Raw genomic sequence first — 103,455 nt, forward strand, 5'->3', positions numbered from 1 at the left:
TTTTCAGAGTAATTTAGCAGAGGACAGTAAAAGTATCCAAAGGTATATGTGGTCTGAAATGGTCCAATGTCCTGCATGTGTCCTTCCACTGTGCACTATTCAAAAACGTAATGTCAGCCCTCTCAGCTAACAGGCATTGGCATAAGCAAGACTTAACTCTGCATTACTGGCTTGTTGACAACCCTAAACCACAGAGAGAGGTGTTATCCATGACTGACCACAATCCCTTAACAACACCAACCACTGTATTGTGAAAGAATCACATATAATTGTGCACCACTCAACATTTGGTCACATGCTCTGGCCTCAAATATAGAAACGTGTTTTATTTTTTACTGTTTTTGCCTTAATCTGGAGAAATCAGGAGAGAAGATGCTTGTGTGTTTGCCTCCTCAAGTGTTAAACCAATTAAACGAAGATGTACAATTTTCTTCAGAGAGGTTAGTTCCTTCCTATTATTGCTTGTGAAGAATTCATGGATCTCTCACTGCCCCCTAGTGAAAACAGACAAATGCATCTGACACAAATCCTGACTGCTGTTACAGTATTTTGTTATGTCCTGTTGATCCCTTTGCCAACAACCAAAATCTGTGTATCAAAAAACAAATCTCAATATTTCAATATTTTATGGCTTACTTCTGTATTGTTTTAATTAAAAAGCTGTCCATTGACCAAAGTAGACTGAACAACTGAATAATTAACTTAAGAAGAAGATAAATACATGTTAAGCATCATGGTTACTTCTTCCATCTTACAAAGCCTGTTTTATCCTCTCTGTTCATTTTTACACATATTTACTGTGTGATGTCAGCGTACCAGAACCAATTATCAAGTCATGCAAAATAAATTTAGATCAGGTCACTGATCTCTTCTCATGCAGAGTGTAGACTCACACAAGCATGTTGAATATGACATATGATATTATTGGAGACACACACACAGCAAGATGGACCCTAAGGATTAGGAATGTTAGGAAGCTAAGAGCTCCTTAGCTCCTCCTATATAAATTCTGAGCTGATTATATTGTGTTTGCATCTTATGGATACACTTTTCTAACATGTGATAGTTGTCTCCTAGCCTGTTTATGATATTTGATTTGCTGTACAAGTGTTTTTATGCTGCTAGCTCTCTTTTGAACAACAGATTGTAAAGGGAAATCTAAATGAATGAGTCATTTGTCTTATTTCAACTGAACAATGCTGTAGCCCCCTAGTTTCAATGTTTAATGTGTTGTGAGCTGCAACAGAGCAATTGGTATTTAACAGGAGCAGCCTAATCTATTTTTCGAGGAAAAATCACTTAACTATTGAAAAACAGATTAAAAACTGAATTGAATCTCTTCTTCAAACTTTTATCAGAGAACTGATATTTGATTTGACTTCAGTTCTTCGATCTTGCTTGAATTGTCTTTTTTTATTTCACCAAGTAAAGTCCCTATTCAAGTATTCTAGGAATGTAATAGAGATTTTTGAGAGTTGGCACACCTCTTTATTGATCTTGATGCCTGATACTTTTCAGTGCTACCTAATAATATTTTTTAATACACTGAAAATCTAGTTTGGCACACTGTATTACATTGTTCTCTTGAAAAAGATAATGTGAAACCACTACTTTACAGTTTAAAGGTAAATTTCAGAATGAACAGCGAACATTGCATAATTTCAGCAATACTCAGTTTGCCCAATTAGAGTGTTGAAGCTTTGGGAAACCCCCAACAAGAGGGCCAAAGCTCCGGCTAATACTGTAGCCTACTTAGAAGTGAAATCTGAGAGCCAGAGCATCATTGAAAGAGAAAGAAATAGAAACATTGGGGATCCCTTTGATGAAAGAACAGATAGATACTTAAAGGTAAGTTAATACGTAAGGACAAAATGAATACAAGACTGGTTGTAATATAATACATAGACTTCCAGCTACAAATTTCCCCCTGGGGATGAATAAAGTACATATCTATCTATCTAATGTACTTTGAGCTCAATGTATTTCCTGGAAGCTAGCGTAGAACTTCCACTTTATGTATGTATTTGATGCGTTATACACAAATCGTTTTTTTTATTTGGTGATTTTGTTAGTAAAAGTAAATCAGGCTTTTTTTAAAGTTACATATGAGCATTCCAAGAAATTATGTTGCATTAAATTGGTCGGCATATCTATGTCTTACTGACTTATTAGTGTTTTGGAGAGGCATGAGTCTGTTCTGTGAAGTCTAAGGGCTAAAGGGCTCCGTCCTCCTCTGTTCGGAGTCCTTCGTGGCATCAGGGACAACAAGGGGATTGCTTTAAATAGCACCACAGTTGTGGCGACTTTTCAACACTGTAAGGACAGCTACCCTGAGTCAGACTGGGCCTTTGCCTAGGGTGCTGCAGCTCACCCCTGACACCCCTATGAATATGTTTATGGTGGTTCAGCCCACACACCCCTGCTGAAGCCTCAGTATAGACTGTCTCAGCAGGCCAAAACTGAATCAGTGCTGCTGGATGGACTCACCGATGCCAGCTGTCCACATCTCTACTGAAAACAGTCTCAGTCCTTTGGAAATATCAAACAAAAAAAGCTCAGCAAAGACTGCTAAATTTGTGGACAATAACTATTTTTTTGTACACTTTTCATACACACTGCACAAATTGTCAACAAATGATCCATTGACATGTCTCCATATCAATCAAAATATCAGAGGAAATCCTCTTGGACTCCTCCCAGTCTGCTCACTTTTATACAAAGCTGATCAGGTGCTACAGTTTCCTGCCCACTAAAACATCATGACGCCACTGCGATTAATACTCTTTATTAATGTCTAACATGCATTCCTCAGGCATAATCATCATGGCTTCACTGAGTCCACTTATTGTGAACTCTCTGTTGTGTTCATGCTGAGGGCTTGCATGTGCTAACCAGATATAGGCTGTTGATCAACTTAGCGTCAACATGATGCTTTCTCTTTTGCAGTGAATACATCTCATAATTTCCCAGCTGTGACTGCTGACTAAGGAGAAAACGCAATCCCATCGCAGAACAGGTGCCACCTGTAGACAGAGCACACCACACACCACACCACACTGAGGGAAAATACCCTTTTTTCCCAAAAAAAAGGGTATTTTCAGAGTAATTTAGCAGAGGACAGTAAAAGTATCCAAAGGTATATGTGGTCTGAAATGGTCCAATGTCCTGCATGTGTCCTTCCACTGTGCACTATTCAAAAACGTAATGTCAGCCCTCTCAGCTAACAGGCATTGGCATAAGCAAGACTTAACTCTGCATTACTGGCTTGTTGACAACCCTAAACCACAGAGAGAGGTGTTATCCATGACTGACCACAATCCCTTAACAACACCAACCACTGTATTGTGAAAGAATCACATATAATTGTGCACCACTCAACATTTGGTCACATGCTCTGGCCTCAAATATAGAAACGTGTTTTATTTTTTACTGTTTTTGCCTTAATCTGGAGAAATCAGGAGAGAAGATGCTTGTGTGTTTGCCTCCTCAAGTGTTAAACCAATTAAACGAAGATGTACAATTTTCTTCAGAGAGGTTAGTTCCTTCCTATTATTGCTTGTGAAGAATTCATGGATCTCTCACTGCCCCCTAGTGAAAACAGACAAATGCATCTGACACAAATCCTGACTGCTGTTACAGTATTTTGTTGTGTCCTGTTGATCCCTTTGCCAACAACCAAAATCTGTGTATCAAAAAACAAATCTCAAAATTTCAATATTTTATGGCTTACTTCTGTATTGTTTTAATTAAAAAGCTGTCCATTGACCAAAGTAGACTGAACAACTGAATAATTAACTTAAGAAGAAGATAAATACATGTTAAGCATCATGGTTACTTCTTCCATCTTACAAAGCCTGTTTTATCCTCTCTGTTCATTTTTACACATATTTACTGTGTGATGTCAGCGTACCAGAACCAATTATCAAGTCATGCAAAATAAATTTAGATCAGGTCACTGATCTCTTCTCATGCAGAGTGTAGACTCACACAAGCATGTTGAATATGACATATGATATTATTGGAGACACACACACAGCAAGATGGACCCTAAGGATTAGGAATGTTAGGAAGCTAAGAGCTCCTTAGCTCCTCCTATATAAATTCTGAGCTGATTATATTGTGTTTGCATCTTATGGATACACTTTTCTAACATGTGATAGTTGTCTCCTAGCCTGTTTATGATATTTGATTTGCTGTACAAGTGTTTTTATGCTGCTAGCTCTCTTTTGAACAACAGATTGTAAAGGGAAATCTAAATGAATGAGTCATTTGTCTTATTTCAACTGAACAATGCTGTAGCCCCCTAGTTTCAATGTTTAATGTGTTGTGAGCTGCAACAGAGCAATTGGTATTTAACAGGAGCAGCCTAATCTATTTTTCGAGGAAAAATCACTTAACTATTGAAAAACAGATTAAAAACTGAATTGAATCTCTTCTTCAAACTTTTATCAGAGAACTGATATTTGATTTGACTTCAGTTCTTCGATCTTGCTTGAATTGTCTTTTTTTATTTTTTAGAATGTATTTTATTATATTTTTATTTCTATTCTCCTAAATTATTGAATTAGTTTTTATCTTTTTTAATCAAAATTTAACGATTTCATAATTTGTTGATTTTATTTTTAAATTGTTCTGACTTTTATGAGGCACTTTGTAACTTGTGTTTTAAAAGTGCTCTATAAATAACAAATATAACTATCATTTAAATGTTGAAAGTGTGGCATTTCATTCATTTTTGATGTCCTAATTACAATATATGGCCAATTAGGCTTTATCATAATTAGAATATATCTTAATTGTTGATAGGGAACTGTTATAGGCTGCATAGATTTAGCTCCAGTTTGTTGAATCACTCGATATTTATTAGGGACTAAGCAATTTTCTAGAAGACACTTGTTGCTTTTCAGTAGAATTGAGTGAAAACTGGTTGGAGTTCTGCCCATAGACATAAGAAGGTGATGCCACACGATCATCAGAGGGCCATGCGGACATGCGCACCATTGGCAGCGAGGATCCAGCCGATTTAAACAACTTCCTGGTCCGGGAAAATCTGACATTATCGCGACAGCCTGTTCGTATGCAGCTCAGCGACGGGGGCCTGGCGCTGGAATGCGAAACTATAACTTATTTAGTCAAAAACAAATCGTTGACAAACCTCAGCGTACCATTTCAGAAATATCACAGGCCTCCTTTGGACTCCGCTATCGTCCGAGACATGAGGGAGACTCTTAACATAGGGTGAGTTTTATGAAGCCATTAGTGGCTAACGCGCGCTAACTTTAGCATTGGCTAGCTAGCTAATCCATCAACACCCAGGCTTGTGACAGCTGACCAGCCAACAGGACCAAGCTAAGGCTAGCATTAGCAACGTTAGCTGGCAGGCAATTGACGAATAGAGTTAATCTCGTTTAAACAGGTGACTCGTGACTCGGGGGGGGATTGTGTTGCTGATTTAGTTACGGGTGACATCGACACATCTCCCAGGAGTGGTAATGTTTCCTGTCGTAGCCACACAGCACTCCAGTGTGGATGTGTGTTTTGAGTGATGTACGGCGGCTAACTGATGCTTATAACTAGCCTGCTAGCTTGCAATGGTATGTCGTCGTTGCTTGGTGCAACAGAACGGCTAAACAAACAACAACAGACTGACAGGCACCTTGCTAGCACTCGTGTGCTGATGGGAATGCATACCAGTAACGCTGGCGTGTTTTCTCTGTGTTCGTGGTGTGTGTTATGTTTCGTCTGCTTCACCTCCTGGTGGGTAAATTATGTTCTTTCAACATGAGGCATGTCAACTCAGGTTGACATGCCTCATATAGACTATTAAATGGATTATTTCCCCCCTGATGTAATCACTGCTGACACATTGGGTGTGCGACAGACAGTGCTAATAGGATTACTTCGAGCATTCCCTTGACATTTGAGATTTGACCTCAGTTTTGTCTCTCATCTTGCATCCTCAGGTTATGAGACGAGATCAGTTATTTCAGCATTTGCAGCTTTGGGCTCGTTGACTCTCTGTGTTGGCTCAGGATGGCGCAGGGAGGCTCTCAGCTTGACTACCACATCCTCCAGGACCTCAAGCAGCGTTTCCCAGAGATCCCAGAGGGTGTAGTTTCCCAGTGCCTTCTGCAGGTAAACACACACATACACATGCAAAGTTCACTTTGTTAGAAGGTTTTTTTTTTTTAGGATATCTTGCTATGTTTGCATTTCCTGATTGCCAACCTCTAGTATTATCCTTTATGATGCAACCTTATGATCCACCCTGCATGACTGACAATGTTTTCTGTTGCTGTCACAGAACAACAATAACCTGGATCTTTGCTGTCACCTGCTGGCTCAGGAGAGTAACAGATACCTGTATGGAGAGTTCCATCACAGTCCAGAGGAGGGGCGACTTGGTCGAAGCCACATGCTACACATCAGCCTGGGATACCCGGGTTCAGAGGCAATCAAGGCAAATGGAGGAGTGGCAGGAGTAGGGCGCTCCCTTGTGCACAGCAACAGTGACACTCGCATCGAACTCCAGCGGCCCAGCTACCCTGAGCCACTGTCAGCCCCCGCCACCATGGCCCCCTCCCCGGGTTACAATCCTTTCTTCATGAACGATCAGAGCCGCTCAGCTAGCACTCCCACTCCTCCACCCACAATGCAGGGCATTTCTCCCACCTACTCCCCAGTCCCACGTTACAGTATGAACCCTATAACAGTCACACTTCCGCAAAATAGTATTCCCAATGTCCCACAGGCTCTGCAGATACCCCCTGGGCACTACCCAAACAACACCAACGCCACCCTGTATAGTCGACCCTCACCTTCCCAGAGCCCACAGCCAGCACCCTGGTCCTCCTCAGGGGTGCCTGTATATCAGCATCAGCAGTCCCCCTACAATACTCCCACATACGGCTCCCCTTACAGCTCCCCGCAGCATCAGGTCCAGCCCCAACCACAGCCCCAGCCGCAACCTCAGCACCAGCAATACGTCTTCCTCCCTATTAGCGCCCCAAACCTTCCCAGCATGCCCTACCATCACCAGCAACAACCAGCTGTTTATAGGCCCTACCACACAAAAGGCTCCCTCAAGAACCCGATAGAGATTACCCTGGAGGGTCCACGACCTCGCAGCAATTCGCCTGTGCACACACCCCACCCGCAGGGACAGCTTTACATGGCCACCAGCCCTTCGCCCAGCTCCCCTTCGAGGGGCATCACTATGAGTGGACCTTCAGGGCCGGCAGCCTTCCACCCTGGGATGTACCTGCAGCATCAGGGCCCTACAAGGCCTCGACCTGCCTCCTCTCCTCAACCGGGCCAGTCGGCGTACACCTTAAAAATCAAAGTGTCCCCAGGTGGCCAGGCCCAGAGGCCACTCGGCTCACCTCCTGTGGCCGAAGCCGAGTCTCTTCTCAACATAGTAGACCAAGTGGAACACAACGCTGCCCCTGCACCCATCCTGCCCATCTCCGCTCTGCCAGGGAACATTGTCAGTCAGTTTCAGCACATGCCCCGACGTTCAAGCTCAGGCTCTGATGATTATGCCTACACACAAGGTAGGATATTCTTGTTTTTTTACTGCCTATTTCTCTCACTGATGTTTTACAGTTGGAGTTGATGTGGCTGTTTGGGGATGTGTTGTCTAAAATGCATGAATACTAGACCAAAGCCTGTCGCCTGAGAGTAGCTGACTTGATCTTCAAAGACTTTTTTTAGTTGCTTGTCATACTCAATAATCTCTGTCTCAGCATGTACGGTCACTAATATGATACAAAACAGCATATTAAAATGTTCATGTTCACCTTACTGATTTCACTAAAGTCACACATTTTCATGTTTGTATATATGCATACATGTATTTGCAAATATTCACGATGTTGAGCATTTCCTATTTTGGACTTTATGAGAGTTGAAGATCCAACTTCTTATTCAGTTATGTACTGCATCTTTGTGGCTTTCCGTGGATAGAAGGTGTTGCTGCTGTAAATGACAGCAGACCTCTTATGTCAACTTTATGTTTGAAAATGTTATCTTTTGTTTAAAATTATGACAAAGTGTTGATATAAGTGGTTAGGGTTGCAAAGGGTCGGAAAATTTCCAAGAGAAGTTGAGCACAATTTCAATATATAATCATACCTTTTTAATGGGGAGCTTGTTTGCGGGGAAATAAACATTAAAAAAAGCAATAATAGGTCTTATGACATGTTTTGGTTTAAGTATGCCTATTGCATTGAAATGTAACCATGCAATTCATTCATCCCTTTCAGAAATATGTAGTATAGACGGCATGAAACATGTGCAGCAGTTACCGTAGGCAGTGCAAGTATCAGTAAAAAATGAAAGAACACTTCAATCCCCTAACTTGCATCAACCCACATTGTTGGCTCTAATTTAGAGCAAACAATTCTTGGAAGGTACCTTTCCCTATTAGTTAACTTGGTAGCTAGCTTACTCACCGACTGGCACAATTCATATTGTATGTATTTGACAAATCAACGGAATTATTTTGGCAAACAATGGATTATGTCTATTTATGATGGGGTAAAAGGCCTGTTTCTATTTGCATATGATACGGTAAAAACATGCCCTGAGCAAACAACCCCTATAATTATATTTTATTTCTGTTCATTTTTCACTTTTAATATTCACAGATTTTTGCCACCCTATTATTAAACACACAAAATTAGTTTGTTCAGCCTTGATGTCGATGTTGCGCTTGAGTATTGGTAACAGATAGAATAGAAACGGAGAACTAAAGTGTGATGTTTCCCTCCAGCTCTGCTGCTCCACCAGCGGGCCAGGATGGAGCGCCTAATGAAGGAGCTGCTGATGGAGAGGCAGAAACTAGAGCACCTGAAGTCCGACGTCAACAGCATGGAATATGACGCCCTTCAAAGACGCTTTCGAAGAGTCAACTCCACCAGTCTTATACCCAGAGTAAGGACTGAACATGATTACTGTCTCCTCTTAACAAGTTCATGCCACCACAACTCTTCTACTTTTTCACATGCTCACGAAAGGTGACCTACAACAATAGCCTGTGAAATGATTATTATCTCCTTATATCTTAAAAACAATCCAGCTCGACTTAAATTAGTATTCCAGGTAGAGCTAAAATGCCGCAATAATAAGTTGCTGTATTGTATCATACAAAGTGATGTTTAAAATAATTTCTTACCTGTAAGAAGAAGATTGAAAGGAGGGATGGGGAATATTTGGGTGTTTTTTTTATTTTAGTCTAATCTAACTGGGTTGTGTGTTTGCACCGTCTGCAGCCTGAAGAGATGACCCGATTGCGGAGTCTGAACAGACAACTTCAGATTGATATCGACTGTACCCTGAAGGAGACGGATCTACTGCAGTCTAGAGGTATACATACACACATGCCAACACACACAAATGCACATTACTACACATCAACTCTTTGAAGTGTTTCTCTGATTTATCTGAAAGCATTGATCTTGAAAGAGCCAAGCCCAGAAGCAGACAGAGTTGGGTCCAAAGTGATGGACGAGGCTCCATCACACTGCATACAGATGCAGCGCTCTAAAATGACCTGCTGGTCCGTGACAGGACCCAGGCCCATCCAAGGTTGACCCACATTGGGCCCCATACACAGTGTTTGGCTGGTACGTGATCCTTGTTGATTACGTAATTGATAACAGCATTGCCTCAATATGCCCCTAATCACAGTGTGTGGAAATGAGTTGCAGTGCTTTTATATATTTACCAGGAGTGGTGTGTTTTTTGGAAGCTGAAACAGTCTTCACTGGCAGCGGGCTCCAGAATGGGACCGGTTTGCTTGAGATCGGCTCAGTGTCACTGAACGGTTGTGTCGTGGTCCTCCTGAATAATTCGTGGAGCATCCTTCGACTTTGTTTCAGACTTCCAAATGCCTTCTGGCAAACACTGGCTGAGATGTCATGCATACAAGTTTTTAACCACTTTCTCTCACTCTTCCTTAAAGCAGAGAATAGAGAAGCACCCGGGCGGAAGTCTTTATGTAAACAATGTCTCTCCTCAGAGCTTTTAAACGCTGACTTCCCTCACCAGTGCCCCTCTCGCACTCTCACACACTTGTTTTTTGAGGATGGCCTGATCCTTAAATGAAGATGTTGGAACTTGCAGCAAAAAAACGCAGCTGCAAAATAATTGAATTTGCTGGTCAGCCCCCCCGAGTTTGAACGTATGCTTCTTGGTTGCATTGTTTCTAATTACAGAACAAGGAATCTCTGTTTGTCTGCGTGTTCTTCGCATCTCTCGAGAACCGTTCATCCGGTCTACTTCAAACTTCGCGGGTGTATTGGCTGGGGACCCAAGGACTTTCAGTGTTGAAGTTGGTGCGATTAGGATACGCAAGGTTCAATATTTATAAACTTTGAATAAACAAGCGATGGCGCTCTGTGCGGCAGCAGGGGAGTCGAGCATGTTGTCAGCAGCTGGCCTTTACGAGCTGCAGCTCATAGACTGCAGTCCACTTTGCTGCTGGATGTAGCAATGTTACAACCAAGCAATCTACTGCACTAGTTTCTTCAAATGTTGAGCCATGCATGTTCATGTCTTTGATGGCAGAAAATAAAATGCATGTTCAGAATGAACTCATACTAGTTACAAAGTTGAACGCAACCATTTATTGCTGTTCCTGTATTACTTTTCCTGTTGTTGTATAGAAATATTTAAAACTTTGTTTTTATTTTTGGACTGTGACCAGTTTTTTGAATGGAAAAGAAGATCTCAGTTGTTGTAGAGTTGAATGGATGGATGTTGTTTTAGGCTTTAGAAAAATGGCCCTAATTGTGGTGTTTGTTGGGACAAACAGCCGATGTAAAACGTTGCCTTCATCGCTCACAAAGCTCTTTGAGCCAGAGAACTCTGCGTGCAGAAAAAATTCCATCCAGTTGCAAAAATAAATCAGAAAATCAAATCAAGTTAACATCCGACTGCACGCCTGTAGCTGCTAGGCCCATTATTCTTTTATTTATTTTTATGCTGATAAAATTATGCAACGAAGCAGAGAATGACATCCCATGTTCATAATTGTGGTCCTAAATCTATTTATAACTATATAAACACCCAAGATGAAGCTTCCTTATTTGATGTTGCGGTTCATTTAAAATAGATCTCTAGTGGCGACATGCCGGGAAAAAAAAGCTCAGCTTCATCTACTGGCGAAATCCTGAAAATGTCTGAATACTGCTTGACTTGGCTTATTTATTGTAGCATTGCCCTAGCGGCCGTTCAGACCAACTTAAGCGCTGCAATAACAAACACAAGGGGCTGCGTTGGTTGAGGCGCGTTGCTTCATGTGCCAGTGAGATGCTTAAATACAACCCAGGATGGTGAGCGTTAGAGATCCATGAATCTTGAGGCTTTTTGGATGTCAAAACACTGCACAGCAGCTTATAATACTAAGAGACAGGATTTTACAACTCAGCATTAGCCATTTTACTAAACTCATGTTACAAACTAGTCTAACAGGAATGTGCATGTACTTGCATGTATTCGATTGGCCAACACAGTACGTAGTCAAATGTTCAGTACTTTCAGTATGTTCAGTACTGTGCTGCAAAAATGGAGCCAGATTTGATTTTTTATTTTTTTACCTGCTGACCCTGCACGGGTCGGAACACAGCTGTCTGTCAGGAGGTTCAAAGAGAACAGCTGGAAACTGGTCGCACTGATTGGACTTCTGGTTGGGATGGGCACTTTCTAAACAAACGTCTGGTTTCTGCTTTCCTCCTTTCCTCCGCAGGGAAGTTTGATCCAAAAGCAATGAACAACTTTTATGACAACATCCAGCCCGGTCCGGTTGTGCCGCCCAAGCCTGGGAAGAAAGGTGAGAATTTTCCGGCACCACTTTGACCAGAACATCAAAGTTATGTTGAGACATTTTCGTAAGCATGTGTGAAGAAAAGAAGAAAAATAAATGTTCTACCAGTAATAATCATACGTTAATACTGTTGCCAAGATGCAGATTTACGTTTCAGTGCAAGAACGTTCAGGCCTTTCCTTGTTCGCATACAGTACTTGGCTTCTTTGGCTTCCAGCAAATTGAAGATTTGTGACATTTTTATTTAAAAACTGAGACTAAAAGCTGAATTTGGTCTGTGTTGGTCAACGTGGTCTCCACAAATGAGTTGGCCTGTAAACTATTGCTATTTAGTGAATGCCCATGTCTATCAACATGTCTACTGAATGTTTAATGCTTAAATTGAGTGACATCCATGCTTCATTTTAGCCCGGAGTTGATGACTCTTTTTCATGTACTGCTTCGCTCTGTTTTTGTGAAAAGGGGATAAGGGCCCCAAGCCAGTCCCGGAGCCCCCGAGGGATGAGGACTTCGAAGGCGCCCAGTGGAACTGTGAAAGCTGCACCTTCCTCAACCACCCTGCCCTCAACCGCTGTGAACAGTGCGAGATGCCGCGTTACACCTGAGCTTAGCACTGCGCTGTATTGCCCACCCCTGCTCTATCCCCGACCAATCCTTGGATAGTATGAGCCCCAACCCTTCCAAAATCTGCAGAATCTGTCTCGAGGCCTGTCAATCAATATGTAAGCCCCTCTTACCTGCTGAGGAAGAGCCACTATCCCCCTCTGCCCACTTGTCCTGCTCCTATCTACTACTCCTGTGCACTTTGAAACCTTTTTTCCCATTGGAGGGAGGATGATGATTCTTATTCAGGACAGTTGGAGCCTCTTCTCATGGCAAGTGTATAAAAGAGGGACGCGCTGCGACTCTGGCAGTCGGTGGTTCGGGGCGTCGGAAAGGTTAAAGCGATTAAGGATCGAGGAGGAGGAGCTACGGTTTACCTAGAGAACATTCCGCGCAGAAAGAGTGACTGCCCTGTTTACGCTGCACCCATTCCTGAACTCAAGATGGAGGCACTTCCACTTTAATCTCGGACCTGTAACTCTCACTCTGACAGTGGAACAATGAAAGCAATGGTGTATATACATTCTGACTAATGCGAAATGTAGACTGTACACTGTATCTGGCTCTGTATTGGAGCTCATGTCACTGAAAGACGAACACTAAAGACATTTGCATACGAGTATATTCCTGGTACTTTTATGCATATTATGCCACCATGTATTATGTGTTCAGAAGATGTTGATTTCCTGTGCAAATGCCTCAACTTGCTGTACTTAATAAAGGAGCTGATTCTATGTGACTTGACCACGCACAGCTGGCATGTCTGCATAGTTATTTTTTTAATAATTCACAGATGCTCCTTTTTCCCCCAACACACAAACCAAAGACTTTTATTTTATTTTTTCAGTACATGTTTATTATGCAAGTAATCAAACCAGTGGGAATCAGAAACACAGCAGCAAATGGTAGTAACATGCACACACACACACACACTTTCATTACTGTTGCAAGAAGAAGTTGGAGACGTTTCTAACCACGTTTGAGTCGTGCAAGTGCAGCTCTGATCCCACTGTCCTTCAGGTTTGAAACTCTCCATTTTCTGCTTGATTGATCCCACAGTCATAACACTGATCATGCACAGCATATTTCACTCTAGCATCTCCTAAAGTACTCCATCAAGGACCTTAACTTGGATGCAAAAACTAAGTATACTGACTTTTTCAATAACTACAATAATTTTATGCTACAGTCTCTCCCTATCTGAGTTGTGTTGTATTCCTACAGAAGCTTACCCTGCTGTGTGCGCTCCCATTCCCTACAGGGGGAGAAGCTAAGGAGGCATCACATGAGGGAGGTATGTGAGCACATGCTGGGTGGTATGATCATGCAGACATGACACGCTCAGCAAACATGGTCATTTGCCATCTTCCTTCCCACTGGTCTTCTTGTAGTGAATATTACTTTATGCTTATTGCGTATACTTACATATAACAACCATTTTCTGAAAAAGCAGGTGTAACTTGGGTTATGTTGTACGTTTACATTAGCAGAAAAAGGCTTTACCGCTGTTTACATATGACAGACTCTCTGCTATTCATTAACCAGTACATGTTTCTCTCACCAGTATGTTATCATTTGGAGGCGGCTGTGGAATGGTTTTACTGTCTTAGGTAGCTTCTGTTTATATACAGTATCTCTGATGCTTTTAATACAAGAAAGGAGGGGGAAAAAGCCACCTATTTGGAGCTTTATGACATGCTTTCGCCATCCTATTTCACTCTACTGGAGGAAGAAGGCTCTGCCAAGTTCCAGTTGTCGTGTAACTCTGGGGAAATGCAGCATTTCCTGAGGTGTGCCCTGTCTTCCTCACTTTGTCATCCTCATATCACTTCAATAGGCTTCCCTGGGTCCGTCACTTCCCTGATTGACCCGACTTTACATGGTTCTCTGCTCTGATTGGTTAATTATACCATCAATTCGTCCTGGTATGCGGTGAGTAAATCCAACTGTTCCCTCTAGATTTTCTTTGCCCAAATCTAAGACTTACTGGAGTTCCACTTAAAAGGGACACAAGAGTTATCTGAGTACTCAAATTCTCTCCCAAATTTAACTGGCTAGGTTTGGATTTCTTTCCACCACCGGGTTTGCTGCTAAACCTCCTGAGAGAGCACGGGGCTTCAGTCCAATGAGTGCGGATAGTCGCTGAGACGATAAGTTCACAGTATCAATTGAAAGAGCTCATTTCCAGTCCTGAAACTAACAATACGTCTTTGTGTTTCCTGTTTTTCTAGTCTGTGGTTGTGCACTGTGTAACGGACAGAAAGTTCCTATTACTGAGAGGACACCGGGTGAAACGGAGTCTCAATTTCTCCTCTTGTCTCACACATTTTAGTAGTAGTCTTCATAGTTCTTGGGGTTGAGGCAAAAGAGGATGGCGCCTCCAAAAGAGAAGATGGTGGATCCCCAGGCCAGACCGTAGCCCCAGTTAAACTCGTGGTACACCCTCAGACTGACCGTCTCTATGAACTTGATGGGGAAGAGGACCAAGCTGCACACCTGGAGCAACACTGCAGAGGAAAACAGGAAAGAGAGACTGTACTAATGTCAAGATGGTTATGGTAGATAGATATATAAAGATTAAAAACAATGACTGACCAGCTTACAAAAACTAAGGAGGTGTATACAGGGCACTCTGATGGCTACCAAAAGAACACTTTGTTCAAATAATGAAAGGTTTTTAGTGCCTTGCCCTTGGATCTTTCCCCTGATGGCTATAATGGATGTAGATTGTTTTGGAAGCTGGACAGTCATTGTTTTGTATATTTGGACTGTCCTTCAGCTCTTCCTCCTTGTTTTTTTTTTGGGGGGTTTTTTGCTACAGAATCTCTTTACGTACCTGCGGAGAACAGCATGACAGTCACTGGCTTGTAGCAGCGACTCCTGGAGCCAGAGCACAGGGAGATTAGCGCCACTTGGAAAGAGAACAGGATGAGGGCCGCCCCCCCCAACAGCAAGGCCAGTGTGACGATCTGCCAGTCTGAGACAAACGCACAGGGACAGAGAGGAGGGAGGAAAGGCATGAAATCACACTGAGATAGAGAGTGACACAGGTAGCTAAAAGGAGGTTACTCCGGAGAGCCATGTCTGCGCTGCTGACAGGAGGGAGGAGGGTGGATAGATGAGGAGAGATAGAAGGACAGAGTGGGTCACAAGCTGTGTTGCTACAGTTGCACTGCCATGCTCAATCTTACACAAGAGAAAAATGATTCCACCCTCTAACGTTTGTGGTGATTTACCACAGTGCAAACAGTGGTTTCGGAGGTTGAGACAACTCCTCGTGCATATTCTGAGAAGCTGCTGATGGCTCATCGTGTTTATATGTGAGCCACTGGGGATCCATAGCCAGTGGTAGAAGAAGAAGAATGTGAACCATGCAGCGAATAACCCCTCGAACCGAGCACAGCAGTTTCTGGCTGACAAGAAACAAACAGACGCACACATGCTTCGCTACGCATGGATATCAGCGGGTCCAGTAATGGATCCCGATGCAGCAGAAAGGCTTCTGTGAGGTGACTCGGATAATGAGTGTCCGTCCCTCCTGGCTGATGCCAGCTCAGCAGCATTCTCAGCATTTCATTCAGATTTACTCCAAAAACACTGAAGTGGAAATAACTGCAATTTCCCTTTCCTTTCTTTTCCTTGGAATGCCAAAGCAGAAACAAAAAAAGTAAACTAAATGGAAAAGTGTTTGTCAAAAAACAAACCTTACGATATAGATTTTAGTTTGCTTTGTGCAACAACAAAAAAATCACTTCAGGAGAAGAGTGTTGGAGAACTTTTTTTAGAGACTTAATTAGCTATGGGACTTAAACTGAGGATTGTTGAGAGACACACTATGTATTGTTGTTTAGAGATTAGGGGTCTCTTTCGTAGTTTTACTGTGTACTTGTGGAAACAGGAGGTCCATTTGTAAACAGGCAGAGGATATTATGATCAGGCATTTGATTACACAGGAGGAAATCATTTATAGTACAGTGGGTGGGGAAGAAATAACATCAAAGCATAAAGAGGATTGAGCCCTGCAATAGTGCATCAATATTACAATAGGTGTAGAAATGTAAAGATTGTAGTTTAGAGTATGTCTTGCCTTTTTTTTAGGTGAGTATACATTGTATTGTCTATTACGGAGCCCAGGAAGTAAAAATGATTAAGTGTTGCCAAGAATATTTCCTCTCTGTTGAGGCAGAAAATCATTAAAACATTCACCAGTGGATAGAAAGTGACGGGACATAAGCTGCTTAAAATACAGTTCCCACTCTTGTTGGAGGGTAACTTTATTCCAGGGGCCAAGAAGCTCAAATATAAACAAACATCAACTACCTCTGACTAAATATGGTTCAGGATTTAGAGTTTAAAAATGGGCCCTGTCACCACAGGATGTTGGAAAAAGCCCACAAAAAGCAGAGCACCCGCTCCCTCCAGCCTTCAGCTTGCACAACACGAGGCCCCCTTGAAGACCGACCCCTTGACTTTCTCTGCCACTGCCTCGCCGGTTTGCTCTCGGCGAAAGGGCCACAGTGACTTGACCTGTAGTTGTCGAAGCCTATCATTGGCGGGATATCTTCTCTCTGTCAGTTTGGTGCCTTCAGCCCAGCCAGCCTTATCAGTGCGCTCATGAAAACAGCAGGATGCAGAAAGTCATCTCATCTCAGATTTGGAACAGACACCGTACTCTGTGCAAGAAACAACGCCAGAGTCGGAGTGCTTAAAGGCTTTGACGAGCAGGAAGCGCCAAACTATTAATCTGAGCCCCGCATGATGACAGATGGAGAAGGAGATACAGTACATAAGATCCAATCAGAGCATTAATTATGGTCACTGCTTTAGTTTTAATCGAAAGAATCCTTCAGGGCCCAAAGTCTGTTTCTTTGTCTGAGACAGTGGTGGAAGATCTGTGTCACAATAGAGCCTCGAGTGTCTCTTGCTGTCACACGCACTCAGTCTCACTCTCAAGGCAGCCGGATGGAGAATATTAAGAAGCAGGAACATCTTCAACCAGAGGTCCCTGGTTCAAAACCCCAGTGTCCGTGAGCAAGAGGCTGACTCTTTACAAGCTTTACAAGCGCTCTGTATCCAACATTTTTGCCGTGACCTCCCTCAAAGACAACACAGCCACCCAAATACTGGCTCGATAAGGTATTACGTTATTAATATGCTTTGGCATCACTGCGTCTGACTGAGCCGGGCTCGCTAACACACTGGCTCCACATTTGTCGCTTCATCTCGCACCGACCTGGCATCCACACACACACACCGTGCACTTGCACGACCGTTCCACATTCCTAGCCCTGTAAAGTCAGTATCTTTTATACTTGACCTCTGACCCTCTGTCTAAGTGTGTATGTGTTAGAAAAAGTAACTGAAAGAGAGGAGTTTATATTTGTTTCTGTGTAGTTTAAACACTTCATGAGCGTGTAAGAAGGCAATATCTCATGTCTGCTTTTGTAATTCACACTGCATATTATTTTACCAGACACACACACACTATGCAAGCCTTGCAGAAAAAGCTCAAAACATCTGAGCGGCCAGCTGGTGTTTCAAACTAACAGGATTTATTTAATGCCCAGAGCATGACACTGAGGAAATATTGGGGGGCTGGTAAGGGGGGGGTAGAAACTGATTACTGGGATTCAAATCAATAAGCCTAGCCAAGCACGGGCCTGAGGAAATGGGCAGTTTGCTGTGTGCATTTACTGTGGTATGCTGCTGCTGAGAGCTGACACGGAGACTGCATGTCTTTATATGGCACCAAAGTGCACTTTGTCTGCGCTGACAGAGGAGAATCGGGGCCAATGTGACCCACAGTTACTCATCTCTCAGACAGAAAGAAAACATTTTGTCAGACTAACAAAAACACAATTCACCACTTGGCACACAGGAGGGGGTCAAACGCAGCAAAAAGTTAAATTTATATATAGGAACACACCGAAAAATAATGAAGGCAGCTGTATTCAGGAGTGTGGTGTGAAATAAATCAACAATTTTAAGAATAACATTTAGACAATGTTTGGAGGTCATGAAAAACCCCTTATCAGATAAATAAAACAATATTCAGTGCAAATCAGATTATAGTTAAGTTAGTAGTAGTGTTTGTACTGGACTGAATCATACTGTAAAGTGTTTATGTTATATTATCCACTTTACAATTCAGTTTAACCTACTGTATTACAGCAAAACCACAGACCTAAAAACATGCCAGTGGTGAATCATCTTCGATAAAAAAAATTAACATTACAAATTGCAGGGTTGCTGTAGTGGATCACATTCGATTTTCGTTGTAAGAACAAAGCATAAAGACATGTTTTCCTGATTGATTTTTGTTAATGCTGTTCATATGGTGACTTATTCTCAACCACCTTTGTATCCCTGAATGACCGGCTGTGATGGAAATATGAAATGCTTCCAGAAAACAACCTTCATGGGGGCCGCATAAAGAAGTTTCCTTAATCGAGGAAAATCAGCATTACTGGACTGCTTCTCTTGTTTCCCTGGTTACTAATCTCCAGGCATCTGGATCTCCAGGGAGTTCTCTGCTCTGAGTTGCCCTCACTCCTTGGCCGGTGAAGGAACCTACACAAAGGCTCATTTTGTGAGCAACAAAAGGCCAAATGAAACCCCAGCTGGTCCGCTCCTGGCCAGGCAAAATTCCCACATCATTCAGTAGCGCACTAGGCAAATGTTTTAGAAGAAAAGTTGACTAACCATCATAGAAAAACCCCCAAAAATGTCTCATTCATTAGACTTTTGACACTCAGGGATAAACTTTTTTTCAACACTTTTTTTTAAATTTCCCACTTGCAAGGCAGCAATGTGCTGCATTGTTCACGGTCGTATATAATGTAGAAAAGTTCTGCAGTTTTAAATTAACCAGGCAATAGCTAATTATAAAGTAATTAACATTTAGCACTCTCTTGGGTGATGTTTTATAATTCTCACCCACAGAACAGATTGGTTCAGCGGTGCACTGTCTGTGGGGACCCTTTGTTATCCCTGCGCGCTGTGCGTCTGACTGTCATTTGAATATATGAACGTGGGGGTCTATCTGTACCCCGAAATCGGCTTTTTCAAGAGTAAAACCTTCCTAAAACTACAACAGGACTGGTTTGAAACTTCAAAAACAACATGGTGGTGCATCACTCCATCAGCTACAATAAGTTCAGCGTGTAGGCGCATGAGCGTCTGTCTCACCGGTGGTCAGCGTGCTGTTGCAGGACCACTCCGCGGAGCTGACGGGCTTCCAGCAGGACATCCACATGGACAGGTAGTACTGGTCATCCGCCGTGACCCACGCCGGGCTCAACACGGCCCCGGCATCCAGGCACAGGGCAAGAAAGACGCACACCAGTCCCACCAACTTCAGGGGCGTCGACGCAGACACCCGGACCTCCTCTGTGCCGCTCACGGATGAAGCCATATCTAAAGTATCTTACTCATTTAAAAAAGAAGAAGAAGAAGAAGAAGTGTGTTTGGAGGCTGTTTCTGTTGTTCCTCAAATCCCCAAAATGAGCCAAGTTGAAGTTGTCCCCGTGCCCGTGTTTTGGGTAGCAGGATGGGGAGCTGCCGCTCACTCCGCGTCCCGAGTCCAGAGGACGCTGCTGCTGCTGTAGAGCCACCGCTCTGATGACGGGACTCAGCTGCAGACTTGTGAAATAACACAGTGCTGCACCTGCTGGGTCCTAGTGCCTAGATAGCGCTCTCTCTCTCTCTCACTCTGTCTCACTGTCTCTCTCTGTGTGCGTGTGTTAGTCCCTGTTAGTGCTCATATGCACTGATGTAAGAGTAAAAAAACAATGCACATTGAAAACAGAAGTCCGTTAGTTATGTGGCTTCCATTGATGATTGGTGGTGTATTTAAATTATGCTAATTGACAACCGTGATGGGATTCCACAACTTTCAACAAGACTCACTAGACTAGAATTTAACATAAATGTAAATGTTTACTGAATCCTCTTCTTTTCTCCCAACAGCATTTTAGCTTTAACTCATAGCAACATATACAACGTTTAAAACAGCAACATATACCGTTTTTTTTATGTGTGAATGAAGTGAAGTAGACAGCTTGATGGAAACGGGGGCACTAATATAGGTAACACTTCATATTGACCACAAACTGACTGGCATGTATGAAAGGATGCGTTTTTCTTTTAAATATATAAGTCACATTATAATCTGTTATTGACCACAATTACATGCACAGCCTATGCAAAACATCCAGGAACAGAAATCTGTTTCAAGACATGTCATTTCAATTTTTTCCTCATTTAATTTTACGTCTAATATGGGTAAACTTTTGTTTCGGTGGATTCACCTTTTAACTACGTCTCTGCTTTTCTCTTGCAACATGCTTTACATACTTCTCCCTCTCTCCTCTATCTCTTCAGGTTACACTTTGTTAAACATCCCATTTTTTCTATCACACACACACACACACACATTCTCACACACATTCTCACACACACTCACTCACACCCTGTGCTGAGGGAAGCTTACACAGCTCATTTTCTCTCCCTAATTGAACTTAGCTAATCCTTTGGCCTTAGGGAAGAATGCTGGAGTTAATTCATATTGATTAACTTACACACTCACACAGTGATATGCGTATATATATATATATATACACACACACACACATTTTTTAAAGCAAATTTTAAGCAAATTTACTTCATAGTTACATTTAAACAGAAATGCAACAGCAACATCTGTGTTAGACTCCTTGTTAATTACTGTAACTGTAAGTTAAAGTAAAAGGTTACCAGCTGTTTGAACCACTGAATATAAAATAATAGTTGTCATCTATTGCTTTATCTTAATATCTTAAGTTTTAGTGAACTAATGAGTTCAATTTGAGGAACCAAATACACTTGGATTACTTTTTTACACGGTTTACATTATGACGAAAATATCCCCTTCTCACTCTTTCACAGCAGTTTTGATGTTTTTGTGTGTGTGTCTTTGAGTTACAGGAGTGTAGGTCAACTGTTACTGGCGGCAAAGTCTTTCCACATCATTACTGTTGATTACAGATTGTAATCAGAGTTGGTGAGTAAAAACAGGAACACATGCACACACAGTCCTCTCATCAGTGTTAATATAACATTGCTGCTGTGGATGAACAGTTCACATATTTGATCACAATGCGTGACATACAAAATGTCACATTGAAAATCTTAAATTGACTAACATCACACTGCATAGAAAAAAAATTGATAATTGTTGTCTCTCCCTCTTCCATCAATAACTGGCCGGCAGTGCACTGCAGCGGATTACTTGATGTGGGGAAAAAGGAAAAAATGTGAGACTAATACCACCAATACATAATGTTTACTAATAGGGTACAATTCATTGGATAGGGTTTTTTTTTCTTAGTCTTCAATGCCATGAAAATGTCAATTGTTTTGAATAAATTGTTTATTTAAAGTTTATGAGACCGATATTGCATTCACAGTTTAAATGAATAGCTGACAGTAAAGAGTAACTTCTGAGGTTCACAAACCACTTGTAAAGGATCAACTCTTCCCATTTAATTTAAATTGTTAACCTTTCAATTTGGATTGAATTATTTGCGTTAATTAATATGCAGTCTATGATTATCACCTTATGTTGAGGCACTAAAATGACTACTACTAGGATAGTTTGGATCCCGTTAAGCTAGCATATTATTTATTGAGTTATTTTGCACTATGAAGTTATAATTTGAGTAATTATTATGGTCAGTTTAGTCGGTGTTGATCTCTGGATCTCTGTCCCTTTAACTCAGGAGGAAGAGGCTGCTGGAGGCAAACAGAGATGTGCGCATGCGCACCGTGCTTAGCAACATTCTGGGGCAGCAGAGGTATAACGAGGGATCGTTTATGCGCATTTTTGGGACGAAAAGAGGTGAGCTGAATTTATAAAGTTAATTTACACACCAACAGACGGCTTCGACATGAAGTAAAAACCTGTGGTATTCATCGGAGGCCCTTCTTTCGACCACTGTGTCAGTTTGAATCATGTGTCGCTCGTTAACGTTAAATCGCATCCGACTCTGGAGACGCACTGGTCCTACAAATCAGCCCCGCTTGTCAGTACACGGAGCGCTAACCAGCTCCACGCGAGGCTAACAGCGCTGTTTATACGCTCGAGAATAGACCGTTAGCTTCCGCAATTAAGCTTTAGCTGACATTTTTCTAGCTTGCACTGGTTGTCCCGCTGTCTCTCTTGTGATTCGTGTATCGGGGCGGAGGCGCTTTGTGTGTGTGTGTGTGTGTGTGTGTCCGCCGCTGGTGATCTATTTCGGGGAGCTTATGAGCAGGATTCCCGTAACGGTAACAACTGGCCAGCAGCCGCCATTGGTTACTGTCACTTTGGTCAAGGATGTATCATACTCAACACGCCCTTTAACGTGTAGCTGTTATGTTCTTACGCTTTAATTCTGTCATAATTGTGTCTTAATCATCCCAAAGAATATAGGTATTTTCACACCTTGGTGCTACTGTTATGTCCTCGTGTCCTTAATAAATCAACTTTTTTTTTTTATTAAAGGAATCTCCCTAATGTGAGCAATGTTATGAGTGATCAGGCAAAAAGAGATGTTCTCCCCTGTAATTGCATGAGAGGGAGTCTTGGTTAATTATTGTCTGACTTGTATTAGCAGGTTCAGAGCTGCACATTGATTCACCCCAAACAGACTCGCAGGAATCATGGGGAGTGGTAAGTTTATTGACACTATACTTGTGATTTTACCCCACAGGCAGAGAAGTTCACATGACCTATTACTATTGCTTTCCTCCTCCAATTTCTTGTTTTATTCTGTCCTATTGTGTCATTGGAAAGTGACTATTTAGTTGTTGTTTTTCTATTGTCTTTAGTACACAATTCCCATTCTTTCCTAAGGGAATTTCCTGTTTTCCGCCTTTTTGTCCATTATTTCTTCCAGCTTTTCAAGTCGTGTGCTGATCACATCCCTGAACTTTAAACTGAATTGCTTAATTCGGTTAGTTAGTTCATTAATTCGGTAGCACATCAGAGATTCCCATGTTGTGACATCTTGTGCACAATTCTTTTTGAGAGTTTATGTTCTTGTCCTGGATGTGTGAAACAGAGGGCCACTCTGTCTCTCTCAGTTCATCCCTCTAGTTTGTCTTATGTAGCCCAAAGATGAATGCCTTAATCAAAGGAGCTTTTGTTTTTATGCAGAAATGTGGGCACTGGGCAGCGCTCGGATCTGCTCCACTGCCTTTGTTTCAGTCGCCACCTCTCTCTCTCTCTTCCCTTTTTTGCGTTTTTTGGCATCGCCGTCCTTTTTTCCTACTTGTGCGTCTCTCCTCTCTATTTCAACACACTCTCTTTTTGCTTAAATTGTCCCCCCTTCCCTTCATCCCCCACACTGTTCTGCTTACTGTCTCACCCCTACTTTCCTCTTTTCATCTTTTTATTTTCTTGTCTCTGCTTGTGATTTTGTTTTCTCACACATCTTTAAATCGTACATCCTCTCCTCTTCTCTGCCCTTGTCTTTGTCTCCCCCCCCCTCCCCTCCACTCCTCTCCTGTCGCTCGCCTCTCAGTGTTCCTGCCGGCGGACGCGGCCCACTCAGTGCTGCGCCGGCTGCGCAGGGCCAACTTCTTGCTGGAGGAGATGAAGCAGGGTGACATTCAGAGGGAGTGCCGCGAGGAGATCTGCACCTATGAGGAGGCCCGCGAGGCTTTCGAGAACGACGAAAAGACGGTGAGGGGATGAGAGACTCATCGCATCAGACCTACAATCCCTGTGATAAATACACACAGGAACAGAAAAGTAGAACACACAGTGTGTATGGCTACATGTGGACGCACACATAAACCACATAAAGGGATAGATTGTTTTAGCAGTAGGTCATTTGAGTTACTCACCAGTTGTAATGTCTATACAGGGATATTAGCCCCAGTGGGCATTCATGTGTTCAGTGACTGGTTAGACGAGAATTTACCACACCTCATGGGATCATTAATCAAAAATAAGCAGCAACAACACCATACGCAAACAAACACAATTGGTAGAAAATCTTTTGAACACAGGACTCCCAGCTAGAGCTAAAAGCCACAAATCAATATTACTACTGCTGTGTAACTCATACCTGCCGCCCCATGTAAAAGAATCCAAAATATCCCTTTTAAAGTGCTATTTTGTAGGCTTCATGTGTCCAGTAATGAAATCCTACGCCAAGAGTGGTAGCTTGTGGAATGTGTCTGTTTTTTCAGGAAGTGATGATTATCAGCAGGAAGAACCACCGAGTCCATGCTGGAGAGGGATGCATATTTGTAAAACTATTGTGAGAGGCCAGAGAGCAAATGCACAATCACGTGGTCGCTTTTTGTTCGGGTGTTGTTGTCTACTGCCTTTTGTGTTGCAGTAATCCAGATAGAAAGTATTCAAAGGGTGGACATTGTGTGTACTGTGTACACACTGTGTTTTGGAAATAGTTCCGTGCCACCATGTTAACACTGTCGCGTGTATGAGTGAGTCTTATCTTAAAGATTATATTTTTTGATCTTGTATTGATTTTTGACAACATGTGTGTCTATTTTGTTTTGTTTTTTGCTGCAGAGACGGTTCTGGGAAGAATATGTGCGTGAGAGCAGTCCATCCGGAGGGCTGGAGACGGTGGTGGGAGGAGTCCACTCTCTGTACTTGATCGTGCCGTTGCTGCTGGTCGTGCTCATCATCGCCGCCGTAGCCGTCACTGTGTGGCGCTGCCACTCCCGCAAGCGCTCGCAGCGCAGCCCCAACCTGGGCCACTCTCATCACGACCACGTCTTGTCAGTGGTCTCTATGGACCATTGGGGGAGGGATTACCACCACGGGGACCAATCAGAACTCAGCGTCCACAGCAGCCCGGCTTATCCGGGCTCAGAGCTCACATCGGGGAGAGGAAGCGCTGGAGACCCGCCACCCTCTTACGAGGAGGCTGTGGGCCATTCAGACGTCCAAATAGAGACAGAGCCACCCCCACAGTATGAGGATATAGTCAACACCAGCGCTTCTGGTGGTCATGCGAAGTAAACCTGCCTCTCACTACCACCCCAACAAAAGCCCGAACCTCCACTAAGACCATCCGATCATTTAGCAGCATCACTATTGTGGTATCACGAGCCTTCCTCATTCAACACATACAGAAACACTTTTTACTCTCTGGTCAATGGACTAATGCAATGTTTGCCGGACCCAGCGCTGTTGAAATTTGCACTAACTTTTCATCAATGAGGTGAAGTGATAGCAGGAAGGATATATTGCAATAACCAAAACCTACCAGCTCTGTTGATCTTCCTCAAGTTGCATCTACGCTGTCACACTGTAGCAAACGATTGGACTCAGCAGGCGTAACAAATGTTGCACGTGGCGTGAAGAAACGAGGGTTCTGGTTGCCACGATGGAGGACTATTCCAAAAGTGGATGTGAGGGTTGGATCCGTGCTTTTTTGAAGGTTGTTGCCAATTTCTGAGGCTTAAGTGGCCTGTAGCAGATATTTAGATAAAACTATTCAAATGTACCTATTTGTTTATTGTGTATATTCCAGACTTGGCAAGAATATTGCTTTGCGAGATTCAGAAACAGCATTTAGACCACAAACCAGCAATTCCAGGGAAACCCAGACAACATTGCATGAAGCGATTGTTGACCACCATGAGCGGAAAGAGGAAAACATGCTCAAAATCAAGCTTGTGATTTATGTCTAACCTAGAGATGGGCGGATGATACTGAAGAGCAATTTCAATACATTGGATCCAAGCTTGTGACTCATGACGTTCAAAGCTTCAAACTACCCCGATGCTCCAGAAAACGAATTTTCAATTTGACAGTTTAGCAGCTGAACTGTGTTACTCTGCTCAGAAGAGAGGGGCATAACTGAGAAATGTGGCACCGTACACTAGAAGGACGTCATCACTTGTATGAGAGCATTTCCATCTAAATACCTAGTAATAATGTAAAAAGGCTAATGGGCCAATTTAATGAAGATCAGTCTCTAAACACAACACATTGTGATTTATGAAAGTTCAGATAAATATCAACCATGAAGTAAACACATGAGCCCGCATTGGACACCTAGAGTACACTAATGAGGCGCATTTATATTTTATGTCAACAACATACTTTACATCTAGGATTGTTGGACAATACATTTATTTATTAGTTAACTGTAACACGCTCATTGGCTGCAATGTTATCTAAAAGTGCTTGTTTTTGTCACTGACCGGTTGTGATTGTTACTTGAAGTGTCTGACATATTGGAAAGAGGCTCATTGAGGCTCATTGAGTGCCAGCCGGGCAGAGTTTGTTGTTTTGGAGTTCACAAAGAGTAGCTTAGTGAAATCCAAAAGACTTTCAATGTCATGTCTGGATATTTAGGTGATTTTGACAATGTGGAGGAGGTCTTTGAATTTGAGAGAGGGACAACAGGCAGAGGAGTGTGAACCAGCTGGTGTTGTTCTGTGACCCTTTGCCCACAGGGGAAGAATGCTGTAAAGAGAGACCTGTTGCTGCCCGACATTCAGAACAAGACTTTGACCGGATAACAAACAGACCCGGATCAAGCGAAAGATTAAGAAATACATTTGTATTCTCTATACACTATATACAATATGATAATCTGAGCCTGTCAGTGGCAAAAACAAGCACTTTTACACGTTACAAGCTTTGAATCTTTATTAGGCTCCACCCACCCATCTCTAGTCTAACCTGTGAGCAAACGGTTATCTACTCACACCAAGCTGACGCAGAGCATGCCACTGTACTTTCATCCCACCAGCTAACTTGAGTCCAATATATACTCGTTAACTCTGGTTTGGTGACTGACTAATGAGAGATAATCTGGGTCTTTAGCTTGCTAAATACAAAAAACATCTGACTTTTTGGCGGTTTTGTGCAGGGTAGTAGTGGTGCTGGGCTTGTTGACTGTAAATAGTAAATACAATTTAATGTTTTATTATGGGGGTCAAAGGGAGCATTGAGACCCAAGCATTTAGTAAGTGATCAGGTGGAACCAAACTGTACAGCTGCAAAGTTGGGTGTTAATTGACTTTTCCACATTACAATCTGTAATTTGATTTATTTTTGATATCAATAATATCACTCAACGCAGGTTTAAATAGTCAAGTTGCCAAACTAATGCATCGGTCCAACTTCAGTATACACTTGTGAATGTTTTTTGAGTTTAATATTTAAGATAAGACCAGCAGTAAAGTGCGGGGGGGCTGAAATGTGATTTGTGTAAATGTGTCCTATGTGCTTATATTTTGGTCATGCATGTAGCTTAGTCTGTACACCTGAGGTTGGATCTGGCTCTGCACTGTTGGTTGATGGCCAGTGCTTGCTGGCCACGTGTCCTGCTGGGCTGCTTTTACTGTGAAAATCTCTCCCTATTCTTTCCCTTAATGCAAGTGTGACCGTGTTGGAAATGACTACAGAGTCTTCTGCTGTGCCACTGTCACTAAAAGCGCACTGAGTGAATAGATGTAAGTTGCGGAGTGACTTGCACAGGGATGTGGGACAGGAAGCCATAGAAACACAAGCTTTGGGGAAAAGGGGGAGATTCTGTATTTAACAACACTATGGACAGAGTTCAAGTTTAGCATGTGTTATGTACCTGTATATGAATATGTATAGTCTTTACGTGTGAAAGTAAGATACAGTGAGATTGTTTTTTTTTTTTTTTACTGCATAGGTGTGCAGCAGATGCATTGCCATTAGTTTAATAGTATACAGCAGGATGTGGATAAATGAAGGCACTTTGTGTTGAAGCGTGACTTGTTAGATGGAAACTAGGACAGTCTGGTTTGACGTCTGTAGCTTCACTCTCAGCCATTACGATGTCACTGTAAACCTAAAAAAAAAGTGCTCATGCTCTATATGCAATTTTTCCTGCATACACTCTAAAAACCAAAAAAATATCTGTCTGATGTTCACAGATCTCCTGTTCACACCTCACAGGTGAGCACTGATTATTGTACTTTGTGAGTTGACCTGTGAACCTCAGCACTATGACGTTGAGCGGAGTTGTGCTGGTTCGGTCAGCCGTTGTGCTGTTACTTGCAGAGCTCTTTTTTTTTTTTTTTTTACAATGCCTTACAAAATGTTATATAACACAAAATGCAAGATAACTTGTTATAAATCCTTTATGTGCAGAAGCTTGAATTAATTTGTAATAAAAGTGCTACATGTTACCTTCATTCCATTCGGTGTCGTATGAATGCGTTTTGTGCGTTTAAACTTCCCCTGCTCGACTCACCCAAAGATCCACAGGATGTTAAGAGTATAAACACTGAATGAATCGATTCAGTGACAATTTAGGCCCTTAAAATAGTCTTGAATGTCAATTTCAAGGTAGTACATTTTGTAGCTTGTTTTCATTTTGTAACTGTCCAAAAAGTTTGTTTGCTGAGGTTTGCGTTTAATCGTGTAGGCACGTACTGATTTTATGTGTAGTTTATTTATGGAATCCTGAGAGATTTGGCATCATCTGAAAAGGAAAACCGTACTTTACGATGACATTTTTAATGACATGACTTTTTTTTTAGGACAGTATATTATAACATATTTTATGACATAGTTTACCCTGACTTTTTCATGACATTTTTGTCACTTTTCATGACATACTATTCTAAAGCATTTTTTATGACAGTGTGCTTCAACTTTCTTTACATTTTCTCTTGCATGCTATACTGTAACTTTTATTACGAGATTTATATTTTATACTGTTGGATTATTTTCACTTCTTTAAATTCATGATTGCTTTTTCGATAGCATGACCTTTTTTTCGACATATGTTTTGACTATTTTATGGCATTTTTTCAGCATACTATGATTTATTTTCGACGTTAATTAATTATTAATTTTGACATACTATGACTTTCTTGCCAACTTTGTTTTCAACATACTATACTATGACTTCTTTTTGACAAAAAGAAACAATGGCTTCATTTGAGATACTTTTCCTTGGCTTTTTTTCGACATACTATAGCATGACCATTTTGTGGCTTAAAGAAATGATTTCTTTTTTATGACATAGTAAACCAAGACTTTTTCATAATATATTATACTGTGGCTTCTTTGTGACATTTCTTTACAACGTACTATACTCTTCTTTTTTGACATTTGTTACCTTACATTTTGCTTAATAAACAAATACCTTTTTTCAACATATTTGACAAACTATAGCATTACCTTTTTTTGGCATAAAAATGTTTTCAATGACTTTTTTTTTACATACTATACTATTGCTTTTTTGGACACAAAAGCATGACCCTTTATTGATGACCCAAACAATTACCTAACATACTATTTCATGGCATATTTTTCAACATACTGTTCTGTGACTTTTTCATGATATTCTGTACTTTAACATTTTATTTCATACTGTACTTAACATATGACATAATTTACTCTGACTTTTATACAGCGACATGGTTCATGTCATGTTATAATTTGAGGATGTACTAAAGAAGTTCAACCTGCCAAAGACAATGATAGTGCACTTCTGCACCGCCATCTCTGAGTCCCACCTCATCTCCTCCATCACCATCTGCACCGCTGAAGCCACTGCCAAGGACCATGGCAGACCGTGGAGTACCTTTCGCTCTGCTGAGAACGTGTTTGGCTGCAATCTGCACTACTTGAACGCCTCCAGAACCCTGACAGGGGCAAGAAAGATTGGAACTGACCCAGCTCACATTCGACCAAATCTGTTTCAGTCTCTTCCCTCCGGCAGGATGCTGCAGTCCTTTAGGATCAGAACCTCACGACACAAAAACTGTTTCCTCCCAACTACAGTGGGGCTCGTCAGCAAGGCCCGGAACCCCCACTGACTCGGACGCTGACATCCTCAGGACAGCTACATGCATTATTTTAACAAACTCTTATATCATTTGTTTATCCTATTCTATAGTGAACTTTGAATTTTTATTATGGATTATGTATTGCTACTATTGACAGGTAACTCACCTCAGGGGAAACACAGCGATCCTCGCAACAGAACTGGTGCAGTCTACACTCGTATCCCAATGCATAAGGTGTAAGGGCCTCACCACAGGTGCCTAGCCTCCCAACAATGGCACTCTACTTCTCCTAAAGAAACAAACCCAGTTGGTTTAACAATGTAAATCGAGCAACAAAAAAATAACAAAACAAAGAAGGCAAAACAGCAGCAGGTGAACCTACAAAGGAAAAACAGGGATTAGCACCATGCTGACGAATAATACTATACAAGAGCTTTTTATGACTTTTTTTAATGGCATACTATTCTTTGATTTGTTTTAACTTTTATGACATTTTCATGATATCCATCATATATAAAAACACGATACACTGCTGAGCTTTGGTCAGTTTCTCGATTGTAAATCGTGAAGATTCAAAAGGTAGACTAAAGATTGAATTACAGGTAAATGTGTAAAATGATGCACAAGAAATAAAGAATCAATTCAGTAATATATTCAAAATGTAACAGAACAAACAATTTATTATAATTACAAGCTATACATTATTTTTTACATTTCAAAAGCCATTTTATTTTCACAAACATTCTTGTCTCTTCAATGAGCCACGCTAGCTGTGACTCACTGCTAACCTCTCTGTGGAACAGGCTCCATCCTCCAGCTATTGTTTTACTTCTGCTCAAACAAGCCAGGAGGTGACTCATTAACAAAAAGTGAACAAACCACAATATAAATGGGGCTCAAGAGGGATCGGTTTATTACTAGTCTGTTATCTCTTAGCTTTGATTGTCAAAAATAACCCATTGTTGGGAGCAGATGCACTGAAACATAAAAAAAAAACACACACATGCTCGGTAGCTTAGTTTCCACCTACTTCCCCCTCAGGTGCTTTGTAAAAGGGGAGTGGAGCTCCAGGACGTCAAGTAGAGCACGACACATTTAGCACAGGCATAGAACAAAACAAATACAGCTAGTGTTTGACACAAACACTTCTTATTAAAAGAAGCACATCATCATGAGATGATCTTAAAGCAGGTACAATTACCACCTGTGGCCACCAGTAGTAATACAATCCCAATGTGATTAAGTGTTATCAAGGCTGACAGGAAAGAGAGAAAAGTACCATTGCAGATTAAAAAATAAAAAACGTATCACGCAAGTGCGATGTAAGATTATTTTGGACAAAGACGGTTTCCTGGAGGTTTTGTCCAACCTGTGAACACTGTGTGGTCACACCCACTCCTTGGGATTTCGTAAAACCTCCAGCATCTCAGCCTCCAGGGTACCTTTGGCAGGCTCATGCATGTACTCCCACCTGAGGAAGAAGGATGTTCGTCACCAAGCAACACAGACAGCTACATTGTTGTCATACAAGAGCAGAGCTAGCAGTGCTTCGAACCAGAGTGATCTTACCTGGCAGTGAGCGGGAGGGACATGAGGATGCTTTCAATTCTGGAGCCAGGCGTGGCCAAGCCAAACTTCACTCCCCTGTCATACACCAGGTTGAACTCCACATATCTGCAACATAAACACACAAAAAACCCTACGGTAGACAGCTAGATCGGTGTGGTTTTTGATACATTAAAAAGGTGGAGAACATAAGATTTGGGAGCATTTCTCAGGCCGCTAAACAATGGAGACGGCTCACCGCTAACGGGTGCTGACAGAGCTATCAGTGTTTACCTGAGGGGGAACCAAAGGGTGGGTGCTACATTTTAGCTGCCGGCGTTATTAGCTGTAACCGCTATGAGAGCAGTGCCGATGAAGCCGTGAGCTCACTAGTGGGGCACACGCTCAGAAGCACAAACATGCGCACTAACAGCACGCAGGCCCGGCTGTGTCAACAAAGAACGAAGAAGCTCGTATTACAACAAACACTGAGAGGAGAGCGACTTCATTCTCTGCTCAGGTAAATATAACTCCATTATATCTTTATATAGCAAATATCTGTTTGCTGTTATATTAAGGCTCTGAATCCCTGAGGGTCGGGGCAGGTGTATCAGCTGACATGAACGTTCAGGCACTGAAGCACATGCAGCGGATATGTAAACAACGCCGGGAGAAGCTCGGATAACAACACACACAGACTGTGGACACGGTTAAGATCTGTTGTGCTTTAATCCAATCAACAAGCAAATAAAGAATTTTTAAATGAGGATTCAAACCAATAGTCAATTTATTAAAAACTTGCTTGAGATATGTAGGTAATCCAGCACACTTCAAATTTAGTTTTTGGTAAAAGTTATTGTTTTACGTTAACTTTTAGTCTTCCAGGTTGATGCAGTTAAGTTCACGTGTTACATTTATGTTAAAGCTTTGGTACACACAGGCTGTGCATGGAGTCTGAGTCCACATCAAAACTTTTCAACAAAGAATTTTGCACCCCGTTAATGGAATTCCAGGTTATTTATTCATTTTATCTTTTCCAAAATGAAGGAAACTAAATGTTAAATGTGATGGAACAGCTATCATATGCATGTTGAATGTTTGAGTGCGTTTATTTTTATCAATTAATTCATAGCTGACTTTTTAAGCAGTATGAGTCTGTATGGAGAAGTCAAATTCGTCCTTTACTTATGATGGATCCATGTTAGGTTTATTCAGTAACGCTAGTTTAAAAAGCCTTAATCAACTGAACTAAAATGGGCTATAAAATATTAAATCTCATTTTAACCATCTCCCATACAAAATGTATACATTACTCATTAACAACCATTTTCGTGTGCGTCTTTTACTCACCTTCCTCGTCGTACCTGCTGCCAGTCCTTGTCCTCGTCAGTAAAGGACTCGTTGAGGTGTTTGGATACGATGGGAAGGTAACAGGGCACCACAGTGCGAGCACAGCTCTTGACGAAGTTGAACGCTTCCTCCTGACTCGGGGAGTCCAGGTCATCGAAGAAGATCCCTCCTATACCCCGAGTCTCTCCTCTGTGCCGGATGTAGAAGTATCGGTCACACCTAAATATATACACCAAAATATATATCAAATCAGTAGCTGCTGTTTGGTTTATTTTTAAAGGGATGGATTCTTAAAATATTCAGTAGATCTGGGCTATGCAAATAAATGATTCAAAGGCAAGAGGACGAGAGAAATTTAAAATAAGTCAGGTGAAAGCACATCTATAGTGACAGTAAATTCCCAGAATGCCTTACTATTCCTTTTAAATTTAACTTCAAATTAAGTTGACAAAATGTTCTTATCACAGGACAAAGCAGATAAACCACACCCGTCCCTTTCTTATCCCAAATGGTCATTTACTGGCAAACGTCAAGGCCAAACGGTTTTTCTGCAACTGCAGCTCTTATGCAGAGACTTCCTCTTATCAGCGTCGTACAGTGAGAGTACACCCACTTTAATCCTCACATGCGTACGTGCTGAGGTACACACACGCTTCATGAAAGCAGGACTAATGTTCAGTCTAACTGTACCATTTCTTAAAGTCGGGGTAGTACTGCGGGTGGTGCTTGTCACAGGCCTCCCTCAGTGTGTTGTGGAAGTGGAAGGCATCTTCTTTATTAACATAAACTGGAGTCAGGTCTGTGCCTCCACCAAACCACCACTGCTTAGTGCCTGGAATACACGTACACACACACACACACACACACACACACACACACACACACACACACACACACATACACAGACAAGGAAGAAAGAAACAAGGGTTATCATTCATTCATGCACTCAATAGTGTCACTGACACCAAGACACAACTGCTGACGTCAAGGACCGGCACTCACCGTCTTCCTCTTCGATCTCAAAGTATCTGTAGTTGAAGTGCACAGTGGGGATGTGGGGATTCTTGGGGTGGATAACGGAGCTCACACCCATGGCACAAAATGGCAGCTTACCTGAGAGGAAACGGAGCATGACGTGAAACCGTATCCAGTACATTATTACTCTGAATGTAGGTTACCACGCCTCTTATCGAGAGCTATAATCAAGCTTTAAAGCCTGCACACAGATATCAGGTCTACAACACGTACCATCTTTCCCTTTGAGGACTTTCCCTCTGCTCCTCATCTGCTTGGCAGCCTCCTCAGTCAGGTTTCCAAACACCACCGACACGTTGACTCCTGCTTTCTCAAACACCTTTCCATCTTGCATCACACAGCTGATTCCTCCGCCACCTGGTACACAAATGATCAAAAATTGAAGACAATGAAGGGAGATGGAGATGAGATTAGTTGTGCCATTTTCTGACTGATTAGGCCTTTTTTGCAAGTGTATGGCTGAGTTTCTCTCACCTTCATTTCTCTGCCACTGGTCCACCTTGAACGTCCCGCCGTCCACCTCCTGCAGAGCGTTGCAGAAGTCGGCCTGCGTCTCCATGATCAGCATCTCCATCCTCGTACGCATCTCCTCTTTCCTCTCCTGCAGCACACTGATGTCGGTCACCGGAGGAGACATGAACCCGCGGCATCTCTCCAAGATGCCCCCCTCTTGCTCGGTCTCCTCAGCGGCTCGGGATACCTTCTTTGCCATTTCAGCCCGCTGGAAGTGGTTAGCGTTGGCTAAAAACCCCGCTACTGCCGCTGCCACTGCTGCGGCTCCACTGAGCGCCAGGGCTCCCTTTCTGGTTCGCCAGGTTGCAGATCTTCCTGCAGTCCCTTGGGACATGAACCGTACGCTGCAGCCCCTGGAAAACCATCTTGTACCCGGAAGGAAAGTCACTGGCTTGCTGTGAATGCAGGATAACGGCAAATGTGGCTCTCCTGACCTAGCGAGCCGCTTTAAATGTGAAATCGAACATCGTCTCGCGGTGGTCTGAGCCGTTTTGTTTACTGAGCAGAAGACAATGGTGGCCATTTGTAGGAGAAACTACTGCTGTCCGTTGATAGTTGTGTACTTACTCAAAACAATATCAGGAGTTGTGCCTGCGTGTTATCAGTCGTGTGTAAAGTCAAGGGGCGTGTAGTAACAGAGGCACCACGGGAAATGTCGTTCTTTGACGAGCTCTCCGAGCAGTGGGAGCCTACAAAAAACTTCAAAACCCAGAATGCAGTGTGCATAAAAACAAATGATGCGTTCATGGACTTCTCATATGCTCCGTGTTTTGAATATAAAGACGAATTCAAGTTCCTCTGTTTGTTTGTCACATCGTTGACTTTCCCAATCTTCAAACGAGTGTAGTTACAATACAAAGATACAACTTGAATTACACTCCAACCAGAATCTCATACATGTATTGTTTAGACTTATCTTTTGTTCATTCAACAAACTTAGAGATTCCCAGCATTACCAACTTTAAAATATTTTATTTGAATATTTTATCATATCTTTTTCTTTTTGTTCTATTGACAGTAGGTCCGAAAATGAGGTCGTCATCTTTAAATCCCTTTATATCGAGGCTATTTTATATTTGTTTGTATTTATTTTATTTGTATTTTTTTATAGGACCCATGTGTCCGAAAGTTGAACTGAAATTGAGAATGTATTTATAAAAATTTAAAAAAATGTTTAAAAAAAATGTTTAAATTAAAAATGTTTTGCGGCTAGAGCAATTTTAATTTGAGGCCTTAAATCGAATAGAGCCAGCCAAAATACACTTTGATTCTCATAATTGTATTAATTCGTAATTTCCTAAAATACTTTAACTGGTGATGCCTGTGTTAAAATACACAGATATCATTATATTCCTATACTATAGTAACCTTTAAACATTTCCTAGACGTTTATTTAAAATCTTTTTTTCTGAATGATTCGGGGAACAATTTGTCTGTTTCTTTTTGTTTATGTGTGTACATGGAGATTTTATTTTGTGTGCGCATGCGCAGGTAGTAAAGCGTGTTGTAGGTCTCTATGACGACGGGTATATTAAACCTTTTAGGGCTGTAGAGGGCCTAGACGCAGATTAGGTTATGTGCACAGGTGTTGCTCCGCAGACTACCAGACTGTGGGCCAGTTAGATGGGGTGGTAGTCTCAAAGCAACCGGGCTGGATGAGTTCTGTCACCGCTTTAATTCAACAGGAATACTACGCAATAACCTGGTGGTGGTGAGTTTACTAACAATCATATTGATGCAATTTCTCATGCTATTTATTACCATTAGCCAAAAACACTTGGTTATTATGATTCCTATATCAGCTCCTAATTCGGTCTCCGTCCTGTTCATTTTTATTGCCCGCAGAGCTATTAAATAAACAGGATTATAGTCTATGTTAAACTCCTAAACGTTTTGCAGCCATTGGAATTTGTTCTGACTCACAACAGAAACAAAGCTACTGTAGACATAGCTAATTTACATGTCAGCAGAGCAGAGGGCATATTTGTTTAAATAAAACCAATAAACAAACAACAAAAATTGTTTACTGGTAACCTTGTAGTACTGAGTTCTGTCCAGTAAGTGACGCCCAATCCCCAACACAAGTAGGTTACACCACAGCTCTGTGTAATCCATCTCCTGGACATAAAGTGATGTGAGATGAGTGGGAATTAGGTGCCACAATGATTCAAAAACTCAGTTGCTCTTCAATCCATGACACAAACAAGCTAGATTGAATATATAATTGTGAATATGTTGCTTTTTGTGATGCTGTTTTGATTGTCCAAATAGATGGGACCTGATGGGATACCCTGATCTGTATTGTACGCTGCTGTAGGCGAGGCTATGTATTGTATGTCTGTTAATATCTTCAGTCACGCAGGTCATAGGGTGTCTATGCCACTCATCCAACCTCTAACCTCTATCACCTACCATGATGTCATGAGGTGGCAATAAAGTGGTAAACAAAACATTATAATCGATGATGTCTGCATTTTAATGCAATTTTCAACATAGTAATATTTTCATATATGTATCAAATATGGTCTTTTATTTGCACCAGAATATCTACTTTAAAGTGAATGCCATGTGTGTGATAGTGCACATGGCACTGAAACCATGACATTTGTTGTTGTATATACATGTATGTATATATATATATATATATATATATCTTGGTAATCAGATCAGTAGATGTTGAGATATCTTGCTTAGGGCTGACCGACTGATATTATTTTCCTTAGATCCCGCTTCAAGTGTGGCACGAATATTGTTTGAAAGTTGTCTCTGATCTTCGTCCAGTGAAGATTATGAGTGAGGTGGTTTCCACAAAGCCTCAGGAGGAATATGAGGACGACTTTGAGAAGGATCTGGACTGGCTGATCGGTGAGGAAAGTCGTAGGGAAGACCAGGTAAGCAATTTATATAAGATCATTGGACCGACTGATTGCATCTCTCCTTTGTACTTTTGTACTCTTTTTTCTTCTTCTTTGTTTTACCGTGTGAAACTAAGTGTGTGCTGCCCCACTTAATGCAGACTTGGTGCTGCATGGGTCCCTGACCTTGCTCTGTAAATGTGTAACAGTGAGTAGGGTTCGAGTTACCTGACCTGGTAGGCTACATATCACTGTATGCATGTGAAACCCACTCTGTTGACATACAGTGACATACTTTCACTGTGCGCCACTAGATGCAATATTGATGAACACACGCATGTCTGTTATCAAACCAGCACGCCAATTACCTGCAAAGTATTGATGTTGCTCATTCATTCACCTGCAAACCTAATTAAGGAATGCAGCGGGTCTGCCTTTCCGCCCCACAGGGTCCTGACTTTGGCGACATAGAAGCAGAAATTGACAAAGAACTGGAGGAGTATGACAAACAGAAAGGAAAGAAAAGAAAACCGAAAAGCCACAAGGAGGAGAAGAGAGGCAAGAAAACAGAGGAGCTGGAAGAAGATGAAGAGAGGTGGCCCTCACCTATGGAGCCATTAGAGTATGACTCTGACAGAGACAGCCCAAATAAGTCATCACCTGTAGCCCCCCCACCTCCAGGGATGGATGAACAGACAGATGAGGAGAAGAAGTACATTCTGGAGAAGATCCAGCAGGCTAATCGAGACTTGCACGACCAAAAAGCTCCAGATATGACAAGGCGCAGGCGGCTGCATTTTAAAGAGACGCTGGTGGACCTGGTGGTGCCTCCGCTGCAAAACGGAAACTCTGGTGAGGTAGAAGTGGTCCAGGGAAACAAGGATTCAGAGGCAGAGACTGAAGTGTCAGGGAAGCTTTCCGAGCTTAAACTTTCCCCTCGGGAGGAAAGCGTAGGATCTGGCAGGGCTGGGGAGACCAGTGAGGGAGGGGTAAAGGAGGGTAGAGTCCTTGTAGAAAAGGATGGTAAGTTTGATCTGGTCAGTCTGAAAGAGGTGGAAAGTCAAGGACTTCTCCCTCCTATAGCGAGTGACTTCTTAACCCCACGTCATCAGCAGCAGACTGTGAGCTCCAGTAAGACCCACAGGTCCTCCTCCTCCCCTCGCCCTGGTGCCGGCTCTTCCCCCTTCCAGCAAGGCATAGATCAGCTCCGTGCCCCCAAACCTCCCGCTCAGCCCAGGAACAGGCCCAGCTCAGCCAGCCACAGTCAGAGAGGCAACCAGAGGAGAGGCAGCAAGCGGCGGGTGCAGTCGGCTGCCGGGAACCCCTGCCTGGCCACCTACACCCTTTCCCCACAGCAGAAAGAGCTGCTGCAGAGGACCCAGGAGAGGAAGGAGAAACTGTCCAGAGAGGTAAACAAGAAGTGATATAGAGGTTAATAATACGTTTGTACATTCTGAAAAGTCAAAGTCAAAGTAGCACAGCTAACATTAAAACATTTCCACTTTGATTGTTGGTGTTCATCACTCTTGCTTCCCATGCCAGGAGGAGCAGAGGAAACTGGAGGAAGAGGAGCAGAAGAGGCAGGAGAATGAGCTGGCGTTTAAGGCGTGGCTGCTGAGGAAGAGAGAGCAGTTTCAGGAGGAGAAAAGGATCCAGCGAGCCCAGGAGATGGAGAAGATGAGTTCTAAGGTATCACCAAAAGGGGGCACTCTAATCTGACAAAGCATGGATGTAAAGAGCTGGTATAGCCTTTATACAGTATGCAGAGTCAGGGGCACCGCTGCAAGTCGGCTACATTAGAAATAATGCTTGTATATTTATGGTTTGACCAGTTATGTAATATTTTAGTGACTAGTTAGCCACTGTCCAGTATCTTGACACCCGTGCTGGAAGAAGTCAGATCTAAAGTAGCAACAAGTAGCAATTGTACAAATACTCTGTTACCAATAAAAGTCATGCATTTCAAATATTAGTTCAGTAAATAAGTATCAAAATATACTTAGAGTACCAAAAGAAAGGTATTCATTATGCAGAATAGCCCATTTCAGAATCACATACTGTATATTAAATAACTGGATTCTAAGTGATGCATTAATGCTGGTAAAATGTTGGGCTAATTTCAACCACTTTATACACTGCCCTGTAGCTTAATCCATAATCATACATCAACATTTATTTGTTGTTTTAAAGTTTGTATTAATAATCTAAACATGCAGTAACTAAAGTTATCCCAAAAAATTGTATACAAAATTGGTTTCTAAATTGTAGTGTAAGTGTAAAATGAAAATGCTCAAGTAAGTTGCAAGTACCTCACAATTGTAGTTAAGTACAATACTTTAGTAAACATACTTAGTTACATTCAACCAATGCTTGACACTAATGTCATTTTACTATCTATAATATAATTATTTGTTATTTTTAAATAAGCAGAAAGAGTCCAACGACTCGGAAGAGTCCTTCCGGCTGTGGCTTCAGAGGAAGCAGGAGCAGCAGCAGAAAGAGAGACAGCTGGTGGAGCTCAAGAGGCTGGAGGAGGACAGTGGTTACCTCCTACGCAGCCGCGAGGAGTGTGAACGTGCCTTTAAACTGTGAGTTCACTTTTACATTTTCATTCACTTAAAGTCCCAAATAATTGGCCAACTTTTCACAGTTTATCAATATGTCTCTCTTGATGTTGTATCCTCACATATACAGAATAATGCTATGTTTGTTTTGGTTATATAGTAATAGACATAATAGCCTATTTGAACATTGACTTAGCATGTTAAGAAAGTTAATCCTTAGTTAGTAACACACCATTTCCACATGTGAAATCACAACACCTGTGAAATGGTTTGCACACATTTTTAAATGACATGTTTATCTTAAAATTCACATGTGAAGTGAAACATTTCACATATTAAGGTTTGCCTTCACATGTGGAAAACGTGTCGTCTCTTATCAAATATGAATTTCAAAGATCATTTCTAAATTTCAAATTTGGTTTCACGTGTGAAGTCCCATCATCATCCTCTCCATCCTCAGGTGGCTGAAGCGGAAACGGGCGGAGAAGCGAGCGGAGCAGCAGGCGGCTCGAGAGCACTCCCGCAGGTTGGTGCTGGAGGAACGCCGCGCGCGACGCATGAGGGACCTGCTGTGTTCCGTCAATGAAACCAAGCCATTCAGATTCACCGAACAGCTGGCCTACCGCTTCTGAACCAAACAAAAACAACGTGTCTGCTCAATTCACACGTCACTGCACGTGACCGTCGTCAAAAACCACAGACTGGGCAACACGAGATTTGGTGTGGAACAGAAGACAGTTTATTCTGTGTTCAGTCGTTGCTAGGGTTTTGTTTTAGCACTTCTATTTCTGTGCTGTGTTAAGTCACATTTCTAAAAAGAAAACGTTTACCACAGTGACCCCAGTGTGATAAAAATGTACCGAGTAAATTATTTTTTTTACTGTATTTAACGCTGTCTAGTGGCAACTGCACTTTACTTTAAATGGAGCTCTTCATAAACAGGGCTTTGCAGCTTAAATACACAAGATGAAGCATTTGTTACGGCATAACTTTTGTCAAGTTTTTGTTTGGTTACATAGATATTACAGGTTACTTAAATGAATGCAACTGTAAAGGAATGAAGTATATAAGTAAGAATAAAACTAAACTACGATATCCAAAATCAAAGATAATATCTCGTCTCATATCGAGATATGGATATATTGCCCAATCCTAACAAGGAATTTATCAGTTTCTTCATTTTAAAAGGCATTCTTATTTCATACAAAAGAAAACATGACGTTTAATTCCATGACGTGAAAGCATAAAATAAAAATACAATACTAAACAGATGTGGAATTTCATATTTTTAATAGGCATGTACACATACATTTTGGTGTGTTACAGCATTTCAGAATTCAATATCAGTGAAACAAAAGTGGCCAACCTCATAAAATGACAGGATGAAGGTTCTGGTTAGCAGTTTGAATCTATGTAGGAAAAGAAAGCTACTCTTTGTTCGTTTCTCTCCATTGGATTTACAGTGCAAGACTCGGCCCATCATCTGTATCATCAACACAAACATCACGAAATAAAAGATAGACACAAATACGTATTCCTTGAAACAGGAATGATTGACATCTTTTATGAAAAAAAGTTCCTCATATTAAATGCAGACAGTTGCGACAGCAGCCGTCTATTATTAAAAACACATAAATAAAAGTAAAACATAAAACACCATGTTCTCATGTCAGTGAACATGGTAACCAGTATATTCTGCTCTGTGTGCCCAGAAAAGAGGGGAGTGATTCATTGCGCCAACAACAAGAGGATAAGTGGACAAAGTAGTAGACAGAAGACATTTTCAGTTTCAGACTTGACACACAGAGACGGACAGAGTGCATGATCATTAAATATTCAGCATATTAGAACATATCTTTCTTAAACTCTTTGTACGAGTGCCATTTGAAAATCAGGTACCATTATAAAAACAGTGCACCGCTTACGTTGAACATAGTTTTTACTGGCTCTATTAGTAATAACATATGTAACAGTACCATTTGGGAATTATTTTCAACTACTGACCACTGAAACTAAGGTATTTTTAATATTTGTACTTAGTGTTTACGAATAAAACCCATTAGATATGTTGTCCGGAACAAGAACATGCACAAAAAGTAAATTGCCGTTCTTCTCTTTGGATTCTTCACAGTTCAGTGAGAGTACAGATCAGTCTTACATGAAACAGCTTCTTACCAGGTACAACAAAACAAAGTGAATTGGGTTTTTAGAAGCTGTCACTGGAGGGAAAGACAAAGAACAAAAGGTAAACTCAAGTACTTGTGTGTAGAGAAACATTCAAAAAAATGCGACTGAGAACACAAAAATGACATTATTAATCTTGCACTTCAAACAGTACAAAAATAGAAAAGTTCCCATCCAAAGGTCGATTCAATAAATAGTTAAAATATATAGAAGGATTTGATGGAAGCGGATGGACTGAAGCAGTTTTGCTTCAGCTTCTACAGTTCATCTTTAGGGTTGATGTTGAGGCCTTGACCCCACACAGACTGTGTGTCCAGCGCCTGGATCACCTCGTCCGCCTGCAGTCTCTCCTAGGAGAGAAGAAGAAGAAGTTAGGATTACAGCCTCGCCGTTGTATACCTCCGCCAACCAGTCACGTTGCAGTTCACATTTCAGGGATTGGTCTACAAAAATAAGTCCTCCCTGCAGCACTGTATTAGCCGTAAACACAAAGTGCAGCTGAGGCAGATGGGTATGTCATCAGTTTGTATTTGATTGTAACCCAAAGTATCATCCGCGTCATAACATCCTCTAATTTCCTTTCAAAGAAGATGAACCTAGAAGCAAAGTGATTATTGCCTATATGGTAATAATAGTTTCTTTAACTGAAACATTAGCTTACCAGTTCTCTGAAGAGCGGGTCCAGGGTGAACCACAAAGCGACAGCACACCTCTGCCCGCTGGTAACGGCCTTCACACCGTGTGGATTCTCCCCTCCTGATGAGAAACCCACCATCCTGCCACATAAGGGCTTCACTGATGCCTGGACGGAGCAGGAACGGAGGCGAGGTTAAAGAATACCATTATCTGTTCATATTAGTAAGACCAACACATTTACATTCGGCTTGGTTGTTTAAGCAGGCATTTGCCCTGCTGGAGGGTCCTAGAGTGTAATCCCAACTGAGCATCAAAGCCATAAACTGTACAGCAAATCTCACATGTCAGGAGAGACCATCTTACCGTGACTGTTTTGGCATCCATTTCTGTGAATATGAACTCCCCTCCTTCAAAATCTCCATTTAGATATAACAGTGCACTGAAAGTTAAAAAAAAGCAAAGGAGAGATCAGTACAGACTCAACATTACATTTAAGAGATATATTAGTGACCGTTATTCATCTTTTACTATGTAATACAGCAAAGTAGGTTTGTTATTTTCAGTCGTGTTGACAACGGGAGCCTCGTGCCTGTAGTCTCTGTATGTGTACGCTGGTGGTTCCTTCCAGCACTCATTGGCCTCGGGGTCCAGCAGACAGTTGTCAGCATGGATGGGATGGCTCAGGTCATTCCTGTGATCTTGCTGGCCTGTGAACAGACAACCAACACGCAAATTAATAATTTAATATAAATACATATTTTAAAAAACACACATCATCTGTACTTTCCTGGGGTTTTCCTCCTGGGTTAGTTTTTTTTAAGTCTACCCAATCATGCAGTAGACTGAACTAGGATCATTTACTAATCCTACTGTTGGAGTTATTTTCCTGATAAATGTTTTGACTGTAATTATTCAAGAATTTGAGCTAAATCTGAGAGACTTTAAATTACTTTTTTTTTTTTTTACTTTTAATTCAATATCGAATGATGGTATGAATGTTTCGGTGTCAAGTGAAGTATGTTTCTGTGGGTGAGTGACCTGTGATGGCTGTCCGGCACACCAGGTGTGTGTAGGAGAAGTGCAGGGTGGAGTTGAGCAGGAAGTAAGACTCGATAACACGTCTCGCTCGCTCGCTGATGTCGTAGAACAGGCGAGCGCTCCTCATCGGCACTCTGCCCTCATAGCCGTACTACAGGGAAGAAAACAACAAAAGGGACACTGTAATAAATCAAGATTGTGACACATTGTATTGCGCACTGTATATGATATGTCTTTATGATAAAGACGTAATAATCCTGATCCCCTGGTTTGAATTTTGACTTTAAATAATTTTTGCTCAGACAGTTTCTTGCAACCTGGACAACTATTTGGGCAGACGAGGGATGGAATCATTAGTTTATCCTTAGCGCTGAGTGTACCTGCAGGGTTTTGAGTACAGTGGCTCCTTCAAACTTCTCATTGGGAGTGTGTGGAGACATCCTGCCTCTGTAACCGTCTCCTGCCATGGTGACAGCCTTCAAGACAAGAAAAAACAAAAGCCAGAATTAAGCTTTAAAAGTTAAGATATAAAAATCATTACGTTGTAAATGTTGTGTAATGTCCCTACATGAGCCAGGCGTCTGAGGTCTGAACACTCCTCCTCGGACATCACATGGTCCAGCAGCACCCGCTGGGTCCCGTTCAAGGCCGCAGAGTTCTGCACCAGCTGCACGTTGTCATACACCAAGGGGCCACCTACACAGATCACACAGCAGTATTTTAGGAATGCAACATGCTATCTCAGAGAAGACTTAACTGAACACTAATAACTTTCTTTTAGCAGTTTAACTGTTCTGCTTCATCTCAGTGAAGGTTTACCTTCTTTGAGTTGCTGTGGAGCGGCGACAGTGCCGTTCTTCTTCTCTGAAATGGGAACATACTCCATCCAGCCGTCTGTCCCGGAGGGAATCCTAGAAGAACAGAGAACAGAGAAGGCATTTTGATGTTAGTGGCCAAAACTATGACTTTAAACTTTATACCTGCAATAACTGATTTTACTGGCCACTTGAGGGAAGCACAAACAAGTAAACGCTGACATATTGAGTTGATTGAGTGAACTTGTCAGCAAAGTTGATGAGCAACATTATCATTCATTTGGAGTCATGTCTCCAACCACCTCATGAATGTCAGTCTAATATTTATTCTCCTTTCACTCTGTTTCTGTCTTCAGAACAACTTCTGAGCTTCTAAATGCTCCACTGTGTTCACCAGTTAGTCGCTAACTGTGTCTGCTTGTTGTTTGGTGCTGAGCAGGTCGCATGCAGTTTTTAGCTTCAGGTAATGAGAAGTTAAACTATAGTAATATATAGTTTTACAGATGCAGATATCTCTCACCTGTTTGAGTCCTCTCTTCCACCTGTGCTGCTCCAGTAATTCTGCAAGAAAGACAAAGGAGCAATTTGTAATCTGAACATTACTTACTTTCAAAAAACTCTGGTGACAGCAAGTAATTAAAAACACAAAAAAAGACACCAGACCAGTGGGACTGATTTGACTGATTTCTTAAATGCCGTGTACATGTGAAATATGATATTTGTCAAAGTGGCCAGCAGGTGTCGCTGTTGGCCTTGAGGACAGTGGACGGCGGCAGTGCCAGACACCTGTTACCCTGCTTTGAGTCAGCCGGCAGCAGGGGCACATTTATGCGTTTACACACCCAGCAGGAGATCTGCTCTGCATCAGACACATGTGGGCTGGCTTACGAATAACCGGCCGTTAAATTACACAACCTCTTTTCATTTCTCGGGAAAACCAAGAATTAAAGGGCACCGGTCTGTCAATAAATACTTGCAGTCTGCTTTGAGTTTATAGTAACACATGAAAAGTGAACAAGAGTTGGGATGTTGTGGTGTATTCTGTTAACTCACCCCTTCCATAAATTCCACACCCATGGTTTTGCTGCCAATCAGAAGGAGCTCCAGTTCCTGTTTGTGCCTCCTCAGGTACCATGCAGCTTCCTGGGAACACAAACACACCAAAGGTTTACAGTTTCCTGAGTCATTACGGTAATTCTAAACATTTTGTCCTTGACATATGTATAGGAGGGAAATAACTGCAGAAAAGAGAGAGAAATACATTATATATTTTAACAGTACTATCACAAAATATTCCACATTCAGGCCAATGATTTAGCTGATTTTAAATCACAGCATTGTTTTCATGCTCACAGTTACAGCAAAGATAAAAGTATTGGTGGTTTAATATTAACCTGTCATGTATCAAAGCTCATCACCATAACTTTTTCTAAATCTTACAGTGACAGTGGACTCCTGTCCTCACCCTTTCACCGCAAATAAAGGGAACCACAATGAGTCTTTCCCTCGGCCCAGTGCCAGGACTAATGGAGTGTGATGGCCTCCAGGACTAATGCAGTGTGACGGCCCCTCTTTTTCCCTGTGTCTTCTCTGAAGGACATTTTCACTACATTTCCTGCAAAGTAAAAACTTGAATGGAGGCAGAAATATGCTGTTTCACGAGCCTTGGTTCATACAGTAACAGTCGGTGCTGCTCTTGGCTTTGCATTAAGGTGGATTGGTTTGTATTAATAGGATTGAGGTCAATACTGGTGTTGATACATTCAAGTTAAAAACAAATGTGATAATGATATATTGGCTGATATATATTATTTTGTAAATAAACACAAAACATGACCATTTTCCATTAAATGGGGTTATTAAAGCACTATGACCAAGATATGTAGTGAGCGGGACATTTTACGGTGGAAAATTTAACTTGTCAGTGCTCTCTGTAATGGAAACATTGTTAACTACCTCATACTTACTGTATGTTCAAAGGCGATCATTATGAATTAAAGAAATATGGCAGCAAACAACTATTTTCCATGTAAAGATATAGTGGAGTAATGTCTACCTGAGGAGAGAATGTAGTCCCCCCCCCCAACCCCCCGGTAAACACTCTTAGCTTTGTCAGCACTTTTGTCGTAGTTTGCTATGCTAGCAGGGTTAGCACCATTATATAACTGTATATCTACAAATGAGTGTAAATGTTCTATAAGACTACATACGGTCATGTTTTCTAGTATTTCTGGTTAGATTTGAAGCCATGATGATGAATATTATAAAACTTGAGCATCCAGTAGTGTTTTTCTTGTTGTGGTTAAAAAAACAGAAGATCCCTTTCCAGCCCCCTTAATACAAACAGCTCTCAAATTGTCCCAGAGACTTCTGTGGGCACTCTGACATGACTTTTCCTCCTCCTCCACCATTCCTGAAAGCAGGATTCTTTGGCAGGGAGGCAGGACGGGCCTGGAACTCAGATCTAGGACTCTGTAAATGAGCTCCCCAAGGCCAGAGGGAGAGAGAGGGCGCAGAGAGGAGAGGCGATCTGTGGGCCAACGACTGTTCTGTAAACTGATGGGACTGGAAATACTTGAGGGCTAGAAAAATGTAAGCTATGAGTACAAAAACATAAGCTGCAACACGGCGGCTTCTCTTTATCTCTCTCTCTCTCACACACACAGAGACAGAGACAGAGACAGAGACAGAGAGAGAGAGAGAGAGAGAGAGAGAGAGAGAGAGAGAGAGAGAGAGAGAGAGAGTCCTGCTGGGAGCCTCGCTCGCTATAATGAGTACCAGGCTTTCTAGGAAAAAGCGGTTGTGTAATTGAGACTTGAACAAGGAGCTTCTTGACTTTTCAAAGCAGCTGATCAGAGTCTTAGGGAGACCTAATTCTTGATGCTGAAGTGGCTGATGGGTAGTCAGACTTAGCAAATTGAATTTTCTGTAGTGGGCAGACATTCAGCCTTTAATCAGTCAGTGTTATGAATACCAGTGGGCAAGGAAATAATAAAGAGCACAGCCAGAGGAAGAAATATGTGGTTGTAAACACATTGACTTAGCAACATCAGCTTAATACTTCCAGCTGGATGAAGAACATGTACAAGTGAAAAGCAAACTTCAAGAGGCAATAGCCGCCAAGCAGCGATTAGCAAGTTCATCCAAGAAATACAGCAAACGGCCTGCTGCCTCCCGTCTCCCCCTTTACCCTCATATTCACACTCTTCCTCTCCAGTCTCCTTCCCTACGATCCGAAGGCATTTTGTTCAACTAACTGGAGACTATGCTATCCTTAATGATATTTGAGGTTCGCCCAACTATTACATCAACTAGATCAAAAGAGAACAAGCTTGTATTTCTAAAGGAAACATAAGAAAGCAAAATTCCTGTGCCAAGTTCTTGTAAACTTTGACAGAGGAGCAAAAGAAACCATCCTGACGGGAAACATTACAAATTGTAATGGGATGTGCACGGCTTAGGACAGACGCATCTACCGAGCATCGGGGATATTGGGGAGGTGAGGTGCCTGTGCAGAACCCAGAGGATATTAAATGACGCCAGCAAAGCCTGTTCACCCTGCTGCCATCTGGCAAGTGATACAAAAGTATCCGCTGTCGAGCCACCAGACTACAGAGCAGACTGCTGGACTCCCCAACTCATCCTCCATACTGCACCATGACAAACAGTTCTGTAGCATAAAGGGACTACTACTTGCATTACGTTGTGCAAGCCCGTGTTGCAGAATAACAATAAGTGAACCTTGAACTCTTTAAGTTGTGGCACCTAAAATCTCGAGCAGCTTTCCATATTGTGCCCGATTCTGCAGATAATTTTAATATTTGAAGTTTGGTCTATTAGTTTTAATCTGTAAATCTTTCTTTCTTTGCAAACCAACATGTAGTGTGTCTACCTTGCATATGCCTTTTCTAATTCATTTTAATAATGTCAACATGTATTTTTTTGTCGTCTTTTAGTTCTTCATACACATACACATATATATATATATATATATATACACATATATATATATAGCTCCCCAATGCCGATTTACTTCCACACTCTAACCTCTTGTTCATGTATTTATACATCGTCATTGATGCTGTTCCACCTATTCTTTCACCAATACAACTTTAACACAGACACAATGATCCATCCATCCCTAAAAATCCTCATGATGAGATTGCCCTTCAAAGTTAATAAAATCTCTGTAAAAAAAAGAGAAAGAATTACAGATAAATTCACCAAACCATCCATCCTTGTATTTACTGTATCTTTCACTCTCAGCCTCCAAACCATCTGCCCCTCCCCATCCCTCGAGAACAGCAGATGCTCACCTCTCTCGGCTTGCCATCGTGTCCCAGCATCTCTCTGTAGTAATCCACGTTGTCCGTCATGGACTCCTCTCCCTCGTGGAACAACAGGTAGGTCACGGAGGACTGGAGAGCCTCCTGCAGCCGGTCCACTGCAGAGAGAGACAGACAGCAGTTTAAGTGGTTTCTCTTTGTGGTCGACACAATCAATGGTAACCTGTGGAGTTCTTGACCTCTGGTAGTGCTGTGGATCAACAGAGCGGCATTGGGTTTCTGCTGAGCCATCTATTGGATGGACTGGATGACCAGTGTGTGTGTGTGTGTGTGTGTGGAAATGTATCTATCATGGCTCACATTCCCGACGCATTACCACAATGGAGTAAAAGCTGCACTCTGGTTGACATAGTGGAAAAATGATATACGACTGAGCCTTGTGAGGAGCTGTCAGTGATGAAGTGAGACAAACATACAGCAGGACCGTCCTACGGTCTTCCAGAGATTCACATACGCAGACACACTTTTATTTATGTTCAAACACAGATCCACAAAGACGGCAGTAACCACATACATACCTTATGCTCTACACACACACACGCACACACACACACACACACACACACACACAAACACATTCTTTAGTAGCTTGTAAAGGCGCAGGGCTAACATAAGACTTCCTGTCTTGGCCTAAGCTGAGGCTGTCAGCTGTGTGCTCCCTGGTCAATAAGAGTCTGGAGAATTGAGCTCAGTCAAACAGAAAAACTTCATTGGGGATTTATTCAGGAAACGTAAGAAGCTAAAGCACAATCCTGCTTTAACTGCTTACAGCCCACAGTGTTGCTGGGTATTAAAGTACTAAAATTACTGACTTGTGACAGAAAAAGCTGGTTCTTGAAATAAGAAGTAAAAATGCTAAAAAATACAATCTAACTATGCTAGATATAGATGAACCTGGCGCACTGTTTTAAAAATGAGAAGTAGTTTTGTAATCCATATGTTTCAAACCTGACTGCCAACAAGTAAATCATACACTGCCTTGATTTTGAAGTAGGCAACACACAAGTGATTAAAGAAGTACTTATTTAACATAATTACTGTGTATTCAAGATTAAGGTACATTAAAATAAATTGCATTTGAAAGTAACCTTCCTCTGCAGGAATGCAGCAAGCTACCAGTATGTTTTGTTCCCCATTAAACGGTCAGAACACAGAGAACAATGTAAAGCGATGTAACGTTTTCTGAAGCATACGGCTAGCAATTCATACGATTTAAACTTTTTCAACCTTTCTAAATACATCTTGCTTTAATTAACTAAAAAAAGACTGATGATACTGAATTTACAAGCAAATGCACACCAGCACTGGCTTTCATCCTCTGCAACTCGCCCAGTACATGCATGCAGTTATATATGTGAATCCTTTATGTGTGAATACGCACTTATTGAAAAGGAGGACTGCCAGTAACAACAGAATGCAAAAATATAGAAAAGATATGGCTGAAAAATGCCAGCAATAGAGAATATTATAATTGGTATTGATATCAGTAAAAAAACTAAACAAAGAATGCAACTGAAAAAAACAGAAGCAGATTTGTGATTTGATAAGCAGTGATGCACACTAAGCTGCGAGTCTTTTCACTTTATAATACAGTAGAATAACCGACTCACCGAGACTCTTCTTATGAACTAAAGACTCTTCAGGCTCCACAGACAAGAAGACCGACAGATAAAAACAGACACCCAGCAGCGGCTGTTAGAAATCAAAGCCTGCTCTCAGTGTGTTTGCACAGATCCAATGATCCACTTTGCTTTATTAGGGCCACATGCGTATGGGTCATTAACTATAATCTGGGGATCTCACAACCACTCAGCGCACTGTCTTTCCCAACTACGCTTTGTTGTTGTGCCAACACTTGTCTAGGAGGGTTTTTCTCTACTTCAATAACAGAAGACTTGAGCCTATTTATTCTCTCTCTCTCACACACACACACACACACACGGAAACAAACACCTGAGAGCTCCTACATCAGACTGGATACGCCCATATAAAAGATAATGTAATTCTTGTGAAGCAATGAGAAACTCTAAACGGGGTGCGGCCAACAGTTGATCGGCTCGGCCCGTCTGCAGCTCTTTGTGGTCACGGTGAGTTCTTGTACATGCACGTATGCAAGTGTTTGACCTATGGGTGTATACATCTTCTTTGTTCATAATTACACTAAGCATAGTCAGATAGATGTCATGTTCAGGAAGAGGTTTGTTTAAAAAGGTTTCAGAAAAATTAAATCAGTAAGGTCTGAATAAGTATTACATTCCTTGAACAACTTACCGTGGAAGTAGGCAAACTGAAGGTAGTCGTAGTGCAGAGGCAGGTAGTTCTCCATCGGGGAGAGGCGGCCCGGCCGGGTGGCGAGGTCTCGGACGCACTCGTGTTCACAGTGCAGCACCTGAGTGAAGTGATCTAAAACAAAATCAGATCATCAGCTTCACTTTGAGATAGTTAGCCGCTTCTTAAATGTTGCATCTGGATTCTTATTTCATTGGGTTTTTGGTTTCGGGGCTAGATACCCGTGTTTTCCATATCGATATAACTGAGGTGAGGATACGATTTTACAGAAAACAGCAGAGTAGACCATTAAGGTTATGAAACAACAGTTCTTATAAATAATAACAATTGGATATCTGAAATTATTTTTGAGTCCTCAAAACGGGTTTACAATCCTCTTTATCTATAAGAGGAAAATCTCCCCTCAAAAAATTTTAATGGGAGAAAAAGGAAGACAGACTCTTCCTCCAGATGGACAGACATGCAGTCTTGGCCAGAAAACATTTTTTATTGGTTGATTAACTAAAACAATGGTTTGATCAGTCCAACATAGTTTCAAACCAGAACAGTGGCCACCAGGTCCCGTTACAGCGTTTGTACCACAGTTACACGTAGTTTACTGCATGCCTAATACCACTGGGCATATTGAGTCACTTATACGACTGTGTGGTCTGTTGCAAATGTAATGCACCAATGCAATATGGGCACTATTCCAGTTTAGTCCCCTGCCCACAGCCATTAACTCTGCTGAGATCATTGGTGTAATATCAGCTCAGGGTTAAAGGACCACTGGAAATACAGCTGAAAATAATGAATAACTTGTTAGCATTACAGTTGTAAGAGAAACTAATAGCAGCTGATCTCCAGCTTATTATATTGATTTAATTATACAGACAAACCTGTTTGGCGTCAAGGCTACATCACTTAGCCGATGAAGTGTATTCATCGTCTGTTTACTATATAGATCCCCATTGAATAGGAGAGCACCATTATTTATTCCTACGCTGAAAATAATAAGAACTTTGTATAAAACACATATTGAAAGTTGCTCTTAAAGTGTCTTTTGTTCCCTGTTTTAGTTTTAGTTCTCTAAAGGGTCCTAAAGGGCTAAAGGGTCTGGTATTTGTGGAAAAAAAAAAAAACCTGGAGTGAGTTCAACTTGAGGAGCTGTATCAAATCAAATACAGCATGTCCAACATCATGTTATTCCCTGTTACTGTGAAGTAAATCAACTAAATGTTGTTCCCCTTTGAACAGTAAAGTGCTTTCATGTCTTTGTCTTCCCCGCAGGATCAACAACCAGGATTCATCACCACCTGAGGAACAACGGCTTTCACGAGGCGCTGCATATTACTTCCTTATGTCGAGCCCCAAGAGAAGAACCATCAGAGTGGATGTGATTGTGTGTGTGTGTGTGTGTGTGTGTGTTTGTGTTTTGAGCGTGATTGTAAAGTGAGGTCACTCTTGAGCAGCTGCAGCGCTACTTTCCTCACCCAGACAGCAGAGTTGTGGTCTTTTTCAATCTCTTCCAAGAGTCTCAGAGGAGCAGAAATATGAAATGTTTTAAGCCAGAATCAAGCAGGACCGTAACGCAGTTTCTTTTTTTCTAAACAAAATCAAATCACTACACGAGGAAGTCATTCAATTAAATACTTTCTCTTATATTTAACTGACGTAACGGATTATATTGCTCTCAAAAAATACAAATGTACACAAATAAACATTATAATCACAGACTCTACTGGAGTGGTGCTACGGAAAATAATCCCCTGATTTTAAGTAAAACAAAGCGCGGCCAAAACTAATTTGCCGGCTTTTCTGTGTTTATGCAACCTGGCCATACATATGTGAGACAAAGCACACTTGCCAGCAATTAAGCTGCGGCTAACGCACAAAACCCACCTCAACTTCCAGAGAGAAAGGTCTGACTCGTGTCATCAGAAGCCCCACACTGACCACAGTAGATGTGTATGTACATCAGTATAATCACGTTATTATGATCTGGTGCTTTGCTGTGGATACACGCTTCCCTCCACATCAAAAGCATCTGATTCTCTGTAGCAAGATAAGTTATTGGCTGCACACCATTTTTTTAAACAAAATAACACAATTACACAGCACATAAAAGTTAGCGTAGTGCTCGTTACTGCTCATTAATTATAGTGACCTCTGTTGTTGAGCTGCTCTGTTGTGTTTAGGAGAGAGAGAGGAAACTATTCCGTAGCGGCTGTGCAGGCAGACCTGGGTTTTGTTTTACTTCCTAAGGGTATTAAGCTGCAAGTTACTCCAAATAAATAAAACAGTAAACAATCACCGGTCTACTTTGGTCAAATTTACACCACTGTTGTGTACAAAAATGTTCTGAAATTTGTAACCGAAAGCATGGACTGTGCATGGAAAAGGGTACCAGGTGGTGTGTTCAGGTGTTGGTGGGAAGTTCTGAAACCTGATTTTAAACTTGTCAACAGTCATTAACAAGCTATACTATCAAACAATGAAAAAAAGAAACTTTGCAAGTTTAAATATTAACAAAGTAGAAGGAAGTCTCTGAACCACAAACTGAGAGCCCCAAATGAAACCATTCAATCAATATATTCAACACAACAATAACATTTGCCGTTTGTAATAAATGTTCCTTTAAGAAGAAAAAGCCCTCCGATTGCAGTGAGGAAGAAACAAGGTTACTTCAGGTTAAAGACAGACAGAGAAGAAGAGTCTTGTAGTGACTCGTAGTGGCGTTTTGGGTGCACTCAGTCTGCTGTTCTGTCTCTGGTTCAGGCTATTTCTCAGGACTGTCAAAGATGGTAACAGAGCATGTCTACCAAATCCCAGGGCTGTAACTGAACACAGTCCACATCAGAGAGAATATCGCTCAACACTTCGGGGCTAACTGGGGCTCCGACCGATCTTCCTTTGAGTTATTTCTTACCTTTATTTTTTTTAACATTTGATTTATTTTCAAGAGACTGTGTACAATTATTTAAGGCGCTGATTTGGTTGAGAGTTTTCCTCTGCATCTGCACGTTATCCATTGATTGATTCTATTAACGAGTTTGTTAAAAACGTGCTGTGGAAGCTAAATACTTGGGCAGTCAGTTGGATGAGTCAGTTGGATGAGTAGGCTCTGGTATGTGTCACGAGTCTTCCACACCATGCCATAACATCATAAGTAGGGTTTAGTGACTCCCAAGGGTCTGTAATGTGGTCTCGCCTATTAAAGTAACGTCAATGTTCAGATAACATTTACAAACCCTAAAATGTGGAATGTGTCCTGAATTTAAAAGAGCTGGATGCAGTTTTCCCCCTAATTTAATAATCCTCAGACCTCAGTGCTGTGGTAAACCATACAACAATGAACAACTGAAGGAAGTCTGTGGGATCAAATCTTGCAACATGTGTCGGGGATATACAAGATTGGGAGCATTTCTATTGGCTCAATGGTTCTCAACATGGCGACGCCTGAGCCGGAGGCTCGCAGCTAATGGTACTAACCGCACAAACGGGCTAACAGAACTAACAGTGTTTACCTGAGTGGGAACCAGAGGATGGGCGCTTCCACAACCACGCTGTCGGTTGCGATGGTATTATCATCTCCAACCACAATATGAAAGCAGTGCAGAGCGGTGGCCGTGAGCTAGCCAGTGGGGTACGCTCACGTGCACCAACATGCACTGAAAGCAAGCGCTGCTGGCCCGGCTATGTCAACAAAGCAAGGAGAAGCTCGGATAACGACTTCATTCTATGCTCAGCTAGACATTACTCCACCATATATTTACATAGCAAGTAATTGTTTGCTGCTATATTAATGATCGGAATGTTGTATATGGCTCCTTTAAACACAGCTGCCTTTCTTTATGGCTGTTATCCGTCGTCTGCCCTTTGACCCAGTGCCAAGCCACTGCCAGGGAGATTTGATCACCCAGTGAGCATGAAGGGTGTTGTTCCGTCCCCAGGCTCCATCTCACCACAACAAAGCCCAGCTCGGGCTCAGGGCCACGCAGTTCAGTCACGTGCTGGTGGAACAGTCGCGTCAAGTTGATGAGATGTTTCACAACTGAACAGTCTAATTTAGAATCAACTAAAAACTGGATTTATGAAACCACTGTCAGAGGGCGGCGTGTCTAAAAATGAACACAAACTGTGGGATTTTCACATCAACAGAAAACACAGGGCAGGGTTTCTTAGAAGGCAAAGAACATATGAGCAACGCTCTACTGCATTTCAACATGCAGGTCAATTCAGACATCAGTTCATACTAGCAATAAAATATCAAAATATGCTATTATGCAACAGTAGAAAAACAAACTGAAACAGCTTGAACCAATGTTAGATGCCATCTTACGGTTTTGCTTAATTAGTGCCAGCTGTCATATCAGAATCAACATTGTGAATGTAACACAAAGAGGGTGCGAAGAATGTAAACCAGAACCTAAACAAGAAAGTCCTGGTTCCAATTACAAACTTGCAGGATAAGTAGTTCCATATTTCTCTAATTTTGCCATTATGAAGAATAAATACAGCTGATTACACCAACAAATCATGTCCATAATGCAAATCATGTTTATGTTTATGCTGGGATTTGAATGCAATATATATGGCCTTATTATTTCCCTGGTTATTTACATTATGCAGCTTGAGAATAAATGCAGGAAAGATGAATGTCAACAGTTTTCCGTGTCTTGTTCGAGATGTCGGCTCTTACCCGATACGACTTCATGGAGGCTGTAACGGTAGCGGAGGTAGTCGTGGCCCTCAAACCTCTGCGGCCATTGACACAGGGCCCGGCACTCCGAGTCTGCTTTATAGTACTCCACCAACGCCTCCTCAAACAGAGCGATGGCTCCTTCGTGGTCGCCTTTATCATACAATCTCACTGCTGCTGCGAAGGAGCGCTGCGAGGAGAGACGGAGGATCATGAGAGTTAGGAATGATGGGATGAGTATTTATGACCTCCGGTGTTCAGCAAAGCTCTTTATGACATACCGGTGTAATGAGGCATTTATCTTTGACAGTTTTATATAAGCAAATCTTTGTTCTTCATAAATTCATTTTACAAGTCCTCTGGCACACGTCACGTTTCCTGCAGCAGCGGTGGTCATTTGTTTGGAATAAAGAGAAGAAACGCTGGCTGGGTTAACCTGAACTGTCACTTCCTTATTAATACATTTATAATACGATGAAATATACATGAATTTATAGTCTTTTGGATTGGAAAGTAAAGGCAAGTTACAGGCACACAATAACGTAAATTATCAGTCGTGCTTCAAAGTTTCTTCCAGAAGGTTCTGCGTGACTTGAAGATAAAGAAAGAACAGAGAAATGAGATCGTAAAAGAATCGGAGCAAAAAGGATCCAAAACTCTTCAGGATTCGGGGTTTTACCGCAACAAGCACTAAAGAGTTTCCAGTCATTAAACTCAGAGTGGCATTAACACAAAGGCCCCTTCATACGGGGGCCACAGCTGTACTTTTCCCTTCAGGATATACATCAAGTAGAAAGAAATGAAGTAGAAAAAGTTTTGTCCTGATTTGAAAAAAGATGAAAGTAAAGTCTACATGTTAACACGTCTCTGTATTAAGATTTCCTGGCTTACCTGGTGAGGCCGCGCTTCTCGGTCCACGAAGTGCTCCTCCTCAACGCCCTGCTGGTCTTTGTACTGCTCCAGGTTCTGACCCATCTCCACATGTTCTGGGTTGGCCTGGAAATAAGTGTGAGCCGCCGCCGCCGCCTTTTCAGGCTGCTTCAACTAAAGAGAGAAAGAGCGATGTTATACATTAATAATAATAATAATAACAGACCTGTGAAGGCACGCATTCAGCTGTGCAGTTGATGAAGTTAGCTAAAATAAGTCATGACATGTCAAATTAGTGAGTTTGTAACTGCAGGAAGAAAGTGTTTACTAAGTATCTGCCCAACACAATCACAGAATAGGAAAGAGTGATTCTGTTGAATCCATTTCTCTTTTAAATATGTGAAACCGGATTAAAATCAAACAGAAATTGAATTTTTGTAAATTCAAGTGCTTTCAGAAAATTTGGAAAATCAGAGAGACAACCTGCAGGCGTTCTTCTGCAGGAAGAACAGATCACTATACGAGGGTGCATTCAAACGTTTCCTATAAATCAATTTTTGGCAAGTAATTAAGAGTCCACTTAAAATAAGTAATATTTCTGAATCTAATTAATCAGAAAACAGAGAACAGACTGTTCCCATCCACATCTTGTCATCAGAGAGAGACGTCTTTATTACAGTTCACTATTCCTGCAGCTATTATGACGCATGAGGTCTCTGCACTCAAAACTATGAACTTGATTGATGTTGGGAGTATTCAACTACATTTTGACCGCAGGCATCACAACCTCTTCCTAAGAAATGTATCAAACATAAACACATGGGAAAAGAGACCGTTTACTGTTGCAGGCAAGATAAGAGAAACGCTGAGTAGCAGGGAAATGTTGATGTGTGTTTGTGAGTGATACGGATACAGTGCAGACGAAGACTTAAAGATGAAACGGATGAAAGCCAGCAGCTGTAATACATCAGCTGGTCGACTGATAAACTAAACCAAGCACATCAAAACAAGGCAAAAACAGTGGAGTACGCTGTGCCAGACAAGAAGCAAATAGGATCTTAGGATCTTTTCACTTTATGTTTTTTTTTTTTTTTTTACGAATTTTCAATTAATCTGCCAATTGAGAAATAAATTTTCCCAATAAATTTATTATTGGTTTAGTCAATAAAATGTCAGAAAATAGTCCAAACGTTTTAAAAATGTCCAAAACCCAAAGATCCTCTCATTGGAGGAGTTGGAATGAATGAATAATGCTTGACTAAAGTAATAAATGAATCAAAATAGTTGTTAATTAATTTATTTTAATCAACTCTCTGCTCTCTTGTGAAGGATCTTTTGCAGCAACATTATTGCCTTTGTTTAAATCCTTCATGTTCCCAACAGGTGCAACTGTAATACAGATCCCAGTGTTTCACAGTTGAGAAGGTCAGCCTCACTGGCACGACTGCCAAAAACACAACTGGCTGAGAGAGCTTCTCAACACACTCAGCCCTCTGTTTTGCCACTCAGCACTGGTTCATGTTGTTATGAAAACCTTTGTGCTTTTTGTTTTGTTTTCACGGGGCGAGTTAGAAAGATAAAGCTCCGGAATTCCCACATTTCTACAAGATTTGGAAAATATGTAGCTCAAGAGCAGAATGACCTTTTCTTCAAACAGCTGAATGTACAGACCCACGTAGATACAAAAACAAAACTTTGTGTTTCCACGAAGTCCGCTCAATGCTTCATAAATCACAAACAGATCTGATAGAAGAAGCAGAAATAATTTTTCCCCACAAACAACACACTCCTTCATGAAGAATGACTCCCATGAGACACGATTGGGTCTCTTTAATGTGGTAGCAGAAGAGGCAGGAGAGGAAAGCCCAGCCGGACATGTTAGCCGGACATGTTAGCAAAGAGTTGAGGTGGCGTTGAGCGCATTCCTCGTCAGATCACCCGGCTGAAGCCACAGGGAGACAGAACTGGATGATTAGGTTCGGTGAGTGGCACATATTAGGTCTTCTTGTCAATTCATGTGGAACGCATTACCAGTTTTATGAAATACTGTATGAAGAACAACTCCAATGCTGAATAAGAGTACAGACAGAGTTCAGATAGAAAATGTTGCAACCAGTCAAGTTTCCATCCATGTCTGTCCAAAATATCATCACTTCAACATTTTATCCTGTGAGACATTGGTCACATTGGTTCATGACCCAACACAGAATATGTGATGGCATGTGCGATAGATCAGTAGAGATCAATATTCAGATTATCATATAGTAAGAAATGAATGACAGACAATATACAGAAGAAATAGCTGCACTTACATGCATATTCAAAAGCTAAAAAAGTTAAAACCAATTTTATGACAGAGTTCTTATGAAATGTGCAGATGTAAACCACGATCAAGTAGAAACAGACTGCACAACACACATTAAGGAAAGATGAGTAAACAAAAAACTCAGTTGCAACACTTGAGCACACATTAAAACGTGGAATGCATTAATCGCTGATGTAATCAGTTATTGTATCTTGGGTTGGATTTTTTTTCCTTTAACTGATGGCGCAACCTCAAGCACACATCATGAGTCCTCTGCTGCTGCATTCCTGAAAAAGGCTCCCCAAGGTTATTCAGAGAGAACGCCCCCCCCCCCCCCCCTTAAAGACACTATTGTTGACTTGCTAATCATCTGCTGAGATGTTTAGTCCAGACTCCCACAGACTTAACAGCAAAGATACAGCGGTTGTGGTGTACAAAGGAGTGAAGAGGTGAGGAGGAAGTTAGTCTGCAGTCACAGACCTGCACTCACCTGCCTCCACCTCCTCCGGCCCCGGCTGCCCTCAGTCCCTCGGGGACAATCTGGCTCCGGCCAGATTAAATGGAGGAATAGTGCATAGTGCAACGTCCCAGCACAAACACAGCTGTGGTTTGCCACAGACAGATCTATTGTCCCGAGACTAGACATCCCAAAACCTGGGGAAGCCTTGAACATTTAGAGGCTCCCTGTGTTTTTCCTGTTCTATCATGAGGCTTTCACAGTCATGGATAACATTATTCCTAACAAAAAGACACAAAAATATCAAATTGTGCCATGACAAAACCTCAAATTTCCATTTGGAGGAATCTGGAACAGTTAAGCAGAAGAAGAACAAAGACCAGATCTACTGTGTTTTTCAGTGCGAGACAGATTCACCAACTTGGGTGAGAAAAGATTTACAGTCACCTGAACTCACACATACAAGTCACTACTATGTTATGGAGACAGATAATTCAACATGGAGGATTTCTTGGAGTCTGAGTGCTGTATCAAACTGTCAAAATCTCCTAATAGCCCACGCTTAGAGATCCTGAATGGAAAACACATGCTCATATATCAACCAGAGCAGAGTGAAAGGTTGAAACACCCCCTCAGGGTGACGGAGCAGAAATCAATCATGGGTTTAAAGCTAGATTGCCATTATTCTGAATTGTGTCATGGAAAGCACAAAAGCCTATAAACAGCGGTGTATGTGTAAATCAAAATGCCTCGTCTCTCCTGTGTCTGCCACAGAGGAGAGAATGGATACTAGGAAACTAAGTTGTTTTCTGTGAAAACTTTAGCCGTTGTGCTGCGTCTCTCCATAGGAGTGAAAGGTAGGGATGAAATCAATATATATTTTTCAACTTGCACATCACTTTGCGCCACATACAGCAACTGAAAAATGTTAGCACGAGCACTACACAACAGAAATAATTGATCTCAACTCTATCAGTGAATTCTGACATAAAACTGGACGAGATTTAAAACCACAGCAATGCTAAAACTCTGCCATTAAAAGCAAACCGTGTGTACATCTTGTACCACACGAGTACATTTTTCCTCTCGCATGATTTTCAAAAGGTGCACCTGCAGAGGTGAATAACTACCACTCAGTCAGAGTCCTCAGTTTGCCCTCCTCACTAAACAGCAGCCTGAGTTAGAGCTGCTGGACCGCCCTGACGCCTCGCCCTGCACCGAGAGATGTGCTCTTGATGTGGGCACCGAGGAGTGCCAAGGCAAACGCACATTTGCATGCTTTTCTCCTCTGGGCCTCCTGCTTGTTTCCCAGGTATGTAAATAAGCTTGAGCTGGCGCCAGAGATGCAGTTGTGGCAAACAGCACGTATCCTACAGTTACACAGATGGCTTATCAGAAGCAGAACTACCACACAACAAATGAGGGAGGAGCTGGCAACAAGTGGTCAACGAGTGTCAAACCTGGCAACCGCAGTCCCGTATACTTGAGAGACAAGCTGGTTTAAAGAGTTCCTACAGCTTACTCTTGTAAAGATAATAGAGGTCAGTGTTCAGGTTAACACTGGACACTAGCACAGCTGCAATGAATCAGAAGACGTCCATGTGCAGTGAGGATGTCAAGGCTAAAGAGAGTGTTTTCAGGTCTTACGGTCTCAGTAAGCTCTTACCGAAGTGAGTTATGGTTGAACAGTGACTGAAACCACACTTCACACTCAACTTTCTGACGTAGGACTTGGGGAGGGAGCTGCGTCCGACTATTTTTGTAACTTATCGAAACAGACAATGTGAAATTCAGACTCACTTCATGGTGTAATAGGCCAGATGTGCAGAGGTGAGAAGGCTAAACGACTTATTCACTTGACCTCATGATCATCAGACATTTAGCATCCGATAAGCCTTAAAACACATCGGTGCATTACTCAGATTGGACTTCCTAGATCACATTTCATCTTCTAACCGGTACCTGTAAGAATACACGTACACCATTTCAGCCATTTTCAGTCTGAACTTCACTTCATTGCTAATTCCTTACATCTTACAGCTGAATTTAAATAAACCATTTAGCCTGACCCTTCCTGAAAAGGCGCATTAAATCATTACTGACTTCTGGCTTCCTACAATACGGTATGGCACCACTTTGCATTGAACTCATTCCAGCTGAAACATCTGCGAGCGCGATAACTGCATCCTTGTACAGCCGATAATGGTTTTAAGGCCGGTAAAGTGAGAGAGGTGGTGTCTGCTTTAGAAAAATCAATGCGTTACAGCTGCGGAGGAACTGTCACGTTATCAGACAAACAACAACAAAAAAGAACATTTCAGCTCAACCTGAGCTTGTAAAAGCTGTTCAAGGACAGGGATGGAAAGATAACATTAAAGTGAAACTCTGAGCTGTATTTAAAAGTAGACGGATAATAACTGCCAGGAGTTCCTACTGATCTAAAACTATGGACTTATAAACACAGGGAAAGACCTCTTTGCTGCACAGCTGGGCCCTAAACACCACAGCCATCTGTCTGAGGAGCACCGAGTCCGTTTGTACCAATCCAAGGAGCGTTTTAACGAGAAGAATATTTATTCCTGTCTAAACACAGTAGTCATTTTCCTGACCGGACCAATAGCAAAGTTTACTGTCACTAAACCAATATTTGTGTTACAAAGTGGAGGGTTTGAGGCATATTTGTCATAAAAGTATTTATCCCCACAAACAAGCAAGTAAACCGCATAATTATCCGTCTTTGGCTCAAGAACAGACGTAACAAAGCACAACACCGAAGCCGTTTAGACACAACATTAGCGGGGAACTTGATGATAAGAGAAGTACGTTCATATTTGAGTTCATCTCATCGCGACAGGAAATAGATTTAGTTGTGGCTTGTTTCTTCCTGCTGGGCTGTAAGTGTGTTAGAGGAGCAGGGTATCAAGACTCAACACGGTACCACTTGATCCGTGTCTGCGGCACAGACTATTGCCAACAGTTAAGTACTGAGGGCTTTATTAGAGTTCTTGTTCAGCTGCTTGTATTTGGACAAAATGTAATTCTCTATGGTTTTTACCATCGAGGTCCATTTAAATAATGAGTTTAAATCTTGAGAAAACATATTGCACTTGGCACTTGGATTTGAGCATCTCTCTGGAAAGAAGATCGAGAACATTTCACAATGCTTGTAAATCATGAACAAATGGGAGTGGGATTAGGGTTATTTTTGCCTGGCGAGGAAAGCTGCAAAGGCCCCCCTGACTCTATCAAACAGAGCTTTTTATTGCCAGGGATGGCAGCAGCAGCAGCAGCAGCTATGCTGAGGGGAAGGCATTGGCACCGAGGCCTGGCACGAGGAACACGCTGTAGGAAAGTTTGTCTAAAATGGCTTATTACCTCCCCATGAGGCGAGCGCCTCACTTCCTTCCACTCTGGATCGCTTCAAAAAAAAGGCACACAGCGAGCACTTTGATTGACGATTCAAGGAACTTCAGAAATTCCTGGAAGTCTGGAAAACAACTTAGGTCGGGTTTTTGAGTGTTTACACTGGAAGAGCCCCTTCTGTAAGACAATATGTAGACCCCCCCTATCCAATCAGACGTAGGTTTGACAAGACGACATTGTGGTGGACACACATGTTGTCTCACGCGATCACTGAACTTCCACAGAGGCAAACGGGTCTCGTGATGTACGTGTCACGCTAATTGGACAGGAGAACATTACAGACTCTACAAATGAACCACTCCATTACGCTCCCTTAAGTCTTTCGTCTCATTAACTCTGAAGCTTTGATGGGCAAAAAGCTGCTTCAGCACATGCTTACTGTACACACAGGCCACATAATGTCTTTACTGTACACTGGAGGTGTGAATTAGTCGCTTGATAATCTCGCCTAAATGATCCAGACAAGGGTTTGTTTTTGCTCTGCAGCGAAATCAGATAACACTTTTTAACACAAGAGCTGGACTGTATCTGAGACTTTTGCCGTGCGAGGCAGGAAACCAGCCGGCTGGGCAGCGTGTACATTACATGCAACATGGCTAACATGTTAAGCACATGCTGTGGAAAAAAACATGAGGGGAGCTTTTCCTCTTCATGATGTCATGGGTAAATGTGGTCCACCTTTATGTCCTCCCTCCCTCTCAGTCACACCACCCCTCTCTCTCTCATCTGTCCATCCTGCTGACGGCTCAGCACAGTGGCCTCTTTCTGTCTGTCCTCGCCCCACCCAGGGCCAGAGCGTGTTCCTCCTATAAGGTCATGTCAAAGGAATGCCTGAAAAAGCCTCACCGCTGTCGCTTTTAAAAAGCCTCTTTCATTACCCCGTGATAGACACAGGAGGCATGACGGTGCTCGCACTTTCCTTCACCGGCCTCCATCAGTCATCCGTGTTACAAATCCCCAGCAGGCAGAGATTTTACATCCAAAAGAAAGCATCCCCTGATCAGCTTTGATTAAGGGGGGAAAATGAGTGAACGTACTTGACCTCAGTGGCCTGAATGAGCCCAGAATGTGGAACAGGCGCTCAGGATTCAGAATCCATAAGTTATCAAAACACAGTTCATGTCCCATTATGAGCTAATCTGGTTCAGGCAACGTGAACTGCCGTTTGTACATCTGTAGTTGTGTCTGCAATGTCGCTGATATCATTTTGATGAAGAGGGAAATGACTGCTTCCATTATCCTCTCGATCTCCAGTGACAGCCCAGTTAAGCTTTGTGGGAGTCAACACAGAGACTTCACAACCTGACACCACATAGGCTACTGTATTCTTAAGCAACCATCACCCTCTTTCCCCATGTCTGATCTCGCTTCCTGGGCAGTTTCAGGACAAGGCCAGCTTTGTGTGGAAATCTCAAAAACACAAGGTGTGTACATTTTAAGTAGTGCAGACGGGGTGGAAAATCACCCATAATGTCTTCCTCCTCCCCTGCTGCCCACAAGCCCTCCTCCCGACACCTCTCTCACGTTCCCTCCTGCCCAAAATACAGTAACACACACACACACACACACTCTTTTCTCTCAGAAACTTCTAAAAACAGCTGCATACGCCCACTGAGCTACGTCTTATTTTTACGCTACAATCCTCTGATCTCACACTTCACCAGTTTCCACTCACGTAAAGGTGCCTTTTTCAAGACTGGAAAAACAGACTGCGACTAGTCCGAGAAACGTGAAACAGTTGTGTTTTGTCTCTCTAACTTTGGCTTTGGTTGAGGATGTGGTGTGTGTATCAAAGGTGTATACAGACTGGAACTGGAGCCCACACATGGGATGCCACAGATACAGCAGTCAGCCTTTCACTAGAAACCTCTACTGTGCTGCAATCGCTTAAAGTTCGCCACTTTGAGAAACTTATTTGCTTTCTTACTGAGAGCTACACATGTTTGAGCCTCCTGTGTGTACATTTGTTTTTCCAAGGCACTTAGTGTCGTTGTCCATCTCGTCATTGTTCTCTCCATTTACGTTGTTAACGGTTGCCGTTTGGAAGCTCAACGGAGGTTACGGTGCTTAATCAGCGGGTGAAAGCAAACACCAGATTCACTCTGGTTTTGTAACAGGATTAGTCCGCTTGGCATTTCACCTCGTTTTTTCTGCTGTGTCCAATATTTTCATAGCTTCCTCTGAGAATCATGCTTACAATCTGGCTACGCTTTTATAGAGGTCGACACCAAGAAATGTCCAGAACACAAAAAAATGAATAGAAAAGCAATAATACAGTCAGAGGGCATCGTTTCTGAAGATACAGACACCGCCACACACCTCTAGTGGGTCATAAGTGATTATATTAGTACATTGTTTTTTTTAGTAAAATCCTAATCTCTGCCTTTAAATTCAAGGCACATAAAAAAAATAAAAAAAAGGTTTCCGATTTTCTCTACGTTGTGTTTTGCTGAACGTGACATTGCTTCTCAGTGGACACTGATGTTTCACCCCCAATCTTTACAAGAATAGACGAAACACACATCCCAAATCACACCCGTTTACATTCGTGCAGCCCGGAGAAGCATAATTCCAGCATAAGAAGCATAACTCCAGCATAACTCTCAGCAAGAAAGCGAATAAGAATATTTACTAAAATGTCAAACTATTCCTTTCACACATTTGTCTCAAAGGTCACCACTATCTCAGAGGCGGTAACATGAGACCAAACCGCTTCAGAAATTGTGTCGACCTTTTGAGGGGATGATTTCACATCCGAGAGAAACATTACGAGGCGCACCACATTTGAGAAACACATTTACAAGCACGCCACTCAGGGACAGGGGTCAAAGGTCACCCTCTCACATGAGCGTGAGCGCATTCAGCTTTTCCACTGACTAAAGTAAAAAAAGTAAAAGGTGAGCATGATGTGGTGTTTAAGTGTTAAATCTAAAGAAGACAAACGTTTAGTTCAAACACAACAGGGTCTTCAAGAAAGAACAAAGGAGGACGCTATGAGGAGCTGTGCGTAGTTGTGTGTGTGTGTGTGTGTGTGTGTGTGTGTGTGTGTGTGTGTGTGTGTGTGTGTGTGTGTGTGTGTGTGTGTGTCCCAGCAGACAATGCTAGCATTCATTCAGCCACTCAGTTCTCACCCTGTCTGGCCCCCCGCTTACCCCAGAGAAGTATAAAATATATTTGTTCATATTGAAATCAATCTGGTGTTGTAGCAATGAGCCGCTTTTAAAAGACAAAGGCCATTACTCAACGCCCACAACACTCGACTTATGCTGAGAGACTGAAATGCATCTGAGAACCAATGACGGATGCAAAGATCACTAATATGTCAAATTGTCACAGGGGAGTTATACATTTGGAAACTATTAGAAGCCATTAAACATGTGTACTTTTATTGAAACAAATCTACATAAAGAGTTATTTTCGGATGAAAGTGAGCTCTTACGAGCAACTTCCCATGCTACTAAGAAATGGTAATCAGCATAGTTGATGTTGAGTGAGTCGGCCGTCATAACAGAAAGATCACCTTAAAGACTTAAACCCCCGAGTGTCAGAAGATTTTTCCCCTAGATTAGAGTATGACAGGTTAAAGTGCCCTGAAGGAGTATTTCCTGGTTCATCCTCCCTCCTCTGGTGAGGTAATGGATACACCCTTTTTCTGGAGGCTAAATCAAAACAATGACAGAACGGTCCTGTCCAATGTTTCATCACAAAATCAGCCCATCAATCAAGCCGCTAACCTCAAGCCCTGGAAAAACAAAAGCCTCCCCCGGCGCACTCCAAACAATTGTAGGAAAAAGTTCAAGAAATGGCCAAGAAAGTAAGCAAAAACAGTCAAGCCTGCATGGTTTAAGGATTACCTAAAGGAGAGAAGAATGTGCCTCCTTCAATCTCTTCCTTAAGCTGCTGGTGGTATGCGTGCTGACACCAAGTGACCCAGATCCACAGCAGAGCATGAAGGTTAAAATTACAAAATAGACAGAGCAGGAGTCCTCTCTCAGCATCACGGAGCCAGCTCAAGTGTTTCTAATGATAAAATGGTCCTGTAACGGCTCCCTTGCCTATAAAATAAACCTCTTCCAAGGCACTGAACAGGTAAGATGGTGTGGAGTTTATACAGTAAGTGTTTCTCCCTTTCGCTACCTCCTGGAGTGACACAGTTTAGATCCAACCGGATCCAGGAACAGACAGATGTTAACGTGGGGGGAGAAAAGGGAGAAGAGCTTAGTGCTTAAGTGCAAAGAAGAGGCAAGAAATGCAGACTCAGGTTGGTTGTGTAAACACATAGCAGGAGGCAAAATACTCAAAACAGTCAATCAAAACTTGATGTTTCTTGTCTTAGCACTTGTTGCTTAAAGTCATGCACCCATCAGTCTTGGCTACTGGTCATTGGCATTGTTTCACTGATGGGAAGGGAGGCATCATCCCCAGCTGAGAAGATCTAGTTTTTTTATTTTTTACAACAGAGCAAATCCAACCGCTTATTTAAGACTGGCCTCTGGCTTCTCATAAATCTGGGACAATAGTGGGACCAGCAAAGACAACAACAAAACCATTAAAACCCGTGTCAAGGGAAAGGAGAAATATAGCCTCTATTATTAAGGAAAACAAATCGCTGCGCAGTAAATTCAGTAAGGCAATTTAAGAATGTAAGAATGAAAACCTTGATATAAAGTAAGAACAAAGTGTTGGGTATAAATTGCACTGACAGGCTTGAACCATTATTGTGGATAGAAGATATTCTTGACATATTTGGAAACCGAACCAACAACCGAGAAATGATTTAAGGACCAACTGCAAAGACATTCGCACGGACGTGTGCACAAAAACTCACACACCCAGACACACACTTTTACATTCACCCCAGTGTTCAAGTGACAGCAACAATAACTTAGATTTATTGCAAGTGCCTCTTAACAGTCAAACCTTGCACATAATGAGATGATACAGAAAGCAAATATATTTGCAGTGCAAGTGTTGGGAGAAAAAGCTGACAAGAACTCATTTCAGACATTTTGTCAGGCCGTCAACACTTCCCTCTGGGGTGCTGTTTTCAAAAATCCGGCCACGCTGCCGTGTCAGGGTTCCAACACACCGCCTCATTTCATCTGGTTTTTACACACACTCGCTGCGAGTGTGTGGACACATGTGTGAGAAAACCCAAACTTGTGAATTTGTTTGCACGTGTGAGAGGCCGTGTCTGTCGGCTGGTGAGTGAGCGAGCGGCCATAACTCGTCTATACGAGTGCGTCCACACATGAGAACACGAGAAAAGTTACTGCAGAGATGTGACACTGTTCCCTTGTAGAGAGGGAAAAAAGATTTGTGAATAAAATAAGTAGGAAAGGCCTCAATTTGGCAACTTATTGCACAATATTTAGATTTTCACAAATGTCATGGAACTGAGAAGCAAGGAATCTCTGTCCATCCGTCTGTCTGTTCTTTGAATATCACAAGAACCGCTCAGCCGATCTACTACCAATAAATAGGCCCATTCCAAACAGGCACGCTCTCTGAATGGGCAGGCCGTAAACGGGCACTGCACCAGCAATAATAAAGCTGGATGTACTATGAACATCGGAGAGACTTCTATGCATACTTCAGATCTTGTACACACTTGTTTAGAGCCAGGTAAGGAAAAAAGTATATCGTGAAAAGGAACGATAAGACGTAACCTTATAATAAAAGATAGTTTCCTTAGGTAGTTTGCTTCACTAATTAATATTTTTTTGCAGTCTACAAAAAAAAACAGTCGCTTTTATTGACGTCATTCTAATTAATTACTTGCGAGTGCTACATTTTTTTTTCCATTCTTTTTATTTCCATTCAAACTTTCACAGGTTCCACTCAAGCTTTTATCCACCACATGCCATCCAATCAGTTTATTTCTATTTGAGCTATCTTACTTTTTAACTGGTGGAGGTAATTAAGAACCACCCTCGGGGTGATGGAGGTAAATCTCCTCAAAAAAGTGATTTGTACTCCTTTCATAAACACAACATGTTCCTGTTGCTGCTGTCACATTACACAAATCTAGTTTTCTTGACGCACAGCATGCTGACTGGAATTTGGTCCAACTAACCACACACACACACACACACACACACACACACACACACACACACACACACACACACACACACACACACACACACACACACACACACACACACACACACACACACACACACACACACACACACACACACACACACACACACACACACACACACACACACACACACACACACACACACACACACACACACTTTTCTAAGATCCAGTAAGATCTGAGGATGGTAGGGCTCAAGCAAGTGTGTGTGTGTAGTATACCCATCTCTATGTCATATCTATTCGCAGATGTTCTCCACAACAGTAATATCCAAATGATATTAAATGTGTAAAATAAATAACTAAGCAAGTCTGTGCATGTCCACCTCTTCCTGTCTACTGTTCAACCCCCTGCACAGACGGGGGGCTCCCTCCTCTGCCTTTTCCTTTGATGTGACTGGTTGTGAGCGCCCGGACAGGATTGAGGTCAGGGGTCGTGGGGGTGCCAGGCTGATGACTTAGTGGTGAGACGTCCCAGGGAGCAGCATGCCTCTCTTTCTCAAGCAGTGATGGAGGAGCCGTGGTGTTCAGACGAGACGCACAGTGATGGAGGCAACTACAGCCCACCAATAGCTGAGGGGGAACTCTGATGTGTCAATCAGTGACCATCGCTCTGATCTAAGTCTTTTAATTTGAAAGTTGTTTTTAAGAAGAGTCTGCTGTTTTAAGCAGAACAGTTTAAAGTTTACATTTATAATTTGCTTGCTGACAGGGACAGGATTGTGGTCAGGAAAATACAAGGAATCGAGATGATCATATATTTGTTTACAATGCTAGTGGCGTGGCTCAGCAGATAGCAATGTTAGTCGATCCACCACTTCGGTCTAGACTAAATATCTGAAGGACTACTGGATGGATTGCTGTGACATTTTGTGCAGATAATCATGGGGCCCAGAGTTTGAATCCTAATGACGTTGGTGATTGCCGGACTTTTCTTCTTTTGCCACCATGAGGTTTTGTCTTGATAACTGTTCGATGGATTGCAATGAATGTGGTACAGACATTCAAGTCCCCCTTTAGTGAACATCTGACTTTTTATCTTCATTTCGGGTTAAAATTTGCAATTAGTCCCAAACTTTTGATTAAATTAATAACATTCCAATCAGCCTCATCTATATTCTGTGTTTAGTGCCATTTAGAAAATGTGAATATGCTTACAAGCTAAATTAAGAAAATGTTAGCATCGTCATTGTGAACATGTTGTAATACTAGCGTTAGCATTTACCTCGAAGCACCGTTAGGCCCGAGTACAGCCTCACAGAGCCGTTAGCATGGCTGTAAATACTAGTTGTTTTATTAATTATCAGGCCGCATTGCATCCTCACTAATTTGTCTACTATAGACAAACTCGAAACATTTGATACTCATTGACTTTCAGACTCTGTTTCTGGGTAAATGACCCATAAGAGTCCTGAGAGCAGTCTGGATCAAATGTGGAAAACTCAGCTGAGGATTTCTTCTTAATTTCTTTCATTCTTTCCTTTAAACATTGGTGTGTTTTCCTATACCATCTGGAAATCTAGACTCAATCGAGACGTTATTAAAAGCTTCACCAGGCCCAGTGTGGTAAAGAGGCGAGTATAGTGACAGCGGTAAAGCCCATGTGCCTTGCTTCATAAAAGAGACTGTGTGTGTTGGGCTGATAATGGGGCAGGGTGGGACTGCTTGACTGCACTGTGTAATCAAGGTTGTGGTTTTGTACAACATGAATGAAACAGTCAGGAGTTGGATCCTGCTTGTAATCTCAGTCATGCTGCTGCCTCGTCTTTGCTGGTGCAACTTTCGAGTCATCGGCCAAGCGCATGCAAATGTGAAAGTTACATTACAAAATCAGGAGACACCGAAGTCAAAATCTTGCCTGAAAATAAAAAATATACAATACTAAAGCCATGCTAATCTCTTACAAGCATAAATTCAGACCTGGCAATAATATGCTCCATGTGTTTTTCCCTTGAGATCTTAAATATGGTTCCAGCAGGGATTTCCATCCCTCATTATGAAAAGCTGCTTCCACTTTACTTCTGCCCTCCATTGTTCTTTGTTACGAGGGCAACCCTCACATGCTTCTGCTGTTAGAGGCACTGGGACCGCTAGCGATGTGGGTGCCGACTAATGGAGACCAATTGTCCTCGGTAGAGCCAAAGTCTGCCCATTTGGTTTTCATTCCATACCAAATTCAAGAAAGAGTAAAAGTCTGTCTCCACGATTGGGCATATTTAGGGGAACCGAGCCCTCGTAAGTCCAGGCCTGAATTCTCCACGGTGTGATAGGTAGAAAAAAAAGGGACAGAGGAGAGAACTGGCCCAGATGTGGGACGTCTGTTTACAATCTTACACTATTTGCTTGTCTGTTGAGATTCTATTTCCTGTTGTAGAAAATCCTGTTTGGCCACACACAGCGTCTGTGTTTATGTGAATGAGAGAGAGATATACACCACATCATACTCAACAAGTGGCATTTCTATCAGTGAGACTGAGAAAGAATGTTGTTTTAAAAGTTTAAGAAAAATAAGTACAATTTAAACTAGACAGAACAAAAATAACAAGAGCAGATTTCACTGTAAAAAGCTACTTGTATAGTTGTTTATAGTTGCTATAAATCAGAGGCTACGCAAAACACTATTACAAATACCAGTGACTGTTTCTAAAGAAAACAGGCTTTACCAAAGCCCCAGACTTACACCTGCACCTGAGGCCCATTATCAGACGATTATCAGCACTGTGGGAGGTGAAAATAATCACCTCCATCTCTCTGAAAAAGATCTCGTATCCTGTGGAGATAGAGCCTTGCGCGTCCTTTGAGACTTTTACTTCAATGAGATGATTGACTGACAAGCTTCAGATAAAATCCAACTGTAAATGTTAAATGTCCTTATCTTTATGTTTTCCCGCAAACAAGTCAAACAGATCTGGAATGTACTTTCTAATCATTACACAACAACAGTTATTGAAACATGTCAACCTCATGGTGGCACAAGAGGGGAAGTCTGGGGACCACTAAACCCAGTAGACTTGTCTGAACAAAATGTCAAAGCAATCCATCCACCAGTTGTTGAGATATTTCAGCCAGGACAGAGTGTTTTTTTTTTTTTTTTTTTTTAATAGTTAGTCTTAAAATCTTTTATTGCTTTTGGTTCATGTTGTTAGCAGATGGACTTTAAACCTTGGGGTAAATATAAACAAGTTCAAAACCAGCACAAAGGCCTTGAGCACTGAAGGCCTGTAGTTTGAATGCAGCTTCACTGACTGACTGATTGACAGGCTGTCTGGATGACTACAAATAGTGACTAAATTATACAACAAACCCACCGGGAGCACCAGACTCCATTTAGAATAAGTGTTTCTGTGTGTGTTGTTCCTCATGACAGTGAATGACTGACAGCAGCCAATGCGTCCGTACTAACCATCCTGAATCACTTATGGACAGAGATATTCATCGGCACCCTCAGTCTGCATGGAAGAGCAGCCCACCTGGTAATGGTTTCTGCTGCGGTCATGCTGGGTCACAGGCAATAGAATCAACACACTTTCTACTGTACGATCGAACACCGGGCCCTTCCTCTAAGGAGCACCTCGGAAAATAGAAACATGTGCAGAGGTTACCTGTCGAGGTTAAACAAGAGTCACTACGAGATCGGCTTGGATTGGAGAGAGGTGAGAAAGATGTGTGTGGGCAGAAGGATGTGTATGCTGAGTTATTGCTTGTTGATGTGTCCCCACCTGCATCAGCTCCACTGGCTGTATGTGCAGTCTTGCAATGTGTGTGCACCTCGGGCAGAGGTTTGTTTGAGCATCTGTGTGCTCATGCATGACTGTGAGTATCCGCACATCCACCCGCGTGAGCTCCAATCTCCCCGCTGGGGTTGAGGGCTTACAGACTCTCCGGTCTAATTTAGCAGGCAGAATAAATAATGATGTGCGCTGACGCGCCAGAAGGTAACAGGATTTCTGTTACCCCTCGAGTGTCCTTCCCAGCAACGCACAAAAGCAGGCAAAGACAAACAGTTTTCTTCTGAGAAACACCACAAAACAGGCTGAGAGGTTCTCTTCCTCAAAGAATCTAGAACATTCAGACTCTGGCAGCTCAGACACTCTTCACTTCACTTAAAAACTTATTTTCAGGGCTGTGACACTGGCAGGAAATGATGCCAGCTGCCACTTAAAATAATGAACAGAGAGGCTTCTGGATCTCAGCGACTATTAAACCCTGAGTGAGTATTTTGAGACGTTCGTTGGACGGACGTCACCTGTAACAGAGGTGAAAGGCTCAAAGGTCTCAGTTTCAGGTCTGGACTCATTTCCCTGTTAAACTACTGTGAGGAAGTTGTTTGGCAAAGAAGGACATGCAGGAGGTCTCGAATTAGACATCTGTTCATTATAAAAAGTCAGTTTCTTTTCTGCAGAGAAATTCTGGTTTTAGCCTGCAGACTGTGGTCGACCGAACCGCCCTTTAACATCTGACTTTGTTCCGCAAAAACATCCTGAAGATTGATTTATAAAATTACCGATACAACATCTGAAAACACAGCTGACCTGAGAACGAAAACAATTAACAGATAACTATCTAAAAAGGTCTCAAGGATCATTGATGCTATTCAGTTCCTTGAGTTTTGTTGGAAGAGGAGTTCAGTCAGACAAACCGTAGGACCAACGTTCCCAACCTTGAGGTCAGCTGATTGAGCGGTCATGCTATCAGACACCACAAAGAGTTTTAGTTCATTAGTTAGTAAATATTAACATATGTATGTACAGATGCTTTAACTAATATCAGTAGGGATATTTTGAAGCTGAGTCTGAACACAGTAGTGAAGCTGAACACAGTAGACAACATGTTGACAGAATACTTCAAAAATGATTCCCCTGAAGCCCGTGTCTTTACGACGACATCAACAAACTCTCAAACCGATGAATAAATATGTGTCTCTTGAAGCGTACAAATTTATTAGTGAAGTCCAGACTCACATTTTTCACATACACACACACTGATCTCAACATCCTGATCCAGACCCGAGAAGCCCCTGTAATACTTCCTTCACAATAGACATGAAAATGAGATCATTGTGCTGATCTTAAGTGAAGGGAGGAAATGAAGGGAGAACAATGTCTGATTCTAAACTTGGAAAAGATTCAGACTGTCAGGAGGCCAAAGAACCAAGCTTACTCATAAACCTGGAGTTTTTGGACAAGAAGAAGGCAAACAAGGTCCAAACAGCTGCAACCTTGTCGTTGGCGGCAAAGGGGTTCGTGTCTCACTCTTTTTAACTCAAATGCAATTTTGTCTTTTATTGGACGCAAGAAACCCCAATGATATCAGTGAAATGTACTCATAAATGTTAAATGTGTTTGTCACAGCATCTTTCTTCATGACTACATACTCAATCTGCTACGGTATGAAAGCACATTGCGGGTGTGACTTTGCAATAACAGCATTAATGAGTCTTTCTAGAGAGGAGAAGAAAATGACATACTAAAATGTTAACCAAAGTACGAGCCAGGGAGGTCAGAGTTCACCCCACCCAGCCGTTTAACAGGGGGCCCTCAGGCAGAACTGGCCTATATTTCTATCAGCATCTTTCTACTTCTCAGGACGTAATGCTGTTAATTACTTTGGAAAAACATTGTGTGACACAGAGCAGGCTCTACCAAACAATCAATCAGGGCCGGGCTAAAAGGGCAAAGGTCAGGTCTTTCACTGGGGTGTACTTGACTCAAAAGGTACAACACAAGAGAAATCCATTCTCGTTACCGCACATCTCAAAGAACAGCGGAAATCTACAAGATTTTGTTTAAAAATAATGGAGAGTAAAAAATGGAAGTTTCAGCAAGTGGACATTTTAGCCTGTTGGTGGCGCAAGACGAAAAGTAAAAGGACCAATACCATTAGGAGTCATCATCAGGGGACCTAGAGCGTTTTTATCTTAATATTTCAATCAAGATCAAAGACCAATGAGACGAGACAGCCCTCCCAACAAAAATAACAGCATCTGTCAGCGGGCAATGAACAGTTCTGGAGGGCATTTTGCTGATAGAGGTGAACAGATGATGATTAGTACTGAAAAGATTAACTTTGACATCTGGAATACCCTGCTTAGCCTGCTGCCCCTGAAACCCGGCCACGTATAAGGAGAGGAAAATGGATGGAAATGATCTTTGAATTTTCAACCCTCTCTAACTTTCTTGAACCACACAAAACGGTTTCACAACTTAGATTTTCCTCCCACAAAAGACAAATGTTAGAGTCAAGCTGTTATATTAATTCCCCCCTCCGTATTTCCTCTTGTCCAGACCTGAGTCATCCCACACACAGCTGCTAAAGTTATAAAGGAAATGATTGATTTATGTTTAATTTCCTTTCACAAATGACAATTGAAGTACTTAATGGCTATATTCCCTAACCTGATTAAATTAATTAAGTACAATGCTGCAAAATGGAACAACGGTATTTAATGTGAGTTTTAGATAAGATAAATTGCCTGCATCAATCAAATGTGGTAATCTAGAGGAAAGAAATGGCCCAGTCACTGAAAGCAGGTCTTTCCACTGAGTCACAGCTCAGATAACAGGATGTCCCCGGGGGAGGAGAGGAAATCCCCAGCAATCTGGAGGGGAAAAACTCCCCCAGACCTCCCAAAACAAAAGCTTTCTGGACAGTTCGACCAACCACCACGACCATAACAGCTTGAACCAGGTGTACAAGTGTCCTGTAAATAAGTATTTAAATAAAAGGAGACCATGAACAGAGCTGAAGAAATACATCGTCATTGGTGTGGGTGGTTCCAAAAATGTGACTCCCTCAGTTGGGGCTGACCTCATTTCCTCCCTTTTCACAGCTGCCTCGTACTGACCCCCCCGAGAATGAAACCAGCCACATCTTCCCTTGTCTCGTCTTCCTGCCTCTGTCACCGGGGACGGAGATGACCCGGCATCCAGCCTTCAGTCACAACTGCTGTTTCCATTAACTGCAGACCGCAATTCCACAGACACAATATTCCAATGACAGCTCTCTTGTTCGGGTTTTATTGCGTGACTGCGATGCCAGGAATTTGCTGTGATCTGTATCATGTGTGGCACTGTGAGGAGTAATAGCTGGAAACAGGCAGAAAATGAAATAATCACAGTTATAAAACTTGAGTATCACTTTCTTCGCCATCACGTCATTGGAAAAAGAGACTCACTTGTTGCTTCTGATGGCCTGAGGAGGTACAGATGCAACTGAATGCATGTGTCAACGGATGAAAACATCATAATAACATGCTTACATAATAGAGGTTATTCCCAAAACACAATCCCGAAATTATAAAGTATGGGGTGACAGGTATGAGGTGCTAAAACTTCTACAATATGTACCCACACAGTATTAGAATAAGCCGCTTGTGAGGCAGTAAATTATACCGACTGTAGTCTCTCTAAGGCCTGCAGGATGACCAAGGATGAAGGATTGTTATGAGTGGACATTTCTACACTAAGCCATGACAGCTGTAAGTGGTGGGTCTGACAAAAACAAACCAGGCCTGAGACATTCCCAGAGACCTTCACTTATTTACCTTTTATTGTCAAATGGGTGAAGGAAAGTGTAGTGGCTTTTGTCTTGCATACCAGAATATGTGGCTTAGTACCAGAAAGCCACTATTGTCTTAGCACTTACTCAAATGATACAGGAATGTGTGTGAAGGTTTGTCTCAGGGCATCTATGTGAAGCAAGAACAAAGGTGAGGATGATTTAAAGACAAGGTAGCCATGATTGAAACCACACAAGGTTCTTTTCCTAAATGCTTCACTCAGACACTGGTGATCCACTTTAACTGTAGAGAAAATAACAGATATCTGGACCAATATGCACAGAAGCCCTTTCCATTCCGAAGGCAATACCTCATCGTCAGGCACTGGATACCGTGACAGAGTATCCACTGTCACGGTCTGACTGTACAACCATCTCTGTTAGAGCTATCCATGAGTTGGCCAGACCGATGCTGCTTTTAAAGATGACGTATATCAATTTGAGAAGTAATATAGAAACACTGTCTGTTACCGGTGGTATGCAGTGTTTGGGCATGCACTGATTCGTTACTTGTCCCCACCATCGTTTTGCTGGGTTTTTTCCAATAGAAATAAAACCCATTTAGTTAATTTTCGCTTTGGCAATCATCGCCCACGTTCATCACATAAAATAAAACTAAGATGTGTAAAATACTAGGCGTGTTATCAGTGCTTAGTCGGATGTTGGATTATAATATGAACTGACAGTGTCTGCTCCGTACAGCAGCAGCACAGAGTAGCAGGAGTCACTTCTCACGTCACAAGATGAGAGTTACTGAGGATTTGGTGTCAAAGCGAAAAGCGCCCTTTTGCCAATACTTTGAATTTAAGCACAAAGCTAGTAGAGGACCTGACAAAGTAAATCAAACTTTTGGTATGAAGCCGTGCAGAGGACAGAAAAATAACGGGTCGCGGCACAGCGGCACCAGATGGAAACCTGCAGCCCTGCAGTGAAAGTTTGACTGGAGAGGCAGTAAAGATCAAAGTAAAGGCTCTACAGACGTCATTGAGGAATATCTTTTCTTGTAAAATGTTTGGTGTAATCGCTAACACTGATGTTGCCACAAGTTTATTTTGGGAAAACTTCCATACCATGGCATCCAGTATCGATCTTGGTCACAGTTTTCTCTTTATTAAAATGTTTGTTTTTATGAAGAAAAATAAATCCTATTAGCTTATAAATCATCATCATATTGTCTCTACTATCAATATTAGTTCAGCCTCAAATATCTAGTAATGTTCTTTATACCTTCCCATAGAGGCGTGTTGGTTGGTTCTGGACTTTCACTTTATCAGTTTTGTTCCAGACAAACAGTCGGAGTCACGACCATCTTGATACAGTTTGGTGCCTCATTAGTTTTGTGTTCATACCCACTCACACAGAGGGCGAGTAATTCAGTTCAGACATGTTTGGTGTGACGGTAGCTCACCTGTATGAATAAGAAGAGACAGAATTCATGTTGGAAAACACTGATTTTACGATATGCATCACTTCATTCCACATTTAAAAGTCTATTGTAGCACCACTTATTCACATGAGCTCATCCCGGCAGTGATTCGACGTCTGAGGCCAAGTCAGGGCCTGTGCCTCCCATCACTCAGCCTCTCGGCTATGCCTCTCACACCACACGTGCAGCCTGAGCTGAAGCCTCCTACAGGCTGACGGTGCACTAAAAACCTCGCCGCCAGGACCATAAACCACAGACGAGCTGCACAGTAGAAGCAAGCAGCTCATGGAAAACATGAAACAGGCCTGCATGCATGACGCGTCTTTACATTACTAAAAAGCCACACTGCACCCGGCAAGTGAGAGGACCAAAAGGGCTGTGTTACTGTTGGCTACTGCGAGTACAGGCTCACACAAGACTTAAAGACAGAAGACGCTTCATACAGAGAGAACCATCAGTGAAAAAGTTCATTAAAATAAAGTTTCGATATTGTAAAAGATCCCGCGATGAAGATGGCCACGACAGCAGGTCAAACCAGTGCCAACTGTGGCCTGATGTTTATTAAAAGCTGTCAAGATAAAGTGACACGCTGCCAGAAGTAAAACCCAATAAAACTTCCCTTCAGAGAAATATGCAATTCTAATAACCCGTGGCATGATTTTTTCACTCAAACTGCGTATGACAAAGAATACTTGTTTACTGTCCAACATCTATATGATGTCATGAATCCGTTTCTGTACGCTACAATGGCTCTACTGTACAGAGAGTCATGTTCCTCTCTCGGAGTCTCAATCGGAGTCCATATTATAGACTCTTGGGGATTTTACAGCTCATTTCCTCAGAATGACACAGTCGCCACGATTCAGCTTTCTGCCCAAACCATGTCAGAATTCCTCTTTGATGAAGAGATGTTATAAGCCACCAAACCACGGAGCAGCAGGTCTCTCATTGGTTTTGTTTGTATCTCTGCTGCTGCTTAGAAACCAGCCCACAAGGTGTGCTCCTTGCACCAGGCTTAATTAATTGGTAGCATTTTCTGTGAGGAAAAAAAATGGCAGACACACTTTTCTCAACGCTGTTGCTGACATTGAACATCTTAATTAGATTTGGTTCAGTTTGTGTGAACGGCAGTTAAAGTGAGGAATTTACTTAATTACAATACACTGTTTATTTTTTTCCGCTGTGCCAAGGCAAAACCTCACACCCTCGCAAACATATGGCATAAACATTATGAGATATTCTTAGAACGTAACATCTTTAATTAACTGAAGCCACTCTAAGTACCATGCATAGCCTTATTTAGACCATGAAGAGCAAACATTTAGGCCTTACTTTACAAGAGTTTGCCAGCAAAGCAACATGAAAGGAAATAGATGAGTCATGTAGATTTCTAATGCGTCAGCTCTATAACCATTCCACCGGAAAAGGTACAGCACTCAGAGAAAGCCAACTAAAGTTAAACGTATCTCAACTGAGCTGTGATGAAGCGATAGGGCTACGCTATCTGTTGCACCATTTAACAGCACTATTACACAATAGTTCAATAAAGATAATAACAGTTCATCGTCAGTTTGGAATGCAGAGGTATAATTATTATTACAGTTTTAAACTTGGCCAGGGTTAATATGATTAACTTAGTATCAACTGTTTACTCACTATAATAAGCACTAACGCTTGCAACTAAGCAACAATAAACACAGCGTTACAACCCCTACATGTGAGTATAAACATTACATCATCATGAACTGTCCGATGCTGATAATAAATATTAGAACAGTTGGTAACGAAGTAAATATTGACACAGATTCAAGTCTATAACTCAAGTGAAAGTCAAGTCTTATCACGTCCATCTGAAGTGTTCCATGAATGGAAATGCACCAGCAGGTTTAACATCACCTCGACACGTTCGACGGTAGCTAAACAGAGAACACACCACTACACGGCAGTAAAACCAAAGATCAAACCATCAAATGGGAGGAGGAATAACATGCAAATACATGTGCAAGTGAAAAATGTCACAGTGCAAAAAGGAGGCCGAGAGGGCAGATTTGAATGTGCAGGAGTTATTCCATGTTGAGCATTATTGAGGGCCGTGGAAACACAAACAACCTGCAGCCCTGTTGTCCTCCTAGCACGAGCTCCACAGCAGCGGCCCGGTGGCAGGAGTTCTAACTCTTTGCACGGGGCTGGTCAGGACAGTCTGGGTTGGCCTTCCAGAGGACCCACATTCTGTAAATACCTCAGATCACATTTTAATGCTAAATTAAGAAGCCTGTCGAGCCTATAGTCAGTGTATGGAAAACGTGTAAAGATTTCCATACCAGACAACAATGAAAGAGGGTAATCCTCCTTCTATTAAATTCCAATAAACCAGAGTTGACACAGCAGGAAAACATTTCCCTCCAAAAGAAAAGACACAGCTGCCACCGTTTAAATGGCATTTATATTAAAATCAAAAGATTTTTTTTTCCCCTCCTGAACAGCAGGCGAATATGTGTAGTGGTCCCACAGCTTGACTGTCCTCACCCTCAGGTACATCCACACGAATACCTTTTTTTGTTTTAAAACAGCGTTTTAATGTTCACATGGACATTCACTTACACTGGGCAAGCAGGTGCCGACGTAAACAGGAAGTAGATTGCTTGCTTAGTTACAGAAAATAGAGTATTGTTGTTCTCTATACCAATAAAAGGTTGTGCTTGATACTTAAGATCTTCCTCTAGACTTCCCACACACGCACTCAGACAAATTCAGTCGGAAAAAAAGCTGTATTTTTCAAACTTACATACAAGGCTGCAGCTCTTGTACTCTCACACACATCAAAATGATTTGAAAAAATCAAAACTATTAAAAGTAAAGTGTGAGTTAAACTGTAAAATATAGTTTTAAATATAAACAAAAAGGAAGATAATTCCTTCGTCTTCCATTTTGTTTATATTTTGTAGTATATTTCCCATACTTTTCTTTCTGACGGCCAAGAGACAGGACGAAACAATAAATGACTGTCAACATGCCACACCATTATACAAAGCAGACATATTCAGGATCCATGACATTGCATACCCTCTGCATGAATACCGAACAGTCTGTGAACTTTCTAGAAAGTCGCTTTTCCCCAGAACTGAACGGGTCTCTGGCCTTGGCTGTGTCACAATGTTTATGATTACAGGCAGGCGGAAGAGTTTATTTTCCCGTATTCCTCTGCCTCCACAAGTTAAATTATTACTTCTGCGTGCATGTAGACATTCAAGAAGACCGATGCCTTCATTCTGTATTGCGTGCATGTGGTCACAGGGTAATACGTCTTGAAGTGGCAGCCCAGAGTTTGTTTTCTCACCAAATCATAACTCGAGCAAAAAGGTTTACATTCTTTGCTCTCCTACTGCGTGACGTCACAGTCCTCTGAACGCTTTACATAAACCGAGGCTCCAAATATTCACTTAAATGACTCATTACTGAATTGGCAAACGGGGCGGAACATAAACACGAGCCTCGAGCAAAAGCCAACAGTAAAACACTTGTAAAATAAATTACAACTTGGAAATAAAGCGTTAGCTGACGGCAGTCTGCAGGGATTTAAACAAGCCGTGCCAAGTTTAGGATGGGCCGTTATAAGGAAATCATTCTACATTATCCTGAATGTCTCAAGGTGTATCCAAAGTGTACTTCCAGAGTGAATAAAAACATGGTTGCAGCAATGTTTTGAAGACACAAGTGGACATAACGCGAGAGTAGACAGGACAACATGTCAGTGATAATCAATATAGTATATGTACATTACTTTCAATGCCAAATGTTAGCACGGAGCGCTCTGAATTTTGGCTAAATAGCAGCTGTTTTAAAATTAGCTTGGAGTTTTTTTCCCATGAACCGACAGGACGATGACAATGTGACAGCAATGTTACGACATCTTCGATGGATCACATGACTACTTGGATGTGAAATGGGTCACTTGTGACAAACCCACTGAGAATTAGTGAGTGATAGTAGCTTCACATTTTGGGCGTCTCTCAGCCCATTGTTTTGGTTTTACAGCCTGTTTAACTCTCATCGCTCTAGCATAGCATCGTATTCGGCTGCAACAGGTCGCTGTTTTCAGTAAATAAATATAAAATGTTGGGGAGCTATCATTTCATCCATCTTTAAATACATTCTATGATTTAGGCTAGCAAGTCAATTGCTAATAATCAGAAATCCTGATTTGTTCAGATAAATATTTGTGGCAGCCGTGCTTTGAGCAGATGGGTACTAACTCTCTGAGACAAATGGTTAATTTGTTTTGAACTCTTATATTGTCCAATCAAAAGAGCTGGTCAGGCCCGAGTAACTCCTTCCGTCTCACTTTTAGACCTTTTAATCAGCTCATCTTCAAAGCTTGCTGTAGGCGTCAACAGGAGATGATGCAGGACTGACCTCACTTTAACTCTTTGCAGATGATATATTCCTGCTGCCCTAAATTTACAGGAAAGGACATTTGGCTCTTAGAAGGGAACACACACACACACACACACACACACACACACACACACACACACACACACAGTGTTATCCTGTTTAATCACCATCTCTGGCAGCCATCAGATGTGACCCCTCCACGTGTTGACAGTCCAAAACTACTTTCAGCTTTCTTGGGAGATTTAGGAGATGTTTTTTTAGAAACAGATGCATTATGTTCCTCTGAATAATTGTCTCAGTCTGATTCAAGCAGCATGGGTGATGAAAAACAACCAAGAGGAAGGTTTAAGCTATAAAGCAGCTGAAATAAAGAAGAGGAGCCATTCATAGAGCCGATAGATCAAAAATTTTGCAGGATGTTGATAGCCATGATCTCATTGTTTCATTACCTTAGACCTCCAGAAGGACCTCTTTATTGGCTAGAGATGACATAAGTGCAATCCAAGAACAAAAAGCCACTTAGTGCACATTTCAGCCTCAACTTCACTTCCTCCTAATCCTGTCACACTACTTTGATAAAGTAGACGAGCCTTTCTTTAGCTCATTGTGCCCAACGCTGTTTAGCACCGTTATTACCTGTAATTTACAGCGATATGAACCAGATGTGGAGACGCGGCTCTGACGTCAGTGTCGGCCAGGGGTCAGGTCAACAAGGGATCATGAAGACTATTCTCTCCTGTTGTCCAAGTAGGTGTAATACTACCGGTTTCCCTTTAGGGAAAATACGCTCAGGGAGCTGAGAACTAACAGCAAAGATAAGCAGGTCACAGAGCGGCAGGGGATAATAGTTGGAAGTCCTGGCGTTATGCACTAGAGTGAATTACTCTTTGGCAGTCGTAGGTGGGAGGGAGGAAGAGTGGGGTGTGCAAATTGGAAATCGGCCCCTTCTCGATGCCAGCTGTCAAACTTAACTTAGTGATGTGTAGCGTAGGGTGGATTGAGAGAGCCGTAATTTCTGTTTTCATGGTGTGAAATAAGGACATCTGCACTGGAACATTTCCGATACAAAAACTGAAATGCATCTCAGGCCCGACATATTCTGATATCCAACAACTAGAGCTGTTCTCTACAAAAGAAATTCTTAGTCAACTGACACCGATACGATTTCGTCGACAAACAATTAGGCGATTAAATCAACAGAGCCGTAAAACTCCATAAAGGATCAACAAAAGCACCACTTAAAATCTTGTGTTTACCAGAGATGTGCCAAGTTTCTTGGAAATAGGTCACTCAGCATGAAAAGGCATTTAAAAAATGACTAATCCACTAAAGAAATCTTTAGAGGGGGCAGCCCTACCAATTATATATATCTTAGATTCTCACACACATAAACAGTGCCGCATAAGCACACATTTACTACAGAGTCACCATGGGACCATCGCCCCGAAGAGGGCCTGGATAAACAATCAACACTTCTAATTGAATTTTACAGGAAACAGCTGTGGGGTCAAAAAGGCAAACAAACTGCCCTCAAAAGATGAATGTCTCTGACTTCTGAGGAGTACCGGAGGATATGGCACAGTATCAGGCACATAATAATTAACATCAAAGTAACATAATTATCTTCCAAACATGGCATTTTCCAGACAGACGTAAATTATCTTTATTTGACTTTCTCTGTCTCAGACTCACTCTTGCGATGTCTGGCCACTACAGTTGCGAACGCCCTCGCTAACTAATTTATGTAATGCTGAATATGGCTGTTAGGGGTGTACATTTCTGTGCGCACAAGAAAATATGCAAATATAACCCAATATGCTTTTATCCATCAACACAACAACAATCAGTTCATGTGATCACAAATGTGTGCATCACCACACCAGTGGAAGAGGGAAGAGGAGACATGTGACCCTGGTGTGGCTCTGATTGAACATTCATCAAACCATGCTGTGTACATGTAAGCTGTTGAAAGACAAAACGATAAAAAAAGAAAGAATCTGCTTTACTTTAACTTAAAGTGATACTGCGACTACGAAAACGACTTCATTTTCCAGTGTTTTCCATATCAGATTTGACTTTCTGTACCCTCTGCCCTCTTTGCTGTTTCCACCCACGAAGCTCACAGCTCTCCACATCCGAGAAATGATCTGCCGAAGACAGAAGCAACCTGAGACGTTGGTACAATTTATAGCTCACGTTGTGCGGAACAAGCTGTGAGGTGGATATAGGATACCTCAGGAAACCGGTGGAACATTTTACTCTTTGTGTGGACTAAAAGGTTGGCCTAAATATGCGCCAACAGTTCTATAAAGGCCAAATATGTGTTCAGTCACACTCAGAATAGTCCACTCCTGAACTGGCTACTGGCTCCATGTGAACAAACATTTTGGAAAAAAAAAAAAAAAGAAAACGAACAGCATCGCTAGTCAGTGCACACTGGCCCTTTCTATCTCTCCAATTCCAACAGCCAGGTTCACAGTGTATGACACACCCATGGGTCTAATGGAATAAGCTAACAACAGAGATCAATGTATGTTCTTGGTCTTCAGCATAAAAGCTTCCTTCTCTCTGATGCAACCACCGCAGGGTTTACAGCAAACTCATTGTCTGAAGCAGTACATACTCAAAACTATCCAAAGTTGACTTTATTTGTCAGTGAAGGGAAACATCAGTTTGTGTGTGTACTGTGTGGGTGTCTCACAGGTGAGATTAATGTTTTTCTGCCTCTTCATGAGAGAAATACCAGATCATGGCTGCTGTGTAAAAGATAACATGACGGATAGAAGTGGTTTCCTCTGCTTGCACCCCCGCAGCAGCCAACACATAGTTCAAGTCACTAGTGAAGCTGAACAGATGCCTGGCAAACTCTGGGTTTTCCATCCCAGCACAGATTTCTCCACTGAGACACCCGGGAGTCTTTAGCCAGACTGACACACACACACACACACACACACACACACACACACACACACACACACACACACACACACACACACACACACACACACACACACACACACACACACACACACACACACACACACACACACACACACACACACACACACACACACACACACACACACACACACACACACACACACACACACACACACACACACACACACACACACACACACACACACACACACACACACACACAGAACCTTGGTCCAAAATCCTCCTATTTATTGAGAATACACTGTGGTCAGAATGCAGTCACTGTGATAAATATTCATGAATCAATCAAAAGTTTGGAGCTTGAATCAAACACTTCCTGATTGCCGGCAGACTGCTGTTCTGCGAGGCCTCAGCCACACATTCACAGACGCCAGCACTTCACAAAGTCACCCCCGAGCAAAGACCGCCTCCCTTCCACAACCTGCTGCTGTCTCGTCCCAGCCCACAACCCCACTGCAGTGACCCATTAGCAGCCTCCTCCTCCTCCTCTCCTGCAGCCGTTTAATTGTTAATCAGGGCGAGAGCTATATTGGTGTGTTACGCCACAGCGTGCCCCAACATTCCTGTAGTGTGCTATCTGCTCATTTCCAGTCATGCAGAAGAGAAGGCCTTTGGCACAGACAAGTGCCACACTGTCTGGGCAAAGCACAGCACTGCACACTAGGTTAGGGAAGCAGCATGTTGGCTCTGCAGAGGAGCAGGTGATGGTGATCATTTACATTTATTAAAGACAGTGTTGTTTCTCTTTAGTCACAATCTACATTTTCTTCAAGCCAGCATATGTTTATCTACGATGTCTACCTCTACTTTGTCTGATCCTGCGTTACTTCCTGTCTCACTCTCAGTCACTTTGCCAATGGGATAACAGCAAAAAACGACCCTTGACATCAAACATATAAATCTGACTTGGAGGCGAACACACTGCCTGCCTCTGAGGAAAAGCCAGCCTTACAATCCTAATCCAAAGACATAGCTCATTCTCCCTCTGTCCAAGACCCTTCAATCCCCTTATATCAGCTGCAGATGACAATAACATCATCTGTGATTCCCATCTAACTCACAAACATCGGGGTTTAAGCTGGACTGTCCCCACATGCTGCTGTGTTTTTGGCTAATTCTGGAAATTTGCCTTATGATTTTTTTTTTAAATCCGATTTTCACTCATTTATTCATAATCAAATTAAATATTGATAAATTCAAAGACTTCTTCAGAATTGCTCCTTGGAACAGCAGTGCTGTGAGTCAGACCAGTTTCCGGATAAAGAGGCTGGAGATACGGCCTCTTCTTGCTCCTGAGGGCAGTTCGGGGCCTCTGATCCGCTCTGCAGTCGGGCAACTGTAGTGAGAGCTGTGGCCGGAGCCAGAGATCACTGGAGGCCATCAGGGTCCAGCCCACAGAAGTCTCCCTTTAATACCTGCAAAAGGTGGCGTGCCTCTCTTTTTTTTTTAAGAAAAGCAAACAGACCACAACAGGAAAATAAAATATTTGCCAGGCTAAATGATGGGCGAGCTGGGGGGGGGGGGACATACGCAGCAGCCTGAGCAAGGAGAACAGTTGGTGACTGTGGAACCTCTTCTAACCCAATGGATGCATTGTGCCAGAGGCTGTCAGGAGGAGGGTGTGTGACGCTGGAATGTGCAGGAATGTTATTTATTTTCACAAACACCACCAAGTGCCCCCATACTAACACACACGTGAGGGCGCCTGCACACATATAGACACACACAAGATTCAGATACTAACGTGCATATGCACACACTGACTGGTCTGATGTGCTCTCATCGGGTTGGCCAATGGGAGTGCTCTAGAGCTGCCTCTCCTTACCTGTGGGCAGGATCAACATCAGAGCTCTCAGCCTTGATGTGCTGCCATATACTTAGTTCATAAAGGCGTCAACACGCTACGAGACACAGGAGAGGACGGGATAAAGATTTAAAACATTCATGAGAGCTTTGGTTTCTGCTTTGTTTTGAAGAGAAAAAAAAAAACTAAATGAGCCACTTTTTCCTCCAAACAGATGTTTGAGAACTCAAAGTTCTTTTTGCAAAAGATTAGTAATGTGTTTTACAGCTGGGTGAGACTCTGTGTGTGTGTGTAGGGTTGTGTCATGCTCATGTCTAGACAGGAGCGTACACTTTTATGGAGGATGGCATCAGCTCTGACTCAGAAAAAATGGAAAAAAATGGAGAAACCATTTGCCCAGCAGCAGACAGCAACAAGGCCCATGAACTTCCCAACACTTCTGAAGGGTGGAAGCTGTGTGTCATCACCCTGGCATTTTGGAGCTGGTCTGAGATTAGCAACAGTGGAAGTCGACCGGGTCTCGGGTTAATGGAAGGAGACGGTGCCAGCTTCCCAAGTGAGCTCCAAAACGTCAAATGTCACCCTCTTGCTCACAAGAAGGTAAAAAGTCCAATAATGCTCAACCACAGCTTGAGTTAATTATTTGTACAGTCACCGCTGTATGATTGCCGCTGAAACTGCAAGTGTCCTGAAGTTGACCCTGACCGTGCTGTTGAGGGACGGATGCAGAAATACAACTCCCCTGCAGAAATATCTTTGTTTGTTGCAGTCACGCATCTTATTGTACGCCTGCATGTTGAATGAAGTGTTCGTAAAGCTCAAGTTCTTCTCTTTTCATCTGTCGGAAGTCCAAGATAATCGTCGGCATAAAAGGAGATTGTTCCTTCCACACAAAACATGCTGACAAATACCTGCGGTAATACTAATGAATAGATCAATTCATATCAAGGGGGTCTCCAACTCTTTTTAAGGAGCTTTGAATACAAACATGGGGGCTCTTCATACATTTGTGAAACTATACAAAATACAAACTGGTGCGATGGCAAATATTCGGCAGGCACATCAAACTCCTCAGAGACAAATATAGCACACAGTCTGAATCAGCGGATCAGACTTTGTTCCCAGCTCTCCTGTTCTAACCGTCTCTTGGATTGTTCCCACGCCTACTGCTCAACATCGTCGCAGCCAAAAGACGGATCTCACGGGAAAAGCTGCTCTGGAAATTTGTACGATTGTAGAGCGAATGACAAAAGATTTTGAAAGTGTAGAAATCGAGGAATAGTTTCAGTTTAGGAGTGTTGATAATGTCAGAATGTAAAAGCGCACTGAATATATTATCTGACTGCACTTTTAAGTAAATCTTGAGTTAGTCACTCATCTAACAAGTGTGTTGAAAAAAGAGAAAGAATAAGTTGGAGCTGCCAAAACGGAAAGAAGATTGACAAATATTTTGCCCCAAAATAACAACTGCTGACAGAGGAGCTTTAAAAACCAAAGCGTGGCTGAAGCAGCTGCACAGACATCTCAACCTGCTGCGATTGGGCTGCTGGGCCTCGATCTACCTACAACTAAACCTAATATCAGCAACATAGGATGTGTGTGAGGCATGTTACATCACACATGCTGCATGTTACTGCCGACAGGACTGAAAACTGACATAAAGCTTTAGCTTGTATTGAAAGAGTCTGACTGATATGATCAGCAGGACAGAATTGGCTTATCAGTCAGTATATATATGCATGGCAGATATGTGGCACATTCATGTTTTTCCTGTATTTTATTGTTTAACTCGATTATTTTTGCTCCAACATGTACATATATTTGTTCAACTGTAAAACACCCTGCTGAATAATAGCTATTCTCCTCGAGTTGGCTTTTCATTGTTATTGCACAATATTTAACCATTAAATATCAATATTGAGACCTGAAAATATATTTGTTTATCTGGTTCAACTGCAGTGGAGTTGTAAATACCCAATACCATGCCTATGTCTGTGTCCCCTGTACTATATGTGGATATATTTAAGAAGTAAGGTACTGGCACATGTGTACATGCCCAAATATTGTATGTAGAAATACTAGTGGCTACACTACTGAATCCCTACAGTTGTTCCCGACATGTGTGCAGCAGACCTCCCATCACTCTGCATCACGTTGCTGGGCAGCAGCAACAGCTGATGAAGACTGCAGCAGGTAAAGTGGAGCAAAGCAGCGAGATTAATAATAATTCCCAGCTGAGTGCGCAGCAGCAGGGCTCCGTTGAGTCCGTTACCTCACATCCCCCTCCCCCCCCTCACCTTCTGATATGCCAGCTGAAGATAGTTGTAAGGGATCCTCCGATGGAAGTCCTGCACTACATCCTCGCTGACTTTGTGCACGGACTGAGCACCGATTTTCTCCTCGATGCACGCGTTCATGCACGCCGCTCTCCGGAGCACCACGTCGGTGAAGCGTAGGTCCGAGAAGGTGCCATCGAAGGGATGCTGGTCCTGGCACCTCAACCGGCACCGGACTTTGGTGCGCCGGACTTCTTTGTAGCTGCTGAGCGCTCCCTCCATGTAGCGCACCACATTTGTATAGTCGTTGTTGTAAAACGCCTGCACCGCGCTGTCATATAAGAGGTCGTACGGCTCCAGGAAGGCTGTTGAAGATGACAACGCGACAGTGAGGAGGACTACGGAGAAGATAGCAGCCGGTGAAAAGTTTCCATCCATCCTCTGCTTCGGTTCAGACGGCGAGGAGCGACAGGAGCAGACTGTCAGTCACAACTACGATCAGCTTAGACTCGTTGTAGAGTCCATTTAAAAGCTCCTTGCGGAGATAACGCAGGACGGCACCGGACCAGGGCGGAAATAATGTTGCTTTTGTCGGGGACACACATTTTGGTATGACCCCTCTCTGGCTCCGCTGACTCCTCCCCTCCAAGACGTGAATGGTCCGGAGCACAATCACGGCTTTCCTTACAGGCTGCTGGAGCAGCCGAGCGGGGGACCCACGAGGGTCCTTCAGGGAGTCCCGTGGGTCGCCACAGAGTACGAACACGAAATACTTTGATTCCACGTCATTTCACCACATCATTATTTTTTGTACTTGTTGAAAACCACTTAAGTTGTTGTTTCCTAAGACACGTGTTCAGTCTCCAAAGTTTCCGCTGCAGATCTGAGGGAACTTTAAAAAGAAAAGGTGCTCGATAAAAATGCCTGAAAAAGAAAATGTCCTTTTATTAAACAAACGGGCACCAAACTCTTAAAACAGAGGTCACTTTATAGACCAAACAAACAGCAATACATACACTTAAATATGTGACTATTTAAAACGATTTAGATTAGATTTATAATGCGATATTAATTATGAATATAGCTCTGCATTTAAAATGTGTTCTCCAAGAAAATGGCGCAATGATAATAAGTCACCTTTGTAATTATGTTCTTTTATGGGAATTAATTTATAACATCTGCCCAAAGACGACTGATGGAAAATAGCCTCTTGTTTATCATAGTGCACTGTCCCTGTTAAATAGCCTAATACAAGTAAGTTGCTTAAAAATGTCCGCCTCACAATCTTTTCTAATGAGATACGCATGTACAAATACTTGCTGCCGTGTGTTCTGGACGTTTTGTTTGTTTTGGGGGTTCAGTGTGAGAGTCGAGACACAGTCGGCCGAAATCCATTTACAGGAGACTGTCTCCCTCTGGAGGTTATTCCAGCTACAAGCAGTTTAATCACCGGACGCTTTTAAAACCAACCTCTCAACTCTTCATTGAGGACAAACAGAAAGTTAATCTTTTATATAAAAACAATACATGGGCAACTGTTATTCCATTACTCTTTGAAGACACCACAGAGGCGACAGGTAAAAGCCGGTAAAAGGACTCCAGGGAACCATAAAGGTACTAACATGCACTGTAGATACTGTACTTCAGGTTCAGCTGTAAGTGTGGTATGTGGAAATAATCCCAAGTGTTTTTATCTTCAACGGGTGTTTTTTAAGGTCAGTCTTTTATCATCCTGACTGAAATGTGTTGTCAAGCCATAGCTTTTTTAAATCAATACTAAAAACAAAATGTAAAAGCTACAAAATCAGTGGAAAAGGTGCAGCAGGATATAATAGGCACAAATAAAACACATTAAAACAAAAGAGACCTCAATATGAGTGGCTCTGTGTCCAAAAGTCCAAAACACTTAGAAGGACTGGACAAAATAACAGGAATGTCTTAATTAATGCCATACAATAGAACAAGCACAACAGACTTTTATTGTAGGGCTGTTGTTCTGGATTGTACCACAGGTGTTGTCTGTGCTGTATGTCCACTCACGTAAGACTACAGAATAAACTGTTGCTGTGATGAAGTTACTACAAAAGAAACACAGATCCACCCATGTCTTCATGAGGCTTCAGGAAGAATCTGGGCAGCAGTTTGCCAGTCCCATGAGAGATTCCTGATTAGTTTACATCCGCGGAAGACACAACAGTCTCCTGCTGTTTGTTGTGTTTCTACTGAAGAAACGAAGTTGTTTGACCCTGTCCAGGATGACTTCCCCGTACTTCAAATCATTCCGCAATCAATATTGTAGTGGCCATTTGTCCGATAAATCAAAAACAAGCATAAATCAAAGGGCCGCTGACGCACAATGGGTTTGTGGTTTACACAGGGAAAATAATTCAATGTCTCATTATTTATTTAACACAAAAAAAACAAGCGAGCACATGAAAGAACAAAGGAACTCATATCGCTGCCTCTCCTGCTCTGTTAGAAAACCATAGGCCCACCCCGGTGCATGCTGGTCCTGTACCTGCCTACTCCTATATATGACCGCAGGTGCCCACAGTGTTACCCAATTCATTAACAAACAAACAAACAATAAACACTAAGTATACTTAAACAACAACAAAAACTAATGAAACAATACTACTTATGAATAAAATAACTAAATACTAACATCAAATAAAAAGCTCCAACAAATATCTTTAGAGGCATTTGAATTAAGTAATTCTGTCTAAACGTGAACCCAGTTTGAGATAAAGCTCTTACACCGACTCTCAGCTCGTTTTATACAGAACTTCTTACTCCACTTCAAATCAATTCTCCAGTCTGAGTTCATCACGGCAGCAGCTGTAATAACAGATGCCAGTAAACAGAGTTTACGGGGCAAAACGACAGCAGATATGAGAGGAAGGAAACAGTTTCAGTGTCCGGAAAGCTCTCATTACTGGATCCACTTTGTACACAATGTCAATGAACCAAATCAAATTTGATCAACAAAGTACATTTAACTAATTACGGTACTTATTCTATTGTTCACATTTGAGGTACTTGTACTTCATTTGAGTATTTCCATTTATTGCTACTTTATAATATTTTTTCTTTATATTTCTACCACCACATTTCAGAAGGATATTGTACTTTTTACTTGATGATATTGAAATGATATTGAATTATATGTTATATATTATCTTTAAATGGGCCATTCTGCATAAAGAGTAGGCTACTTTTACTTTTTGTACTCTACGTATATTTTCATGCTAATACTTCCGTAGTTTTATGTAAGTAACAGAGTATTTCTAGTGTGGTATTACTACATTTATTTAAGTAAAGGTTCAAAGTATTTCTTCCACCACTGACGCTGACCTGTGTCAGTACATCTTCATCACTATACTGTAGTATAAAAAGTAATTTAAGTAAGAGAAAAACATCAACCTTAACACTGTATACAATAAAATAGAACGTAACGTAAGCCAGAAGAACACAAACATATTTTATTTTCAAAAAGTCTTTCAAACGGCCACAGAATGTGCTACAGAAGTGGAACGAATTGTACAGCAATGTACACCTGAAAAGATCTTTCAATCAAGTGTCAAAACTTTGGTTCTACACTGCAAACTATTGAAACAAGTGTTCTTCATTGGTAGTTGTGACGAGGAACTTGGTGAATTCATAATTACACAAACAGGCTGACAAAGTTCAGGAATATAGACCTGGAAGAACCGAGTGCTGCAGCGATGACGTGTTTTTGTTGGCCAACCTGGAAGTTAGCGTCGCACCGGTTACCTCGACACAAAGCCGATGGGATTTGTCAGGGTTTTAGGACTCATTCCTGCAGCATATTGATTACTTTATATGATATTTGTATTTTTTTTTATCAATTACAAATGTAATCCTTACTTTTAATTCCTTCAATGGAAAAAAAAATGACTGACAACATCTAAGTGACAACCAAACAAGTGTTGTGCTGAACCGGAAGAATTCAAGCTACTGTATGAAATGGGATTGAAAGTCAGAACAAACAGCTTGATCTTGTGTGTAATCCTGATCCTGGTTACTAACTTGATGTTCAGCAGGTAGTATTTATAATCCTACAGTTTGTCGTCATCGTAACACAACCTGCTCCTGTTGGTAAATTCAGCGCTGACTGTATCAAAGCCTCTCCGCTGCTCTCCTCCACTAAACGTAGTTGGACTTTGGGTGGGTGGTGGAGAAGAGGTGGTTGGAGCTGATGGACACGGTGGACTGGGACCGCGAGCATCTCCGACAGCTCAGGAAAGCACCGCCAGCCATAGTGAGGAGGCCGCCAGCCCAGCTGACAAACACGGCGTTACCGAACTCAAAGCTGCAGAGAAAAACACAGGCATTTAGATGCACTACTATGTACAGAATCAACTGTGTGTGTGTTTGTCTGTGTGTGTGTGTACCTCTGCAGGCGATGAGATTCATTGACGATCTGAACAATCATTTTGACGTACCAGGAGGTTATGATGAAGGTCAATAAACCTGAACAAAGAAAACACATCATATTGTTTATTAAAAAAGTTTATTTAAGACTACCTTTACTAAGGTTTTTTTCTATTTTTAGGGACTGATTGAATACTTTTAATGGTGAAAAAAACAACTGCAGACATCACAGATGTAAGATAGATGTAAGATGACCTTCCTTTATGAGTGCTCAATATGATCCACTATTTTCCTTTTAGTCATAGAATTTCATGGTTTGAATTATGAAAAGATTAAGGCCATATCTTTAGACTGACCTAATATAGGAGCTAAATGTGCTGATGACATCTCTGCCCATATTGCTGCAGAAACTGGGTGCTCTCTCTCGTCTGGCTGCCGATGCTTAATAGTCTCATTAAGTTGTTTTGGACTCGTCTTATGGTTTCAAAAGGCCCTTGGGTTGTTTTTAAATAATCTTAGTTTGCATTAAGGTTGTTTATGGGATGTAATCTTTTACATGATTGTATTAGAAATGTTATTCACAATTGTATAATGGCTTAACTGTTTAGTTCTTGTCTTGTGGGGTGTATTTTTGTGTTATCTTATTGTGTTGTTGTTTGCCTGTAACTCTGTTACTGCTGCCTATTTTGGCCAGGAGAAAACTGAGATCTTAGTGAGGCATTCATAGTTAAATGAAGGTTGAATAAAAAAAATGGGATGAATTGGAACATTATTAGCACATCATATTTGACATATTATCCAGTCTGAGTGTCTGTGAAAGCCTGTCAGGTTCTGCTGCCGCTGAACACACCTGCAGCCATGAACATGATTCCTCCGACCATAGCTGTTGTGGATTTGCTCTCAGCTTTGCCGTCCATGAAGCGGGTGCACTTCATTCCCACTGTGGACGTCAACAGCGCCACAGTGGAGAGGAAGATGCTGATCAGCATCACGGCCCTGGTAGCCTGGACCTCAGCTAGAGGAGCAGAAGTGGGAACGTTGGTACATTTAAAAAGCAAACTTCTCATTGATACAGTCTGATCTCTGCTTTCTATAAGACATTGCATATTACTCATATTGCTTCTTTCTGTAAATAAATGTATTACAGTTGTAGTCTTTTTTTCTGGTTTGGTCTGCAGGCTTAACCTTTAGACTTTGTCAACAACACAAAAGAAAATAAAGCTGAAATAAAGAGAACAATTCTACAAAACATACTAGGGAATTGCCAGTACCTAACTTCTTCCCTGTATGAATATCAGACATGCCATGAAGTCAGATGAGGTCAATCCAAAGGGCTTGCACAACAAAGACGCACTTCTGTCTAATTATAGTAGCTTCTTGACAGTGGAAGGTATATCTCAACAAGCAGCGTCTGGTTTTTTAGAGGAGATGCAGATGCGATTAAAAAAAGAACTTACTTGGCAGCTTCAGGAGGTACTGGTGAAATTCACAGGTTGTTCTCACGTTGCCACTGCAGCTCATCCACAAGCCCTCGAACACGCGGTGAGTCTTGCCCTGGTACTGCATCTTCCATTCCACCATCAAAGTAGCGCCGACAGTGGCGGCGAGACCGACCAGTGAGAGGAAGAAACCGAGGAGCTGCAGTCCCGAGCTGGCCATCGTGTCCAGATAACAGCAGAGCGGGAAGAGTTGAGAAATCAAATAAAAAAGGTCCGAGAACTTGTTTGGAAACTTAGCAGAGACAAAAAATCTCTTAGCGATGAGAAAAGTTAATTTCCTTCTTGATGCCTCCTCGCAGCCTTGCAGACCGTTATACGCGCGCTTCTCTGCAGCCTCTATTTAAAGTCCAAGGCGCGTGACGCATGTGAGCTCTTTACTCCAACGGCAGTGGATGATGGGAAGAGTTTTTTTTTCTTCTTCGGTCTTATCAGTCCAGTTAATAAATTACGGTAAATACTTAAGAAGGAACAAAAACCTGGTCTGTAAGATGATGTTGCATTCGTTTATTTGTCACAATAAGAGATACAACAGAGGACTCCAGGTCACACATTTGTAAAGCATGACACAATTCATTCCAAGACTCATTTCCATTGTGGTCCCTGATGTAAAGATAGCATTGATGCAGTCCACACAACTATCAAATACATACAACACATACAAAATGTAAAATCAACACTAAAATCACTCCAAATCAGAATTTTAACAATATGCAAATATATGATTTGCACACAAATTAACTAAAGTGACGAGCGGACACTTCCAAGATTCCCATAAGACATGATTCAACTTCAATTAGATATTTCTGCAGCCAAGAAGCAACACTTGCGATGCAATGTAATGTTAATCCTCACAATTGTATTACAACTGAAGAAACAACATTTTTTACACAATGTGCTTGTTTGCTCGCATGGGTTAGTGATGGGCTGGCATACAAAGATGTTCATTGGCTTCCTTTTTTCAATAGCGGGCATCTGAACTAAGCGGGTTATCTGTTGGTGACCATGAGGGGTAAAGCTTGGATTGCAAGGCTAGTGTGTGCATTTAAGTGCACAGTAATGTCAAATAACTCACGTCAGCTTCATGCAACAAGAGTCCATCATTACTTCTTGAGTTTAATGTGTCAGTAACAACAACAGAAAAACCGACACGTGACAAAAACACAAGTAAAAGAGCTTGTGTTTATGTCTTCATTTTACCCAAATTACCAAATTATTTGACCATATTTGGTTACGGGGATGCCAGTTTGTAAACACTGTATTTGTCTGTTAGATTGGATCAGTTTCCACCCTTTCCTGAAAAAAAAGCCTGAATCAAAACATTGCATACGGCAATTAAAGACACAGCTCCCTTCTGAATTTGCCAAAAGCAAGTCATAATGTAGCCCTCCTTGCAGGCACTGGATTCTTTTTTTTCACAGCCATTGTTTAATATCACTTTAAAGGGCCGCTCGGTTCAAACTTTATATCCAGGGAATTCCTGCTGCATGTTTGAAGACCGCATGGCACGACCGTGACAATATCAGGAAAAGTGTACTAATTTCCCGGTGATATCAATCCATCAACAGTTAAAGTTGCTATAATACACCATAAAAAGAGTTGTCAAACCACTTGGCCTCTGTCTGAGTAGAAACAGACTTCCTTTTACAGTATGCTCTGCACCAGAGGACTATAGGTCAACTTAAAGAAAATATGTGCCGGGCAATCTGTCCTCCTCCATGTGCTCATGCAGCAGGGTGTTTGTAAGTCAGCTGTATACCCTTCCCTGCATGTGTAACCACTGACTCACATCCCTGGAGGATTTTGTGAGAATAGTACAATAATGATGGTGAAATGATTTGTAACCTGTATATGTGCTGATGAACATGTGTAGCAGGTGCTGGTGTGTGCTGTGGTGTTCATTTAACTGAGAGATACTGAAACAGCCTGATATAACAAGTTCATAATATTGTGTCGCCTCGGTTTCAGATAAACTTTCTGTATAGTAGCAACAGCTACATAGTTCCATGTTTAACTGATATCTTTACATCCATCTAGTCAGATCTGTGACCAAACAAATATTAACAGGCATCTTTTTTCTTCTCCACAAATATGTGTTGCAGTAGCATACTTGTAGGTATTTTTGTTGTTTTGTTGATTGAGCTTTTATTTAACCGGACTAACCATTATAGTAGATGTCTAGTACAACCTCTTACTCTTTTTATGTTTACTCTTGGTGACTCTATTTATATGTTTATATATTTAGTACTTCCTACGAGGACTTTTCTTCACTTTTTCACTACTCTGTTTTTTTCCTGCCATAAAATGTAACTAATTTGACAGTCCATGCCTTTACTTAGTTTTCTTTGTCAAAATAAAATAATAATAATAATCATAATCGTTTCCTGTGTTGTAGGTCAATCCTTGCCATTTGACCTATATTGTTCAAAACTGTTTTCATGTCTTCGCTACTGCTTCCAGTAAAAACGTTGAAGGCAGTGACTCACACTTTCTCAAAACACTTTCTTTATAAGGCCATTGTTGCCTGCTGACCCCTCACTCACTACCCTTAACCGGCCCCGGACTGTAAGGGCCGCTAGTGATAACACAGCTTAACCAGCTCACATTGGGCAGAGGGTACCGCCAATCCGTCACAGCCCACAAACACTCACACCTACGGGCAACTTAGAGTCATGCCAGTTCACCAAACTTGTTTGGCCAGAAACTCACTTAGGCTCCGGAGGAACACACAGAACTCAGTTAGGTGCACTAGATTTGAACACCTTCTGGTGACCAATGCACTGCTGCTCATGACTGAATCCTAAAGCCTTCACACTTTCCTTTTAGCTGCCAAAAAAACCTGTTTCCCCAAATCTTCCGAACAGAAATAATGTTAATCAAAAGGGTAAATTGGTCACTGAGTGTACAGTCTGTAACATTAAGTATGCCACTTTTTATGGTGTGATTCAAAATCACTGTGTGTGACAGCTCAGATTATTGACAAATTGGTCGGCATGACTGTGATCCTGACGCCTGATCAGCAGATACAAACACTTGTCATGTAGTCAGAGTCTATCTGTCTGGAAGAAAAAAGACATATGGGAAAAATAAATGTGACACATACAAATGAGAGTTGATGAAATAGTAACTCGATGATCCCCTGATGCTTCATCTAGCTTCATCATCTGGTCAATATTATGATTCGTTTAATACTTTGGTTTGTGATTAAATACCTGCACTCTGTATTCAGTGCTAAATAGTGAATGCTACCATGCTAATACACTAAAACTCAGATGGTGATCATGGTGAACATTGCTCCTGCTTCGCATGATCTTGCCAGCATAGTCATTATGAACATGTTAGCATGTTGATGCTAGCATTTAGCTCAACGTACTGCTGTGTCTAAGTACAGCATCACAGACTCTTGCTACGCGCTCTACTCCCCAAACTGATGTAGGAGGAGACACGTAAGCCAATGGAAAGAGCTAAGACGACATTATAAACACATTTAAGTGCTTACATTTTTATATAAACGAAAACTAACTCAATGCCACTGAGGGGAAATGAGAAAAATGTACCACACTTAAACAAAAACATTCCATGAATTGTATTCAAAACAAAGAAAGAGGCAGTTATACCAGTCTTTATCAAAATCAGCAGGCGGAGATTGTTTCCTCTAACAAATACGTGTCTGGGCGTTTATGTGGATATGAAATACGAAATGGCCAGAAGGTGGAAATGCGGTGCTTAAAAAAGGCACATTGAGGTTATTTTTCTCAGGAAACTAAAGTCCTCTGAGATCAGTTGTAAACTCTTAATGGTTTTCTATTCAAGCTTTGTGGCCAGTGCCTTGTTTTATGCTGTGGTACTACCGTGCGTTGGGGTGACACCATTACTATCAATAAAGCAGGAGCAAGATTATTAAGCAGCAGAAAACAAAATCTTTTAGGCTTTATTTTTATGCGCTGAGCTGTGAACGTTGTTGTTTACTCACAAGTGACTAAACCAGTTTTCCCTCTTAAGTTACATCTTCTATCATCTTCTATCACATATATCAGCATGACAGGAAGTAGAGACCACAGACAAACAGACACACTTGACCTTCTGGGAATTGGAGCATGACTTGTTACACAGCTTAACTGTCAGCTATGTGTGATCTGCTCCTGGTAGCAAATGAAACCGATTTGATTATTTACAGCATGCGAGAATGACTCTGGCCAAAACAAGCGACGCACCTTTGAAGAGTTCAGTGTAAACTCACCACCAGTTCAGGGATAAGTCCTAAAACCCGGAAATAAATCAGCACGTTCAGCAGTCAATGAGTTTTTTTTATTAGGTTTTTGGTTAGATGCCAGAAATAATGTCTGTGGTTAACACAAGTAAAACATAACACATGTTAACCTTGTTAACTCATGTCAATAGGTTGGAGATCCATTCCTTCTTACTGTCTGACGTTTTGGGGCTTTCTGTTGGCAGTAGCATGGCTTCCTGTAGGTGCTGCCCAATGCACCGTGTCACCACACAAAAGAAGGAAGCAGGCATTGGGAAGGAGTTACAGTGTAATCTCAGTTCTGGGAATATAGCAGCGAGTCCCTGGAGTTAATTACACACAAATATGTGTTATGTTGCGTTGCTAAGTAGAGAGGACAGAATCGAAAGTAGGTTAAAGTCATCTGCCTTCCTATAATGTTTAAAAAATTATTCTCAAAGGGCCTACAGCCAAAAACTACTGATGCTACAACATTATAACATTGCCTGCTGTGAGGGCGGTCTGTAAGAGTGTGTATGGTTTGCACAAATACCAACAAGGCAAGTGGTGTTATTGTTCTTTTTGACATTCTGTAAGTAGTTTTGAGTCATATTTACTGTGTAGAAGAACTGCGCCCCAACTTAATCAGGGAGTATGCAGTAAGCTAAACATAGTCTTCAACTGAAGTTGGCCTTGCTTCATTCTCTCCCATTTGTCCATGTGTCATTGACATTCTATATTGACTGTCTATTGTTAATGCGTGTTGGTGAAGATTGTAGTCACTCAGTGCAGGCATTCATACAATTTGAAGCCAGAAGAATATTGAAAATACAAACTCACCAAAGGCTAGGCAATTCTCTCAGTGAAGTTCAACAGAAAAATATGGTTTGAGGTGAATAAGGCTGAAGATTCCAAAAGTCTGAGCGCAACATGTAAAATCAAAGATGGTGCAGGATTTCTTCTTCTCCCCGCAACTGGAGTGCTACTCGGCAGCAGTAGAGGGCTGCCTCTAGTGGATGGAAGATGTATCAGAGACAACATGTATATTATAAACAGTGATATTGCTCTAGTGGAGCCGGACTCCTTGGGGTCCTCTAAGATTAGGGAAGCAATGCCTTCTAACTCCAGAGAGATTTTTTATTTTACGGCACTTAGTCCAAAGAACAGGAGGGTTCGGGGCTGAGGTCCTCATTTGGCACTCTATGAACAACATGCCATTTTTCAAATCCTTCCAAAAGTTAGTCGTGTCAAACCGGCGAGGTACATAAAAACTGCTCAGCCAGAACGCTAAACATGCCGCCTATTGTAAAGTCATTCAGAAGATTAACCAGGCTAATTCGTCCCAACAGGCCTTTTTCAGAGCAGACATTGTGGCTTGTCATACGAAAAGCACAGGTGTTAAACGGCTCTGTCCTATTCAAGTGTTCCAGTAAGTCTTGACAGTGAGCCAACATGCACAATACCAGGACGCTGAAACTGAAGCAATGGAATTCTTATTTTATTATTTAGACCTGTGCTTTTTCCTGCTGTGAACATGTCAAAATGTCTTTTGTGATAAAGGCAATTACCTGTGCAATTTGTAGTCGACTGAAAGCCAAACAAACTGCTGTCCCCAAGATGTCTGAAATGCCAGTTGTACACCTTTAATGTGATTAGAATTAAACGCTGTGATTAAAAGTCAATGTAACATTTATATATCAGTGCTTTATCTAGAAGCAAAAACAAATATGTTCTATTGTATTTCTTATACTCAGTCTCTTAAGATTTATCTTTGGGCTTTTGCTCTTAAGTACAACTCTACCAGTGGATCAATATCCTAAAATAAATCTGGTAATAGTTTGTCCTTTTGTGCAAGCTAAAACAAAGCACCGGAGAATTGCCTTGGCATGCATTCAAGGGTGACTCCCTGCAAAGATGGGCCGTGGTGCTGCTCCAAACCAGTCCGGTGTCATTCCAGCATCGGGCACAGCACGGAGCGCCTCAGGCCCAACGGCCTGCCTCATTTTTTACACCCCACGATGAGAATGTGCGCTTTTGTTCACATGCCAGCATTCAGGAGATGTCACCTACGGCTCAATTTAACCTTTAAAATATGGCAGACTCTTCTCACGGGCTGTGAGAGTGCCATTCTTAAAATGGAAGTTTTAAACCAGGGTGAATTAAATAAATGTGAATAGATATGCATATGGCCACATAGTCATATTTCATATTAGTTTGATACTATACAGGGCTACCTCATATCAAGTGATCTGAATTAAATGCATTATGTACTGAGTCATGTTAGACTATGATCCAAGTGTATATATGAGGATTAATAGTAGTGTATAAAGTGCTCATAAACAACTTAATGTCTTTTATTTTCTTTGATTTACATTTTGTATTTGTATCTATGACTGCTGTAATGATTCCCTCCCATGAAAAAGACAGAGCTTAGCTTTTTCTCTGTTGAGGGTTGGATCACTTGAGTTTCTGACAAACTGTGACTCCCTCCACCGGTTTTTCCTGAAGGTGCGCCCTCAGGCCCTCAGGCTTCAAGAGACAGAGAGAAGAGAAAAAGAACCATGCAATGCGTTGGATTTAAATGACTGGCGTTTTTTCCTTTTACAGAATCATATCAAAGAGTGTGGAGCACATGCTTTTAGTTTCCTCTCTGTGTAGGATTTACATTTTGATAGACACTTCACCTGGATGGACAGAAACATCAGTAAGTAGAGAGTGATTGGGTCTCTCCCTCTCTCTCTCCCTCTCTCTCTCTCTCTCCCTCCCTTCAATATAAGTGGGCGTGTCTTCGTGTCTCAACACGGCGTGCTGCAGTTGATAGACAGCCGCAGTCAGCTTTTTTACCTGCCAGGTGAGACACGGAAAACACATTCGGTCCTCAGAGTCAATCTCACTGACTCGGTGAATACCTGCAGCAGCAATGGTTCATCCCTCTCGTGCCACTTGAATGAATGGAGGACAGGTGAGTTCAGTTACCTGTGAATACATACTGTTCTGTTTTACAGTTATGCAAAACTGTTAACAAGCCGTGCTGTTCCTTCGGATGCGTGTTCTTTTGACACCTGTTGCGTCTGCTGACTGATACCGAGGCACACTGGCGATGAGTCAAATGAATACACTAACAACATATCAGACGAGTTTGAGCTCGTTAATCAATATTTGCTTGCAGTTGTGAGCTAAAGGATCATTGTGTGTATTTGCAGTGAGGAGCACGCTCAAACGTGTAAGGCCTGACGCACATTAACAGGCCCGTGTTGTTGACATACAAAATAACTTTTCGTTTCTCTTCACAGGATTGTTTTTTTGTTTTTTTTTTACAGCTTTTCTGTTACCCGCACTGCTGGAAACGTTGCCTGAGAATTTCTGTGCTCAAAAATTTCAGTCATTGTTTCTGGTCGTGTGTGTAATGTGCATCCAAGATCACAGAGAGCCGCCTGCCACAGTGGAGGTTTGGATGGATTTTTTTTGGTTTTGTTTGTTTCAGAGCGACTGCAGTCTTCAGGCTGAATTGACAAAATTGATCTCTACTTTAAAAAATAAATGTCATGTTTATTAAAAAAATAAATAAAATACTGCTCAGCTGTCTAGAGTGTATAGCCCAAATCGGCATCATTAGAATTCTGTGCATTGGTAATAACAAGCTACCAGCCAAATATTGGTAGACTTTATGTTGTCTAGTTTGTTTAATA

General features: G+C 41.9%; 7 protein-coding genes across 23 annotated transcripts; 3 read left to right on the top strand and 4 right to left on the bottom strand.

Moving 5' to 3' along the window:
- Positions 1-4,969: 4,969 nt before the first annotated feature.
- tab3 (TGF-beta activated kinase 1 (MAP3K7) binding protein 3) lies at positions 4,970-13,220 on the top strand. Of its 2 annotated transcripts, XR_012953092.1 has the most exons (8): positions 4,970-5,238; positions 5,964-6,135; positions 6,305-7,553; positions 8,774-8,934; positions 9,273-9,366; positions 9,451-9,626; positions 11,750-11,833; positions 12,290-12,344. XR_012953092.1 is itself a non-coding variant. In XM_076088000.1 (7 exons), exons 2-7 carry the CDS (start codon positions 6,034-6,036, stop codon positions 12,430-12,432), a joined length of 1,833 nt encoding a protein of 610 aa, XP_075944115.1. In that variant the 5' UTR covers positions 4,974-5,238; positions 5,964-6,033; the 3' UTR covers positions 12,433-13,220. The 2 variants fall into 2 exon arrangements, 1 of the variants encoding a protein (XP_075944115.1); XM_076088000.1 differs by lacking the exon at positions 9,451-9,626 and having other exon boundaries at positions 4,974-5,238; positions 12,290-13,220.
- Positions 13,221-13,258: 38 nt separating this feature from the next.
- Positions 13,259-20,067, bottom strand: tmem47 (transmembrane protein 47). 2 transcript variants are annotated; one of them, XM_076088001.1, is made up of 3 exons: positions 19,619-20,061; positions 15,267-15,407; positions 13,259-14,937 (listed from the first exon to the last, which is right to left on the bottom strand). In XM_076088001.1, the coding sequence occupies exons 1-3, from the start codon at positions 19,842-19,844 to the stop codon at positions 14,759-14,761; spliced, it is 546 nt and encodes a 181-aa protein (XP_075944116.1). In that variant the 5' UTR covers positions 19,845-20,061; the 3' UTR covers positions 13,259-14,758. The 2 variants fall into 2 exon arrangements, with proteins under 2 accessions (XP_075944116.1, XP_075944117.1); XM_076088002.1 differs by having other exon boundaries at positions 14,758-14,963; positions 19,619-20,067.
- A 2,121-nt stretch (positions 20,068-22,188) lies between these two features.
- On the top strand, positions 22,189-28,612 carry prrg1 (proline rich Gla (G-carboxyglutamic acid) 1). 3 transcript variants are annotated; one of them, XM_076088018.1, is made up of 4 exons: positions 22,189-22,307; positions 23,062-23,120; positions 23,974-24,134; positions 24,993-28,612. In XM_076088018.1, the coding sequence occupies exons 2-4, from the start codon at positions 23,111-23,113 to the stop codon at positions 25,446-25,448; spliced, it is 627 nt and encodes a 208-aa protein (XP_075944133.1). In that variant the 5' UTR covers positions 22,189-22,307; positions 23,062-23,110; the 3' UTR covers positions 25,449-28,612. The 3 variants fall into 3 exon arrangements, with proteins under 3 accessions (XP_075944133.1, XP_075944134.1, XP_075944135.1); XM_076088019.1 differs by having other exon boundaries at positions 22,216-22,307; positions 23,065-23,120; XM_076088020.1 differs by lacking the exons at positions 22,189-22,307; positions 23,062-23,120; positions 23,974-24,134 and adding an exon at positions 24,162-24,717.
- A 2,258-nt stretch (positions 28,613-30,870) lies between these two features.
- On the bottom strand, positions 30,871-35,252 carry cpox (coproporphyrinogen oxidase). The gene is made up of 7 exons (XM_076088017.1): positions 34,622-35,252; positions 34,361-34,504; positions 34,115-34,225; positions 33,803-33,944; positions 33,113-33,331; positions 31,787-31,891; positions 30,871-31,688 (listed from the first exon to the last, which is right to left on the bottom strand). Exons 1-7 carry the CDS (start codon positions 35,181-35,183, stop codon positions 31,604-31,606), a joined length of 1,368 nt encoding a protein of 455 aa, XP_075944132.1. The 5' UTR covers positions 35,184-35,252; the 3' UTR covers positions 30,871-31,603.
- On the top strand, positions 34,208-41,346 carry ccdc181 (coiled-coil domain containing 181). Of its 13 annotated transcripts, none has more exons than XM_076088004.1 (7): positions 34,210-36,371; positions 36,932-37,100; positions 37,384-37,551; positions 37,941-38,924; positions 39,058-39,204; positions 39,943-40,103; positions 40,540-41,346. In XM_076088004.1, the coding sequence occupies exons 3-7, from the start codon at positions 37,450-37,452 to the stop codon at positions 40,709-40,711; spliced, it is 1,566 nt and encodes a 521-aa protein (XP_075944119.1). In that variant the 5' UTR covers positions 34,210-36,371; positions 36,932-37,100; positions 37,384-37,449; the 3' UTR covers positions 40,712-41,346. The 13 variants fall into 13 exon arrangements, with proteins under 13 accessions (XP_075944122.1, XP_075944125.1, XP_075944128.1 ...); XM_076088005.1 differs by having other exon boundaries at positions 37,015-37,100; XM_076088006.1 differs by having other exon boundaries at positions 37,023-37,100.
- A 6-nt stretch (positions 41,347-41,352) lies between these two features.
- Positions 41,353-90,249, bottom strand: p3h2 (prolyl 3-hydroxylase 2). The gene is made up of 15 exons (XM_076088021.1): positions 89,669-90,249; positions 56,960-57,112; positions 56,069-56,258; positions 51,370-51,501; positions 49,069-49,196; positions 45,806-45,895; positions 45,273-45,313; positions 44,757-44,848; positions 44,506-44,633; positions 44,318-44,413; positions 43,938-44,088; positions 43,489-43,606; positions 43,263-43,338; positions 42,925-43,065; positions 41,353-42,613 (listed from the first exon to the last, which is right to left on the bottom strand). The coding sequence occupies exons 1-15, from the start codon at positions 90,083-90,085 to the stop codon at positions 42,521-42,523; spliced, it is 2,046 nt and encodes a 681-aa protein (XP_075944136.1). The 5' UTR covers positions 90,086-90,249; the 3' UTR covers positions 41,353-42,520.
- Positions 90,250-93,615: 3,366 nt separating this feature from the next.
- LOC142946600 (claudin-19) lies at positions 93,616-95,701 on the bottom strand. The gene is made up of 4 exons (XM_076088030.1): positions 95,500-95,701; positions 94,893-95,057; positions 94,063-94,141; positions 93,616-93,980 (listed from the first exon to the last, which is right to left on the bottom strand). Exons 1-4 carry the CDS (start codon positions 95,699-95,701, stop codon positions 93,815-93,817), a joined length of 612 nt encoding a protein of 203 aa, XP_075944145.1. The 3' UTR covers positions 93,616-93,814.
- Between the last annotated feature and the right edge of the window lie 7,754 nt (positions 95,702-103,455).

The sequence above is a fragment of the Anarhichas minor genome, unplaced genomic scaffold (genome assembly GCF_050575085.1).
Source record: "Anarhichas minor isolate MPS153535 unplaced genomic scaffold, ASM5057508v1 ptg000010l, whole genome shotgun sequence".
Taxonomy (NCBI): domain Eukaryota; kingdom Metazoa; phylum Chordata; class Actinopteri; order Perciformes; family Anarhichadidae; genus Anarhichas; species Anarhichas minor.

Coding starts and splice junctions, on each gene's coding strand:
- tab3 (XM_076088000.1), top strand. CDS start 6,034: ATGGCGCAGGGAGGCTCTCAGCTTGACTACCACATCCTCCAGGACCTC. Junction 6,136..6,304: donor TTTCCCAGTGCCTTCTGCAG/GTAAACACACAC, acceptor TTGCTGTCACAG/AACAACAATAACCTGGATCT. Junction 8,935..9,272: donor CCACCAGTCTTATACCCAGA/GTAAGGACTGAA, acceptor CACCGTCTGCAG/CCTGAAGAGATGACCCGATT.
- tmem47 (XM_076088001.1), bottom strand. CDS start 19,844: ATGGCTTCATCCGTGAGCGGCACAGAGGAGGTCCGGGTGTCTGCGTCG. Junction 15,408..19,618: donor CAACAGCACGCTGACCACCG/GTGAGACAGACG, acceptor CGTTTGTCTCAG/ACTGGCAGATCGTCACACTG. Junction 14,938..15,266: donor TGTCATGCTGTTCTCCGCAG/GTACGTAAAGAG, acceptor TTTCCTCTGCAG/TGTTGCTCCAGGTGTGCAGC.
- prrg1 (XM_076088018.1), top strand. Junction 24,135..24,992: donor TCGAGAACGACGAAAAGACG/GTGAGGGGATGA, acceptor TTTTTGCTGCAG/AGACGGTTCTGGGAAGAATA.
- cpox (XM_076088017.1), bottom strand. CDS start 35,183: ATGGCCACCATTGTCTTCTGCTCAGTAAACAAAACGGCTCAGACCACC. Junction 34,505..34,621: donor CCAGTGGCAGAGAAATGAAG/GTGAGAGAAACT, acceptor TTTGTGTACCAG/GTGGCGGAGGAATCAGCTGT. Junction 34,226..34,360: donor AGTCCTCAAAGGGAAAGATG/GTACGTGTTGTA, acceptor GTTTCCTCTCAG/GTAAGCTGCCATTTTGTGCC.
- ccdc181 (XM_076088007.1), top strand. CDS start 37,450: ATGAGTGAGGTGGTTTCCACAAAGCCTCAGGAGGAATATGAGGACGAC. Junction 37,552..37,940: donor AAAGTCGTAGGGAAGACCAG/GTAAGCAATTTA, acceptor TAAGGAATGCAG/CGGGTCTGCCTTTCCGCCCC. Junction 39,205..39,942: donor TGGAGAAGATGAGTTCTAAG/GTATCACCAAAA, acceptor TTTTTAAATAAG/CAGAAAGAGTCCAACGACTC.
- p3h2 (XM_076088021.1), bottom strand. CDS start 90,085: ATGGATGGAAACTTTTCACCGGCTGCTATCTTCTCCGTAGTCCTCCTC. Junction 44,634..44,756: donor TCCACAGCAACTCAAAGAAG/GTAAACCTTCAC, acceptor TGATCTGTGTAG/GTGGCCCCTTGGTGTATGAC. Junction 43,339..43,488: donor TACACATACAGAGACTACAG/GCACGAGGCTCC, acceptor TTTAACTTTCAG/TGCACTGTTATATCTAAATG.
- LOC142946600 (XM_076088030.1), bottom strand. CDS start 95,701: ATGGCCAGCTCGGGACTGCAGCTCCTCGGTTTCTTCCTCTCACTGGTC. Junction 95,058..95,499: donor GTACCTCCTGAAGCTGCCAA/GTAAGTTCTTTT, acceptor CTGCTCCTCTAG/CTGAGGTCCAGGCTACCAGG. Junction 93,981..94,062: donor GAATCTCATCGCCTGCAGAG/GTACACACACAC, acceptor TTTTCTCTGCAG/CTTTGAGTTCGGTAACGCCG.